This window comes from Cryptomeria japonica, chromosome 1 (assembly GCF_030272615.1).
Source record: "Cryptomeria japonica chromosome 1, Sugi_1.0, whole genome shotgun sequence".
NCBI lineage: Eukaryota > Viridiplantae > Streptophyta > Pinopsida > Cupressales > Cupressaceae > Cryptomeria > Cryptomeria japonica.
In genome coordinates, this window is record NC_081405.1 from 378,497,453 (window position 1) to 378,641,631 (window position 144,179).

Genomic DNA, 144,179 nt, shown 5'->3' on the forward strand with positions numbered 1-144,179 from the left:
GAACAAATAAGTTCTCATGGGAGGATAGTAGGAGAATGGATGGATAGATTGTTAAGTCAAGGGACTCATCTCTTGTGTTCAGCGGTTACCTTGGTAAGTAGTTTGGAAGAGGTAAAATTTGAGATTGAAAATACTTTGAATTTATTTTCAACTGAATTAGAAACACATGAAAAGGACTTCGACTCTTGGTTGAAGTTAGAAGATTTTCAGTTAGATGTTTTGGTTAACAATGGTATGATCTCTTCGAGGGACATGTACATTGAGCACAGAGAAATTTTGGAACATCAAATGAATACCCTAAAAATGCTTATCAAGGATTTGAGGAAAGCTCAAAAAGAATGTGATGATAAAGGGAAGGATGTCATTGAGAAAATATCAGCTCTTCCATGCACTTTTCTTGATGAGAACCAGAAGCTTCTTCATGAAGACATCATCATCAAAGTGTTCAGTCTACTGATTGGTGAAGAGGTTGACAAACAAGTTTTCTCACTATCCTCTATTGATAAGGTGGTGGATATCCAAGTTAACCTGGATGATCTAGCCTCGCTTCTGAAGAAGCATAAGAAATGTTATGCGAACCTCAAAGATTCTATCACCTGGGTCAAGGTCATCACAAGTCACACTAAAGGACCTAATCAGGAGCATATGAAAGCTTTATTACAAAAATTCAAGGATTTCCTGAAGCAAGATCAAAATGGAGTCTCTTGTGATACTTATTAATTTTTCATAGTAGATGTAATTTTGAATAAGACATTGACACTTGAAGTGTCATTTTGTATTTAGTTTTTGTACTTAGGCAATGCATGAGTCCAAAGTCAATCAGGACTCTTCCTTGAATTAGTCATAGTTTTTCCTATATTTTCTCAGCACCTCTCTCCTATATATTGAGGTTGCTTTTTGTAATGCATATCTATTATCTTTAATCTTATGCCAAAACTCTGTTGAAGTGAAGAGTTAAGAAGTGAAACTTTGTGTTCATTTTTTGTGATTTTGCAACTTGAAATAAGAAGAAAGCTTCTGGTATCCAAACTTTATGTTGGATTCATTTGTGGTTTATGGTGAGAGTGCTCTTATGTCATCTTCATTATAAATTATTGTTGTATTTAAGTGAAGGTGAGTTGAGAGTATTGTTAAAGTGTAGAGGCAATTGTTAACTTGTGAACTTTGTGTCATATTTTGGCTATTGCTGGATAGAATAGGAATTGGTGTGCTTTATATCAGTTTGAATACTTTGTGCTTCATATTGATACTTTTAAGTTAAGTTTAGCTGAAATACATTGAGGTTTTTCTTTAAAGACTTTGTGCTTTATTTTGTTGTCTTGGAAAAGGAGAATCGTTATTTGAAGACTTTGTGCTCTTATCATTACTCTCAAAAAATTATTATCATTAGCATAATCAGAAATCAGTTTAAAGACCTTGCGCTTTATTTCAGTTTATTAGCTAACACATTGGGTTACAGAATAAATTATCAGAAGAAAGGTTGATGTGAGAGCAACAACTTTAAGACTTTGAGTTTAATCACTCTTTCCTATCATAGAGAAGCAATGGAGGACTTTCAATCCTTCATAGAAACTTTGCCTATTTCCTTGTCCATTATTATACTTATTCTTGCTTTTAAGAATTAATTTGTAACATCAAGGTTGTAAGAATTATCACTGCTCTATGTTGTAAATTCTTTCTTGAGGTAAGAAGGAAAGAATAACATGTAGATTCTTGAAAAATAAGATAGGATGATGCACCACCTAGGCTTAGAATAGTAATCAAAGGTTGTATCTCATTTCCGTAGAATAGAGTAAAAAGTTAAAGGGGGATCCTCCCCTCAGAAGAATAGGAGGGATTAAATTCCATAATGTTGTGATTGAAACCACAATTTTGTAAGTTCGCATAGTTTACAAAATTTTCAACCAACAAGCTACATGGCATCAACTCATGGTCAATCATGGATGTAACCCTACTAACCAAGTGATCTAGGCCTTGTTCTACTTATGTAATCATTCTTTTGGAGTAATTAATGTTTATGCTTCAAATGATGTGGTTGAAATTTTTTCCCTGTACCATTGCATGGTTGATTCAATGCCAACCATCAATTGAGTTTTGTGCGGGGATTTTAATATGGTAGAGTCTCCCCATAACAAGTGCAAAGTCCTACCTATGTGGTGGACAATTGGCCAAAGAGAGATATGGTTTTATATACATAATAAATTGGGTCTTTTCGATCCTAATTTCAACTGTCGCCTAGATCAATCACCTTGGTACATGTGGACCAACTTGCTAGTCGACCTTGATAGTCTTAAAAAGGCTTGATAGTGTCATGATTTTGATGCAACAATTTTTTATTATACCAATAACTATTCTTTTGTTAGTTGAGCTATTAGTGGGTATTATCTTGTCCAACTATATCCTCGTACAGTTCCATGTTGAATGGCAAGTTGTGGCTCCCAAACCAATGAAGGGACAATTATTCCTCAACACATTTATTCCTAACCACAAGGCCACATTAGCTCATATATAGCATGCCAAGAATCTTAATTCATGTCCTCTTCAATACACATGATATATATAGTGGTGAAATGATGCCATAGCACATACCGCCCTTTTTATTCACATGTTTGGACAACAATTGGCCTACTTCCACTATTGCTCTTATGAAACCACCACCTGAGAGCTTTGCTAGGATATTGTTGCCTTGGAGGCTCAACCATTTGATCTTTCCACCCAACTCCACCTTATTCAAATGCATTAGTAGAAGTAGATTGTAGACAAACATGCTCCCCATGATGCTCAACTCAAGGTCGTACTACATTGGATCAAAATTGGAGACAATGTTTCTAAAGTATTTTTCTAGGCTTTGTAGGTCTAACATTCTCACCATGCTATCAAATAAATATGTGAAAACAACCAATTCCTTTATGAATTACCTAACATTCTCAAAGCATTTATTTATCATGATTTTTTTTTGGCTTCTCAAGAAGATAGCCTTATAAGGTAGTATGCATTGCATAAATGTCTCAATGTGGTATCTAGTTGTCTTTTATTTGCTCTTCGAATTTTTTGTGATCAAATCCTTTCTTAGTCAAACCTCAAAGAAGTAGCCTTTTCTATGGCTAATGACAAAGCTCTTGGGATCAACAATTTTCCCTACAAATTCTACAAAAAAAATTCAGACACTATGGGTAAAGACCTGCATATGGTTTACCTAGAAGCTTTGTGCAAGGAATTGTCATGAGTTTGATCAATAAAGGAAATATCAAATTCATACCTAAAATTAGAGATTCAAAGGATACGAACATTTGGCACCCCATAACTTTAGTGAATGTCTCCTACAACATCATTGCTAAAGCACTTGCTCTCAAATTATTTTTCTTGCTACCTTTAATTGTCCGACATGTGTAGGAAATAATAATATCCATAATTATTGTTTGAGAAGGAATGGAATGGGCCTATCAATCCCACCAACCATTGATTTTTATTAAAATTATTTTTTCCAAAGAATATGGCTACATCGAGTGGCCTTCATTCTTGTCATGCTTTAGGCCCTTGTCTTTCGTCTAAGATTCTTTCAATATGTGCATATGATTTATGTGGATACCTTTTGTATAGCCATAGTTGGTCAATAGTCCTCCTCTTTTATCCTTTTTTGGTCTTTACGTCATGTTGTAGTCATGGCGATAATGTGTTGTCATCGATGTCAACCTACATTTGTATGTTGAGTTAAAGAAGAGTTGCAATGTTGTGTTGTATCTTAGCTTTTGAAGATCATGGTTGGATGTCAAAATGTAATTTATGGTTAAATGTCAATATATGCTCTTCTAGAGTTCATGGATAGATGTCAAATATGCTTCGATTAGTATGTTGTTCTAAAGTTCATGATTGAATGCAAAATGAACCTTTATTGACATGATGAAAGACTATAAAGGAAGTCTAGGAATTTGTACCATCTGTTCTCTCTCTACACCTTATCTTCTGAAGTTTATGTTTACAAGAAGTTTGAAGATGTTTGATTATGCCCAAGGCAAAAAAGGTGTCACATAGGTCCTAAATAACGTACCTCATTTATCTACATTTGAAGATATGGCTTTGCAGTTTAGAAGTAAGATAAATGAATATGTGAAGTACGAATGCATCTCTCCTAAAGTCACAAACATTAAGGGAGAAGTTTCAGGGGCTTGCAAAATAAAGTTGGTACTATTGTCTTATAGGATGGATCAGAAGGTTGCTCTGCACTTTTTTGCAATTCAATATTTGTTCTTGTGGTTTAGGGGATTTGTGTACATTGTTTGTATACTATCTCATCATAGGTTTCAGGTCTGTTAGGTGTACTGCAAGCATAGATTTATATGATCTACCTTAAGATTGTGTTTTTTGGTTTGACCGTGCTCCTGAGTTCAATATTTGTTTTCTTGCACCAACTCAATTCTATGTGATAATGCAAAAAAGTATGTTTGGAAACATTTTTTATTTCATACAATGATTGTTTGTGCTCCACATATTAGTTCCAATTGTCTCTGGTATTGTTTGTAGTCTAGAGAAATGTATGGAAGGACAAATGTTTGATGGGTTGACTTGGAACTCTTGTGCCATTTCTTTGATGTTTTTTCTAGCAAGGAAGGTGTGTTAAGATGATTTTGGTCTTATTTATCTCTTGGTTTGGACTGCACTTGTTTTCCTTTCTCGGTGAATATTTTTGGGGCCAACCTTTTGGATAGTTCATGCTTCATATCTACACGTTTCATTTTGGTTGATTGGAGAAATCTTGTTGATGTTTAGAGGATATAAATGAAAGATCAAATCATTGTCAACGTGTGTGTGTGTGTGGTGTGTCAAAGAAGTGCTTAATGCATACTAGAGGCAGTGAGTCGAGGTAACTACATTTGAATGATCTTGAAAGTGTGTTGGAGGTAGTGAGTCGAAAGTAAATGATATTGTCAAATATAATTGTTGTGATGGTAGTTTATAAATTGTTCATATTATCCCGAGGTTGTAGCTCCCTTTTGTAAGTGTTGTAATTCTCAAGGAGTAGTGAAATTCCTTTGGTTGTAGCCATAACTGTGTTTTTCAGGGAGTTGTATCTTCCTTAGGGTTGTAGTCCATAAAACCTAATGTAATCTAGTTTTCTATATGAGGTTAGATATTGGCAGTAGCTCCAAGCAACTTTTGCACTATGGTTTTTCCCTCGTTGGGTTTTCCATGCAAATCTAGTGTCTCATGTTGTATGCTCTTCTCGTTCTGTATTTTAATTGCTACTGATTTATTTTTTAGTAGGATTCAAATTAAAAGTAGTGTTGAAGGGTTTAAGTTTAATTGAATACTGATTCACCTTGCTCTTAGTATTTTAGTGTATCTAACATGTCAAGGATGTTCACTTGCACCAAGTCTTTATGTACTATTTGTAGAAGGATTTGGCCACTTACTTGCCCATGTTGTGTCATGGTCCCATTCCAAAGGGATCTATCTACCTCACATGAATTAGTAGTTAATCAAAGGCCACTTTTCTAATGTTTCCTTTCTCACTCTTCACGAGAATGAGGAAAACATCCACTAGGCTCGTCTCTAATTGAATACCTTTAGTCAAGCATTGGGTTTTAATATCCAGTGGCATAAGACTCTATGTTAGGGGCAATATTTTCTATCCAAGCCCACCTAGTTGGCTTCTTATAAGTCAAAATAGATTGACCATGGAAAAATATTTAGGTTTTTGGGCATCCCTTTTGATTTTCATGCTAATGGACTATAGTATTAGATTACCGAGCCACTCTCTTTGGCTAGTAAATTCTAAGTTTGTTCCAAAATTGTAGCTATTACTCATGTTTATTATTCTTCATGTTGGGTGCCTTCCAAGGCACCCTATTTAAATGTAGAAAAACTCCTTAGAGATTTCCTTTGGGCCTTTATTAACATCCATCATGGCTTTCACCACGTGGCTTGAGAATTTTGTTGTTTATCAAATGAGTTTGGGAGTTTTAGTTTGCTTTTTATTTGTTGACAAGTTTTGTCTTAATGCACCAAGTGGATAATCAAGGTTTTCAGTGGAATTGAAGGCTATAAAATTTTGGTTCACTATTACATCTACTTTGAATTTCCTCAAGGGTGTCTGACTTGGAAAGGTCTTGACTTCGAAACAATTCTCATCATGAAAAAATCTATTAAAAATAAGTGGACTTTTATCATCAAGAGCATCCTAAAAAGCCCGCGAGATGCCTAAACCTTGGCTAATTTGGAATGAAGATGGTTTTCATAATGGATTGTCTGTCAATCAATACTCTATTTGGTGGTCTCAGCTCTTTAACATTTAAGGGAGGCCTTTGGCCATCTCCCCTTGGACTAAACCCTTGAGTTTTTCAAAGTAGGCATCAAACATTTGACAAATCTTCTCCATTTGACGACCGTGAGTTTTCTCTCTTAGTCTAATTTAAAAGATAAATTCACGCTCTCAACCCAAGACCAATTTACTCACCAATTGATTATTGACTCTATTCCTTATCCAACCCTCCACAAAATAGGAGTTTGAAGTTAAGTTGTGGCGGAAAGATTGGAAATGGTACTTAAACACCCCTTTTTAGAGTTATAGACTAGCCAAGTGTTATTCTTGGTTTTTTGTCCTCATCTTCCTATGACAAATCAACTCAACTCCCATTGGTAGTTGCAATCTTCTCTCATGTTATGGCAAAAAAGAGGTTTAAATTAATTTAGGAAGCTAATCTTGAGCCTAAGTTGGCCCAGTTTGCCTATTGTCTTCTATACCAAGCCCTTCCTATGGGGACCTAGTTAATGCACTGGGTATCCCTCCTCCTAATCGCCCCTTCTGTGGCCAAATTAAATCCTTGAAGCACTTATTTTGGTTTTGTCCTCGAGCTCAACAAGTCTGGAACTAGATCCATGACTTCTTCAAGCCATTTAATTTTAGTCCCTTCTCGTGGCAACTTGGAGATTGGCCTAGCTTCCCTCACAAGTTCACTCAAATATGACACATTTTTAGGGTGGAAATTCTTTTTAGTATTTAGAAGGACAAAAATGTAGCTGTATTTAATAACATTGCTTCAAACAAACACTTTTCTTCATATACTAAAGCTACAACTTATTCTAATGTGCTCACATGTAGTTTCAAGTGCAAGCTAACAAAGTTGCACTTGAGGTGGCCCATTTACAAGAACTCCTCGATCATTAGAGAAATGCTCCTTGCATTGTTGGCTGATTCCTCTTGACCCTACCTCTCCTCGTGGGTATCATCGTGGTTGTAGCCACTCTTCTAGGTGGGATGATTTGGGTGACCATGATTCCTGGTCCTATTCCTCAAAACCCCAATGACTCTATAGCTTGTGGAGGATGGTCACAACCATCTCCTCATCGACACATTGATTGACATGACACCAACAAGTTTCCCTGTGTGCCTCTTGCCATCAAATTGGTCTACTAGCAACCACTGCAAGAATAAAATGCCTCTCACTAGTCGGGAGCCCATTTATCGCTTTGCCCCAAGGATGTTTGAGGGAAATTAGATGATAATGATCCTATGCCACCTTTAAGAGTCATTTTAGTTGCATAAATTTATGCCAAGCTCAGTGTAGTTGTTTTGATATTTTGAAGTTTAGATCCTTACGAAAGACTTTTGTGAGTGTGCCTTTCTACCACCCTAATCTTACCTAAAGGATTCCTTCTGTATTTTAAATTTAAATCCTATTTTATTTCCTAAACTTACCTAAAGGATTCCTAAACAATATAAATAATAATGAATGAAAGAAAGAAAGATAGATTTTAATGACCATACTAAACAATTTATGAGACCAAGATGAATGAATGAATTGAAATCACTATTTTAAAAATTCGAAAGCCTAGTTGAAAAATTCTTAAAAAAAACACGAGCCCAGGAATAATACTCAGAATAACTATGGAGACCTTAATCAAATTCCCAAAGTCCACTTTGACTGAGAACCGAGCTCGGTATCGAAATCAATTACATGTGAAGCCTTTTCACAATATTGTGAATTTTTTGGATCATCGGAAGTTGAAAGAACGATAGTGGCAATGGCAGAGGCGGAGGAGAGAAGATGGAAGTGGTTTTGGGTAGCTGTGGTGGCTGGCGTGGGCGTTCGTGTGCTGTTAATAATGGGCGGCCTCCCGCAAATGCTTCTATCTCGTCCTGAAGTCGCCACCCCACTCACCAGTCTCCGCAGATGTAATTTCAATTCCACTTTTTATAAACCCAAGCAATTTGAAATCCCTACATTTCACGCAAAGTTAAGTGTTTCCAAACCCTTGACAGCGTTAAAATGCTTACATTTCCTGTAAATTGGCGGCTATTCAAATCATACACAGTGCTAAGTTATTGCATTTACTGTACTCAAAACCTAGGCATTTCACATTTCACATTACATGAAGAATGACAATATGTAAATCGCAATGGATGTTACTGCTTTGTGTATTTTACGTTTTTTACTTTTATTATAGGGGCTACAGTGATTTTGGTAGCTTAATTTGAAGTCAAACAACTTTGACGCGCTATTTTGCTTTCATAGTTGTATTCCACATCTGTCATTTTAAAGTAAAAAATCAGAGAAATGAAATAATTTTAAATGTCTTTGAGACTATGGCAGTCTAGGTGATCAGAAAGCCATTGCTGACATCTAACACAAGTTTAAGGTGAGCAAAGGGTGAGTCCATGGGCAGTGAGTTCAGGTGGAAATTAATTTTGATCAATAATTCCGTCTGGTATTGCCATTCTATTTATGCTACCGCTCAAGTTCAAAACAGACATAATCACTCCTCAGTGGTAGTAATGGAGCATGGATTTTTTTTTTTTAACTGTATCGACGTCAGACCGTGTAGCCTCTGAATCTGGAGCCAATTGGAAGTTCTCACCAACATTCTATAGACCCTAGTTGTCATTGTCTACACATTCATGCTTCTTGGGTCAGACTTCTCTTTGTTTGCCATTAAGTTCTGTTCCAGGAAGCTCAATATCTGGATTACAAAAACAAACAGTGGTCTATGGCAGGTTTAAATAGGTTGTAAAGAAAAGCTTATTGGAAAAACTGCATAAACAATTATGAAAATTGACAGTTTCAGGTCAAACTGCATGAGCCATCATCAGGAAGATTGATGGGCTTGCAAAATCGAGCTGGAAAATTTATTAAAATTTGACAGCTTTAATAGATATTATGGGAAGACAAAGCCCAAATCTTTAGCCTTTCGCTTGTTTACCATGGGTCCTTCTTGGGACCTAGATTGCAGAGATTGTCAGATTGCAATGAACACGGGTTTGGTGGTCAACAATTCTCAGCTCCAATACAGGTTTGTACTTAATAAAATGAGGAAGATGGAATGCAGACAGGAAATTAGGATTCGTAATGTGGATTTTTACTTTTAAAAATAAATGATAGGATATCTAAAGTATATTTGTAGGTAGTTCAGATACAACAACACATTTAAAATGCATACATTAGGGTAAACATTTACTCAGAAGAAAGAATAGTTTCTATGAGCCCAGGGGAGTTACAAAAGGATTGCAGTCAACTTGAGAGTAGAGTTAAATGATTATACCAGCATCAATAGGGACAGTGAGCTTAGATGGTTTGCATGTCTAGGTTTGTTTGAACCTAATGACAACAATACCTGACCAAACAACAAGAGTCTCAAAATGATTATATTAATCACAAAGACTTTCACATCAACATTTTGTGAAATAGGTATTGTATCATCAATAATTTATGCCACACGCAAAGATCTATATAAAATAAAAATATGTTTGTAGCTTCTTTTCTGATGGGAAAGGACATTGATGACTTTGCATTGAATGAGAATGTTTAGGCTTTCACTTGATCAACAAGGGCTTGAACATCCAGAGAGTGCATTTAATGTAACGAGTGCCTATAAGGCTCGCAACCTCTTTGATACTGCTCGATCTATTGATTGAGCACATAAAGGTCCAATTCTTATGCATAAAAAAGTAGGTAGTTCTGTTTATGCAACAAAACAATGACATTTTTCCTCCTTTAAGGATACACTAAGTGCAAAATTAATTACGTAAGGTAGAATTGAAATATAACTTTTCTATGTTTACCTATTATTGACACGTAAAGTGTGGAATAGATGTTGGTAAGGATGATGATTTAGTAAATTGTTGTTGATATAACTATTGCAAGAGTGCAAACTTTAAGGAAAACTACATTTGAAGAAGTTTAGAAATCTTTTCAAATCTTTTTTAATAACAAAAAATAAAAAATATCATATAATTTTCTTCAGATGCATGTTTTATACAAGAAATTGGCAAGTTCTCAAGAAAAAATTACTGTTTGAAAGACATCGGGGCAAATTGTCATTTTCAATTGGGAAATGCCCTCTGGAGAAATTCTGAAAAAAACAGCCAATTAGCCACTAAATTTTCCTTTGTGACCACGGATTTGAGAAAAGATTCACTATGACAACAAGGGGTGCCAAGCAGAGCTGACTATTTTATTGATGAAGATGGTATGGAGGAGTGATCATCATGTGGGTCTTAGCTGATGAGTGATAGCATGAGAATTGTACAACATTTTCAATCACCGAGTCAGATTTGAGAAGGTTTGCTTACTCCTTGTAATAAATGAGGTAACTTTCCTGCAAGGGCATGCCATTGTTCTCCTTGATACATTTCAGTTTCTTTCTCTTGAGGATGTTCTTATTCATGAAAATCCCCCAAAACAATTTTGGGCTCATATTTATTGTGGGTTGTTTCCACATATAACTTGTTGGTTATGGATGGTGCTTACTGTTAACTGCTCAATAGAACATTTAAATATTATTTATCAATTCAACTTTTCTATAAATACACATTTTCTATATGAACTCTTACATTTATTGTAATGGATATAACTAATTATCTTTGTATGCATGAATGAACATGTTTTTGCTACCTTATAACAAGTAGCTATGATATTATTACAATGTGGAGATGTTCTCTACTTTTGGAAATTCTTTTTGTTATAATCTAAAGTGAGTTACAAATTGTGCAGTGGCAGAGGGACAATGGTTGAAGCAGTTAGCTATGTCTCCTTATGCAGGTAGAGTGTGCTTATCAATTGCTCTTTATATCGTAATATTTTTGTTCTTTTCTTTTTAGAGTTCAATTTTTATATTCTTATATGATGATATTTTTGGGGAATATCAATTTTTTGTTTATCTTGAGTTGATCCTTTATTTTGATGTTTTTATTATTTCTCAAGTTTCAAATACTTTTAAGGTGTAATGCAGGTTAAAAATTCTAGATGGACACATATTCTAATCATATCAATGCATTTGTATATTCCTATTTGAGCAACATACCTTCCAAGTTTTTGTAAGAAAAACTGACAATGATTATTACAAGCATGATTATGGTGTTATGGAGCATTTCATAATGATAATTTCAATAATATTTTGTTAAAGAACAGTAAAGCGGTATTTTATATATCAAAATTGCAGGACAGAACATAAGTCAGCATTCCTTCCAACAACCAACTTGTAAATCAGTCACCTATGTTAGCAACCGTAGGCATGGTAGTGTTCTTACACTTTTTGCCTTTCTGGAATTAGCACTTTTCTAGATGCAGCTTCCAACAAGTTGTATTTGTATGATTACTGGCATTGCAATGGTTTTTCTTGTGGGCTTCAAGTACTTGGTTTCTTTGTCTTGGATATGGCTTCTCTTGTTGTTGAGGATGATAGAATGCTATCAATACATGCACATGCTTTTTCAACCTCCATACATTCAAGCTTTTCATGACATTTGGGATTAAATTGTTTGGTAGATTTTATAAATTGGCTCCAATGTTTAATAGAAGATTGCTTTCCTAAAGCCATGGAATACAAGAGACTTTTGTACCAGCTCAAAGCATACTTTTCTAGTCTCAATTTAGCATAGGATTTTTTTTCTTCTACTTTAAGACAGCATAACTATACTTTCAATTGTGCAAAACAATGCTTTGGCCTTTCTGCATCTCCTTCAAATGGCAGAATTTCAATTCTTGCTTTGGCCTCCCATTGGGGTCTTCTTGGTAGACTTGTTCATCATGGAAATTTCCCTCTTCTTTGGAGGGGATTTGTTGTTCCCTTGGTCTTGACATCCTCCAATGAGCTTAACTTCTCCATGAGAGTCTTTGTTAGGCTCTTTGTAGTCTTCCTTGATTGAATTATTCTTGCAACATCTTTGTAGTCTTTCTTGTTTGAAATATTCTAGTAACATCAGTTTCTAGCTTTAAGAACCCTTCTTCTTTGCCAAGGTATTCTGCATCTCTCTTCAAGCTTCTTACTTTTTTTTTCTAGATTTAGAACTCATTGTCTCTTTGACAAGGCGACAAACTTTTGCATTTGCTCTTCTTGTATTCTTGCAAATTCACTTACAACTCCACAATGTAAGAACTATCCTTATATCACTTGATCTATAAACTAAGACGGATATACCATATGCTAGATATCAATGTATAGACTTAATGAAAGAAATAAGTGTTTTAAAGTTGCGATTAAATAACTTAACTTGCAATGTATGAATTGGAGCAAACACCATGCCCAATTAAGAAGACAAAGGATTTACTTTGGCGAAACCCATATGGGAGCAAATGATCCGAAAAGGATAAAAGAGGTTTGGAGTTTTCAAAAAAATGATTGGTTCAAAAATTGGATTTTGGGAAATACTTGTTTTGACATAGTTGAAACCAAAGTTTTAAAACTCGGACTTGCCATGGACTCGGCAAAACAAAAAATTGGACTCGGACTTGGACTTGTGAAAGACTCAGCAAATAAAAAAACTTGTAGTTTTACAAAAAAATATAAAGAAATTAATGCATTTAGAGAACTTAAGAGCCATAATTGAAACATTACACGTCATATGATCTCCAAACACTCAATATTTGAAATTTCATCATTCATACTCATAGTTTCAAACTTTAAAATGTATAATAGCAGCACAAGTTTATAAATGTTTAGAAAATTACATATAATGATAGGTCTAGATCTTGGGGGAGAGAGGAGAGACTGAGATAGAGAGTGGTAGAGAGAGGGGATAAAGGAAGAGTGATAGGGAGATAGATAGGTCTAAAATTCGGGGCAGATAAAGTGAGTGAGATAGAGAGAGCGAGAGAATGCTAATAGGAGCCTACTGATTATTGAAATTTGTCTAAGTCTGAAAATTTAAAAGATCTTCTAAAACCTAGAATCTGCATTATAACTCCTAGAGATCTGAAACCACTCTCAAACATCTTGGCAATATATACATGAAATATAACTTAAAGTATAAGAGAGGAAATGTTATATTTCATGTATATATTCCGATGAAGAGAATGAGACTGACTTGAAACCCTACAAACTTGTTTTCACCAAGAAACGATGCCAAATGAATGAAAAAAGTTAAAAAAAAAAACACTTTAATAGCTTGCTGGGCATGTTTCCTGGGTTGCGCAAGTCCAGGCGAAAGACGCGCGAGTCTAGGTGAAAGACTCGCGAGTCCTTGGGAAGGACTCGGCCTGCCAATGGACTCGCGAGTCTGTGGCGAGTACACAAGTTTTAAAACTATGGTTGAAACAACTAGTTTACCAAGGGTGGTTTCATAATTGCTCGTGGATAGAAATGATTCCATTGAGGTAGTAATGGAATTGGTAGAAGTTGAAATGGAACCAATTTGGTGGTTTTGAAAGTGACGCATGGCAATTTCATCATGCATAGTTTGAAATGAAAAGCTAGAAAATTCAATGAACTCTCCCAATGTTTGGATGGTTGAGCCATTCTACTGCTTAGGAGTAACCCTTGGTAATGCACACAAGTGGAAACGGAGGAAGAATGAAGCAGTTGGACAAGTGGTGAACACATAGCACTTGACAAGTTGAAAAAACAAATGTACAGTTCGTCTCACACAGCAAAGGAGGAGGATGGGAACAATATTTGATTTGTAACTATCTTCTTGTACAATGCATTTGATAACACAAGTGAAAGGATTGCTATTAGCACCTATCAACTAGGGTTTTTCTCCCAAATTGGGATTTTTGAGATCAAAATCTGTGGAGTTTTTATTTCATTTAATTGTATTTTTCTAGTAGATGAGCATAGTTTTCATTCTCTAAATCTTCCATTAAAATAATTTAAGCTAGAGAACATTAGTTTGACTTTGCAGCCACAATACATAGCATTTGTAGTGATTATAGATCATTTTGGTATTAGAGCATATTCTAACTCATGTGAATTACGGTTTATGAATTTTATTACAGTCACAAGATCTTCAAGTGATGATAAATTAGTTCTGGAGAATCCTAGAGATGGGAACTTGCCATTGGAATCAGGAAATTGAAATGAGAGATTTGAGTAATAGGGTTTGCATTTTAGAGAGCCAAGTAGAGCAAGTTGTAATGCATAAGCAATGGATGACTCAGCAATAAGAGCACCTAACTAGACAATAGTCTGAGATGATACAAGTTTACTCATCTACCAATGTTCTAGTTTGATCTTTGGCAAATAAGTTTGGTAATGGAGATGATAAAGAAGAAGAAGAAAATGGTGGCAACGATTGAATATGGGAAGAAAGAGAAATCAAGGTAAGTGTTGGACCTACTCCATTTAAATGTGAAACCAAGATGAAAAATAAGACTTTTGAAGGTCAGGTGAGTGCAGAAATTCTAGATTCTTAGATAAAACAAATAAGAGTATAATTTAGTGTTCACAATGTGTGTGAGTGAAGCCCAAAATATTTCTTTTGTATGGCTGAATATGTGTAGGCAGGCTCTTGTATGATGGGAGAGTTATTTATTTTCATGTGAGAATAAGAAGAAATCAACAACCTATAGTTGGATAGGTTTTAAAGATCTTCTAAGTTAGAATTTCCTTCCAATTGGCAATAAGACCAATGAAAAGATAAAGTGGCTTTATTTTAGGCAAACAGTCAGACAAAGTGTACAAGATTGCACCACCAAGTTTTGTAGGGAAGCCATGATGCCAAACATGGACTTGGAAGGAGGAGATATCCTCACAATTTATTGTGCTTGGTTGCATACTACATTGATGAAGAAAAAGGGAAAGGTGAAGGAAATTCTTCTAGAAAAGAACAACAATGGAATAAGGAACAACCCAAAGAAAAGAAGGGTAAACCATTTAAAAAATGGAAAGGAAAGAAGATCAATGCTGCTGCCCACAATGGAAAAGATTCAAAGAATCATTGTTTGCATTGCAAGATTTATGGTCAAATGGATAACAAGTGTTGGAAGCTGCATCTGAGTGCCTCAAAAATAAGCCCAAGGAGGACTCAAAGAAGTCCACGGCTACCATTCACGAGGAAGTGGAGATAGAGGATAGCTTGGATATAGATGAGAAATTGGGTTGCATAGCCACAAAGACTGTCATGAGTGAGCAAGAAGCAATGAATTGACTATTCATTCTCAAACTCCTAGTGAAGAAAGGAAAGTAGATCTCGACTTGTGTAATTTAATTTTTAAGCGGATATGGTTAAGAAGCTTGGTTTGCAAACACATGATTATCATCAGCCTTATCCATTGGGCTGGGTTAAGAAGGGTTTAGAGATTCAAGTGAATAAAAGGTGCAAATTTCAGTTTGCTATAAATGAACAATACATAGACAAAGTAGAAGCGGCTGTAATTTCTCTTGCCACATTTGACAATATTATTGGGTGTCCATATTTGTATGTGCAAGATGCAATATTCATTGAAAGGGCAAACAACTATTCATGGGTCAAGGATGGAATCAACTATGTTGTTAAGAGACACCAAAGCAAGGCAAGGATAGCTGTGGTAAGTTCTTATCAAGTTCTTAGGCTTATGCAAGAAATCATGTAGTTTTGTTTTCTACTTTTGAAAGATAAACAAGAGGAGTTGTTTGACATGTTGTCATTGATGTCAAATGATATAAGTGATATTGGATTGATTTGAGGTGTCATTAAAGTTGCTGATTGTTCATTAGATCTTCTTAATCTTTGATTGAGCTGCTTGACGTGCTTGAGCTTCTTGAGGTCCTTGTCTTCCTGCTTGAGGTACTTGGTTGGTTGGCTGCTTCAGCTGGTTACTTGTTTGCTTGAGCTGTGTGTGTGTCAGCTTCAGCTAGTTGTGTGCCTACTTGTCAATGTGTTATCTGCTACATCAGCTTTCATGCCATGTCATCAGTTGGATTTTCAAAAGGATCAAGTTTTATTTTTTAAAAAGGTGGTGGCCAAGTTTAATGAATTGAACATCCTTCTATACCATAGTTTAAATATAATGCACTCGGCAGTAATTAAGGTAAGCGTTATAAATCATGCTGTGGACGTGTTTGAAAGTATTAAACAAGGATTCATGCTTGATGATAAATTTTCTAAAAGGAGAATCGAATCAAATAGTGCATGGAGCCTGAATAAAATTTGTGGGGTAGCTATTATTTTTGAGAATTTTCAAAACATTGAATGCCAAAAATGACACCTTTGACCAATGATTTTATCCGGCACTTTAAATAATATTGCTATCGGGTGTGGAGTGAGTTCGTGAGATACGTGGAAATCGTGGGTTTTAAATATTAATTTGTGGTGTGCATCTTTTTTTTTTTGAGAAGTATTGGGTCGTGATTTGAATTACTTCTCTTGCGTTTTGATATAGATATCCTTTTAAAAATAAAATGGAGAGAGCCACCACATAGAATGATGGACTTCTTTTGAAGGAGGCGGAATTAGAATATAATTTTTGTGTGCTGCTCTTCATGCAGCGGGAAAGAGCAGCGGGAGTTAGAGAAATAATCAGAGGTCCTTTGGAGATTTTTATATAGAGTCATTTGTTGGAGTCGTGTTTTTTTTGACATCGTAACTGTTTTCTTCAGTGGCAGAGGCCCGTGAATGAAGTCGTCCATCTTATTCATAGCATAAGGGGCTTCTATTGGTATAAAAGCATCAGCAAATAAAATGTGATTATTGGGAGTGGAGTTTTTGAACAGACGTTGAGCCTATGAGGCTTATTTCGTGAATATAAAAGAGACAAGGTATAGTTGGAAGTGGAGACTGCAGAACATACAATTTCTACAACCATTCTGGGATAAGTATTGTTGAAATAGTAGCTAGCTCGAATACCTATCTATTGTATTTTAATGTTGTCAATGACAATTAAAATACACATGTATTGTTTATTATGTAAATTGAACTTAGGGCTGGGCCCAAATACATGTAACTTGTAATTATGTCTTGTTTGGGCAAGACCTATATATAATGTAACTTGTGGATAGGACAGGCCCTATAAATGTAACTTGCAATTTGGTCTGACCCTAATTAGACGATGTAACTTGTGGTCCTATACTGAATGTAACTTGTAGATAGGGTAGACCCAAATGTAACAATTAACTATGTTTTGGGCTGGGCTCAATTGTAACGTGGTGGCTATTGGGCTGGACCCAATACCTAACGTGGGAAAATGTATAATATTAATTATTTATCTTGCAAGCCGACTTGAGGATGTTTAGCGCCAAAAAGGATGGTATATAATCCACTTGAAGATGAAGTCATTTATACAATCATTCTTAGCAAATGCAATCTGCTCTCCTACATTTTAGCGAACTCTTCATTTGTGCGAATTCAGTCAAGGATATTGTTGGGCGAAGTTGTCAAGATCTTCTGCAATTCTGCTCCAGTCTATTGTTGTCATCTGCTGCTGATCCTCTCTTTTGGTCATCTACTGTTGATTAGGGCTGCATCCTTCATTACCTTGTCAACTTGCTGTTTGGACAGCAATCTGAGATAAGTTTGCTATATTGTAATTGCCTACAATTGAGATAATACATATCATATTTAAGACTGGGTTTTTCACCTCCAAGAGGGAGGTTTTCCCAGGGTATTGGCATCTTGTGTCTTGTGTCTTGTGTGAATATAAAAGAGACAAGGTATAGCTAGAAGTGGAGACTGCAGAACATACAATTTCTACAACCATTCTGGGATAAGTATATCATGAGGGAGACTATTATTTTCTATGAATGCTGCTGATACAGTTTCAAGCTTTCAGATTGATACATGAATCTTCTCATTTTGAGGAAATTAATTTTTGAAGAGTTTGAGGTGGGTGCCTCGTTCAGGTGGAGTGGGTGTTACACTTTGCAGGGTGTTTTCCTCAGAGAGTTGGTGCTCTCAGCAAATTGATTGATCTTTTGTAATCTGGGTTGGTGCCCATTAAAGTTAATAGAAGCTATTTGATGCCGTGGTTTTTTACCCAAAAGGGTTTTCCACGTGAAAGTTTGGTGTCTCTATCTTAATGCTTGCTCAAGATTTTATATCTCTGTTTAATGTGATTTTACTGTTTTAAAAGTCTTGAAATTTTGTTTCACACAACAAACTAGGTTTTCTATATATTCAGTATGTTCTTATCCAGCATAAACTCTTAGAATTGTGGTGTGTTCTATAAATATAAAATTTGACAATGCCATGTTTGCTACATGATAATGAATGCCAAAAGATATAAAATTCACATTAAATAAATGTAGGTAAGCTGCATCTGGCAAGCACGTATGATGCACCTTCTTGAAATAATCCACTGCAAATTTTACAGCTGCAAGCTTGTCTCAAGTTGTCAACATTTTCAGCTTTCCCTGAGGATTTTTTCACAATGGACATTCAATCAAATTATCATGGAGCTTAAGGCCAGATCATTTGTGCATATGCATTGAAAGTAATAATTATAGCCTTTTTATCCTATCTTATTGACTAAAAATCAAGTGGATAAATGGTCAAAGAACATGGCACACCAAAAGAAATCCCTCCAGTGAGAGCCAATATACTAATTATATGATAGATGTTGTTGGCAGGATATAGAGAGCTATGAGGCACGACAAATGTTATTTGAGCCATTTCAAGACCCCTATATCCATTATATGCCACTTAAATAGCCTCAAAACACCTCTAATATACCAAAATAAGCTATAAAAAATTTAAAATATTATAGAAGAAATGACCAGTCATGGGATTAAGATAATTAAGAGTTATCATGAAAGGATATGAAGGAAAGACATTATGAAAAAGAATTAAGAGGTTATATAAAGAGGGAAAAGTGGGAGATAAGAGTGTGGAAGCATGTGTGGAATAATATGAAGTAAATATATGTGAGAATAAGGAAGTGTGGAAGATATATGTGATATATAGACATATATATGGATGAGGCATGACAAATGAATTATAAGGCATTAAGATATTTAAGTATATGAATATATGATGTTATAGATGTATATATATGAATGTATGTAATTTATTATAATTTGGTTTATACTTGTTGCATATATAAGTTTGCCTCCCTTTTTATTGCACCACACCAAGGTTTACTACATATGACAGAATATTAAACCCTACACTCCAATCAAGATTTTTCTATCAAGAGATGTAATTGACAATGTTGGCAGAAGTCTCAAGTGGCAGCAAATTGAAGATAATATTTTAAATAGAAAACAATAATTGCTAATTACTTACTCTATAGTTAGGATTTATCGACAAGAGAATAGGACCTAAAAACATATAGACATGAAAGACAAAGTTGTTCAATAAGAGTTAGCAACAAATAGTTAGTTAAGGAAATATGCTACATCATTAGAGAGATTTATACTATTTCAAAGATTGTTTTGGGATCCTGGTATCTTCAGAAGGATTTAGTCAAGTGAAGAAGAAATTCAAAATGTATCCTAATTTGTGATTGATTGAGCACAAGCAATCTTGGGAAGGGTGCACTATAACGTCCCCTTTTTGAAATAGGATTTAATAATAAACTAAAATATTTAAAAGAAAAATACATATAAAATATAATATATTTCTAAAATTAAAACTTAACGAATGGTCAAAGGGCATGACATAAAGAGGTATGACTATTGGAGGATTAAAAGCCTAAAAGGAATGAATCAATCGTCAATCGTGTTGGCAATGAAGGAATCAATTTGGAAATAAATTATTATTTTCAAAAGACAGCAATGAAGGGTGGTGTCTACTTCAAGAAATGGGTATAAAGGGCAATGTAATGTCCCCTACCGGAAGGCTACTTGTTTATCAATAATTATTAAACATTATTATGACTTAAATTAAGTATTGAGATTAGAAAACATTTAATTCCTCATAATACAATTAATACTAATTATTTTAAGGGTTTGCCCTCAATTCTTCCCTAACCGTGATGGAGGATGGTGGAATTACTGTGCTAGGGTGCTTGGAAACTATCTACAAGTAGGCTCCCTCAAGGTTTCCAGAACACCTATTCATGCCCATCTTGGGACTCTCCCTCGGGGCTTTAGAAATATGTCCTTACTGATGAATAATGATGAACAATAAATACCCTAACAGGTACTGAGAGGGGGGGGGGTGAATTAGTACATACAAAAACTTCTCTGCAACTTATCAAGTTGAAACAATGCTAACCGGTTGTCTTCATTATTGAACTTAACCATGGCAATACCGATTAAACACAATAAGACTTCAGACAACATAAACCGGTAAAACTGAACACTTCAAATACATTCAATACTTGATAACTACTTCACCCATAAACATATGCATGTGGTGTATCAACAATACCATAACCATTAGCTCTGCATGCATAATCACTCAAACAAAGAATGCTTGATCATCACATGAAAAATGAACAACTCATGACACATATTTTTCACGTGGAAACCCAAATGGGAAAAACCATGGTGGGGATGAATACCCACAAGCTTGTTTTGAACTCTTTTGAAGCTCGCTCTGTTAGGAGCCTAGTTCGGTTAAAGACTTTACAATAAGGTTCTGCTAGGAACCGATCCTGTTAAAGATCACCCGGTTAAGGGATGGCTATATACCCTGTTAAAGGTTACCTCGCTAGAGGATTTAAAGAACTCAATGAACTTGAGTCACTTGGTTAGAGGATTTACAGTAAGCCTGTTAAAACTACCCGGCAAAGGGATTTTCTTTCTATTGAAATGGTTAGAAGACAACAGGTAAAACTTTGATCTGATAACAACACTATATGCTAAGGCAGATCCTTTTCAGTTCCTCTACTCTGCAATCACACTCCGCAGTTCTCACTCACTGGTCTGGCAAGTATCTCATCACTCGGATACATACACAACTTTTGCCAACAACAACAATATCAAAACTCATCGACCTTATAGACAAGAATTAGGTCGGTAACACAAACCCTAAACCCTAAGCATCTTAGGTTTACAATTACAAGCAGTCCAATCCTGACCTCCAAACACTTTTCATAGAATGAAACAATCTCAAACAGATCACAAGTCATTCTGCATCGTCCATTCTTCACCGCACATAGAAATCAGTAACCCATCACGCTTTCTTCTCATATCACTAAGAAGAATGTTCATTCCCGAGGTAGACATTTAATGCAATCGATCTTCACATGCAAGATCCTCAAGGAAATCCTTCACGTGCACAAAATTGACGTGGCATCTTGATCTCATCCTTATTTCTTAGCTAACTCATCACAGAATATCATCGGTTGCATCACACAAGCTAGATTGCCAAACCGGAAACCCTAAAGCTGAGACTACCAACCGGTAGTCACACTTAGTGAAACCCTGACACCCGTTCACTACATCTCTTCATACTGGTTGACCTGTACCGCTTCCAAGCTTTATACCGATGCATACCGGTGTACCTGCTTGAACACACATTGACATCAATGACAACATACTTTGTCACCGGTTTATCATATGCCAACAATCTCCTCCTTTAGCATTGATGGCAATACTTAGTGTAGCATTGCAATTATAAACATCATAGACCAGTGTATCTAAAATATCTTCTCCCCCTTTGACAACAATGCCAAAGTGGAGGCACAAGCTTCCGTACTCCACTATGCTGCTCCCCCTATGGAGTAGCATCCTTCAACACATCAATCCTGAAAGATTTGTCACCGTGATACCTGACTGATGTGGAGTACACATCTTTAGTTTACTTCATGAAGGGGCAAAACCCCTAATTCACCTCTCAAATAGGTAAATGTAGTCTTCGGTAAGGGCTTAGTGAATATGTTTGCTAGCTGTTCCTTACTGGAAACATGTTGTAATACGACCTCTCGGTTTTGAACCTTCTCTCTCAAGAGATGATACTTGAGCTCAATGTGTTCTAGGATGCAATACCGAATTCTTGGAAATATTGATTGCACTAGTATTATCACAGAAAATATTCAGTGGTTCAGATATAGGTACTTTGAAGCCATTTAGGACATGCTTCATCCAGATTGCTTGAGTGCAGTTCATAAATGCTGCCACATATTCTGCTTCAGCTGTAGACTGAGAAATACAGCTCTGCTTTTTGCTTGTCCAGGAGACTAGTATTCCACCAAGGAAGAATGCTCCACCGGTTGTGCTCTTCCGGTCGTCCACATTACCTGCCCAATTTGCATCGGTAAACACTTTGAGATTAAAATCACCATTGTATGGATACCACAATCCATAGTCAAGAGTCCCTTTCAGGTATTTAAGAATCCTCTTTACTACTACCAAGTGGGATTCTCTTGGACTCTTCTGAAAACGAGCTACTATGCCCACTGCATGAGCAATATCTAGTCTGCTGTGCACCACATAGTGCAGCTTACTGATCATTGACTGGTACTCCTTCTCATTCACCAACGCTGAATCATCTTCCTTAGTCAGTTTACAGCCGGTCACCATCGGTGTACCAACCGGTTTGCTCTCCTCCATGCCAAAGATCTTCAATACCTCCTTGACATACTTGGATTGGGTGATAAAGATACCCTCTTTCATTTGCTGAATCTGTAAACCAATGAAGAACTTTATTTCTCCAATCAGAGACATCTCAAACTCTTTCTTCATTTCATCTGCAAAAGCATGACTCATTTCATCATCTCCTCCAAAGATTATGTCATCTACAAATACTTCACAGATCAGAATCTGATCACCTTCAGATTTCAAGTATATGTTATTGTCCTCACTTGTTTTCTGAAATCCTATTTTCACAAGATGAGAGTGTAACCGTTCATACCATGCCCTTGGTGCTTGTTTCAATCCATACAGGGCCTTTTGTAATCTACACACCATGTTATTATCTTCTGATAAGGCAAACCCATCCGGTTGCTCAATATACACTTCCTCTTCTAGGATTCCATTCAAGAACGCAGACTTCACATCCATCTGGTATACCTTAAATCCCTTGAATGCTATAAATGCAAGTAGCATTTAGACACCTTCCAGTCTAGCCACAGGAGCAAAGGTTTCTCCATAGTCTTCTCCCTCTTCCTGAGCATATCCCTTGCATACAAGTCTTGCCTTGTTCCTCACAACTGTGCCTTCTTCATTTAGCTTATTCCTGAAGACCCATTTGGTACCTATGACATTCTTGTGTTTTGGTCTGGGTACCAAGGACCATGTTGCATTCTTTTCTATCTGGTCTAGCTCCTCTTCCATTGCCTTAATCTAGTCTTCATCTGTAAGTGCTTCTCTGGAAGTCTTGGGCTTCAATTCAAAAATCATGCAAGAGTTTTCTTTCACCTTTCTTCTTGTGAGTATCCCTGCATCTTTATCTCCTATGATCTGCTTCAAATCATGATGTATTTTTACATATCTAGGAATGACTCTAGCTGGTTCTGCTCGCTTCTCCTCTTCTTCTTCACTTACTTCTTCTTCTTCACCTACTACAGCTTCTACCGGTATAGGAACATTGAGGTCTTTACTTGTTTCTTTCTTAACCGGTTCCCAAAAGGCTATACCCGGTTCATCTTCCACTTTCTCGCTGCAGGTTTCCTTAGGCTCCTAAGGGGATTCATCAACCCTGACATTGATACTCTCAACAATTTTTTGAGTCCTATTATTGCAGCATTTGAGAGCTTTGCTCTTAGTGGAATATCCCAGAAATATTCCTTCATCACATTTAGCATCAAACTTGCTCAGATGCTCACCTCTCTTGATGTAACACTTACTGCCAAATACTTTAAAATAACTCACAGTGGGAGTCTTCCCGGTCCAATATTCATAAGGGGTTTTATTTTTACCTTTCTTGATGAGTACCTGGTTCATAGTATAGATTGTAGTGCTCACCGCTTCTCTCCAAAAAGTGTGAGCAACCTTTCCTTGGATCAGCATTGTTCTGGCCACTTCAACTACAGTCCTGTTATTCCTTTCTGCTATCCCATTCTGTTGTGGTGTCCTTGGGGCAGACAACTGCCTCTTGATACCGCTATCTTCACAGTACTTGTTGAATTCATCAGAAGTGAATTCACCTCCTTGATCAGTTCTTAGGCATTTTATCTTTTGACCACTTTCCTTCTCTACTAGTGCTTTAAAGGCTTTGAACTTTCCAAACGCCTCAGACTTCTCTTTCAAGAATGTGACCCACATCATTCTTGAGCAGTCATCAGTAAGAATCATGAAATACCTATCTCCCTGAATACTTCTAGTTTTCATAGGACCACACAAATCGGTATGCACAAGATCAAGTAAGTTTTCTGCTGAAAAAGACTTATCTTTGAAAGTTGAGGAAGACATCTTCCCAAGTTGACATTCTCTGCATAAAGCATTCTCCGGTTTGTTCAGCAAAGGCAAACCTCTTACTGCCTTGATCTTACTAGCCTTTACAATATTATCAAAGTTCATATGACAAAGTCTCCTATGCCATATCTACCTGTCATCAAACTTTGCCATCAGATACCGACTAATCTTGGCATTCAGCTGAAACAAGTTACCTTTGGTCTGCTTACCGGTGGCAATAAGTTCACCATTCTTTCCAATTATACTGCAGACTCCACCTTTGAACTCCAGAATGAGTCCTTTATCATTTAGCTGAGCAACACTCAACAGGTTATGCTTAAGACCTTCTACCCAGTAGACGTCATCTGCATTGGTCTTTCCATTCAGTGAAATGGATCCTTTTCCTTTTACCAAGCATGGTGCATCGTTGCCAAATCTGACAACACCTCCATCATATTCTTCTAGAGATAAAAACTTTCCTCGGTCACCAGTCATGTGGTGAGAACAACCACTATCAATAATCTACTTATTAGAGTTGTCAATGCGAGAGACAAGTGCTTTCTTGTTAGACGCTTCTTCCTTTACAGCTACAAACACTATGTCCTCATTCTCTTCATCCTCAGATTCTTCATCAGTAACACCTTCATCCACTGCAACAAGACAATTTCTTCTATTTCCTCCTTTATACTTTCTAAACCTCTCCGGTTTATCCTTATTGTCATTGTTAGGACAATTAACAGCTATATGTCCTATTTTATTACAGGAAAAATATTTTAAAGGAAGCTTACCTTTGTATTTTCCAGTGCCTTTTGGAAGTCTCTTGGCAAGAAGAGCTTCAAACTCCATCAGAATCTCTTCATCATCCATATCTCTGCATTGCCTGGATTCATAACTGGCACTTACTTCTTTTCCTTTTCTGGTTGGTACAACAGATGCTCTAAAGGCTGACTCAGTCTTCTGAACATTGCCATCATAGTTATTCAACTCATATGCAATCAATTTTGCAATGATAGAGTCTAAGGATACCTTGGATTTGTCAATAGACCTTAGCTCTTCAATTTTTCCTCTAAGGCTCTTTTCCTTAGCTTGCTTGACATGCTCATCACTGCCATAAATAGTTTCGAATGTGTCCCATACATCTTTAGGAGTGTACTTATCTTGTACATCAATGAATTCAATATCGGACAAACTGCTAATAAGGGCTTCCATAACTTGCCCATTTTCTTGAATCTCTCTTTTTTGATCATCGGTTAGAGTGCTAGTGGGGATTACATAGATATTCTCAACATAGCTCCAGTGTTGAGTACCCAAACTCTTGATATAGATCTTCATTCTGTCCTTCCATATTTTGAAGTTATCTCTATTGAACTTAGGACCTTCCCTCTTCATCATTAAGGCAGGATCTTTTACCTCAAGCGGTTAAGCTTATATCATCGAGGACCTGGAGTTGCTCTGATACCAATTGATGAATAATGATGAACAACAAATACCCTAACTGGTACTGAGAGAGGGGGGGTGAATTAGTACATACAAAAACTTCTTTGCAACTTATCAAGTTGAAACAATGCTAACTGGTTGTCTTCATTACTGAACTTAACCATGGCAATACTAGTTAAACACAGTAAGACTTCAGACAACATAAACCGTTAAAACTGGACACTTCAAATACATTCAATACTTGATAACTACTTCACCCATAAACATATGCATGTGGTGTATCAGCAATACCATAACCATTAGCTCTGCATGCATAATCACTCAAACAAAGAATGCTTAATCATCACATGAAAAATGCACAACTCATGACACAGATTTTTCATGTGGAAACCCAAATGGGAAAAGCCACGATGGGGATGAATACCCACAAGCTTGTTTTGAACTCTTTTGAAGCTCGCTCTGTTAGGAGCCTAGTCCGGTTAAAGACTTTACAATAAGGTTCTGCTAGGAACCGATCCTGTTAAAGATCACCCGGTTAAGGGATGGCTATATACCCTGTTAAAGGTTACCTCGCTAGAGGATTTAAAGAACTCAATGAACTTGAGTCACCTGGTTAGAGGATTTACAGTAAGCCTGTTAAAGCTACTCGGCAAAGGGATTTTCCTTATGTTGAAATGGTTAGAAGACAACAGGTAAAACTTTGATCTGATAACAACACTATATGCTAAGGCAGATCCTTTTCAGTTCCTCTACTTTGCAATCACACTCTGCAGTTCTCACTCACTGGTCTGGCAAGTATCTCATCACTCGGATACATACACAACTTTTGCCAACAACAACAATATCAAAACTCATCGACCTTATAGACAAGAATTAGGTCGGTAACACAAACCCTAAACCCTAAGCATCTTAGGTTTACAATTACAAGCGGTCCAATCCTGACCGTCCAAACACTTTTCATAGAATGAAACAATCTCAAACAGATCACAAGTCATTCTGCATCATCCATTCTTCACCTCACATAGAAATCAGTAACCCATCATGCTTTCTTCTCATACCGCTAAGAAGAATGTTCATTCCCGAGGTAGACATTTAATGCAATCGATCTTCACATGCAAGATCCTCAAGGAAATCCTTCACGTGCACAAAACTGACGTGGCATCTCGATCTCATCCTTATTTCTTAGCTAACTCATCACAGAATATCATCGGTTGCATCACACAAGCTAGATTGCCAAACCGGAAACCCTAAAGCTGAGACTACCAACCGGTAGTCACACTTAGTGAAACCTTGACACCGGTTCACTACATCTCTTCATACCGGTTGACTTGTACCGCTTCCAAGCTTCATACCGGTGCATACCGGTGTACCTGCTTGAACACACATTGACATCAATGACAACATACTTTGTCACCGGTTCATCATATGCCAACACTTACCCCATCTTGGGACTTACCCGTCTTGTGACAGAATTGCTCCACCTCTCCCTACACAAACTCCCTATCCCTATGTAGGCATTAGCGGAAGACTAAGGACTGGGCTAAATATATAATGGCCTTTCTTGTACTATGAATGTATATGAAATTAAGGATGACTGTCATGCATATTGCAGTCTATATTAATATTACTACTAAATTCTGTATAGGAACATTATCAGGCTTCTTATATTAAGCATACATATTCAGCACATCCCCATGCATACCACCAAGAACAAAGATGTTAGTGCCTGTAACTTAATAACAGATCTGATCTTATCTGATCGGTGGTGATGCATTGGATGCTTTGATTTCTTTCCTTTATATCTCTCAATGTGAGGGAGAGGTCACACCTCTTCATCATGTATGCCCCTTTGCAAGAGAGACACCCTTTCATCATTTGCACCCTTTGAAAGAGTGCAACTCTTCATTATTTCTACCCTTTGAAAGGGACATAACTTTTCACAATCAGATCTGCAGTTCTGATTCACAAATTATCCCCCCTTCAATTGAGTTCTCTTCTCCCTTTTATACCTCATATTTGGGGGAGTCACAACTTATCGTTTCATGCCTTTTGTCCATTCATTAACATTAGTCAAATTTTAATTATATTCTTTTATATTTTAATTTAATTTTAATTTTTATTCTTTTGTATTTAAATTTATTTATTATTAAATTATATTTCAAAGCGGGGACATTACAGGCAAATCGGTTCATTGACAAGCAATCAACTCATAAATCAATCCATCATCCAAGCATCAAATCAGCAAAAAGAAATTAAGTAATCAGCAATAAATTTGGCAAATACACTAAGCAATCAGTTTTGAATTTGAGGAAGTGTCTTGCAAATAGGGAGGACAAAAACCCTTCCAAGTCATGAGAGATTGGATGAAAACTGAAATCTTGGTCAAGGAGGATGAAATCCCTCCAAGGTGGATTAAGAGTTTTAAGTATGAAAGCCCTTGATATTGCCATTGTTGAGTTAAGGGCGGAAACCTTTATGTCAGCAGATTTGTAAGTATTTCCAAAGAATTCAAGATATGCTTGATATTGAGAATTATGCTATGACATATTAATTTGAATATTATAATAAGTTCTTAATCTTTGATAAAGCTATTATCATTTTGAGCAAAGATTATTGTTTGAAGGCAAAAAGCAGGAATGTCCCAAAAAAGGACATTACAAAGGGTGTCCCTTGGCTTTTGAAAGTCGACGACTCAAAGGAAAGTACTTGGTAAGGTCCACATATGAGAGAGGTGTTAGGTATAATCCATGTAGTCAAACAATTGAGGAGCAACAAAGATGGGTCCTTAAGATGCCAAGGTCTGACTTTGAAATGAGCTACAAAAAAATGCAAGAAGAATATTGCAGCTAATGCTCTTTCTTGATAGGAAAAAGAGGAGGCAACAATTTGTGCCATTTCTACTGAAATGGGTAGATGTTATAGGAGAAGAGTAGTAACATATTTTCTGACAAAGAAACTCATGTGACGACTTCAATAGGATCCATCTATTTAAGTATATTTGGATAGGAGAATCCTTGGTACAAAGATAGGCTTGTTTAACAATGGAAAGACATTCAGGGTTTTTTTAAGGATCTATCATTGTATAAAGAAAGATTTCTTTTGTTAAGGTCTTAAGGGGTATGTAAGGAAATTTGTGGGCTACTATTTGATATGTCAACAAAATAAATGTGAAACAATAAAAACTGCCGGCCTCATACAAGCATTAGGCATACCAGCACAATGGTGGGAGGAAATGTTGATGGACTTCATTATTGGGTTGCCAAGTCAGATTACCTTGATATGGTTTTGGTGGTTGTGGATAAACTCACTATGTATGCACATTTCTATGGACACTCTTATCCATTTCAAGCTAATACCATGGCAGAAGTATTCGTGGGAAATGTACAAAAACTCCATGATATTCTTTAAATCATTGTGAGCAATTGTGCTCCAATCTTCATTAGCATCTTTTGGACACTTATGCACAGGGCACAAAAATAGCAAATAGCTTATCTTATCTTCCAAAATCAGATTGCTAAACAAAAATTGTGAATAAATCTTGGAAGGATGTCTATGTTGCTTTGGCTCTAATAAACAAGCACAATGGCCCAATTAGCTTTCATTGGCAAAGTGGTGGTATAAAACATCATTTCACACATCCACAAAGATGATTCCATTTGAGGCTCTTTATGGTTATGCCCCCACCATATACTACTTATATATGGGGTCATCCCAAAGCTTGTGAAATAGAGGATCATATTTAATGTCAACAGGAAATACTTCAAATCCTTAGGATAATTTAATTGTGGCCCAAATTAGGATGAAACAAGAAGTAGGTCAGCACTAGAATGAGAGACATTTTGAGGAGGAAGATTGGGTATTCCTTTGTTTGCAACCTTACAAACAAATGTCATTTAAGTGGCATATGAACATCAAGCTCACACCCAAATTTTATGGTCCCTATTAGGTTCTCCATTAGATTGACAATGTGGCTTTTAAGTTGGAACTTCCATCCTCTTCCAAAATTAATCCTATATGTCATGTCTCCTACTTGAATAAAGTAATAGGTAATAGGTTTCCAATTTAGTTAGAATTGCTTGAGTTAGATGAAGGGAAGTTTATTTTGGAACCTAATGTAGTTATAGAAAAGTGAAGTAGCTGGAAAATTGAACAAATTCAAATTCCTAATCAAGAGGAGGAATATGCTAGATGAAGATGCAATATGGGAAGATGGGCAATTCGTACATAAGCATTTGGAGTTGCTAAGTGTCAAGGACAATGCTTTTTTCGAGGGGGATGGACATGTTTTGCCCCCTACTATGTGACTTCTTAAGTATAACAAGGTTAGGTACTTGTGGCATGCTTAGCCTTAATATTTTCATTTATTAGCTATAGTTAATGCCTTAGGCCAACCTAATTAGGATGAAAGTGTGTCCCTACCTAATTATGTCAATAAATGAGGGAAACAAAGGCTCTTCCAAACCACATCATAAGTTGTAAGATTGAATTCATATTCTCCTATCCTGATTTTTGGAGGTCAACCCCTTGAATTGGTCTAATATTTTATTGATTTTTGCCTTTATTTCCAAGAAATATCCTAAAATTGCAAGGAGAGTCTCCATGGACATCCAAAGTGGTATATCATTGATATGCATAAAATTCCCATGAGATTCCTTAATAGAAGGGCCACTAGAAGGAGAAAGATGAGAGATATGAGAAAGATTGATTGCAGTGTCACAAGTAAAGTAATCCAAAAAAGCACATGACAAAACATGGAATGATGTATAATGAACATGCCACGAAGCAAACCTTTGTTTTGCTCTATCAATCAATGTGCATTCATTGATGCACGATCATGATCATGTATATGTTCATAATATAAAGATAAAAATGATATAACATGTAACATGGCATCTTCATTCCCACTAAATGACTCTTATCAATGTTGCTCTAAAAGGATGTGCATCATAAATGAAATCTTCATGAAACAAGGAGTCATCAATTATATCATGAGAAGATAAAAAACTATCTCTAAGATGCTAATTAAATATATCATTAATAGACCATGGGCCAAGAGATATAGGACTGTCAGTAGCTACATGGGGGGTAACAACCTCATGTGAAGGTGAACATGAACAAGGTGCATTATGTAAAGACACATTAGTAGTGGTAGCGGTAGATTCATTATAAAGCTCATCACTAGGACAAGTGTTATAAATAGTTAATCCCAAATCAAGAAGCACATTACTAGGCATGGGAGAAAGATGTATCATCATCGCATGTAAGTGAAAATGAAATATGTGTATCTTTCAAGCACACAACACTAGGCTTCTCAAGGATGAATTGAGAAGGAACATAGAAGAGAGATATCATGAGATGGAGAAATAATATGCTTGTTAGGTGTAACATCACATGAATTGATATCCCTGGATGTATCAAATGAATTTAGTGTGATATCATAAAGCATGATGAGACAAGAGACACATGTGGTTAGAAAACATGCATAACATAGGATCTAACAATCAAAGGTACACAAGGATGGATCCAAATCCTAACCAATGTAAATCAGATCTAAGATGAAAGATTAAAACAATTAGAAATAGCAGATTTGAAATATTAACATGGAAGGATAAAACCTATGGGGTTTAAGATAAAACAGGTTCACCAATTTATGTAAGGAAATAAAGCAAGCTTATACAAATATCTATATTATATAAATGCAACAATAGTAAATAAATTAACCGATATATATATGGATTAGGTTAGACATGTATATTTGATTAGATTTGAAGCACAAATAAAATAAAAAAAGTAAATGTGTAACTTGAATTGGGAGAAGAGAATGAAAAGATTGTAATGATAATTGTTGTCGGATTTTTAAAAGTAGATCTAAGATGAATAGATTGAGGCAATCTTGCTTTATAAAATCTGAAATTGTGTGTGAACTTGGGTCAATCCTACAACTCCAAGCTAGACTTGAATGGTGTGGTACTAAACTTCTAGTGTGACCTTGATCTTGTGATCCTTTGAACTTTAGTGCTTGCAATAGACTCCCATGTACTTGCACTTTTAAGGGAAAACTTGGTGGTGTTGAAGAAACATCATGAGTATTTTCTATGCTAGGGATAAGAAATCGATTTGTTTTTGCTTTGTGCCCTAGTTGCCTTGTTGATTGATTCAATAATTTTGATATAATTGGAAGATAACAAGCAAATTCAATTGATGTAGTAGACTTGATAACTGATTGATACAATGGATGTGTTGACATGTTTTGTATGACAACGTCTAACATAGAATAAAGTTGCCCAATGGTTACTTTACTCTCTTGATCAAAATTCAATTGTATGCTAAGATTGCAATAAGTTCAAACAATTGACTCCAAGGTTCCGATTATGTAATGGACGTGACTTAGTTGGCTTGATGTGATATGCTGGTAATCCAAGGGGACTTATGTTTGGATCGTTCTTTCACTCCTTTGCTGTGGCTAGAATTTCATCAACGGATATGGCAATTCTATGATGCTTCTACTTCGGATGAACTAAACTGAAAATAAAGGGGAAAGGGTTAGAAGGATCTAAATCTACTCCTAAGGACAATGATATCAATAGATGATGCTTTAGTGGACAAATTCCAAATAAACCAAGCTTTGCTTCGCCAAGTTTAACTACAACGCAAGAACCGGTGCAATCTTTTGAGGACGTTGAAGGATTTTCACATTGAGAAAGTGCATTTAAATACCCAACACAATGCAATCCAAACGACTATTCACAATCTAACTTAGCATAGATTTGGGGGTTTAAGCTAACTTTACCCTGCAGCTTATAATTAACAAGATGCAAAAAGTATGAACCATGGAAATTCATTAAACACCATTACATTCTCCATTGAAATCAAAGCACTATACTACTACAAGTGAGGAAGGTGAAACCATGCAAGTTTTGAAAAATAACTTAAGTGGACACCATTAGAGAACAACGTTTCACTGTTATTATCTCAAAACTTATCACAACAATTTCATACAAATCTCCTTGCTTTACAAATGAGGGGGCTCACCCCTTTATATAGGCTTAATGCAAAGCCCTAATTAGGGTTTTCCCCTAAAAGATTCCCCACACATGATGCAACAAGGTGGGAATCTACAATAAATACCCATTATGCGCATATACAACTAATTTCATTCCATTACAATTTGAATCCTAAAATGCATTAAATGCGCCATCCTCTACTAACTTTTCCTAACATGCAAAGAATATTCCCTCATGCAAAATTGCCCATAATGCTTTAAATGCTGTACCATCTTCCCATGCGACGGCTACATGCAAAGGAATCTACCATAATGTCATAAATGTGGCGGCTACATGCAAAGAGGTGCTCCATCAATTCGGCATGCTTTGACCGGGCTACCACTTGGCGAGAAACCCTTGGAGAGAAAATTTCACCAGAGAAACTTTTGATTCATGAAGAATCTTCTTGAAATTTTGACTTTTCCTTGATCTAAGAAAAGCTTTTTCATCGTTTTTGCACTACTATTTTTTAAGGATTTTTCTAGATTAGGGTTCCAAGGTCCAGGAGAGAAAATTCTCTCACGAATCCAAATTTGAAGAAATTTCGTAATTCTGATGAATTTTGATGCCTGAAAGTGGATTTTTCAAAATTTTCCCTGAGCGGATTTTTTTGTTTTGGTTCATCCTTGACCTTGAATTCTCTTGCCTTGGAAATTTTTTCATCTTTTGACCTTGGGCGTGGAATCCTCATCATGGATGAAATTTCAACTTTTCATGTTTTATCCTTGGCAAACCCATTTTGGCGCCCATCTTTGTGCATGGGCACTAAATCACCCTTGTGAAGGAATTTTGCATTTGTGTGATTTTCCACGACTTCTCCATTTTGCTCCTACTAAAGAATTTCATCTTTTTTGACTTGTCCAAGGCCACTTAATTTTGGCGCCCTCCAATGCACCTAGGCGCTAATCATGCTAAATGAAGGAAATTTGGAGTTTTTTTTTTCATTTTCCATGGCCAACTGACTTTGGCGCTTTCAACCTTGCTTGGGCGCCAAAACATCTATGTCAAGGAATTTTTACTTTGCCAACCTTTTCCATGATAGCCCTCACTTGGTGCTTGACTCCTGACTTGGGTGCTGAATCACCAAGGTGGAGGAATTCTGGCTTGTGAACACTTTTCCACGCCCCCTCCTTATGGCGCCATAGCTTCCCCCTTGGGCGCTAAAATACAGTGATGAAGAAATTTGCCTTGTGGAGGAAAATTTCTCCACAAGGCCAATTTGGCACCCTGCACCCATGTTGGGCGCTATTTGCACTATGTCAAGGAAAATGGAATTTTGGATTTCTTCCATGCTTAACACATTTTGGAACCTTGACTTCTCCTTGGGTGCCATTGGGCACCATTTTGCCTAGGTGGAGGAATTTTGACATTTTTCTCTCCAGACTTAGCCAATTTCCAACTTTTCCACAATAAGATGCCATTTGGGGAGTTGAAGTGATTTTCTAGACTTAGAACATTTTTGCGCTTTCCACTTTTGGAATGGATGATTACACTTAGCCACTTTGATCAATTAGCGTGCCTTTTGACTTTTCTGGATTTAGGAATGTTCAGGAATACTTGGTCTTCAATGTCTGCTTGGGAAGGACCTGCCACAAATAGACTTTCCAAAAATAGAAAGTGTTTCAAAATGCCAGAGTTAGGGCAAAACTAGACGCAAAAGCACTCACTAAAAATAGTAAGTTTGATTTTTGGCAAAATTAGACCAATCCGGGAGGCAATGAAGTCGCTAAAAAATAGGAACTTTCTAAAAATAGAAAGTTGCTCGGAATTCGCTCAAATTTCACGTACAGGATCCTTAGAGGGTCCTAATTCCAACGCAACACTCAGTTTTTGCAAAACCTTGAAGGAAAGGCCTCAAATTCAAGTTTGAAGGTGAAAAACCTAAAACAGACAAAACATGCTCTAGACTTGGCCAAATTTGCTCAAACGAGCTGTAGACTTGATCAAACTGACCCCAAACACTTGCAAACTCAGAGGATTGACGAAACGGCTGCAAAAAGATCCAAAATCCAAAACCAAAAGACCGAGAGGGCCTAAAAAGTAGGGGGGTCCCCATTTGGAATGGGGTGATGTGTGAAAACATCACAACAGGATGTTGGAGTGACCGAGTGCAAGAGTTAGGGTTTCACTATTTGTTGATACAAGGGATGATGAAGTTTATTTGGTTGAGTTGTTACTATTAAGTGATCCTTGTGATAGTGGGTATGGTGGAGTTATTGGATCCAAGGACAAATGAAACTTGGGGGCAACATCCTTTTATGTTTGTCATAGGCAAACATTTTGGAAGTTTTGGTGTAGGAGTTGGTGAGTAACATCTCTAATTTGAGGTTAAGTTGGATTGTGCCCATGATAAAATTTGATTTTGGACAAAGTAGGTCAAATCCCATGTGTGGTCTTGACCACACCTACTCTTCTGAACTTGGGAGAGGAAGTTGTAATCTGAGAGTTAGAAATGCTTTGAGTAGAGATAAGATGTTTTTGAGCGTCACTCCGAGTCTTGGTCAATGGGATTACCAAATCAGTCGAATCATATGCTAGAACAATGCATTTAGGACATGCATGCAAAGTGGTGTAAAACAAAGTGTAAAAGTGTAAGGTATGCACTGCTATTCCTTAACAATAATACTTTTATTATTTTTTATGATAAATTTAATAATAAATTTATAATTTTCTATGATAAATTTTAGTGTATTTGAAATTTTGCATATTTAAATTTGTTACATTTGTATTCTTTTAGTTTTTCAACTTTATATTATTCAAACTTAATCACAAATATTTCCCAAATTTATCAGTTGGAGAACTCATTCCAAAATTTTCCTGCCTTACACGAACTCAAATAAGAACAGGGAGACAAACATGAATCTTTTTACTTAGGTACTAAGTAGAAAAGTTTTTTATCTGTTTGTAAAAATCTTGAGGATCAGATGTGGAAAATTACCATTCTGCCTATATAAGACAACATATACAAGGAAGCTATTTGGACAACATATGGAGGGAATAAAGAGACAATCATGTCTCTATGAGAGATTATTTATTACATGTCAGTAAGCCAAACAAACATTTGCATTTGATCGTATACTGTCTAAACTCAACATTATTCCATGCTTTGTCAATGCAAATTTGGAGTCATGAAAGACCTCTTAATGCACATCTTTGGGCTGTTGTGGGACTAGAGGGTATATGAATCTATTCGTCAATTGACCTAGAAGGAAAAGGATGGTGATAACACATTTGGTTATATTTTATCTGTATTGCAATAATCTTATGTGTTGATTTTATGGTAGTGCTCGTTAACGACAGGCAAACATCAGATCTTTTGCCTTCCCAACCATAGACGATAAGCTCTTATCGTCACCCCTGAGCACACTACATGTCCTTCATGTTATTTTAATTCATGTCATTGATGCAATCATGACCTTGCATATATATGAATCAATACTTCCTAATAGACCTCAATTCGGCCATATACTTTTGGCGCCAAGGATAGGGTCAGATCTATATATTACAAGTTACATATGAGTCTCCCTTAGTTGCAAGTTACATTTAACTTAATCACAAGTTACCCATAATTGGTTTGCCCAAATAGGGCTTGCCCCAAATTAGACTCATACAACTGAGATATCCAAATGCCAAGGCCGATAGGCCACTTGGCATTTTGTGCACTAGGTCGGTCCTAGAAGGGATCCGACCTAGCTACACAACAACACTCCCTCTTAGCTAGGGAGGATTCCTTCTGAATAACCAAGTCACATAGTGACTACCACCATGGCTACTCCTATGAATAATACATTCACCATAGCTACTCCTAGAGGGTGAACAAGCACATCATGGAATTTCTTCCATGATACTCACCATACCTACTCGTAGAGGGTGGGCTCACCATGCCTACTCGCAGAGGGTCGAAGAGGGCTTTCACCTCAACTTTCTCCCAGAGAAGAGTGGATTACCACCATGCCTACTAGCAGAGGGTGATCCGACCTAGCTACACAACAACACTCCCTCTTAGCTAGGGAGGATTCCTTCTGAATAACCAAGTCACATAGTGACTACCACCATGGCTACTCCTATGAATAATACATTCACCATAGCTACTCCTAGAGGGTGAACAAGCACATCATGGAATTTCTTCCATGATACTCACCATACCTACTCGTAGAGGGTGGGCTCACCATGCCTACTCGCAGAGGGTCGAAGAGGGCTTTCACCTCAACTTTCTCCCAGAGAAGAGTGGATTACCACCATGCCTACTAGCAGAGGGTGGCTCCACCATGCCTACTCACAGAGGGTGGAACGAGGGCTCTAACCTTAAACTTCTCCCAGAGAAGAATGCATCTCCACCATGCCTACTCGCAGAGGTGGAAAGAGGGCTTTCACCTCAAACTTCTCCCAGAGAAGAATGCATTAACAAGGGATTGCACCTCGAACTTCTCCCTCACAGAGAAGAAATCATTAACAAGGGATTGCACCTCGAACTTCCCCCTCATAGAGAAGAACTCATTAACAAGGGATTGCACCTCAAACTTCTCCCTCACAGAGAAGGACTCATTAACAAGGGATTGCACCTCGAACTTCCCCTCACAGAGAAGAAATCATTAACAAGGGATTGCACCTCGAACTTCTCCCTCACAAAGAAGAAATCATTAACAAGGGACTGCACCTCGAACTTCCCCCTCACAGAGAAGAACTTATTAATAAGGGATTGCACCTCAAACTTCTCACTCACAGAGGACTCATTAACAAGGGATTGCACCTTGAACTTCTCCCTCACAGAGAAGAACTCATTAACAAGGGATTTCACCTCAAATCATAGAGAAAAAATGCATTAACCAAATCTTCATGATACCGTGGCTCCTTTTGAAGCTAGAAAGTCAGGCTCCCTTTGAAGCTGAAATGTCAAGCTCCCTTTGAAGCTGAAAAGTCAGGCTCCCTCTGAAGCTGAAATGTCAAGCTTCCTCTGAAGCTGAAAATGTCAGGCTCCCTTTGAAGTAGATATCAACCTTTTGATCTCTTCGTCCAAGGTTATTTCTAACAATAAGTCAGATTCCCTCTGAATGCTGATTCTTCCTCTGCGAAGAAATGCAAGTAATCTTCCTTCCTTGAATGCAATCTCTGATTAGACCTCCGTCTCAATGGTAGGCATATCGATGCTGTAATTATGGCCTCTTTCAAAGAGATTGTAATGATTATGGTTTTGTAATATTATTACAGGAACAAGTATCCGTGTGGCCAAATCAACAGTCTCAAACCGGACATCTAGAGCTATAACATGCTCGATAGTTATAGATATAAGAGCTGAGAGTTGTCCAGTAACTAGTTCATGCGTGGAACTTGCATTAATAGGATCTTGACCTCTTGAAAAAGTATATTTAACAACCTTGGAACTGTTCTGTAACTTACACTACTTTCCTCTGTTTCTATCTTTCCATATGTGCATGGACCTGCAGAAAGGTCTATGACAACATATCTGCCTGAGCTCAACCACATTTGTGATGCTCCTCCATTATAATGATACCGATAAATATAATTCCCCTCTTCCAGAATCATTTGCTCAGTGGTAAGTCCTTCAATTTTGTCGAAATTTAGAATGAAGTTTGCATTTGGCACTGGCCCATTGATCTCTGCAGCAGAAGAATCTTCTTCAACACCAAACAAGTAGGTGTAAAGTCTTTGAAAAATTGGCTCAATGGTTTTTGCTTCAATTTCTAGTAGTGGTACTTCTTTTCCATACACATTCTGCCTTGCTGAACCTGCAGGTACCATTGCACTCCTCACCGCTTGCTCCAAAGCTATCAGCTCTGGTTGCCCAACAAGAATAACATTATAATGAAAATCATGCTCAATGTCCAATGGTAAAGCAGTCTCCAAACATGCAGGATGGTGTGATGGAAAGCTCCGTTTCATAAACTACTCCAGCTTGCGAGCATCCAAAGAGTACCTATAGCCACCTTCACCATTGAATCCAACCAGCACAATATTTATTTCAAGTGGAACTCGAAAAGGAACCTCAGCCATAGAAGAATGAAGCATTTTGTGCACTTCGGACCTCAGGTCGGAGGTATCTTGGAAGGCACTGTGGTGACACTGCGGGTGCCCTGGATCGCGTCTGAATGCCTCCTTCACCACGCATTCAACTACTACTATTCCTGATAATAATTCTAAAACTGCTAAAACTACCAAGGCCTTCCATGAATCCAAATATTTCCTTCTCCTTCCCGAATGAAGAATTCGAATATAGAATGTTGGATCGTGTACTTGCACTCGCCCAGAGTGTTCCACAACTTGATTGTGCGGTCACGCGAGGCAGACACAATCTGACGATTGTCAATGGAGAAGGTCACACTGAGGACATCCTTGGAGTGCCCCATGAAGCGCCGGATGGTGAGGCCAGTGTTGAGATCCCATAGCCCCAACTCATCGTCCCACAACTCCAACAGAGCGAACTGCCCATCTGATGAGATCACCATGTCCTGTATGAAGTGAGAGTGGCCCATGAGGCGATGCTTTGGCACGTCATAGGTCGTGTCTTTGGTCAGCTGCCATAGTAGGATGGATTTGCTGTTCGCTGCCCTTCAAGTGATTAATGCTGATCTTCCAATGATGATCGCTGCCTCTTGAAACCAGTTCACAGTCCTTCAAATGATGTTCGCTGACTTCAAGAAGAATTCGCTGACCTCTTAGAAGGATTCGCTGGATATTTAGATGAATTTGCTGATTAGAGAAGTAATTCGCTTGAGTGTATTGAACTCCCTCAAAAACACAGGATCTACCTTCAAGCGATTAGGCTCTATAGAAGGAACCCGCTCTGATACCATGTTGATTTTATGGTAGTGCCCGTTAACCACAGGCAAACATCAGATCTTTTGCCTTCCCAACCATAGACGATAAGCTCTTATCGTCACCCCCGAGCACACTACATGTCCTTCATGTTATTTTAATTCATGTCATTGATGCAATCATGACCTTGCATATATATGAATGAATCAATACTTCCTAATAGACCTCAAGTCGGCCATATACTTTTGGCACCAAGGATGGGGTCAGATATATATATATATATATATATTACAAGTTACATACGAGTCTCCCTTAGTTGCAAGTTACATTTAACTTAATCACAAGTTACCCATAATTGGTTCGCTCAAATAGGGCCTGCCCCAAATTAGACTCATACAACTGAGATATCCAAATGCCAAGGCCGACAGGCCACTTTTGCATTTTGTGCACTAGGTCGGCCCTAGAAGGGATCCGACCTAGCTACACAACAACATTATGGAGACCTTTTATTTGAATCTGCAGGTTAAGTTCTTAATTTCATTGTGGTCTAGTTCATGTTTGCTCTTAATTTGATGTTTTTCTGTTGATCATATTAACTTTGGCAATGCACTTTATTCTGCTTAGACAAAGTGAAGACTTTTGTGGTCATATACTTGATTTGCCCAAATCTTTTTTATCACTTTTTGAAGCCAATATTGTAGTGCTTCCCGTTATAGACAGTAGACACAATTGGATATGTTTGAGTCTTTGAGAACGTATTGCTAGAGAGCTTCAAAGAACTGAAATTAGATAAGAGATCAATGATTAGATGAATGTAAAGTTAGTTTCATCTTCTAGTTAAGAATCTACACCCACTTGTAAAATAATTGAGTTCTATTCTCATCAGTTTTCAACTCCATAACTATTAGTTGGAGGGAGAGAAAGAAGAAAGAAAGAAATAATATTAAAGTCCTTGAATGACCAAAATAGGTCAAAGCAATTGAAATGTACAATAGGTACAATAGCAAAGGATTAGGTCAAAAGGGGCTCTAGAGACAAAGTAAAACAAAAAAGTGAGAAAGCTAGGAAATACACACACATGGGTATTGATCTAAACAGAGTACCCACCAAAATAGTAAATTATAAATAGATGATAGGAGGAAGACCCCACAAAGTAGTAGAAACAAATGAAGGTCATCCATGAGGGAAAAAAATAATTCTTAAGTGTTAGTGTTTAGGGACACATTGGAGGAGCCTACAGTGTTATCATTGATCATTGTAGGAATACCAAAGTAGAATCAAAGAACGTTCGTAGGGGAAAGTCTAGGGCAAAAAGGCTAGAGAATCCTAGTCATTCGATTATTACCAATTTCTTTTTCCCTAATATTCAAAGCTCAAGAACTACATGCAGGAGGAAAAACATTGGTAATTTGAGCATGCCCTTGAGTTTATGCCATCAACTAGTGGTGTGAGAGGGTTCTTGATATTGAAAAGAGAAAAGACCTTGACCACTAGAATGAGAATCAGGGTGTTGAGGAGCCTTAACTGTAATAGTTCACAAGGATGATCAATGCCTCACAGATCTGTTTGCATTCATAAACGGATCAATGGATCCAAAGGCACAAACGCCTCTCAACATCTATGCTATGTTAAAAGGAGGTAATTAATTTGGCAGATTTGAGACCATCAGAAAGAAATTTATGCTTGAATGTGGTGGACATTATGAAAAAAAAGGGCCAAGCACCTTTCATCAAGGTAACTAATATAGGTGGATAGGAAACTACTAGAATCTCTATAATATTATGTAGAGTTATTTACAGACAATGCAAGCTGCATCTGTTTGACTTGTATTTTAAAATTCAATGAAATTGCTGCTATTTTATTGTACTGTCAAGCATTATTTATTAATTTGTTTATGCAGTTGTAATATGAAAAATGTTTTTTTCCTCTTCAATTTGATTGTTCATTTAAATTAAAGAAGGCATGGATCTTCAACTTCAAGCATGTTGTCATTAGCTTTGTGCAGGTTCTATGTATCATGCATCGCCTTTACTGCTTCAGATTCTTGGGCCATTAACAGTCAGCATGTGAGTATAATTTTTGTGATATGTTTTCATAGTGATTGAATCTATCTATTATTTTTAGCTGATTATCCTATAAATAACTACTACTACATTTATTTTTACGTGATTGGTCTGATGTGCAAGGTTATTGGATGAACTTTAATGTGCATTAACATTTTGGTGGATACAGAACAGGAGGACAAACAAAGGAGCTTCTTTGCAGGCACTTACTCTTTCACTTTTCTTCGTCATACAGATCCTTAGCTATAATTATATAAAGTATAAACATTCTATCATCCCAAATAACATAAAGTAATTAAATCAGATCATAAACATTCTACAATCCCAAATAACATATAATAATTTAGTTACATCATACTTGGTAAATATCTCCACTTCCTTGTATCAATAGAAGGAATTTTAGAAAAGGGATAGACCAATGAACTTTTAAGTGAATTATATTTATTATGAGTTTGAAAACTTGATTGAATTTTACTGTATATTTTTTTAAGCCATATGACGTCTGGGGTTTCCTTTTGTCATTGTTAATATTTCAATCACAACATCAGTGGTATTAACTGTGCAGGATGCAGTCTTATTTTTGTTTTTGCAGATCTTTTGGGTGCTCTGCTATTGCGTCACATTGGATATATTCTTCAGTTAACACATATGAGAAGCTTAACATCATTGGATTTGTCAAAATCTGTTCAAATGCAAGGCAAGTTGCTCCGAAAATTGAAAATTGAGTTCATTTGCATATCATAGGTGTCATCAAATTAGTACTGTAGTTTGTTATCCTGATAAGCAGATGCTATCAATAATGAATCAGATCTTTCAGGTATGCAAATATTGATAGTGTTACAATTTTTATGGGTTGAAAAAAAAGATAATCAGCTGCACCCACCTGACTCCACTCAAGTTTATGCTTCTTACAACTGCAAACTAGCTCAATTTCCTTCATCCCAGCAAGATCTCTCCATCATTGGCTAGCCCAAAAACAGCCCATATAAGGAGGCCACAGCCTCCTTCCAACCCTCCACTGGCATAGTTACCAGGTTCAAAAATTTGGAAACCTGGAAAAAAAAATCTGATGAAATTTCCTTACAAATTGGGAAGACTGGACTAAATCAGACAAATATGCTTTGATGGGCTTACTGCAGCCCAAATAACTTCTCACTCAGCACTGGTGGCATCTCATTTTATCAAAATCCAGGCAACATGATTGGGAGGCAGAAATTTATTAAGGCCTTACAAGAAATATATCATTATTGCATGGGGTTCCTTAGAGTACAGCATCAAATTTCTAAGGCAGGTGCAAGATTGCCAGTAATGAAATATTCAAAACAAATAGTCCAAAGTTTTTAAATTAAACACCAGATGCAGTTCAAGAGGGTCTGTGAGAACTAGTTAATGAATCTGGAGATGTCGATATGAGTGATAGAGATTCTAGCCCATAAAGCCTCTCACAGAGTTTCAAGGGCTTAAACACAACATTCTTTGTGGAATGTAATGCCCCCTTCCAAATTTGCCCTAGAATCACAATTAAAGTTAGGGCAACATCTTTACCAAGTAAAATATCTCCTTAAACAATGTGATCCTGGACTTCAAACCTACAATTATACTCACACACACACACACATATATATATATATATATATATGAGTATAGGAAGAAACATGATAGGTCTGTCCAAAGCAAATTCCACACTAAGCCCAAGAGCGGATGGTTACCAGAGCCCTCTTGGCCTCGGTGGACAGTCAACATGGACATCCACCGGGGTGGCCTACTTAGTGGGGTGCTTGTACCTGCTTTCCCTATCTATGCCTCATCCCCTAAAGACAAGAGCCATTATTGTAGAGTCGGAGAGGAGATTGTAGAGGGGGTTTCTTGATTGTTGTATCTAAGTTTAAGAGCAGATTAATATCATAAAGCCCTCTTGGCCCCAGGGGCAGGCAACATGGACATCCCTAGGGTAGCCTACTTAGATAATCATCTTATAACTCCCTCTTACACCACCGTTCCTTCATACAAGTTGGATTTCAAGCAGTTTCATTATCAGTTATATGCACTTTATATTTCATTATATGAATGCACATACATAAGAGATAATTATTGTCAAAAATGCATAAGCTCAATATATACCACAAAACAGTTGTAAGATTATAGAGTGCCGAGGAGAACCGATCTGAAAAGAGTATTAGACTGCTGCTTTCAAGTCTGATCTGAATATTAATCATTGCGGGTAATACTAGATGTATTTGCTGATAGATGTATAGAGGTTCGGTCTTAAGTTCCTTTGCTTCCTTTATTGGAATGCTTCTTGTCCGATGCTGCTGATCCGGCCTTGCCTCCCACAGCCCTCCTTATGTATCTCTCCACTCCTTGAAGTGGTGCGTCCCTTTAGGATGGTTGTCCTTGTGAAGGGATGTGACTATTTGTTATTTTCTTAGTTAATTGCCAACTTGCTTTGATCACACCCCTTTGATTATTTCCTTGGTTTATGTTATGTTATTATTATTGTAATTTCCTCTTATTAAAATTGTTGTTCCTTAATGAATAAGGATTGCTAGAAAATAATCGCTGCTGGGTAATGATTGCTGTCCTTTAATGCTTCAATGCTGATCACTAATGGTTTTGTTAATATACTTTATTTGCTTAAAGATCTTCGATCATTTTGCTTGCTGGGTTAACATGAGTGCTGATTAATGCGGTTAATGATATATTACTGTTCTTTTACCCCAATCGCTGCCTTCTGGGAATTAGAAAATTGTGATGTCTTATGAATTAGAAAATTTTCTGTCAGTCGATGCAAGGTAAAGACTACCGTTTAGGCAGGGACATGACATGGATTCCACCTACTGTCATCTTCATTGCAGACAGTAACTGCACATGTTGCAGTGGGTAGCTATGAACGCCATTATATTCTGTACATAGAGTCTACAAGACTTTAACTCCTTGCTGCAGCTTCAAATGAATCCATATATGCACAATGTTCTGCATACGGCGTTAAGGCCTAGTCTGTCCAATGTCTAGTGTGATTAAGAATAGTTTAGAATTGAATCATCTTCTTTTACTAATCAAAATGTATGCTGAAATACAGGCTTTTGATTTTTATTTGCAGCCTTCGGTTTCCAGCTTGTTAACAAATTTGCTTACTAATGCAAGCTTTGAATTTTCTGTAAAACTGTGAATCGACAGTGAATCTTGACAATATCATAGATAGTCACTATTACTAACAGCCTTATGTAAATCCAGACTTTTCTGCTCACCACATTTAGCTTTTTAATGGTTGCCCTAAACAAACACTAAATTAAAATTCTATCATTATCAAATTCTATAGGTGCAGTGATTCATAGGGTCTGTTTTTTACTTGTTGAAGGTTTTTTTACTAGTCCAGAAATAGATATTTCTTCATTTTATGATGTCTATGGAGGTTGTAAATGTTGGCAGCTGCTGCATCAATTTTTTAGTTATGGTCCTATGGTTATGGTGGTCTTATGCTAAGTCACAGGATATGGCGATTTTCATGGATGAGGTTCGAATTTAATCGAATTTCAAACTTCTATAAAAAAAATCGAACTTAATTGAATTTCCTCTATAAAGCAATGCTATCCACCTCTAAACACAACTCAGCAGGTCGTGGGTATTCTTTGTATATGCTTTGTATCTATTGGGTCATGGGTGTCTGCAACTGCTGGGTCGCCCTCAGATTTTCTCCAACAAGGGTCGCTATTCTGATAATTTATTAGAAGTATACATGTATTTAAAAATAAACAAAATTATAGAAGGCGAATTTTATCCGAATTTTTTTTCGAATTTTTCCCTTGTCGAATTTCATCCGAATTTCATGGCTGTCGAATTCGAATTCGAATTTGAACCTTGTGACTTAGGTCTTATGTTAACTTCTGAGACATTCCAGTAGTATCAGAACTTCTGGGGTCTGATCTTTTTATATCAATAGAACTTCTGTTTTTCATCCTGAAGCTATATGCCAGTATCATCTATGAAAATATTTGTAGAGCTATGCCTGCCCTAAAACTAATTTTAATTGACTTTTTATCTTTTTTGGCATTGTCTTTGGGTGATGTGTAATGGTACAAAGACATGCCCATAATCACAAAGACATGCTCAATGATTACACTCTGGGATATACCCTTGTAAATTGTCAAATTTGTGATTAAATTCATGGATCTGCCCAACTTTACAAGCTCTGAAATAATTGATATGATGCTAGTTATTGAGACATTTCTATTTGGCCACTTCAATGTTTGTTCATTTCTGTTGTTGCAATATTTGTTTGCTTTAATGTTTTCAATATCTTTTTTGTAGGTTCTGTGTAAAGATATATTTGTTTTTGCCTATAAATTATATCTTTGTACAAACATAATCATGTTGTGTTCTAACTTAGGTCCTCTGGAAAACAGTTGTATCTAGATTCTAAATCCATGTCTGTATACTGGTAACTTATGCTTTTGCATATTCACTGATAGATATAAAGTATCTCTTTCCTCGGAAATCATGATGTGAATGCTTTGGCACAATTCCTTTTTTGAAGATTCAGTGCAATTGTTTGTTGACATTGACATCTGTTGTTAGGGACAATGTAGCATTACCCTATTTAGTGTTTTCCCAACATATTACATAAGTGCTATGTTCATACTTCTGAAGCCCTGGAATAATTGAATAGATATATTTTAAATAACAGGAAATTTAGTAGCTGGAGATGTTGCAGCTCTTGTATATCTGTGGAATCCTTTGGCCATTGCCAGCTGTGCTGGTGCATCAGTGTCGTCCATTGAAAATTTAATGATTCTTATGGCTCTTTATGGAGCATCTACAAGTAAGACATTTCTTTTTGGCTCTGTGTTTCTCATTTCTTTCTTTCTAGATCTTCACTTCTTTTTAGAAAGGATGCCCAAGAGCACCCAAAAAAAGCACTCAGTGCTTTAAATGAAGTTAGTTTTTATTTACATCTGCATTAGTAACATTTTTTTAGCATTTTGTAATTTCATGCACATTGCATTTTCAAATGCGTGAAACTATATTGAGAAGAATTTTGTGAAGTAATCATAGAATGATGAGAACATCATGAAATGTAATTAGAGTATTATTCAATAATTCATACATGCATCTATCTATATTTTTAATGCATATAAAAAGTTCTACCCCTTAGAATGCTTTGCCATGTGTAAAAAGCTCAAAGAAACTCTTTTCTTAATAGTCAGAGTACATACATTACACTTGTTAATTTTATTTTGTTTTATTGCAAGTTTTTTATTTGTTTCATTCAAAATACTGCCACAGAGACTCAATTTATTTATATAGATTGGTGATTTTGACATTATCCGACGTATTTAGATTAATATATACATTATGATTTGACTGTTTTCACTGTTTAAACCGTACAATTTAAAAAAGCATACATTTTATGCATTTGGCAATGCATTTTTCTTCTTTGAATTAAATATGTTGACGGCTCTTTAACATTATTTGAGTATTTTTTATATATTTTCACTTGCATAGTTTTCTTCAATGGTGGAATATTGCAAATTGAATCTATATGCAGTTTATCCTAAAGACAATTCTCATCTATATATATTTTAAAGAATTTAGCTCATTGCCACACTGTAGGAAGTCGGAAAATATTTTGAAAAGCTACTTTGGGCCAGTACCACAATGGCATGAATTTTGAAAACTAAATATGGAAATTTGATGGTATGCTAATGACTTAAGTTTTTAAAAGTTGATATTAGAGTATATGAACATAGAAATTTTTATGAAAATACCACACATCTGGTTTTCGTTTAATAGAAAACACCAATAAAAGTTAAAATCTGATTTAAATTTTAAACATATATCATGTTAAATCACTCTACCTTCACTTATGACACAAAAAAGAAGAAAACATAACTATAATAGATCTTTCTGCAGAAGTTTATGAACATATATGACACATTCAGACATAGCAGTTTTTTGGAATAATAGGAACCCTGACTTCAAAGACCATTTTTCCGTTGCTAGCTTTGTACTTTTAGGGGTGATTGTTGCACCCCTGGGTTCACACTTGCTTTACTTATGGCAATCCCCAATAAGTATTCTGAATTACGAATGGACCCCTCGTTAGAGGGATGCCTAATCATCAGGTGTAAAATCTTTTCATGACCATCATAAGGAGTAATTTGATCATCATTGGATCACTAAGAATTTTCTCTGAGTGTGCATTTTCCTTATCGTTGAATATTGATTGGAATGAATTTGTATCTCTACTAACTAAAATTCCTTTCAAGATCTTGTTCATCCATTTAAGCTTGCATTCAGTCTTGGTATATTGTGGTGATTTTTGATTCTATTTCCAATGGATAAGGCACCAGTCACAAAGGAACCTGATCAAAGCGAAACTTCTTGAAATATTTTCAACCTTTAGGGTAATTTGTGGTCTTAGGCTAACCGGTTCGGGTTCGAGAACCTGGTATGTGAGAAGCACACAGCAACTACTGAGAGGAGGGGCGGGTAGGGGGGGGGTGAATCAGTATTTGAAACTTTTCAATACCTTTGAAAATTTATGCAACCACTTAAAACAGAGATATACCAATGGAAGCAAATTATAGAAACAAGAACACAAAATTTTCTCGTGGAAAACCCTAACGGGTAAAAAACCACAGCATAAAAGTCTCTTACTAATCTTCAACCAAATGGGCACCAACCCAAAGATACAGAAGTGAGCTTCAACTCACAAAGGGCACCAACCCTTTCAAAATACCAACTTCTCAAATCTGAAGCACGAACTTCAACCTTACAAAATCTGAAGCACGAACTTCAACCTTTCAAAATACTTATTGATTCTAGTTGATTGAAACTGCTCAAAAGTACATGATTGAACACTCTTCTACAACCTGAAACAAAAATTCTTCGATGACTGATTTGAAACTGCACAGAAATATATCAGTCTTGTCCGTTATTTCTCAGAAAACTAATCAGAAAGAACACCCCATGCACTATATTGTAAACCTGCACAAATTCTTTAAGCACTCCATAAAAGATATTCAAAATCTCACAACCGTTCTAACCTTCATTTAGCCTTTTCGAACAATCTCACCACGCCGAAGCGAAATGAAAGCGTTCAAACTCCAAAGGTATAAGACTGTGTCGACCACTTTTCTTGACCACATCTAATCATAAAAAATCAGCAGTCACCTGTTCACAGCTCTATTAAAAATGTAACTTCCAGCTGCCACAGTATCTCCTCAGAAAATAAAAATCTGATGCAAGTAGAAGGAGAATATTTTCAAAAACATCTATTCAGCCTTTGGCCCCACATCCCCCCCCAAAAAAATCTGAGTTCATATGACTATACTACATCATCCAAAAGAGTCGTATCTTATTCCTTTCTCAAAAAAAAAAACAAAAAAGAAAAACACTCCAGCCATTTTTTTTTACCATATGCATCTCCAAATAAAACATGTGTCCACAATAAACAATAAACGTTGAAGACCACCAGTCATAAATCCTTTTTTAAAAAACGATTCTGTAGCTTTCCGAAAACATTTACGGCAGCATACCAAAATAATGAAAACGTATCACTTGCCTACGTTCACAACACCTGTGCTAAATAATAATGCTCCCATACAACTTTTTGACTATTTCCAAACATGCCGACAAAACTCCAGAAAAAAATAAAGTTTGAGTTTTCTGAAAATATACTGCTTGATGTACACCAAAAACCATTATTCAAAACATCTCCAAATTTTCAAAATCAGCACCCAAAAAAAAACAAACATTGGAGGCAAATTGAATCATTTTCATTTATTAGGACCATTGCATGGATACACAACTCAAAATCGTGGCCCATGTCTCCTGTTGCCTTCATTTTAGATGTAATAAAAAAATGCAGCCCTTACACTTTTTAACGGTGACAAAGAATCAATGATAAATAGTCTTAAGTTACCTAAATTTTGCTGCAATTCAATTAAAGACCCCTGCGATCTGACATATACTCTGCCCCCCACGATCATATGGTATGCACCATGCAAAATAACGGATGTGTAAAAATAGTCACAACTATGTGTAACGAAGACCACATCATGAACTGTCAATACATATCTGAAACGGTGAAAAGATTATCGCAGCCTTATCTTGCTGACTTGTTCAAGAATAAGACAAAAATTATGTCTCTTCAGCCATCACAACCTTTTTCAATAGTCAAATATGGCATGACAAATAAACTGACAGGCAAGTTGCTGTGTCAGACAAGCAGCCAGCTCAAACAGACAGCCAGGTAGCTTAAGCAAACAGGCAAGCAGCTGAAGCAAGTCAAGCAGCTCAAACAATTTGTCACATACTTCAAGTGATTCTCTGATATTTATACGACCTTGATCTTTGACAACATACTCGACGGTATGCCGGTACGGCAAAATTTTGAAAAGGGGTTTGGGTTCGTTTTGGGTTCAAGACCAATATATATATATATATGCAGCCTAGAAGCATGAATTGAGATTAGAATATCACATAGCATCATATAAACAACAAAACCAACATAAACTTGTAATCATAGCATTATAGCATCATATACATTAAGTTCAATATCAAAATGACAAAATTATTATATTGAGTTCAAGTATCATTGTTTCAACAATTGGAACTATAGTTTTAATTTTTAAAGTTTAATCATCAAATGGATTCTCTAAATCATCTTCCTCATCCTCCTCATCATTGACATTGACATTAGATGAACCAATGCCAATGCCACTTGTGTTGCAAATTTTGTCATTGATGTCAAGGATGATTGTCATTGTCTATTAAATGAGTTTTTGGAATGAAAAATGTATTGAGCTGCTTGAGCTCTTTGTCTTCTTGGTTGAGCTACCTACTTGTCTGCTTGAGCTCCTTGGTAGTCTACTTGAGCTACTTGGTTGGTTGCTTGAGCTACTTGCCTACTTGATTGCCTAGTTGAGCTACTTGGGTGTCTGGTTGAGCTACTTGGCTGTCTACTTGAGCTGGTTGGGTGTCTGCCTAAGCTGCTTGCTTGTCCCCCTAACCTGCTTCATCGGCATATCTGCCACGTCATCCTTTGACTCTTTCAAATATGTCGTTTAATAAGAAAGGCATGACTGTTTTTTATGGGTTGTGTTTCTTTTGCATATGACGGCAGACAATACTTTTTCAGCGATGTTTGAATGTGGGGCTTTGTAATGCCTATTCTACTTTATGAACAAATCATGCTATTTGCTGATTAGTGGGATACGTGGAAGAAGATTCTTTCTTTTTACCGTTTTTAGATGAGGTGCTTTGACTATCGTATTTTGGAAGAAGAATCTTTTTATTGTTGTTTTTAGTCGAGTTGGATTTAATGAGAGATGGTGGACTTTCGTTTTTTTCTTGATATTATTTGAGATCTTTGGCTGCTTTAAAAAGTTGAGTGGTGATACTTTTCGGGCAGTGTTTTTTTTTTCAAAGTCTTTGGGTGCTTCTTTATGTTGGAGTTACGTTTTTAGAAACAGGGTAAATAATATTTAAAATGGCTGATTTAATATTTTAGTGTGTTGAAAAAACAAGCAAATGTTCTACAGTTTGATGAGGTGTGTTTTCCTAAGAGGGAGAAGATTGAAGTTGAATGACAAGCCGTTTCATGTTGAAAGCTTCTTCAATCTGGTGCAGATATGTGCGCTCTATGAAGGACATCAGAATTTGTGCAAAGGTGAAAATAAGGAGGGTATATTGCTGAGAAGAGGTTTGCTACAAAAATAGACAAATTGGTCTTCAGTTTACAGAAATTCTGAAAAAGACAGCATCACAAATTTGAAGAAGATAAACTTTTAAAAATCAGATTTATGGGTTGGTGCTTCATTTTTGGTGGGTTTACATACCCGCCTTACACTTTGATCCTTCCACTTAGGTGTAGATCAGACCTGTAGGTTCGACTTACACTTGGTTTTGATATGCACTCAATTAGGTTCAGTTCGGACCTATAGGTCCGATTTACACCAATCACACGTTTCTCCCCAAGGTGCAGTTGGGGTCCATAGGTCCTAAGTACACCTAGTCTTTATTCCAAGTGTAGTTCGGGTCTACGAACCCGAACTGCACCTTTGAGCCACACTTTGCCTTAAGTGTAATTCAGGCTTACGAACCTGAATTACACCAATTGCACACATGTAAATCGGGGTCGTAGGCCCGATTTACACTTATACAATGGGGATTTTGGAAACCCCAATGGCACAAACCCTAATGGCACTAAATTCAGTGCATACATGATCCTACTTAGCAAATGGTCAAGATGGTCAGTGATTGTTCTTCACAAATGTGGATGATTTCCCTATGCTAAAGTGTCGTCCTTGTACAAATGTCAGAGTCGTCTCCAAGGAAAAGACAATGAAGTTCAAGAAGCAAGACTCCTATCCGCTCTTCTTCTCATCCTTAGTGGCGTCAAACATTGCAAACACCAGATGATTCTGAAATACAGGCTACATGGCAACAATACAAAGATTTTCTGAAGAAGGATGATCACAATAAAGATGTGTCTCTGGACACTTAGTCATTTTTATGCTTCTCTAGCGCGGTGGCATTTTGTAATTTCAATCGACACTTCAAGTGTCATTTTGTAATAAGCTTTCGATACCTCAGGTGCCATTTTATGTATGCACTAGTACACATGTAGGACTGCATGTGTCCTAAGTCAAATAGAACTCTACCTTTGACTTGGTCACAAATTAGTTGTAACTTTCCTAGTTTCATGCTACACTTCTCCTCTATATATATGAGGGATCTCATTGTAATAGGGGTCTTTTTTCATCTTTTGGGCAATGTAACAGAACTCTGTCGATTTGGGAAGCACTCTAAAACTTTGTTTTTAGATGTAAATCAAATTGCAATCAATAAAAGAGACCCGTTGCTTTCAATCTTTGTGTTGGAACAAGTTGTAATGTGACGGCATTATTCGGAGTTGAATGTGAGTGTTGTGGTGGTATTTGAAAGAGATTTAAACCCAATCTTGTAGTCTTTTAGCTGCTTATTGTGTTTATAATTAATGATATATTGTCAAACTTGATCTTGTAGTCTTTGAGCTACTTATCACGTTTGAAGCTAATGTTTCATGCTCAAGCAAAGAGATAACTTGCAGTCTTTGTGCTGATTTTACCTTGTATGCTGTGCATTTAAGGTGAAGTGTATGTTGAAGTCTTTGAGCTACACATATTTCATCTTTGTTCTTGAAGCTTTATAGGATGTCATAGAAAGTCTTTGAGCTTTCATGAGCTTCTTGGTTGTATTTGAAAGTTTATTGTAAGAAAGAGTCATCTATTTGTAAAGGTTGATAGGATAGTGATAAAAAAAAAGACTTTGATTTTTATTATTACTTTCCCATCCCAAAGTTATTTTCAGAAAAAGTGAGCAACGGGAGGCTTTGTACTCTTATGGACACTTTGCTTCTAAAGTTAGTATAGATTTTATATCAGTGCAAATAAGAAGTGTTTTCAGCTTTAGGAAAGAAAATCCATTCTAAATAGAGAATTGGGTTAATACTTACTGTTACCAGATTTTTACCTACGGGCTCAATCAGGTAGAGCCATTAAGTTTCAAAGCAAATGGTACTTTTTACTTAACCTTCTATGTTACATTCAGTCATACAAATGAAATAACGTTACAAGATTACATGGATATAAAATCATTGCATTCATACATGTGAATGAAACATAAAAGATTTCCCAATCTTTTGGAAAAAATGTAATTCTTATTGAATGTAATAAATATATGAGTCTCACACAACAAGCCGTGAGACTGACTTTGCTCAGTTTATACAAATAAGAATGACATATACATGCATGAGCAAATGTGTGAAAAGGAAAAGTAAACATGTAAAGAAGGTAACCGGTCATTGCCTGAATCATAGTTGGACTACTTGTGACTCGGCTCAACTCGCCAAGCCCCTGAGGAAAAAACTCGGCAAAAACTCGGCGAAAAACTCGGCAACGTAAAAACACGCTTAATTTTAATAAAAAATGCAGTTTTTTTGCAAAATTTAATGAGAAGATGCATCCAATGAGTCAATAAATGATAACACAAAAGAAACAAGCTGATTCTAGATATATTTAAATGCAAAGTGTCTACAAAATCGCATCCTCATGAGGAATGCTGATGGCTGGAAGCAAAATAGTAAATAGTTTTTGTAAAACCAAAAGTAAATACATCATTACAAACTACAATTACAACTTCCTCTTCCCAGCTCTAGCTAAAACTATTTACTATTCCTCTTCCTCTTCCTAGTGGAGATCTTCCTAGGTCTGAGGGTGAGAAAAAGAGGGGTAGAGAGATAGGTCTAGATCTTGGTGGAGATCTACAAACGCACAATATTTGAAATTTCATCATTCATACTGATAGTTTTAAACTTTCAACTCTAAAATGTATAATACCAAGATTTCTTCAATGCTAATTATGTTGTTATATGGAGCCTAATCAGACTCGGAGGTTAAATTTTCCCTACTTCCATCAGTGCAGTTTCCCCCTATATTTTTCGACAAGGGTTTGGGGGCAGTGCCCCCAAGTTGGGGTCAAGGGGCATCGCCCCTTGCGGGGTCAAGGGGCATCGCCCCTTGCGGGGTCAAGGGGCAGCCAAAAATACTTTTATTATTTTATAAAGGCGTCGGGTGTTATAAAGTATAAGAAAGGAAAAAGACATATTGAAATGCCACTTATACTTAAATGTTATATTTCATGTGTATATTTTGATGAAGAGAATGAAACTGACCTGAAAAAACAAAAAATGATAACTTTTTGACATGTTTGGGCCTCTTTTTTTTAGTCTAGCCGAGTTTTTTAAAGAAATGCAAAAACTCGGCGATTACTCGGCGAGTTTTTGCTGCGAGTTAAAGTCATAAAAACTCGACGAGTTTTTGAAACTCGCCGAGTACTCTGCTAGTGTGCCATCTATGGCCTGAATGATTGGTACTGTCGGTTTGATCTGCTCTTGATTGTCTTGCCTCGCTTTGCTAGCTCCTTAGTCTTTAGATGTCTTGTTTCCTGCATTGAGTGAAAACAATAGGTTAGAACAGAAGTTCTAAGCAATGAAAGGCTGCATTCTGTACATGCACATTTACCCATGCATACATATGTTAATCCCCATGTATATCAGATGTAGTGCCTGTTTTAAGTATCCAAAATCAAACAAAGAATCATCATACATACCTCAGATAGGCATATATTTTTCTAACATGTTTGTGTCATGTGCAGGTACAGGTATAATCATGTTCATTTTTAGCATGTGGGGTAAAATGTGGCTCCCACAAGGGTTGAGCCCAGCATGCCGGCAGAAGAAATGTCAAACAGTGCAATGGCAGAGCATCAAGGAGACATGGAGATAGCAAATCACTGTCACTAACAATGTCAGCCATAGCATGAATTAAAGTCTCAATGAGTATCTATCAAAGCATTCATGAAGAAAAGAGAGAGATCCTGTTATATGAAGGGTCCATCACCAGGTTGCTATAGTGCAATGGAAGTCCTCTTTTCAAGTAGGACAGTTCTAGCAATGACAAAGATTCAAATCATTAAGCCTCATCAAAGACAGTATGTTACGAGTTCACAGTCAAGTCAGTGGTGGCAAGAGGCAACAAAGAGTAGCCAAAAGGGTAGTATCATCACAAGCACAGAGCAGCCCTGTTGAAGTTATAGAGCAGCTTCTAGAATGCTTTCTTCACAAATATGACAAGGTTATTTGGTGACCAGGTCATCATTGTAAGAGCCGTAGTAAAGTGATTGTAGTCACAGCTAAATATCAGCTAAAACAGAGAAAGCACTTTCAGTCACAAAGCACAGTATGGTGCTAAAGTCTAAGAACAGTGATCAGAGTAGTGAACATACATGCCATGGGGAAAAGACAGGAATTCAGTCTATGCAAGCTAAGAAAGAGCAACATCATTCACAGTCTATACTTCATAGCAACCAAAGGGGTAGCATTGTATCATAACAGTCACAGTAAAAGTCATAAGTCACAATGAAGACTATGACAATGTAATGAGGTGGTCAACAACACATTAATGAATGTGGATCTATGTAGAAGCCTTCAAGCAGCCATAGAAGATAAGGCAGGAGTAAACCATGGGGTCCATCTATTGCATAGTACAGTAGAGTTGTGAAGAGTTGAAAGACTGTGTTTTGAGAGATCACTAAGGCAATATAGTCAACAAAGGAAAAGTCCCATTGTCTTTCTAATCACAGAAATAACAGTGAAGTGATAGCAGATTAGAGGCTTAATGCAGATCACAGAACATTATTACAGTCATGGAAAAACCCAATAAGCCAACAATACAGTATTCTCAGAGTGAGGAATTCAGTAAAATGCTGAGATAGAATGCATTCATAGTCATGGTATCAATAGTAATACAATGCATAAATGCTGCAAGTTATAGCTTCCCATACACGATTCAAAGATGATAAAAGAACATAGCTATCGAAGAGAGCTCACTGTCAAAGCCATAACATTTCAAATGACAGTATCGACAAGCATGCTACACTTGATCTTATGACATAGATCAGGGCAAACCCTTGTGAGCAAGAGCCTTCCAAAGTAACAATGCAGTCACAACTCTCAATATAAACGTAAGTAAATGTATGAGTAATGGCTAAGAATCAAAGCCATATCAAGTCACAGTCATCATCAAAAGTCACGATAACTTGTATCATAGTGGAGAAGATGATGTCATCATATGGCGTGATCATTCGCTTTCATCGATTAATGATAAATTCTCAAAGAGCAGCAAATAGATGCCAAACTCAGAAGACAGATTGATATAGTTTCTCAGAGAAGTCAAAACAATGCTTAAGTTTTAAAAAAAAAAGCATTTAGAATCGGTGCCCTAGCAGTCTAGAATACGTCAACATTTATTCACTTTTCTAATGAAAGGTCTGGTTACAGTTTTCTGACAATCCATAATATATCATTAAGGGTACAACCATAATAGTGATTTTGACAACCATCAATGACAACAACCCGAAGAAAGACAAAAAACAGAGCACCATAAGCAACATGGAATGGCGGTAAGGAAAGTGCAAATATCATAGGAATAGGAGCTTACCTCGCAGACATGAAAACCCTCTTTTCATCCTTGGCGGCCAAAACAGCAGTGAGCAAAAGCAAAATCTACAAGGTATCTCAGTTCAAGCCCTCGAGGAAGAGAATGCAACCTCTAATGGCAGCTGTGAGCAGAGTGTTGGCTAGGGTTCAAAACCCTATGTCGGCTAGAAGCAGATAGAAGAAAATAAAATGAACAAATATGAGTTTTTCAAAGCTTTTGTTTGTTTAGGATTCTAACCCTACATCTCACCGACAAGCATTTCGGTGGGATGTTTTTATAAAATAATCTTCAAAACTAATGCCAGCCGGGGACCCCTTTATGCCTTTTAGGCATTTTGTTAAGTGCTAATTGGGGTCAACATTCATATGCTCGACCAAAGGACTGCTTTTAGTGTTGTCATCATATGTATGCCATCTCACCTTGAAGATGAGACCCCTTATGCTTCATACGTACTATTGAGGTTGTGGGCTAGGTTTTATTTGCATATTTATCTATTGTAAAGCAAATGATTTAAGGTGCAATATAAGCCTTAATTGTCATATTCTTATTATTAAATGCAAATAGGAGGGTACTTATGAGTGCGTTTATTGTTTTTGAGAGCATTTAGGACTCTTGATGAGGTGGTTTCATACACATGGAGAGAATCTAGGTAGTGCCTTGACTTGGTTTATGGTATGTGTCCAAGGATTTAGGGACGAGTCATTTTGGTTAGAGAGAATTTAGTGATTAATTTTTGACCAAGTTTGTGCCTTTTAAGGTGAAATTGGTGACTCTTTGGGTTGGACTTGGTCAAAATTGACTTTTACATTCATTTAGTGCTCTTTTGGATGAGATCTAGGTGCTAGATTTTTGGCTTATTTTCTGCATCCGACCCAGATAGTTGAAGGTCCCTTCTTTGGTGGATTTTTGGAGGGAATTGGAGAAGAATATATTCATGTTTGTAACTGATTGGACAGTTAGTTCTTGATTATGCAAATTTTGGGCCATAGTGACTTTTGACAGTCCTTTGTCTAGTTTTGACATATTTTTGTAACTCATATTTTTTGATATATACAGAAGCTACCTTGGAGACTTATGACAGTTTTTTTTACCATCTTTTTCTTGCAGAGTTGTGTATTTCAGGTTACAAGTTGTGTCTAAGCAAGTGATATAAGCTCATTTTTGTGAAGTTTACCTTCCTTTCTTGAGTAAATTCATTCAGACCTTCTTGTGAAGCGCTTATGTATGTGCATACTTAAGATAAGTTGTGTGAGTTAGTTCATTGCTGTCATCATAGTGTTCAGAGTGTTTTGGCTTCCTGAGTATCTTAAGTTCAGCAGTTTGGTGTATCACTTAGTCATTTTCGTTTAGTTATAGTATTAGGCTTTACTTTTCCAAGTTTTATTCCTTCCCTTTTCCTCATAAATCAGTAGTTTTAGAGTGATGAACAGCTAGGAGCTGACTTTATCCGAAGGTTCAGTTCAGTTATAGGTGACCCACAACCTTGGAGTGATCCCATGTATCTCCAGAAAGCTTAGTTTTATAACTTTGCATAGGGTGCATTTCTTGGAGATAACACTTATTCTGAAAAAAGAGAGTAAAATAATTGTATCATCCTGGATTATTGTGAAGTTAGGATATTGTTTGCAGTGCAAAGGGGAGTCTTCCTTTATAAGTAGGAGGGACCGTATCTAGCCTTCTGAGAGATATTGTCTCATGTACTATGGTGAAACCCACATTTTGTAAGCTCTCTCGAATTGACAAAATTTTCACCCAACAACCCGAAAGGGTTTTCCACATGAATTCCTGTGTTCAAGTGTTCATACCACATTTTGTAAGCTCTCTCGAGTTGACAAAATTTTCACCCAACAACCCGAAAGGGTTTTCCACATGAAATCTCGTGTTCAAGTGTTCATGCTTATTTTCTGATGTTTATCTGTTTGGTTTCAAGTTCTAAATCACTAAAATACAGATTCACCCTCCCCCCTCTCAGTACTTTTTGTGTGCTTCTCAATTGGTATCAGAGCTAGGTTACCTTCAGAATAGAGCTTAAAAGCTTGGAGTTTGGTCCTGTTAGCACACAAGATAAACGCTCTTGAAGGACTTGCGATAAATAGAGCTCCTTTGTTTGATGGCTCCAACTATGCCTTTTGGTGTGTTAGAATGCAAGCCTACCCTATGTCACTTGGCTTTGATGTTTGGAACAACGTGGTGTTAGGCTATACTGCCCCTTCGGCCCCTCCATCGATTGTTGATGAAAAGAGAGCTTTTGAAAGCAACGGATAGGCCATGAATGCAATATTGTGTGGATTGTCAGAGTCTGAATTTGTAAAAGTCATGCACTGTAACACTGCTCAAGCCATGTGGGATAAGCTCAAGAATGCATATGAAGGAGATGAAAAAGTAAAGAAGGCCAAACTTCAAACTCATATAATGCAGTTTGAAAGTTTGAGAATGAAAGAAGAAGAAAATGTGTCTGCTTATTTTTAAAGGGTAGATGAAGTTTTGAACTCCCTTAAGGGCCTTGGTGAAAAGGATGAAGATAGTGTTATACAAAATATCTTAAGGTCTTTACCATTAAAATTTGATGCAAAAATATCAGCTATAGAAGAAATGGTTAACCTTGATAAAATTGCTGGATTATGCTTCAAAATAAAATCCTTATATTGATAACCTTTGGAAAAGTGGATTTCTCCTCCCTAATGTGTGTATCCTCCCTAATGTGTGTATTCTTTGTTTGGCTGATATTGAATCTTGCCCCCATCTTTTTATTGGCTGTTCCTTTGCCCATGCGATTTGGGGTAGAGTGCTCCAATCTTGGGAGCTGAGCTAGGTTTTTCCTTCATCTATGCTAGATTTGTTTTCTCAGTGGAGGGTTCCTAGTAAAAATCAAGTCATTAGAAGATTGTGGTCTTATATCCTTCCACATCTTGTCTGGGGAATTTGGAAAGAGAGAGGAACAATAGGATTTTTTAGAGACTTGGCTTCTTCTGCTGAAACTGTCTTCTACAAAATTCAGAGAAGTATTAGAGAAAACCTCAATTGTCTTAATGGTGATAATCTTAGAGCTGAAACCCAGAGTTGTATTGAGTATGATATTAAGATTGCAGCCATTTGGCAAATCCAATTGGATGTTTCAAGAGTCTTCAAACCCCTGAGAAGATCCAAAGAGGGTCCCAACTGGTTGGTGCCTCTTGAGGGATGGGTTAAACTAAATTGTGATGGTGTTGCTAAGGGTAACTCTGGCCTTGTAGGTTGTGGAGGAGTGATAAGAGGGAGTAATGGATTATTTATTTCTGTTGTGGCTCTTCCTTTAGGCAATCAAACTAATCATATTGTTGAAGCTATAGGGGCTTATCAAGTTCTTTTGATTGCCAAGCAATGTAATTTTGCCAAAGTTTGGATTGAAGGAGACTCCAAGAATATCATTCAATGTCTCAAAACGGAAATCAAACTCTCATGGAATATTTCAAATTGGATCACTTCTTCCTTGTCTATAATCATTTCCTTTGAGCAAATCAAATTTTCCCATACCTATAGGGAAAATAATAGTGTGGTGGACTATTTTGCAAATATTGGAGTTGGAGCCCTTGAAAAGATTACATGGTATGAAGGGGATCATCTTGATGAAGATGTTAAGGGATTAATTAGGCTGGACAATATCGCTAGCCGTGAACTTATGGTTTAATGATGCCCATCATCATTACTAATTCTACTTGGAATTTTTTTGCTATGAATGTCATTCGTGTGAGGCATGCGAAGGACAACCCCCGAGAGAAAGACATTTATTACCTTTCTAGAGACTTCTTTCTGCACGCTTTCTGGGTGCATTTGGATTTGATGTGCGAAAATTGCCATTTTGGGTCCATTCGTAGGGTGAAGAGTGACTTTGAGACGATGGTTTGCAGACATAATTTTGGTATAGGTGGATTTGAAAGAATGGGGGGGGGGGGATCTCAAGAGAGTGGAGCCCATGGATTGTACAAGGTTGAAGAACAATACTACCATCTGGAGGATCCTGGAGAAAGGTGGTCTCACCACCTACATCGAGAAATTACATGGGGACAAAGTCAAAATCACCACTCTTTGTGAAGAATTATAACAAAGGCTCTGTTTCTTTGTTTGGTAGGGACATCAAGATCAATGAGGATCTCATTGCTGAAATCACTGGGCTTTCGACTGATGGTGCAAAATTTTACAAAGGAAGTTTTTTGAGAATGTCGTGAAGTTTTTCCCCAAGGAGGAGAAGCAAAAGCAGAATTTAGTCAGAGATGGGTTGGCCAACTACAACACGGCGAAGATTAAGACAATTTGGGCTAATGTGCCGAAGGTTTTGATGGAATATGTCACTTTGGACGGAAGATATACTAGGTCTTTTGCATACCATTTTGCCCTGCTCAACCATTTCAGACATAAGGTGAGGATTTCTTTCCCTTTCTTTCTTGCCAGCTCTTTAAAGGATAGTTTAGCTGGCTACAAAAAGGACCCTGTTAAGTATCCTGTGTTGCATGCTAGTCTTATCTCGTTGATCTTTGAACATGCTAAAGCTTTGTCGCCCGCGCCCTCCTCCCCTCTTAAGGTTAATTCTGACTCTGAGAAGACCCAGTCCCAAGAGGATGATTACCATATTGTTGTGAGGTATTCACACATTGCCCCATTGCAAATGGGGACCCCCACTTTTCGCTTTCTAGGATTAGTCCTTTTTGCTTAGTCCTAGGTTGTGTTAGAGCCTTTGCTATTAATCTTTAAATTGAAGGGATAGAGTTTCCCAGGTAGCTAGAGGGTTCATCAAGTCAGGGTGGTCTCTTGAGGTTGGAGTGAAGACAGTCAGTTGTCGAGGCTTTTGGATTGAATGACTTGTCTCTTGTTTGCAGGGTTATGATTGAAATAAGGAACTAAGAAAGTCAAGTGAGTTGAGCATGATAGTTAGATAGAAGGACTCCTTTGTATCTTGCCTAGGTTTCTTGTGTTATCTGATCATATTTCTAGTTGCAAGAACAAGCCTTGGTTGTTTGAATGGCGTCCTCCTTGAATTTCATTTAGGCCCTGTACCTTGTTGGAGCAAACTTGCCTTAGACCCCGTCCTTTACCTCAAGATTGGAGCGAATTTTTCTTGAGCCTTCTTGAAGGTTAAAAGTTAACATGTTTTATGTGAGAAGACTTAAAGATTTGGGGTATGATCCAGTAGACTAAAAGAAAGTTGGGGAATTGAGTTAAAAATGTTTATTTGTTTGAGACCCCGTACCTTGCTAAGGACATGAGACCCTATACCTCTCTAAGGACTTAGGGCCAATTTTTGCATTTAGCTCCTGTACCTTGCCAAGGATCAAGAGAGAATTTTGAGAGATCATGTACCTTGCTCCCTTACTGGAGAGGGATTTGCCTAAATACCTTGACCTTGTACCTCACTCAAGCTTGAGAGCGAACTTTTCAAATTGTGTACCTTGCAGAGGCTTGAGAGCGAAATTTTGAAATCATGTACCTAGCTCAGGAGTTCAAGCGAATTTTCTCTATAGGTGCTCTCAAAGGTCAAATTGATGAGGCTTTCATGTAGAAAGATTGGAAAACTTAAGGTCAAAACCAACCAAGTGAAAGAAAATTTCAAAGTTATGTACCTTCCGAAGGATCTAGAGTGAAATTTTGATGTACCTTGCTAAGGTCCTAGAGTGAATTTCATCTCCAAGTCATGTACCTTGCAAATGACATAGAGCAAATTTCTTTACAAGGACATGTACCTTCCTAAGGGTCCAAAGTAAATTTTTGCCAAGATGTGTACCTTGCAAGGGATCAAGAGCGAATTTATCCAAGTGAAGATCTAGAGTGAATTTTGAAGTCTTGGAGAGGTTTTAGAGCGAATTTGTTCAAGCATGTACCTTGTTAAGATTCGAGATCAAACTTTCCTAGTAAGTCATGTACCTTCCCAAGGACAGAGAGCGAATTTTTTATCAAGATGATGTACCTTAGAGAGGTCCTAGAGCGATTTTGTTTTTGACCAAGGTCGTGTACCTCCCAAAGGTCCTAAGGCGAATTTTGAATTGATGCACTTTAGAGAGGTCACAGAGCGAATTTTGAATTGATGTACCTTAGAGAGGTCATAGGGCGAATGATGTACCTTAGAGAGGACATAGAGCAATTTTTTTTGATCAAGGTGACGTACCTTGCAAAGGTACAAGAGTGAATTCTTATCATTTCATGTACCTTGCCAAGGTCCCAAAGCGAATTACCCAAAGGCAAGCCTTTTGGCACCGAAATTCTATTTAAAATTCGAATTTCTAAAAGGGAGAGTTTCAATGTATTAAGTTGGCCAGCATTAAGGAAACAATTTGTTATTTTTATCAAAACAAGTCGGCCTTATACCCAAAAGACACATCCTTTGCCCTAAGCACATATATAAGGAAGGTAAATTAATCATTTTAATCATCAATTCAAAACATTTTCTTTTCTCCATCAGCAGCAGGTCAACGGATTCCATCAAAATATTGGTGAACTTCATCAAGCAACAACGAACTTCATCAGCATAAGGACAAATTTCAATATTAGAGATGCAGGTCTGATCTTTTGAAAAGGCGAAATTCATCATTTGAGCATCAAGGAGAAGCGAATTTGCTCAGCCAGTGAGCTTATCAACCAGCGAATTCATCTTGAGACAGCCCAGATTTGTCCTAGGACATTCAAATTACCTTCTACACAGTGAATTCATTGATTGCATTTAGAAAGAAATCATCAAAAATTAAAGATTAGATCAAGCTGTATATCATGTGTGTTTGATGTTCAATTGTTCATTTTGCAGGAGGTAAGGAAAAAAATCAAATGGGCTAGGTTGAAGGAAGATCGAAACAAGGATCTCAAGGAGAGAATTTCAGCGTCAAGGTCAAGATACAAGGAAGACCTCTTCAAGAAGCTTCATCAACAAACACAAGAACATCAAGGGAGGGAAGATCTCAAAAGATTGCCACCACATCATAACGACATGAGGAGATAAAAGGAATGCAAGGAAGAATCCACTCAACTACCTCAAGGCCCTAGAGCATGAAGAAAAGATAACCCACATGATGGAAGAATGTTTGACAATCTTGAATTCCCTTTGGGAATCCAAGAATCAAATTCAGTACATTGAAGAGCTACATTCAACCAAGTGCATCATCCACTCAAAGTACATCATGAGCAAGAGAAAGTCAACTAAAGTCATCACAAGACCTACATCGAACATGATTGAAGAAGTAGAGAGTTTGAGAAGAGTTAATCAAAGTTTGCTTCTCATCATCATCATCACTTTAAACAAACTGGATAATGTTGAGTATCAAGAGATATCTCTCAACATCCCTTCATGGTGATGAATCAAATCAAGTCTACAAAGTGCAAGATTGAGGTGGCATCCCAATCGCTACTCCACCAATCAGAGGTCCACATCATCGCGACTTGATTCAATGAACCAAGCTCACCCATGGATGCACAAACTCCGATGTACCTACCCTTGATATCTATTGGTCCACACTCGTTGAATGTAATTTTCTCATTGGCTAAGGAGAGTTTGTTGCAACAAACCCTAATTAGGGTTTCATTGTAAAATCTTTGCCATTGATGGAGAATCAATCCTAGCCGTTCATTGTGAATGAGCTCTTTATATAAAGCTCAAACTCTTCATTTGTAAAGGTTAATAGCAGTAGTGAATAGAATATTGAGTAGCTAATAATTAGTGAATAAGAATATAATAGAGGATATAATAGAAGTAGATTAGGAGAGGGAAGAATTGTTGTTATGACTTGTAAATGAGATACTCTTTTCATTAAAGTTATGGTGAAATTTGTTATTTCAACAAGCCTTGTGGTTCTACTTCTCAATTTATTTTCATGTTGATTAGATTGAATGGAAGAAGTTGTTGAATGTATTCATGTGGAATCCGCCTAGTCCATACCACTAGCCTCTTACTAATTGTAAGCGTGCCCTGTGTGGTCAACTGGAATGATATGAGCTTAACTTCGAATCATTCTACATTCATTGCTTATGCATTAACTTGAATGATGATCAATGTTTGATGGCATTGATTCAAACATCTTTGGAATGCCCTTAGAAGATTGCATTGAGCTTGTGTCAAATTGTTCAAATTGATGGTGAGACCTCGTCCAGTAGGATTCTAGCTATTCGTTCAACTATCTTCTTACATTCTAGGTCTTAAAGTAGATTCTCTCAACCCTTTCCTTTTGCCCTTTTTTTCAATTCAAGCTAGCTAAGGACAAAGAGCATCACCATATTGCAACATTAGATGATCGAGTTCCAACAAATCAAGCATTCAAGCATTCAAATGTAAGTCCCCTTGTGATTCCACCATAATCACATCAAACCAATGAGCTTATCCACACATAGTGACCCTACATTCATGAACCTTGGAGTCTTCTCAAGTGATCCTTAAGCTAATCTTCAGCATTTGAGAGATTTTGTTCAAGAGAGGATAAGATACTCTTGGGTATTTTATTTTGTGTTCGCATGTGCGTAAAAAACACATCAACACATTCTGATTCGGAGGATGAGGATTTCTCCCCCCAGTCGGCACCTAAGAAAAATAAGGCGAAAGCTATTCAGAGCAAAGTTCCCTCTCCCTTGGCCTCTTTTGAATCTCATCCTGTTTAGAACCCTGAGATTCGCCTGCCCTTCCCTAATAGCTTTGATCCTTCGTCCAATTTGCTCAGCTTTGATAAGGAGGTGGTCATTGATACGTTCAAGATCTTTAAATGGATATTCCATGAGATTAAGGATGTGCAGTTGAAGCAGAGGGCAAGTAGCAGCAATATTGACATGGTGAAAGACAAAATCAAGCAATTGGAGAAGTCTCAAATCGCGGATGAGCCTAGCCCTGGATCTTTGAAAAACAAGGCCCCAGTAATTGATTGCATCAAATCTACTATGGAAGCTTTTGATGAGTTCAAAAAGGGCTATGAGACTAGGATGGCTACGCAGGAAGATCAAGTGAAAAAAATCAAGGAAGCAATTAAGACTGTGGTTAATAATAGCCGTGGGGTGTTAAGTGCCATTGTTGATAGCTTCAAAAACATGATAAGTAGTCTCGAGGACTAGTTTCAACTGAAGGAGGGTGTGGAGGCTGATACCATTGAGCAGGATGCTACTTCTGGACCAAGAAAAAGGACTAGAGGTATTTATAAGAGAAAGGCTGTGTTACCTCCTCTTGATTTGCAAAGGTTGAAGAAAATAACCAGTACCATGAGGGATATCGAAAAAGAGATGGAGTAGTCCATGCAGTTGCTGGATTAATGTTGTCTTTTTGTTGGTCTTGTGTTGGTGCTCTGCTGGTTTTTCTGCTAGTTTTGTCTGTTTAGCTTGCAATTCGTCCTTTTTTGTTTTGCCCCAAGTATTTACTGTTCTATATCTTTATGTGGGGCTTTTTTGTTCTGATTTTTGTGTTTTGGCTTAATGCCTTGTTAAGTTGAAACTTTCTCTCTTGTTAAAGGGTTTTGGGGTCCTGTTGACGTGTATTTTGTACACCATCATACACAGAATAAAATACCTTAAGGCATCTTATCCTCTCTTGAAAAAAAGTCTCTAACTGCTGAAGATTCGCATGAAGGATCAGTTAGGATGACTCCAATGTTCTGGTTAGTAGGGTCTCTACGTGTGGATAAGCACCAGTTGGTATGATGTGATTTGCTGTGTCCTCGAGGGGATCTTACACTCCGAAATTCCGAAATCTTACTAAACTAAGAAGCTTTCAAAAAATAACAAAAGGGATAGGGTTTTGAAAGAAGTTTAATCTATTCTAACCCTAAGAATGACTTCGTGTGAACAAGACTTGGCAAGATTCAACCAACTTCAATTTTGCCATAAGATAACAACTCAATTGAAATTGATGCGATCTTCTAAGGTAACAAAATGATTTTCAATGCATCAAAGATCAAAGACACTACCACAAAGGTACATATCCAAGATACAATAATGTTTGAAGGTTAAATGATTCAAATATCTCCAGTTGACCACGCAAGGCGTTCCTACAATCAGCAAGAAGCTAGTGGTTTGGATTACGAATCCTACCAAAGATCAAGTCTCACACTATGTCCTTCAAATTAACACACTACTTTGATTGAGCATGATTCAAGTAAATTCAACAACCATGAAGATAACCAAAAAAAGTTGCAACAAAACACCATAACTTCAATATTTCATTGATTTCCAAGTCATCATGTACAACAATTGCTTGAATTCCTTTCCTCAAAACTCAATCTTGCTACAAAAATAAAATTGCTTCTAACTCTAATCTCTCTAATACAACAAACTCTCTGATATCTAACTATTCTCTATTACTCTAGTTACAAATGAAATGAAAAATGAGGGTATAAATAGCATCCTCAATTACAATGAAAGGTCCAGATTGAAAGTAGATCAACGGTCAAGATCATGACACCTAAACCCTAATTAGGGTTTGTTACAAATGGCCTCCTTTTTACTGAACAATATTAAATGCATAGCCAAATATTAAATTTGGCACAAAAACCTAGGAGACCTAAACCAATGACAAATAAGATGCCATGTCATCTATAACAACCTCTCATCTAGAATCTCATTCCCTTTCCAATTCTCTTTCTTAGCATATGCAATGAATCTTGATACGATTCCTTCGATCTCTGCAATTGGAATCTCGGGAAGATTCTTCATACTTTCTTCCAAATGGATGACTTGATCGAATGCATCTAGAAGAGCTGCGTCCCATGAAGATTCAAGTTCCTTTGTTCTTTCAATCAGGAGCATGGTGGCAAACATCTGATCATATTGCTCGTCTGTAACATTAGCGTCCTTGCAAAAGATGACCTTAATTCTATCCTCTAATTCCTGTATATCCACATCTGTCTCGACCTCGATCCTCCTGCCAAGAATGGTACGAAGTACCTCAAATACTCTGTCCTGGATCGGATTGATCACCTCCTCAACTTGGCTACATTTAGTACTGATGTCCTCGAAGAGAACACTCTTCATATGGAGTAAGGTTGACCACTGAAGCAAACTGTGAGGTCCTCCATCCATGATCTTTTCTTGCGCTAAGACCTTCCTTGATGTGTGTCTAATGACTTTCAAGACAGGAATGATAACATCTTTGGTATGGGCAAATGCGGCTACTGTTATCATCAAATTGTGGATTATCTCAAGAACCTGGATAGCTTGATGAATAATCTTCATCATCCTTGTTACAAACTCTATGGCAACTGTATGAGATTTATCCATCCAAGTACTCGTACGCTGGACCATATTCCTGAATCTTTCTGCCTCATTGATTGATTGAAGTGGAAGTGCCTGTACTGGTGATCTAGCTGGATCTTGACGTCCTAAAGGCTCATTGAGATGACGGAAATATGTCCTCCATGCACCGACCTCTCTCTCAAGCTTTCTATTCTTCTCCATTTCTTCTCTAAGCTTGTCTTTCAATGCCTCAAATGTATCGGTGGCATCATCCAATGTCTGCTCTGCTGTGGATGGTCCTAGCTCAAATGTCTGTATATCATATTCCTCTGCTAGGATCTCACCTTCATATTTGTCTACTGCCGGTGTAGCTATCTGCAGTTTCCTGGATCCAGTCTCATCTCGAATCATCTTGGACATCTTGGTAGCCTTCCTCTTCTCTGTTACTTTGTGTGAGCGTCCAACAAGGCTCTCTAAATCAATTGCATTATTTTCGTCCTCTACTACGATCACCTTGGTTAATCTTTCCTTCAACCAATCTGGGATGGCCGATCTTGTTTCTCGAACTTGAATTTCCTTATGTACTATTTCTTCTTGTCTGGGAGGAGATGTTATTTCATTGTCTTCTCTATCTTCATCTAGCTCATAATCTTGGAGAGATCCATCTGGTGATCCTTGCGGTGCCTGTCCTTCTCCCTGCCTGTCGTTCTGTACCATCGACTCCATGGATTCTTCCACTTGAAGTGTCCTCTTCTCTGGTCTAGAAGATGTACCGGATGAACGATCTCGGTTGGCCTCTGGTTTCTTCTTGGAAGATTCTCTCTTTCCAGGTCTCTCTTTCCTCTTTGAACCTCTTGGATGGAGATTGCCCTCACTGGCACATCGAAGGTTACCTTCACCTGAATTTCTAGGATTAGGATTGCCTTCACTTACACTAGCTCCACCTTCGGCTGGTTTCTCTTCCAAAGTGAAAGTCATAGCTATGCCTTGCTCTCTCAACTTCTGATGCTGTACGTCAACCCATCTGCGAGTACAAGACAAGACTGGAGCCATTAAAGCATCTAAATCCACGACCTCGGGCTCATTCCAATCTAACCTTATTGATTTGCTTTCTCGATCATAGGATGACTGGATATGTCTGCCACTGTCCTGTGCTTGGTCGGCCACTCTGTAAATCCTGCATTTCCTGATGAAATCCAAAGGCAATCTAGAATGCATTTTTCGTTTCACTTCAAGATCATCTAAGAGATTCATCATAAAATCTTCTATTTGGTACTCATGCTTAAACTTCCTACCGACTGTCTCCTCTAAATGTCCATGTGGATCAAAGCTTTCTCTCAAAGCAAAGTTTGAAAAAGAATACAAGGCTAACTCCTTCTCTGCGTCATCCATGGCTAAAGCATTAGGACATACCTCAACTGAATTGCCCAAAATGATAGGTACTGGAACTCCATTCCCATGTCTGTGTCTGAATGCCTTCGCATACGCTGCCAACTGTCTTGTTACTTCAAGTAACACAATTCTGTCTGTCGGATATCTCGGCAACATGTATGGAGGTAAAGGACATCCATGCACTCTAATATAAGTGAACTTCGGAAATTGGATAAACCAAGCACCGTACCTCTTCACCAATTCCTGTGCATCTTGAGATAATTTGTTGTGAATCCCACCTTGCAACGTCCTTGTGATGTTCATCGTGAAGGTATCATTAACTAACTTGTAGTTGCTTCCTGGCGGATGATGCAAGTGGACATAGGAATCACAAGCTCTGACCTCGCCGGGTCCTCTTCCAATTACTCCTCTGTGAGGTAGTCCTGCGTACTCAAAACTCCTGATCAATGCATAGATGACGTATGAACTCATGTGGAAGGACTTGGTAGCCTTGAGTCTCCTCAACTGTACGTCCAAGCAATGGCTAATCATTCTAGCCCAATGTATCGTACCTTTTCCTTGAACAATCACCTGGATGAAGTAGAACATCCACTTCTCAAAGTAGAAGGCGTGAGGGGCTCCTGTAACTCGGTTGAGCATTGTAATCAAATCTCTGTACTCTTCTTGGAAATCAATCCTGTGCGGTGTGTTCGGGATCTTGCTTAGACGGGGACGGCCCTTGAGTAACCAGTTCTTATTAATTATGCTTAGACAAGCATCTGGATCATCTTCGTACATTGACCTGGCTCCTTCTATGCTCTTGTATATCATGTCCCTGTGTTCTGGAAGATGGAAAGCTTCACTTATAGCTTCCTCTGAAAGGTACGCCAAAGTGTTTCCTTCGTTGGACACAATCGTTCTGGACTGTGGATCATAATGACGAGCACACTCGATCATCAACTCATGGCACTGAACAGCTGGAGGAAAGCCGGCCGCCTTTATGATGCCACTCTCGATTATTCTCCGGGCGACAGGTGATGGCTTGCCAATGTAAGGGACCTCTCGAAACTTCTTCGTGCTAAAGTTACCCAAGTTGGTATCTCCAATGTTGCTCCACTTAGACACGATCTTGGTCTCCACTTCTTCAGTCCTTTGATCTTCCTTCATGAGAGCTGAACGACTGGTGGATGCTCCCGCCTTCGGGGTTGCCATACCTACACAACATTTCATAATGAGAAACTAGATCTTGCAATGCATAACATAGATTAGAGAATATTTTAGGAAACTTCATGATAAGTCTTTGAGTTATCATTTCCTAAAAAACGATTGAGCCAGGAATTCAAAATTCAAAATTTCAAAAATTAGGCTATGACGATCAAAACTAAAACAATAAAACCATTATCGCCATACCTTATTTGAGAGCTAACTCTAGAATGCAAAATGAATAAAATCGCTTAGGCAAAATTGAAGTTATATAGTCTTCAACGTGATCTCTCCTTCAAAATAGCAACTTCGCCACCTTTGATATGTTCTTGATGTGATCTCCAATGCCTTTGACAAATTCGAACCTCCTTGGATAATATTTGCGCCACCTTTGGATATAAATTCGCACCACCTTGCTTGAAATGAAATTCGCACTCTTCAAACACAATTCGCACTTCTCCCTCAAGATCGCATGTAAGATGATAAAATGATAATGTGAAAATAAAAGTCTTTCACTTCCCTTTATAGCGCTCACCTCATATTCACCTTAAAGCCGACTTGGTAATTAATAAGCAATTTAAAACAATTTTTAAATAAAATAGAAGGCCGACTTTCATAAACCAAGCGCTCTTTTTAATTTTTTTATTAATTAATAATTAATTATTAAATGCCATCGTTTATAAATTAATAAATTCGGTTTTTTTTTTTTTTGACAAGGCAAAATAATAATTAATTAATGAATACCATGCGCTATTTAAATGCTTTTAATTAAATATCGATTTTCCTAGCATTTAAATAAATTCAAAAATGCGTTTGAGCGCCAAAATTTGGAGAGTGGAAAATTACAAACCTCATCGCCCTGGTCCCTGACTGAGGGACAGGAGCGATCCATCATCTTGGTCTTGATTCTTGCATTTTTGACGTTCAAAGTCTTCATCTCCACGTTGAACTTGGCATTTTCGCTAGGGATTTCGAGCTAAAGTGTCTTGCTTGTGTGAACAAATGCCTTTTATGACTACTATCGCCCTGGTCCCTTGGAGAGGGACAGGAGCGATCTAGATGTTTTCTCCTTGATCTTACATCTTCAATCTCAAATTTTCATCATAAGGTGAATAATAACATTATTTCTTTACTCCACGCTTGTCTCACTTGACTTCTACAAGGCTCTTTGATGTTTAGAGGAATATCGCCTTGGTCCCTTGGAGAGGGACAGGAGCGATCCTTGTCTTCTAGCTTGAAATTCTTTGTTCTTGACTTTAACTCCTCGTTCATCACCTTTCAAAAGACGTTTCAATCCTTTTGCAACTTGGTTTTGACATAATCTTCGAATGACAACAAGTGCTTTAGCAAATATCGCCCTGGTCCCTTGGAGAGGGACAGGAGCGATCCTGGTGCCCTGGCTCAAATTTGCAAACTTTCAACCTTTGTTCTTCGTTCATTATCTTCCAAATGACGTCCTCGATCTTGCCTATCTTTGCATTGTCTTGATTTTGAAGGAGCATGAGTGTTTTAATGAAAATCGCCTTGGTCCTTGTCCAAAGGACAGGAGCGATATAAGTTCCTTGGCTTAATTGATAGCATTTTGACGTTTGGAACCTTTGTATATCATCTTCAAAAGATACCTTTGACCCTGTGCGACCTTGCAAAACCTTGACTTAACGCGGTTTTGGAAAGATTTGGCAAATATAATAGATATCGCTCTGGTCCCTTGGAGAGGGACAAGAGCGAACTTCAAGGTCCTGGGTTCATGCTTGCCTTCTTCAACTTGCCACTGCCTTCATTGGGTAAAATGAAGTCCTTCAATCCTTCTTGATCATTTGATACTTGTTTAACTTTTGAAATCTAGGCATTTATGAGAATTTCGCTCTGGTCCCTGCCTGAGGGACAGGAGCGAACTAGGTGTCCTGGTGTGATTCCTTCAATATTGGCAACTTTGGATACTTCGTTCTTTATTGGGATGCTTCGAAATGCTCTTGCCACCATGTATCCGGTACTTGGAGTGCCTTGAACTTGAAGAAAAGGCAACATACTCATTACATCGCCCTGGTCCCTTGGAGAGGGACAGGAGCGATCTTGCTCTTGTGGGCTTCATCTCACCTTGTTAACTTCAAAATTTATCTTCAACGGATTCGTAATGTACCTTTCCACTCATCCACCCTTGGAATCCATTGTAACTTGGCAAGAAATTTGTCTAAGACAAAAAATCGCTCTGGTCCCTGCCTGAGGGACAGGAGCGAACTTGGGCATTTGGGTCCCTTGTTGATGTTTCATAATCTTCAATTTATCTTCAATGGGTTCGATTGACCTCCTTTCTTACCTTCAAACATAAAACTTGCTTGATCTTTGCCCAAAATATACCTTATGAAGAACTTCGCTCTGGTCCCTTGGAGAGGGACGGGAGCTACAATGGTTTTCGCCCTGGTCCCTGACTGAGGGACAGGAGCGATTTTGGCATTTTAGTTCATTCTCCTTCATAACGGCATTTAAAGTTATATTCATTTGATAAAACATCTCTCCTTGGACCTCTTCAATCATCAAGTCGTTAAAATCCTGCAAGGACAAAACAATATTTGATTTTAAGCTCCGGTCCTTCACTGAGGGACAGGAGCGATTTTGCTCCTGGAGGCATTTCCATGTTCGTGAAATTCTTCAATTTATATTCAACGGAAAGATCACGCCTCTCTCTACCACTTCCAATTCAAAATTCATCTTGACCCTGTAAGGACAGTAAGATATTTGAAAACGAGCTCCGGTCCTTCACTGAGGGACAGGAGCGATTTTGCTCCTACAGGCCAAAATATCAAGATTTCACAAGTTTAATTACTTTACAAGGCAAAAACAAATCATTCCCTACGCCCGGGATCAAAAATAAAAAAACTCAAAATTTGGTCAAAATTGCTCAATTGGACAAAATTTCACATTTCATCACCAATACTTAGAAAAATTAAGACTTTGCACTCAAAATTCCAATTGAAAATAGACCATTCTGGCGAGTTCATTTCATTCAAAATTGCATTTTACAAAAGAAGCTCAAAAAGCTCTCAAAACTGACTGGATTCTGGCCTAAAAAGACGGTAACTAAAACCCTAAGGCTTGACCCTAAATCCAGACAACTGACAAACTAACAAAACCCTAAAAAGCAAAGCGAAAGGCGAGCAAAAAGAGGGGGTCCCCATTTTAAATGGGGCGATGTGTGAAATAGTCACAACAGGTCCCTTCAAAACTTGTTTTTGCTCTAGTAAAAAACCTTGATAAAATGTCTATTGACAAACTTCATGGTATATTGACAGCTTATGAGATGAGGACGAACACTGAATCTTCATCAAAGAGGGGGACTGCATTCAAGGCATCAAAGAAAGGCAAACAAAAGGAGCAAGTATCAAGTGATTGTTCGAATGATGATTTTGATTCAAAAGAAGCAGTGTTCATGAGAAAGTTGAAGAAGGATTCCGACAAAGACAAGAAGAATATGCCTCTCAAGTGTTTTAACTGTGAAAAGGTAGGACATTTTGTTGCTAAATGTCCATTTGTTGATGACAATAGTTATGAGAAGAAATTAAAGTACAATAACAAAAAATATAAAGGAAAAGAGAAGAAGACTCTTAAATCTAAAAGAAGTATATATTCAAAGGAAGAAAGTGTTGATCAGATACTAGTGAAGATGAATCCTTAAGTGATGAGATTATGTTCATGGCCCTAAAAGAATTTCACACTGAAAATCAAGAAGATGATGTTTTTGATGAAGGAGAAGAAGTGGATCTTGAACAAGAATTGTTAAGTGCTTTAGGTGAGATTAAGTCTCAACAAGAAAAATCTGAATTTGAAGCTGCTGCTCAGAGAAGAAAATGAAGAAAAAATCAAGAATCACAAGCATCTTGATGATGCTGAGAAACTCATAGTTGACTTCAAAATTCAGATTGAATAGGCAAAGGAAATTGAAGAAGAATAAAAGAAGAGAACTGTGAGAAACTTGTAGCTGAAATTGCCTCACTTGGAAATTTAGATAAATCTTCTACATTGCTGAATAATGATAAGATAAATCAGAAAAGTTGTGTGTCTTTGGATGACATTTTTAAGTTCACAAAAACAGTACTTTGATAAGAGTGGTGTTGGCCTTGAAGAAGGACAGTGTTCCAAATCTACTAAAGAAGAAAAACTGAAGACAAATGCTGATAAAACAGGAGATTCATCTTCAAAAATCAGAAACAACAGTTTCAGAAGGCCTCTTATATCAAGACAAGCACATATGACCGGGTTTAATAACTCTTTCTTATATGGTTATTGCTATGCTTGTAATTATTTTGGACACAACAATAAATTGTAGAGTGTCTACTAGAAATGATTTCAGATTTATTAGTAGAAACACTATTGCTCCATTAAGAAATTACAATGTTGTATTTTATAAATGCAATAACCTTAGCCACCATGCAAGAGATTGCAAAAGAGATATGGCAGATTTTTCTAGGAAGGATTCAAAGGGCAAAGCAAAGGAAAGTACCAAAGTTTGGACAAAAAAGGAGAAACAAGCTCAAATGGAATCCCTGATTTTGCAAACAGACCTTCTTGCACAAAATGAGGACATTTGGTATGTTGATAGTGGCTGCTCCAGACACATGACCAGAGATGAGAGTAAGTTCTTGGTTCTCAAGAAATCTAATGGTGGTAAGGTAAGGTTCAAAGGCAATTTATCTGCCAAGGTAGCGGGTAAGGGTACACTTACGTTGAATGATGGCAAAACAAAAGTTGAGAATGTGTTGTTTGTAGAAGGTCTGAAACACAATCTGCTGAGTGTTGGTCAGTTAAGTGATTAGGGACATAGTTTAATTTTAGTTCAAATTGTTGTAAAATCAGTAAAGATGATGTTCACATTGCTGATGCTAGTAGGGCAGCAAATAACTTGTATATTCTTGATGAAGTTAACAGTGAGACTTGTTGTTTGAATCAACTTGATGAATTATGGTTATGACAGGAGATTGGGACACACGAACTTTGATAGTCTCATTCAGATCAGCAGAAAAGAAATGGTTAGAGATATGCCTTAGCTCACTAAACCTGCTGACATTGTATGCAAGGAATGCCAACTAGGCAAACAAACTCGGAGGAGCTTCAAATCAAAGGAATATTCAAGCACAAAACCACTAGAGCTAATAGACACTGATTTTTGTGGTCCCACAAGAACTGCAAGCATGCAAGGCGAAAGATATTTTATGCTTTTGATTGATTATTATTCACGTATGACTTGGGTTGCCTTTTTGAAGGAGAAATTAGAGGCTTTAGAAAATTTCAAAGCTTTTAAAGCTTTAGTTGAAAATGAGAAAGGTCTAAAAATCAAGTGCCTACGTTCAGATAATGGAGGAGAGTTTACGTCCAATGAATTCATAAGTTTTTGTGAGAAGTATGGAATGAAGAGACAGTATTCAGTTGCTAGAACACCTCAACAAAATGGTGTTGTTGAGAGGAAGAACAGATCAATCCAAGAGATGGCACGAAGTATGATGAATGAATCCAATGTGAGTGATTGTTTTTGGAAGGAAGCAGTCCATACAGTTGTCTACATTTAGAATAGAGGGCTGATTAGAGAAAAACATAACAAGACACCATATGAACTATGGAATGGTAAGGCGACATCTGTTAAGTATTTAAAGTTTTTGGCAGCCCTTGTTACATTAAAAGAGATGAAGACAATCTAGGTAAATTTGATCCTAGAGTTGATGAAGGCATCTTTCTAGGATATTCTTCTAAGGGTAAAGTTTATAAATGTTAACAAGAGATTGCATAAAATTGTTGAAAGTACTAATGTTAGAGTTCATGAGATTTCTAACTCCTCTGAAAAGTTGCAAGGTTGTGATGATAATTTGCAAAATGATGAAATTGAAGGTGCTGATCAGCAATCTTTTTCTAGTATGCAAGTTGGGGCAACAAGTAATAATGCTGGAAATACTCCTAAAAGTAGTCAAAATGAAGCAGTTGATGCACATCTAAATAGTGAAGTAGCAGATAATCAATTTGGAGCAGCAGATATATCAGCTTGACATACATCTTCCCATGATCAAAATCGGACCACAATCAGATCATCTCTAAAGACTTCTTCAAAATTTGTTCAAAAGAATCATCCAATTAATCAAATTTTACAAGAGGACAAACCTAGAGCAACAAGAAGGAATGTGAATTATTATGAGTATGAAGACATCTCTTGTTGTCCATGGTTGAACCAAAAAGCTTTGAAGAGGCAACAAAAGACAAGTCTTGGGTAGCTGCTATGAAGGAAGAGCTAGATCAAATCCAAAAGAGTGGAACTTGTCCCAAGGCCTAAGGACAAGAATGTGATTGGTACAAAATGGGTTTTTAGGAACAAGTTGAACGAAGATGGCCAAGTTGTGAGAAACAAGGCAAGACTTGTGTGTAAAGGATATGCCCAGGTAGAAGGTATTGATTTCGATGAAACCTTTTCTCTTGTTGTTTGTCTAGAAGCAATCAAAATGTTTTTAGTTTTGCTTCTTTTAAAGGTTTTAAAGTTTTCCAAATGGATGTCAAATGTGCCTTTTTGAATGGTAATCTAAATGAGGAAGTTTATGTAGAACAGTCTGATGGATTTGTGTTATCAAAAAATCATAACTATGTGTGCAAGCTGAAAAAGGCTCTTTATGGCCTTAAACAAGCACCGTGTGCTTGGTATTATAGGCTGGACTGTTATCTACAAGAGCAAGGGTTCATAAGAGGAATAGTAGACAACAACTTGTATGTGAAAGAAGGTAATCATATGCTGATTATAGTTGTTTATGTTGATGATATGATATTTGTTAGTGATTGTGAACAAATGTGTAAGGTTTTTGCTACCAGCATGAAGTTGGAGTTTGAAATGTCTATGTTGAAGTGTTATCCTTCTTCCTTGGGCTGCAAATTCATCAATCTAAGGAAGGTATCTTTATTTTCCAAACTAAATACAGTAGAGAGATGTTAAAAAGGTTTAAAACGGAGGACTGTACCCTTGTAAGTCCTATGGTCACAGGTTGTAAACTTAGTAAAGTTGATGAGTCTTAGCTAATCAAACAATTTACAGGTCCATGATAGGAAGTTTGTTGTATGTTACAGCCACTAAACCTAACATAATCTAGACTATTGGATATGTTGCTAGATTTCAAGCTGCTCCAAAAGAAACTCATGTTCATGCTGTTAAAAGAATTTTCAACTATCTTAAGGGTACTATGGATTATGGGCTTTGGTATCCTAAAGGCAATGATTTCACACTCACAACTTACACAGATGTAGATTGGGGTGGCTCAGTTGATGATAGGAAGAGCACAAGTGGAGGTGCTTTCTTCCTTGGTGGCTGTTTAGTTTCTTGGTTAAGAAAAAAAACAAGCATCTACTTCTTTATCTATAGCTGAAGCAGAGTATATTGCAGTAGTGTCATGTTGCACACAAGTTCTTTGGACGAAGCAGACATTGAGAGATATTAATGTAGAATTCAATCATCTTATATCTATCTTTTGTGATAATACGAGTGCTATTAACATCTCTAAAAATCTTGTTTTGCACTCTAGAACTAGGCATATTCATATAAAGTATCATTTCTTAAGAGAATAGGTTAGTAATCGGGAGGTTAAATTGGGAGTGATACGTAGATTTGTTCGCTAACCTTTGCCAAGAGATATGTTTGAAAAGTTGAGACAAAAGTTGGGAGTAATTTCACTCCATCATTTAAGAGATATCCTACTCAAGGGGAGTGTCTATAGCTTTATTTTAGGCACCATTTAGTTTTTGCAATTGAAAATCATTCATTGATGTCAACGGGGGAGTAGTAATTTTAGGGGGAGCAGCATTGTTTGGATTTTAGTTTTTGTTTTGATGGAGTTGTCATCAATTACAAAGGGGGTGTTTGTTGCAGATTTTGTCATTGATGTCAAGGATGATTTTTATTGTCTATTAAAGGAGTTTTTGGACTGAAAAATGTATTTAGCTACTCGAGCTCTTTGGCTTCTTGGTTGAGCTGCCTACTTGTCTGCTTGAGCTCCTTGCTAGTCTACTTGAGCTACTTGCCTACCTGGTTGAGCTACTTGCTTGCCCAGTTGAGCTACTTGCTTGTCCACCTCACTTGCTTCGTTAACATATCTACCACGTCATCCTTTGACTCTTTCAAATATGTCGTTTAATAAGAAAGGCATGATTGTTTTTTATGGGTTGTGTTTCTTTTGCATATGGTGGTAGAATTAATACTTTTTCAGCGGTGTTTGAATGTGGGGATTTGTAACACCTTTTCTACTTTATGAACAAATCATGCTATTTGCTGATTAGTGGGATACGTGGAAGAAGATTCTTTCTTTTCACTGTTTTTAGATGAGGTGATTTGACTATCATATTTTGGAAGAAGAATCTTTTTATTGCTGTTTTTAGTCGAGTTGGATTTTTCGATTGATGGTGGACTTTCTTTTTTTTTCTTGATATTATTGGAGATTGTGGGTTGCGTTAAAAAGTTGAGTGGTGATACTTTTTTTTTTTTTTTTTTTTTCTGAAGTCTTTGGGTGCTTCTTTATGTTGGAGTTATGTTTCTAGAAATGGGGTAGATAATATTTGAAATGGCTGATTTAATATTTTAGTGTGTTGAAAAAACAAGCAGATGTTCTACAATTTGATGAGGTGTGTTTTCCTAAGCGGGAGAAGCTTGAAGTTGAATGAGTTTCTTTTAAAAGTCAGATTTTTGGTGGAGTGGGTGATTCATCAGTTATTGTTCGTGATTCAAGAAGAGTTGGTGCTCTCAGCGAGTTTGGTGCTTACATTTGTAATATGGGTCAGTGCCCAATTATTCCAGTTAATAAAATCTTATTGTATGTTGTTTTTTACCCGAAAGGGATTTCCACTGAATGTATAAAATGGATGACGGGTGGAATCAATAGATTAAAATACCACCTTGCACAAATACCTGGATATGGTGTGGACATATGCCCCAAATCAACTCCTGAGATTATTAGAGAGATGAAGGCTCTTCTTGCTGAGCATGATATGCAAAAGGAAGAAAGACAAAAAACAAAAGAAGCCATGGCAGCTGCAATGAATCCCACATTGTCCACTTCGAGTCCCATTGGTCACACTCGTGGTTGTCAGTCATTTTCATCCTTTGGTGACAATGAGGGTGAGGGTAGTGGCACTCCTGTTAGATCAAATCCTAATTTTTTTGTACCATGCAATGTTCTAGGTGCACAACCTTCACTTGAAGGTACATGATGGAATAGAGAGAAGCATGAACAAGCAAAGATAGCAGCATCAAACTTTTGGTTTTACAATAATATACCTTTCAATGCAGCAAACAATGTGTATTGGGAAGGTTTGGTTACTGCATTAACAATTGCGGGTAAGGGATTTAAGGCCCCAACAGGTCATGACTTCAGTGGGCCATTGCTAGAGAAAGTTGTAAAAAATACACAAGTCGTGGTTGATGATCAAAAAAGTTAGTGGAAGAGAAAAAGATGCAGCATTTTATCTGATGGATGGACAGATGAACGGAATAGGACTCTTCTCAACTTCTTGGTGGCTTCAAATGGTGCAATGGTATTCCTAAAGTCTATTGATGTCTCAAATGAATTAAAAAATGCAGAGAATTTGTGTAATCTATTGGATGGGGTGGTTCAGGAAGTTGGAGTTGAGAATGCTGCCCAAATTACCACGGACAATGTAGTTGCATATGTATCTGAAGGTAGAATGCTTATGGAGAGGCATCCTATGATTACATGGAGTCCTTGTGTTGCACATTGTTTGGACTTGATGCTAGAAGACATTGGGAAGATTGGATGGGTGAAAAAGGTGGTTGAAGATGCAAGAAGTGTCACCAAATTCATCTACAACCATACTTGGGTGTTTTCTTTGATGAGAAAACACACAAATGGCAAGGACCTTGTGCGACCTAGAGTGACACGATTTGGTAGCCACTTCATCACTTTGTAGAGCATTTTTAGTGCCATTCCTCATCTTAAGCAGATGTTTGTGTCTGATGCTTGGTTGGGGTCTGCATACTCCAAAAGACCTGAAGCAAAGAAGATTGTGAGCATTGTATTTGATGAAGGGCTCAAAAAAAGTGGAGAGGCGTTGACTGCAGTAAGTAACAAACACAAAAGTAAACTTTATACAATCTTGTCTCTTTGCTGATTTTATTTTTTAGGGGTTAATTTTGTACTAATTTAAAATTTGTTTTAATTTTTTTAGGTGACAAAACCTTTGGTAAGGGTTCTTCGTATGGTGGATGGAGAGGACATGCCAATGGGTTTTATTTATGAGGCCATGGATAGGGCCAAAGAGGCCATTTCACATTACTATTGTGGAAATACAAGAAAATGTGAAATCCTTTGGCGCATCATTGATCGTCGGTGGACAAACCAACTCCACCAACTGATACATGCCTTCGCCTACCTCTTGAACTCGAAATTCTACTTCTTTGATTCATTTAGGGTTGATGAGGGGGTCATGGCAGGTGTTATTGCATGCATTCATAAGATGGCACCTGATCCTGAGTTGAGAGACAAGGTTCTTGATGAGTTGGAGGTGAGATTTGACATTTGCAATTGCTCTATCTTTATTTATGAATTTGGAAATGTTCATTATTGAATTTGAGTTTGGCACTTTGACTATCTATTTATGAATTTGGAAATGTTCATTGTTCAAGATCTACAAGAGTGCAGAGGGGAGACTCTTCTCATCACAACTAGCAATTGATAGGAGAGGAAAACAACAACCAGGTAAAAAATTTAGTTCAATACTACAAGAAAAAAACTACAAACTTGATTGTTACATTTTTTTCTCAATTCTAATATTTCTAAATGTTTTTTTTAGATTTATGGTGGGAGAATTATGGTGTTGGCATGCCTAATCTTCAAAAGATAGCCGTCCGTGTTTTGTCTCAGCCATGCAGTGCTTCCGGGTGTGAACAAAATTGGAGTGTATTTGAGAGCATTCACACAAAGAAAAGAAATAGATTGACACAAAAGCGGCTCAATGATCTTTTCTTCGTTCGGTACAACCTTCACCTTCGAGTTAGAAAGGTGGAGGATGTTTCACATGAGGCCATTGACTTGGATGAAATTGATCCATATGGTGATTGGACTGCAAATGAACAAAATGATGGTGACGATGTCCTCCTTACCAAAGAAGAAATTGCATAATTAGAGAGAGGAGCAACACAAGAAGCAGAAGGAGCAAGATTGGATGAAATGGAGGATGAAGATGAGGACTTTGATTTTGAAGAAGAATCATCTCACCATTTAGATACCACAACACCCATTGCTACTACTTCTAGCTCAAGGCCTGAAAAATTGAGCTATATTAGGAGAAATACAAAGAGGAAGATGTAGTCTTCTCTTTAGTTTGTTCATTTTTGTTTTTCACATTTGGAGTTGGACATATCATTATATGTAATTATGTAAACATTTATAAACTTATGCTACTATTATACATTTTAGAGTTGAAACTATGAGTATGAATGATGAAATTTCAAATATTGAGTGTTTGTAGATCATTTGACATTTGTAATGTTTCAATTATGGTTCTTGTGTTCTCTAAATGCATTAATTTCTTTATGTTTTTTTTTTGTAAAACTACGGTTTTTTTTTGCCGAGTCCTTATCGAGTCTTTCGCGGGTCTTTCAAGAGTCCGAGTTCGAGTCCAAATTTTTGGTTTGCCGAGTCCGAGTTCGAGTCCAAATTTTTGGTTTGCTGAGTCCGTGGCGAGTCCGAGTTTGAGTCCAAATTTCTGGTTTGCCGATTTTGTGGCGAGTCCGAGTATTAAAACTTTGTTACAAAGTGCCACTTTAACTTTCACAAGTCGTCTCAAGATGATTGTGTTTGATGCAAAACGGGTCTCAACAACCTATAACAGAAATTAATGCCAAAATGATTTAAAAATAAAAACAAACTTTAAAGAAGAATACACATTATAGCTAACACAATCAAATTATGAACATTGAATTTAAAAAAATCAGAAAATGTAAAATTAAATGACTCACTTACCTTCAATAGCTCCAAACTCAAAAAAGATTTTAAAATCCCTTGAGACATGTGGTGGTTTGTGATGAACATTTGGATGTCCTCAGCCTCTGCATACACCTATTTGATCCCATCAATTTTATTCCCAATCTTTTGTAGCATAAGATTGAGTGAATGGACCACCCAAGGTGTCCAAAAGATGTGGTGATAACATTCCTCAACCAACAAACCAGCAGCTCTACAACTTTTGTGTTGTTCGTTATGACTTGAACAACATTACGGGGCCCCACTGTCTCAATGGCATAGATGAGAATATGTGCAATAAATTGCCCATCTTTTACTTGGCCCTCACAATCCACAAATTTCAAAAACATTGTCCCTTTAGGGGACACCGCTATGACATTATTCAAGGGACAATTTTTAGAATCTTTCCACCCATTTGAAACAATGGATACACCTGTCTCAACCCATGAATCCCTTTTGGGCTTCAATGCATCTTCAACCCCTTTCACCTCTCTTTCCAACAATGTTCCACATACCTTCTCATATCCTAGGCTCTTATAACCTCTTGGAGCTTCATTAACATTTTTCAATATTTTTTTCCAATATGGGGACCAAACAACATTGAAAGCCAACCCATTTGCATATATGCATCTCGCTACATCTTGGTCGACAATGTCTCGACTCTCATTTTGAAATGCTGTTTCTAAAGACTCGTTTGTTCTTTTGTGTGCAATGGGTGCTTCACTTTTAGTCTCAGTTGTGGAAAAAAGGGGTGGTTTTCTACTACAATATTGGATTTTTTTGGAACAATTTGATTTAATCTATAGGCTTCTCTCTCGTTTGCTTCTTCATGCTCCCTAATATATTTTGACACTGTCTCTTGTGGTATAGGCACACATTTTTTCCAGGGCATTTTTTGATGCCTCTTCCTAGTATTCCACACAAATGGCCTACCACCCGATGATATGAACTATTACGTTTTTTATCACATCCTTGGCATTTCCAACAGAATCCCCCACCTCCTGGAAGTGGTCGTATAATGTCAACATACTTCCATAGGGGAGAATTTGGATCTGATCTCTGTTTTGTTTGTTCATTTGTGCCTATGGAGGAAGAGGTAGATGCCATTCTAGCTCCTATGGCAAGAAATTATATGAACACATTCAAAAACAAAAACAAAATAATGAAAAAAAAAGGTAAACTAAACAAATAATGTTTCATGTTTGACAGTTTGTGAAACAAAAATGGCTGGAAAAAATGTACAAAACCTGCCACTTTCAGCCAATGGAAGCTTGCAAATGTGTAGAAATGATGCTGCAACACTTGTTTAAGCTTCAAAAATCAATTTTCAACTCCTATTTGATTTTGGAAGCCAAACATAGCTCAACCTACAATGAAAAAATTGATGTTTGCAAAACAAATGAGGGAAAATGAACTTAGTTTGTGCTTTAGATGTCACTTTTAAGGTTAAGTGACGGATTCCAAAAATAAATTAAATTTTGCAAAAAAGTTTCACTTTTTGGGCCACCGGATGCCCATGTTCACCCAGGCACGGACCCTGGCCGGACCCATAGGCAAACCGAACTAGGATCTGGACACAGGCATGGACCGAACCAGACCAGTACCAGGTACCTATAGGGCCGAACCCTGTAACTTAGCAAATCAAGTTATGATTCATTGATCATAACAAATTTTAGAGGCAAAAAATTAGCTAGAAACAAAAATTTTCCAACTCAGCAACCAGTTTTATCACCTAATACGCTTGATCTTCCTACTGCACCTACACTCACATCTAAGATAAATAAGGAATTTGACATTATTCAACAACTTCAAAATACATAAGCTAAGATTATTGTTGGGATCTAGTATGCACATCACCTTTTTATCAAGATATCATGCAAAAAGCCTTATAGAAGATTACAATCAAATCTAATACTACTCTACTGTTGGTGACTCATTCAATAGAATCTATTGTTCAGGAGGAACTTCATGCTATTTCATTTGTTGATATAGAGCTCCAACATGAGTCATTTATTAGCAAAGCTTTACCTTTTAACATTGTTGTAACATATGGTAAAGTAAACTAAAAGCACTCTTTAGTTGTTAATGTCTCTACCTTGAACATTTGCACTGAGGATTGCCTGAAACAACTGAAGGTAGATCCATTAAAATAGAAGGCATCCAACCTAACCATTAGAGGATTTGTTAGTGTGGGTAGAAGTTGTTTAGGCACAATCACTCTTCCCATGTCAGCTGGACCATGCACGCTAGGTACATTGTTCCATGTGACGCCTGGAAAATTATCTTACAATGTTCTTTTAGGGCATCCATGATTGCACGCTATGAGAGTTTTATCATCCACCATACACTGATATGTTTAATTTTGACATATGGTAAGAAATCTCAGATATCCACTATACTTCATTCACATCTTACTTCGTAGCACACTTGTCAAAGTCCTCAACTCTGCAACATGGAAGATTTGGATCGCAATTGATTTTCAGTGTTACTTTTTTCCTTTCTTCATCGAATGGTAAAAATTGTAGCAAATTGATACATTAATGTCTATGTTATGAACCCTATTGCTTAGGACATTGTTTTCATTGTATGCAAGCAAGTACACAATGATTAATTGTTGATCAATAGATATAAACTATAAGGTGATCAAGATGGCATAGCATTGCCATTCTTACTTTATTGAATTTATAACAATTTCTCATATTTATTCAGGCAATGCTCCATTGGCCGCTTTTGGATGGGCAATGTCAACTCACTTGGCACTTTATCCTGGATTGCTGTTCATTCCGGTATTAATTCCTTAGAAACTTGTATTCTTATTTTGGCAAAAATTATAAAAATGCAAGAATAATGTTTCCATGTGTGACAAAAGACAAACAATCACAATTAAATTCTGGTGGTTTGGTGCACCAACTCATTAATTTGTATCCTTTTTCAATTCAAAGGGCTTTCACAAGCATAACAGTTTTGGGTGTTTAGATATGAATGCGTACTTGGGTTAACATACATGTGTAATACGCATCAGGTTATATACCTTTTGGGCTATGGTCCAGATACTCCTCCAAGAAAGTTGTTCAGAGATTTGAAACAATTGGTTGAATCTACTGTGGATGGTGCAGCCAACTCAAGGCCAATCTCTGGGAAGGATGAGTCTGAAAATATTCAAGCTGGATTCTGTCAATATAATTTCTCATGGAAACCTGTAAGACACTTCATTTTGTGGTCTGCTATATGGTGGATGTACATTCTGGGACTCTGCAGCATTTCCCTTAGACAGCATGGTGGCTTGAAAGAAATGTTTAAAGAGTAAGTCTTATCTTACCTTAAAGTTCGTTTACTTTTTGAGGGATATGTAAAATATAGTAGGAAATTATTTCAAATCTTGTCATTTGTTTAAATTTTATCTGAATGCATAAAATATTAGATTACTTTGACCTTCGTAAAATACAATTCATTTTTTCTATCCTGTACATTCTGTGCAAGATGGTGCATGTGTTATTCCAAGTAAAATAATTTGTAAGTTTTATGGCTCAACATTACACATCTGCTGAATAAGAGGTACATGTCTGCATGTGTGTATACGCACATCCATTATGTATGTGTTGCTGTCTTAAGTAGGGGTGATGATTAGAGATGTTTTTGCATAAATTCAATGTTATAAAGTAAGAGCAGACTAAGGACTCTCATTAATTATTGCCAGATCTCCTGACATTCTGATTACTAATTTTTGCATTTATGGAACTATCCTTGTACGTAACTTGTTAGGAAGTGAAGATCACATTATTGAGAGTCTTATCAATGACAATCATTTGCAAGCATCTCAATGAGCATGCAATGAAACAGGTTAAGAGTTGAGAATGACAAGATTTCAAGGTGTGTTTCCAGGAAGTCAAGATCATTGAATTAATTTGGGATGTTGAAATTACTCAAGAAAGATATGTGTTATCAAGATATTGAGCTCAAGTCTGAAAGTTATTCAAGACTCATTTCATTATAATCGATTGCCAGACAAAAGCGTCCTTTATCTTGAAGAACATTCAAACATGTCATCTTTAATACATCCAAACAAGGCATGCTGAACATAAAGCGCGCAGTTATTAAGAAGGATAAGAAGAATGTAGTTACTTTTATTTGATGTTGGTAAATAAAATGTTAAACTTGCAACTTTAGTGGTGAAGCAAAAATATAGTCTAAGTGAGTGAGCTTTTTATGTGCATGGAGTATTGTCATTAATGGAATGACAACCTATACCAACTTCTAACATGGGTCTATTGGATAATTTTTTCAACTTTATGACAGTAGGTATCAGGGTTCTTGATCTACCTATTGAAAATCAAGATATATATGAGACCTCAGTTTTATCAAACTTTTCGTTAATGAATGACAAACCTGTATTTATATGTGAAACTTAAAATTTTCTATAATTTACTTTTGACCCAACATAAATTCAAATAGTCCTAGTCTAGGACCTTTTTTTTCCAAGGAATTTTTTATTACAATATGTCTGTTGATAATTGGAGAAACTATCTTTTGAATAATCTGTGATTTGTGCTCTTTGTGAGACTACTCTAATCCTCTCACATGTCCTCCATGGACCCAAATCAGATTGGATTTTCTTTGAATCCATATGAGTGTCACAAATCTGCCCTTGTGAGCAGATTCTAGTCTCCTCACTTGCAGCATTTCCTCCAACCAGTCCAAATTTTAGAATTCATTAATGAACCTACCAGCAAAAACAGATCTCAAAAATTTCCTGCAGCAGCATGCCCAGAAATCCCTTATAATTCCACATGATCTGAGATCATTAAGTCAATGTATTCAGCTTAGTTAGTCACATCATGTTCTCAAAACTCATCCTTGTGCTTCTCACTCTAAACTTTAAGACAATTCATATAAGCAAGAAACTAAATGAAAGAGTAGAATAGTTCAGAGTGTTAGGGCAGAACAAAGATAGTTGTAGACTAAGTGATCTAGGCACTCAGGATATTGAAATTAGAGAGGAACATAACACAGGTGATAGGTTTGGTCCCAGTTGAACTCGTCCTCAGAAGTGACAGCTGACTGAAACAGTTTTGACCATTAATAGGCATGATATTTCCAGAGTCCACAATAGTGCATGAAAGTGCTTTGGGATGTAACTGTGTAGAGATATTTGACATCAATGTTTTTGATCACACTCCATGATCCATCATCAGGAAGGGAATGAACTTGATGGATCATGCTGGGATGTAACTGTGTAGAGATATTTGACATCAATGTTTTTGATCACACTCCATGATCCATCATCAGGAAGGGAATGAACTTGATGGATCATAGCATGTGCTCTGAAATGTTGATGTCAAAAATCTCTACACAGTTACATCTAGAATTGCTTTCAAGCAGGTTTGACCGGTGTCAAACTCTTTCCACACATGATAAATAGGCACAGTCAGCAGTGTTTTGTTAAGCTGAAGCTTTGCAAATTCCTCTGCTTTGGTGTCAACTGTTCTTGGCTCTTCTTTCTGATGCCCCTTTGTATTCCTATTCTTTATAAACCTCCAAGAGGGCTCATATTGTAACAATGTGGAAATTATTTTTACTTAGATTGTTCTTTAAAAATTGTTTAAGTTATTGTTGCTTTAGCACATGAGTCTTAGGGAAGTAATAGTGTGATTGGGGGAGTGGAAGAGTACTTTGAGTTATATGGTGTTTGGACATTGCTCTTCTTGGGAGAATGTCCATGAAGGCCTCGAAAAGGCATTTAATTATTTGTAACAGCTCTTGAGATAGTGACTTGATGAGTTTTATTACTCACGCTTCTAGAATAGTCACCCAAATTGGGTTTGTCCAGGTTATATTGTTGTTGTCTCTGATTTACTCTCTTTTACTTGTTATTACATGCTTCCTTACATTGCTATGCATGCTTATGCTACTAAATTTATTATTGCAGGGATTGTTTTCTATTATTCCTAAAATTGAACAACTACTTCCCTAATCAATTTACATTAAGGATTGGAAAGAAATTATGTAGTGGAAAAGAAAAATTGTTGCTACTTGAAAATGGAAACTCCTGGACTTTCACATTCAGGTGAGGAAATGAAACAATGGATCTGGATTCTGAAAATTAAAGCTCTGATTTGTCAATTCATGAAAGCTTGCGTAGGTCCAAAAATCCCCAAATCTTGGATCTAAGGAAGCTGGCATTCAATGGGTCTGGTGATATACTGATTACGCCCACAGGGTATTTCATGAAGGAAAGAGACAGTCTTCGAAGGTGGAACTCGGTTTCTAAAGATATGTGGGTAGCTTATGAAACATTAAGTACCGTCTGGATATTGGTACACCTCCTACTTCTCTATAGTGGGTACTGGTACAAGTTGCGTCTGTACAAAAATGAATCATAAAGAGGAGAATATGTGGTTACTTTTGAAATGACAATGAGACTTAAGAGTTCTTAACTATGCAGGATTTGCATCAGCATTGTATCTTTTGATCATTATCATTTTGGACATGGATGGAATCAGATGGAAGTAACCTCTGGACTTCAAAGCATCCCATTCTGGTTTAGAGCTTGCTATGAGCACAACCCCTTAGCGAGGGTCAGCCCTTCTCAGGACAAGCAATCTGCACTTAAACAAAGATGGACAAAACCCAGAAATTTGGCTTTGGCGAGAATGATTGTCTTACTATTATGATTACAAATTCTTTTAGAGTGATTGATTGTTTAAGGTGATTTGATGCTTATAATAAAGAATAAGGACATGTTTTTAAATTCATAGACAGACACGTAGGAGATAGACTACCAAATAAAGGAAGGCATTCTCGACATCAATTTGAGCTTATCTCCCAATTGATCAAAAGTCTTCCCCAGCTCTCTTTACATCCCTATTGAGAAATTGAAATCCCTTCAATGTTTTGGTGATGGACTTCTGTATTGTTGCTATAATGAGGAGAGCGGCAATTGCAGGTTTCTGTTTCTTTATGATCCCAAGAACACTCTTGATCTTTTATTTGATGATGATCTGGAGGAAAATAGTCATAAGTTTAGTTCTCTGTAAATAACTTTGGGTGCAAATCGTGAAAAAATTGTTAGTAAAATAGTGCTCATGAACATTCGTTGTTTTGACTGTAGGTTTTATGAGTAGTTTGACTGTATAGTTGTTTGTAATTCAAGGCTAATATCAATTATTAATTACAGTAATATAATTTTTGAATGAACAGAAACCAAATTGCGATGAGGTAATGACAGATTGTCCAAGGATGCTTTGGCATTGAAGTCTATGCTAATATCTAGAATCTTTTGGAAGATCTGTTGTAATGTTAGATAGGTAATTATATCAAGTGTAATATTAGATACAGAACTATAAGATATGGTGTGTTTGGAAATAGCTAGGTACATGGAAGGCCAAAGTCATATTTGTAGATCATGAGGTCTGTCCAAGGACAAGGCAAACAATTATCTGCTCTCAAGTGACTTAGAAAGCCATAAGGCTTGAGGAAATTAATGGAGCATGCAAGATTAGGGCTTCTCCTGACTAGAGTGAATCTTTTGTTGTATCATGCATGTAAACTTCTTGGTAGAATGCACTCTTGTGCTCTTTGTACTAAAAAAGAATGTTTCATCGAATGATCCAGTTTGGCATTGTAGGAAGTCATGGAGTCTGCAACACATGCAGAAGAAACCAGCCTCAATAAGGCCAATTGGTTTTATTATCAGGTGAAAGATTAAATATTGATAAGAATTTTCTAGAGTGTTCATACAGTACGGGATATATGCACACATTGCTTAGAGATAGTTGATAGTTTGGATTAAAGCTCAAACTAATGAGTTGGTGCCTATATCAGGTTCCTAATAAGGATAACAGCAACACCTCTAAACCTAGTTTGGCAAATTATCAAGAGTCTAGTAAGATGGAGAGAGCCAATATTTAAAAGAGTCAAGGAAAGAAAGGACCTTTCCTGCATCAAATGAAATAAGGGCAATGTGGATTCTCCCAAAATTCTGATAAGCAAAAGAGAAATGCTGCCAAAGCATCAGTCAAACTTGGCAATTGCATGATCAACCTGCATTTGTTTGAGGAAAAAATTATTAAATGCTTGCCAATGGAAAGAATGGGAAAAGCATGGAAAAAAGAAGGAAAAAAAAAAATCTATTTTTAACTTTTTTGGAAAATTTTCAAGGTCCTTTCTTTTAAATTGCTGAGTTTTTCCTGTTTTAAACCTGAGTAATTGAAAAATGTTTACACTCCAGCTATATTGGGAGGTAGGTTCTGGCTCATGGCAGATTATTACGATTTGGAAGCATTATGTAGTTGCACTCATGTTTGTTTAGAGCATAGAAGCAAATACTTTTCTCAGGAATATTTTGCCAAACCAAAAAAGATAAAGATATTTGCAATTTCTTGGGCTAATATCGGGAACCCAAAAAAACCCCAAAAAAATTTGAAAAAGAAAAAGAACTAACTGATATTTTTTACATTTAAAGCCATCTTAATTGCATAGAGAGTGAGAGAGAGTAAAGTAGAGTATATACCATGAATTTTCTCATTAATTTTGAGATCGCTGTTTATAATGCACACTCCATGGTATTACTACATAGCTTGACTTTTCACAATATTATACTTACACTTTAATTATTGAAACTTAAATTTTAGACTCTGCCTCATTAGATATCATAACTACAAAAAATTAAAATTAATAATCTATAACTTTTTCACTAAATGCTATGCATACAATTTTATAATATTTTTCATTTGATGATATCGTATGATATCTAGTAAAAAACAAATTAACAAATCAATTATAAATTAATATTTTTTTTTTCTTTTCTTGTTATCATATTATTTCTTATATTTTGATGTGACTTGTTGTAAACAATACATTTTTATTTATGTAATGTCCTTTTTTAAAATAAAGCCGCTACTAAAAGATTTAAGTCTGCCAAGGAGTGGACCAGGTATTGTAGCAAGATCACATGAGATTAAAATCACCACTGCTCCCAAATACCCAGCTGCATGTAATTATTAGCCTAAACTGAAGGAAGTGCTAAAATAATATTCTTTCTGTCATATTTTTATGAATAATGAAGGAGCTTTTGTGGAGTCCTAAGAATTGTGGACTCCTAGTCTTAATTGGTTGCCTCCATTTGAGTCTTCCATTAATAGTTTATGAAGACATTATGCTAGGTACCTTTATATCTGCTGCCTACCATTGGAGCTGTTTGAAAATTTAAAGGAGGTTTTTTGACTCTTAGAGGAGTCAATTAAAGATTCGAGTTTATAATAATTGTTTGTGATCTTATCTATTGATATCAGTCGCCAATTTTCCTGAAGTCTTTTGCATATCTTATGTCTAAGGTAGCCTCATGTTTCATTAAGGAAGATTTGGGTGGGCCCTTTCAATATTCCTAGTTTGCTGAATTTATAATATTTCTAATGTCACCAAAAGGTTATCTTGTGGAAATCCCCCTCCCAAACTTTGATTTGATGATGTTGGTGTTGGAAATAAGCTACACCCGGACCGACGATGGACTGGTCCAAGAGGGGCCAGTAGCTCAGTGGTAGAGCACTCCAGCAGCGTATGGAAGGTCCTAGGTTCAAGTCCTAGCTGGTCCATGTCTCAACATGGTATCAAAGCCAGGTCCAGACTAGGAGCCCCAAGCACACGAGAGGTGTGGCTTAAGGGGGGGTGTTGGTGTTGGAAATAAGCCACACCCGGACCGACGATGGACTGGTCCAAGAGGGGCCAGTAGCTCAGTGGTAGAGCACTCCAGCAGCGTATGGAAGGTCCTAGGTTCGAGTCCTAGCTGGTCCATGTCTCAACAGATGATATCTCGATTTGAGATATATCATTAAATTTAATAAACAACTCCACGAAGCTCATCTATCAATTCATTGGTCCTATTGATTCAATATGCATGTACTCATGGTATCATCCTTCTTTATGAGGACTACAAATGAAGTAAAAGGATTTAAATTTGGTCTCATGTGTTGCATGTCCAGCAATTCCTTTATCACCTTCTCAATTTCCTCCTTATACCTCTGGGGATGGCAATGCAGAGTGCTCATTACGGGCTTGTTAACCTTGACCAACTCAATGATAGGTTCAAAACCTCTTTTAGGTGGTCTCCCTAGTGTAGTTTCATTGAAAAATTTACTTTGCTTGTTCTAAAGATTTGGTATACTTATATGACATGCTTTCTTACCTGTGTAAGAGTTCTTCACAATCACGAAGAGGTAGGACGTGCAAACAACTTTCCCATTACAAAATATTATCTCAATTCTTTTAGTTGATACAATCCCTAGTGCTGCATTTATCATTCCTTGAAGTAGCACTTTTTTCCAATCAAACTAAAACCTTAGTTCCATGGTCTACAAATCTTGTGTGGTCTCTTTGAATGAGTGCAACCACTGGATACCCAAAACCATATATGTATCTCCTATGCTGACAACATAGAAATTATCCTTCATATCTTTTCCCCTAAATTTAGATCCAGTTAATATATCTTTCTAGAGCATTAGATTAAAAAATCATCAGCAACCATCACATTGAAACCTTCAAAGTCTTCTATTTTGGGAACTCATTTTGCTAGGACCTGAGCTGTTAAGAGAAAATCAAGTCATTCTTTGGAGACTTTTCAAGCCTTTGCCTCAGCTGCTACCTTTGGAGAGGTTTAGAACAAGTTTAAGGAAGCACCAAAGGAAGATAATTAAATTTACACAAAACTGGAATTAAATAAAGATTAAGCTGTTAAGAATGATCAACCAGGGTATGCAAGGTTGCATCTCCTAAAAAGACAAGGTATGTAAGGAAGATAAATCAGGAAGAATGAGGATCATCGTATCATGGAAAAATATATTTTATATCTGATTTTCATCCCTTGTGGAATGTGAAACATGGTTCAGCAATCAGAGGATGAAACCCCTCAAAGATCAGAGAATTAAGGACAAAAACCCCCAACTTTAGACAGAAATTTAGGAAACATTTCAAGATAATTATACAGGTAAAGAAGCTGTGGATTGGAGGAAAGATTACAGCATAATATAAGTTTAATATTTTCAAATTTGTATTAGGCTTTAAATTTAAAGTCAATAATTATCAAAATTATAAGTTTGAAGTTAAATTAATATTTATAATTAATTATGCAAGTACTATTGTGAGTGTGGAATATTTATTTAAAGCAAAATAAGGATATTCTAGAATGGAACATTACAGTTAATTAAATAGTAACTAGTATAGATATCTTAAATACATCAGAGAGATGGCAGCCTTGAATTATTTTATTTTACCTCAGAACTATTTTATTTTATTTATTTAAGAAATTGTTTAATAGTTTTATTTTTATTTTAAAAAAATATATATTGGCTGTCTTAGTTTTTGTTAACATGCTCATGCTGCTATACTCCGCACCTTGCTGCCACTCTAGTTACAAACTTACATTTCTCAGTATGGTAAAAGAATCATTACTAACTTTAAAGTTGACACAAATAGTGTTTTTCAACCCCATTTGAAAAAATCTAAAGTTGAAGTCTACTGCCAAAACTCCATTAGGTGTACAACAGGGGTACACCTTCAAATTTCAATTTCACAGAAATTACAGTGGACAGAGAAGACTGCTTTTGATACATATCATGGCATGAATGGCGGGATATTTGCTGTTAAGAAAGTTGTGGTTTTAAAATTTCCCAAGGAAAGAAAAACAAAACGATTTCAGATTTCCTCTAAACATGACTGCTGGAAGTTGCATGACATAATGGCAGCTTATACAAACACTGTGTTTTCACAATTGTCCTTTAATTAAGTTGCTGGTTCAGGTTTCGATAGGGGTTTCAGTACATTAATCTGGCAGATTATTATAATGTTAGTTGGGTATTTGGATATTAGATGGTAGTATCAAATAATATTAAAGATTAGGAAAATTAGGGAAATAAAGATTAAGGTAATAATAAAGATTAGGGAAATGACTTGATTTTAGATTATTAGGGAAATGTAGAGAGGAGATAAATCTTTATCAATCATTCGACAAAAATCATTTCAGCAATTTTTAAAGTTTTCATGCTATCTCAGCACCCACATTTAAATTGTGATTGGCTTAGGAATAAAACTTGTTTCTGCATATCATTGGGCATTAAGGATTCCAGGGGGATGCAACTTACAAATGGACTCCGAAAAAAATTTGCATGTCAAAATTTTTGGTGTTTAACAAAGATAGAGGAACAGCTTTAGGGATCCCATTTTTGTCTTCCTATTCAAAGTGAAAAAGTGTGAAAATGATTATAACACAAAAAATTAAAAACAATTTTTTGAGTGGATTTGTGTTGGGTACTGATGGATTCTTCTGGATTTTCTCAAGTTTGTATAGGATGAACCTATTATTATTTGCTTTCCTTTGAGAATCCTACCCCAGAATTGGCCCAAAATTCTACCCGGGCAATTTAGGGGATGAACAGGTAACATTACCTGTAAGGCTCTAAATGAATCAATTCAATATTCTCACTTTTTCAATGGAAACCTAGTCATTGATTAATTTTGTGGCGGAGATCACAATTTGCTGCCTTACAAGTTACAAGGGAAAAAAATAAAAAGATCTTGGTAAATCTCAGAAAATGTGACCAAAATTTCAAAAAAGTTGGGAAAATCATGGTCAACAGTTGTTTTGGATATTATTTAATTAATAAAACAAAATATCGGTCTCAGGTCCAATATCTGATATATCTTGAGATATTGTGATTTTTGCCAGAGATCTGCTCATATGGTTGAGAGTTTGTGACTGCTTGAGGAGAAATTAACTCCACATTTTAGCTAGTTCTTTTCTTATGGATTTCTGAGCAGCTCTGAATTACAAGCTCAAATGAAAATTTCAAAAAATGTAAAGAGAACTGATGTTATTGAGCACAAGACTCTGGAAAATCCCATACAAACTAGGTTTTAACTTTATTGATATTGCTTTGTTTGTGTTTTGCTGTTCTTACTCCTGTTTATCCATCCATGTGGTGATGCGATTTTGCAAACCACAATAGAACTAATTCCCTGGATTTTGTCCATGTATATGCTATGTATTGCACTTTTCTTCCATCACTGTTGTAGTACTTTGGTAACCTATTGAACCATCGATGTCACTTTTATGTTACTTTAGTATCCAGGATTCCAGTGAACCTCACGATGCCAATGTTCTGTTACTTTAGTAAAATATTGAACTATCCAATACAAATCATTTGCAACTTTTTTTTGTTTTGTTTTGGGAATTGTAAATATAGGCTGTCGTTCTGCTATCTGTTCTTTTATTTTCATTAACATTAAAGGAATTATAGTAACTTGAATGTACTATACAACAACAATAAATTTCTTAATTGTGAACATGGTATATTTGAATATTTCATAAAAATAAAGCCATAATATTTTCTATAATTTTGAAAATACATCAGAGCTATTGCTCATCCTTTAAAACAGACCTCTCAAGCATGCCATTCTTTTGTAGTTTAAGTCTTTGAGATAATACCTCCATTCTGCCTTCATACTGAGTTTCAGCTGCATCCACATTTGACCATGGAATTTTCATTTAGAGTATTTGATGATGCTCCATATATTGTTTGTTCCTTTGTATCTTCTTCTGCACCTTCATCGCTTGATAAGAAATTTGCTTTCTTTAAATGCACCTTACAACGGCCACAGTGGATAATTTATTAAATTATTACAGGTTACTTGTTTCATTAAGGCAAACAAGTCTAAACCTTAGAACTCTGAAGTCCAAATTAAAATCACATTTCGAACTTTATAGTAACTGGTTAATAAATATAATATCTCGTGACGACATGATTCCACAGCTTAATACCTATTTGTGATGCTGGATAGCTTGATATGTAGTTCATTCTATGTCACTGGCTATGGGTTAATTGATATGCCTTTATCTGTGCAAAAATACAAAACTCATTTTATGTTCATCTATACTAACATATTTCTATAGCAGAAGCATGAAAGTTATATCAGAAGTATTCTTATTTTCTTAGATAGTCATACACACAGGCCATATATCAAATATATAGAAGTTAGACTTCAGCTATTTTTAATTCATTTTAATCAAATCATTCATTGTCCTTGCATACCACATGCATACTTCCTAGAAATTAGAATCGTACTTTTCCTTGTATAACAGTTCTGATTTATTAATTATTTGAATCTTGCAGGACATATGGTTTCATCTTAACTGTTGAAGATCTGTCTCCAAATTTAGGTGTATTTTGGTGAGTTTATATGACTAGCATATTCAGTTGATGGCAATTTTATGGTGTGTTTTGAGGTTACTAGCTTTAGGGATATATTTTTGTAGCTCAAATTGCATATATCATTTATCCTGGTCTGTACTGTTGCAGGTACTTTTTCACAGAAATCTTTGACTTCTTTAGAGTTTTCTTCCTTTTGGTCTTCCATGCATGTGTTTTGTTCATGGTGACGCCATTGACAATACGCCTCAGCCACCGACCATGTTTCCTTGCTTTTGTCTTTGTTGCCATCACTTCCATGCTTAAAGCTTATCCTTCAGTAAGTCAGTGCATATTGTTACTTCAACTAGCCCAAGAGTTCTTTGGTTCCTAGATAATTGTGATGACATTGGAGGCAAGAATTTTTATTTGAAAGGATGGTTAAGTGGTGTAGAAGATGAAAAGTGAAATACACACGATCTTTACTTTGCATATATAAACATAAACCATCTTTTTTGTTAAATAAATAGGTTGGCGACTCTGCACTTTACATTGGTCTCCTTGCTCTTTTCATACATGAACTTGCAGGTAAGATTCCAAAAGTTTAGTAAGGTGTATCTGCTGCAACAGATGTTTTGGTTATGATTTTCTTAGTTTTGTTCAATTATTATAATTTCCTTATTTTCAATACTATTTGGCACATAACAATTTTGGAGCCTTAAATTTCTCCTGTACAGGAATGCGCTTTTCCTTCTTCCTTTTGAATGGGTTTGTCGGAATAGCTCTCTTAAGTGCAGTAATGTACAACCTTTGGATTTGGAGGGTAACTTTCGCTCTTTCTACACCACTCTGCCCTACCTTGTGTGTGCTCATGCATATAAACTCACGCTTTAGTAAATTCTGCCTGATCCTAATGATTTTGAAACTTTTTAAAATTTATTTCCATTCAATTATAGGGCTGAGGGCAAACATTCATATGCTTTATAAATACTTGTGTTCTTAAATCACTGTTATTTTTCTGCTCAACAAATCTAATTTGATTTAATATCATTACTAAACTACATAAGTCTGTATCTAGATATATTTTCATCTTTAATTGTGTTAAACATTTGTCTTCTTGTTGAATGGGGATAGGCTTCTACAAGATTGTAGCCTTGGTGATATTCGTTTATGGTTTCACCATGATTATAAAGTAGTGTGAAAATTCAATTGAAAGAATTTCTCAAACTTTAACAGGGTACTGGAAATGCAAATTTCTATTTTGCCACAGCTTTGGCCTATTCCAGTTTTCAGGTAAGTGGAAGTTCCATCCATCCATCAAGAGTGCCCAACCTAATTCTTAGTTATTAATGTGTAAATATTATTGATGAGTTTTGTATTAATTTTGTCTTTTTAACAGCTGATTTTGATTGTGGAAAGTGTTGGTACAATACTACGTTATGATCGATCTTTACGGAAAGTACTCAATACAAAGACATTGGGTGAATATAATGATTGATCTTTATAAGAAGTCCTCAATACATAGACCTCGGGTGAGCATGTTTCTGATGGCACAGTTACAAGTGGGCATACTCACAAGTTGGTAATAGAACTCTGCTGATTTGAATTGCTCTCACTATTTTGCCTTCACGACACAATGCCAAGTTTTGTGTAGAAATTTGGTGATATTCTTTACCTTTTCTTTGTTGGAAAAGGAAAATGCTAAATTGCCAACAAAAGTTGTTTAATGTTTCAACATTCATCTCAATTATATTTGCAACTGAAAGTGCGACCGATGTAAGATCAAGGTGGGATTTCTTCGAGCTTAATGACTTTGTCCACAAGTAGTTTGTTGGGCTATTTCAGTGGCAAGACTGATTGTATCTTTTGCTAATGCCAAGGACAATTTTTTCGTATTCTTGATAACTGGCATTTAGCATTATTCATACACAAACTTCTTAATAGTTGTATAATTCAATAATGTAATGGATGTTCTATTGGTCTTCTGCCCTTTCATTGGGAAACCGACATCATTATTAAATTTTGGTTTTAAGATATTGATAAGAAAATAGTAGCCTGTATTGTACAAAATTTGTATCACCTCATAAAAAAAAGTTAGCCAAATTTCTTTTTAACATCCAGTAGCCTAAGAGGTACTCCCAGTCACAACATCCTTGTTAAAACATCTTTCTTATACACTAATAAGCACTACAGAGAACCATGGACCAGACAACAAATGAAGAAACTAAATACAAAACAAACCGACTGGCAATGTTCAACCAGAATCAATGAGCACTGAGACATCATTACAGCATGCCACCGTGTGATTTGACTCCAACCAGGCTTGATTTATCACCTCCTTTAGCAGCACCACAGTGAACACAAGCACTGCTTGTACAACTGCCAATGATGCCTCCATCACTAGTGTTCATCCCCACCAAGTCGTTGCTTCCTTAACTGCAGCTGTTTCTAACAGAACCTTTGGCCTGCTCCAGATTTGCAGCAAGAGAGGATGCTCTTACCTAAATGTCATGAATGCACAAAATAGGGCCAAATTGTTTTTTTTTTAATAATATATTTATGGATTTAAGTATGACTCAGTTTGACAGTCTGCTTTATGGTGTTAGTGTATTTCTAATACATGAACACTCAATAGAAATTCCTTGTATCTATTGTTTAACTTGTCAATTTAAGTGTACATGTAAGTTTTAGATGACTTAGGAGAGATCAAGTTACCTAACCTTTCTGTTGGTGTGTACTTTTGCCTGTCTACGGCATGGGGAATGGCCATCAATGCACATGGTGCATTCTGATGGCTGGATAGTTGGTGCCCTAGAAAAGAGTTGATCACAAGAGTGAATAGCACAAAATGATTTAAGGTTTGGATCACATTGGAGTAAAATACTCGGATGTAAACCCAATCACAGTAGAACACACAACATCACAGTAGAACACCAGACAACACACAATCTCACACTTAACGACACATATTTCAATAACTTCCATAAAGAAAATAGAAAGCCGATTGCTAAACCCCAAATTGAACTCATGGCTGATTCAGACACTCTCCTGATCAAGATCCTTGTCAACTAAACTGGACAGAAATTCATCATTCCATGTAGCAATGCTTTAATGTTCAAAATAATCCTTATCATTTTCAATGGTGCAATTTGCAGGTGCATCCACGAAGCCATTAGCCTCCCTTAAGCAATGAAGACACTCATAGTAGTCAAATTTCCCAAGAAGATCCCAAGTTCTCTACATCATGTTAGCCAATCTCCAAGAGTTGAACTGCTTTTTCTTAATGCATTTATTACTATCATGGAATCATCTAAATTATAATCTTCAGAAAAGCCATTTTGTAAGGCAATTCTTAATCCTAAAACAAAAGCTTGAATCTCTACTTCCTTGTTAATACCTTCCTAAAACTTTTTTGAATTTGCAATAATAACTTTACCATTAGAATCACGAAGAACACATCTTGCACAAGAATTTCCAAGATTTCTTATGGAAGCCCATCAAAATTAATTTTTGTAAAAGAAATGGGAGGAGGCATCCACTTGACATTAGCTCTAGAATGAAATGATTTGTATCTTTTAATGGAAACATGAGGGGGAGGTTTAAGTAAGGATAATTTTTTAGTACTTTGGAGTAGGAGGAGAAACATTTGTTTTTCTACGAGGAATGAATAATAGTAGCCATTAATAGGAGAAACATTTGCTTTTCTACGAGAAATGAATAATAGTAGCCATTACTATTTTAGAAATTGCAAGCTCCAATTTGAAAACCACATTTTCCCATGAATTGACTATTAAGTTTAAAGAATCTAGTGTTGAGAACACGGTTATACTGAGAGGGGCAGTGAATCAGTATAACAAAAAATTTCAAATTAATTTTATAAACATATATCTTTATCCCAAAACATATTCATTGCATATTAACATTCACACGTGATCTAATTATTATGAACACAAGTAGAATACAAGATATATACTTGGAAACCCTTACGGGAGAAAACCACGACAAAATTGCTTCCTTATATACAAAAAAACTCTTAGAAATTTGTAGGTATCAACCCACTAGAGACATGAACCCCTCATTCTGTTTGTGAGAAACTTTCCAACTAGAGGCACCAACCCCTCCTAATTTGTGAGCACTTGCCCACTAGGGGCACAAACCTCTCATTCATATTTCCACCTTTTCAAGGATGATGGATGATCCCAATCTTCACACCTTATGCTATACCTTTTCTTCTTTAATTTATCTCAAATCTTCTATGAAAACCTCTTCACAAATATGCCCTTAATTCTTCCATAAGTCTGATTATAAATGTGCTATAAATGCTTTACCAATCTGCACAGAATCCTCTACTCAAATCTGCATTTACTGCCCTTGATAGATCACCCATAAAGCTATTGTTATGCTCAAAGATCTTTCTTAATGACTTCATATACTCCTTCAGATATGCATGTACTCTCTTTTTATGTATATACTTCTCTTTTAAATATTCATCTATTCTTCTTTTACAAATCTTCCGACAGATTTCTGAGTCACACTCTTTATTGTATATATATATATATATATATATGAATGATATTCTTTTTGCACACTATTCCATAATGTTTATTCTTCACATATTTTTCTTCTGCACGCCACACTTTCCATACCATTCTCATTCTATTTTATGTTTAACATTTCTAGTGGAGACATGCATCTCTTTTGAAGATCTTTTGAAGAGTGATGTCCTTCCAAATGGACATAACCCTTGGCTTTGCAAATACTAATCGCTTCTTTTGTTATCATTAAGCACTGCCTTAAATAAGTAAATCGCTGCTTTTAGTCAAGCAACCTTTAATCGTTGCTTTTACATAATCGATTCCTCTCACCAAATCGTTGAAGCTTATTCTTGCTTAACAAACGTCTATAGTTTATCTTTTTCAATGTATTGGTGATTTACATTTTTCAAACTTTCTCCAAAATCATCATGCCTTCCCTATTTGATCATACTCTTAACATATTTGATTATTAACATCAATGTGCCACGTTCCCTTTTGGCATCTGTTCAAGCAAATCAGATACTTTAAACTCCTACACACCTTCATGTTTCGTTTTTAGTCTACTAAAAAGCATTGAATGAATGTGTTTGATCTGGCATCCGTTCATTGAAGAAACAACATCAATCTTAATAATAGAGTGTATCTTCAACCTCAACGATGTCATAGCACTAAAAATATTTCTCCATGATGTCGCACTCATGGAATATGAAGTCGTTATTCATTGGCATTTATTTTATATATTAATCGCTTCTCTGTTGTGTCTTTTTGTGTAGTCAACCCTTTATGTCCATCAACATTTTTGTAGTCGACCCTTTATGCTCATCAACATATTGACAACCTTTGCTAAGTGCATCATTTTGTCTTGTTCTTCAGTTTGATTCACGTCATGCCTAAAATATGGACTCTCAATGATAATGTTTGTTTAGGATGTCAAGATCATCCCTTGTCATATCGACCATGTGTTGGGAACTCAAATAAACATAATCTTTGTATTGCTCATAGACCTGGATCATAGAACAGATTCATCTTTCATAATAAACTTAGTCACTCAGTTAATCATCAACCTTAGTCACTACTATTGGCCTGGCCCTTGTTTATTAACATTTGTCATAATCTTCGCACTGACACTTCACTTTAATCATTGTCTCATTACTTGGCTTAATCAACTCTTTATTCATACTTGTATGATTATAGTTTTGTTGGTTGAAAATTTGTACAACTGGGAAGGCATGCAAAATTATGGTTTCAGCCACAATGTGTGAGTAAAAATGTTAATTATGGGTAGCTTGGACAGCTGTTCGTCCTTACCCAGAAATAACAGCATTAGTTATGGGTAGTTTTGGACAGCTGTTCGTCCTGACCTAGAATTAGAAAATGGTTGTTTTTGTCAAACAAGTATTGTTAGGATAAAAACAATTGTTATTTAATAGTGGCTCTTTTTAGGTGACACTTCATAGCCAAAATTAGTAATTGGTTATTGAGTTGTCTTAATCTCAGCCGTTGGTTTGAATTAATCTTGGCCGTTGGTTTTCCAACAGAGTAGTATAAAAAGGGGTCATGGGTCATTTGGAAAACAAGAAGTCTTGAGAAGAACTTGCAGTGATAGCAAATAGTCTTGCAGTGTTAGCAAGAGGCGCAGTGATAGCGTTGATATAGCAGTGGAGGATATCAGCAGGAGATATTAGGAGTTTGTCAGAGTTCTGCCAGTAAGAGGCAAGGAATTCTTTTGTAATTCTTATATTGCTGAAGATTAATATATTTTCCATCTGTACAACTGGTTTTCCCTTAGGGGTTTTTCCAGGGATGATTGTCCAAAAATATTGTGTCCTTGTGTTGCTTATTTCTTTCCGTATTTTTAGTGAAGTTGCAGTTGTGTTATTTTTCGATATTCAGCTGTAAATTTATTTTCAGCAGTTAAATAATTTTTATGAGATAAGAGATTAATAATCAGTGACTGCAATAGAATTTCTACATGGTATCAGAGCTTTGTTGAGGGTAGAAAAGGTTTACCCTAAGCAAAGGAAAGAAATTTGAGTTTGACTTCTTTCGAGTTATTGTTTTCCTTTATTTCTTTGAGATGGCCTCAGCAGGTTTGAGAGATCAGGACAGATTGGATGGTGCCTCAAATTTTGGTGTCTGGAAAGCCAGAATTTCTTTATTGCTGGAAGAGAATGGTATCAAGGAATATGTTACCAGTACTGTAGCTGTACCTACAGATCCAGTACAACTTGCAGCATACAAGAAGGATGATGCCAAGGCGAGGAGGATAATCCTTGATGGTGTCAAGGACCATGTTGTTCCACATATCGCCGAGTTAGATACAACGAAGAAGATGTGGGACGCCATTCTGAATCTGTACCAGAATGCTACCACTAACCGGAAGCTGATTCTCAGAGAAAAATTGAGGAATATCCGGATGAACAAAGGAGAAGATGTTACAAGTTACCTCACCAGGCTTAGACTTGTCAAGGACGAGTTAGCAGCTGTTGGAGATAAGCCAAATGAAGATGAGCTAGTAAGAATAGCCCTAAATGGGTTTTCTAAGCAGTGGGATGTCTTTGTTCAAGTTATTAATGGACGAGACACCTTACCAAGTTGGGATCGACTTTGGAGTGATTTCACTCAGGAGGAGCTTAGACACAGCCTTGTCAATGGAGCCAACAATAAGAGTCAGAAAAGTGAGGTAGAACAAGAAAATGTTGCCCTAGCGGGAAAGGGGAAAACAAAGAAGGGATCTAGCAAAGGAGCAAATTCACAAATTGAAAAGGAGGAGGAGGACCTATCTAAGGTCAAGTGCTTTGGTTGTCACGAGTTTGGCCACTATGTCAGCGATTGCCCACAAAGGAAGAAAGATAAGAAGGGAAAGAACCAAGTGGCAGCTTCAGCAAGTGCAGAGGAGCTCTCTAGTAGATTGGAGGATGAGTTTGCACTCATAGCCTGTATGATTAGCTCAACCTCACAGAGTGTCTGGTATATAGACAGTGGGCCGTCATTTCATATGACAGGAGTTCGAGAGTACTTCTCTAGCTACAAGGAGGAGAACACCAGAATCCAGATCTCTATGGGGAACTTGTCCAAGCTCAACTCAGTTGGGAAAGGGACTGTTCAGCTTCAGAGGGAGAATGGAAAGGTAATTCCTCTTCATGATGTGTTGCATGTGCCAGGCTTAGGTATGAATTTGGTTTCTGTATCTGTCCTTCAGGATAAAGGGTATAATGTTCTCTTTAGAGGGATGCATGTTTTGATTAAGCATAAAGATTGGAAATCACCCGTATCTATTGGAGTTAGGAGTGGTCGCCTTTATAGGTTGCAGTTTGATACTCCTAAGGCACTCATGAGCAGCAGTAACCCTAGAGATCTTGGAGAGCTATGGCATAGGAGGATGGGCCATATTCATCATGGAGCACTTAGATTGCTTCGTGAGACAGTGACAGGTGTTCCAGAGGTGAGCACAGAGCATGATGATGTATGTAAGGGATGTGTGTTGGGAAAGTTTGTGAAAGCATCTTTTCCAAGGAGTGACACTAGATCTACGGGTGTTCTTGATCTAGTACATTCAGATGTATGTGGACCAATGTCGACAAAGTCTCTTAGAGGATATGAGTATTATGTTACCTTTATTGATGATTTCTCCAGGAAGACCTGGATATACTTCTTGAAGACCAAGGATGAGGTTTTCAGTCGCTTCCAAGAGTTCAAGGCTCTTGTGGAGAACTCAACAGGAAGGAAGATAAAGGTTCTTCGGTCAGACAATGGAGGCGAGTACAAAGGAAATGACTTCCAGGATTTCTGTACCAAAGAAGGAATCAAGAGAGAGTGGACTGTTCCTTACAATCCACAGCAGAATGGAGTTGCTGAGTGGAAGAACCGTTCTATTTCGCAGGCAGCAAGGGCTATGCTACATGACCAGGACATGCCCCGCTACTTATGGGCAGAAGCATGTAGTACAACAGTCTACATTCAGAATAGGGTTCCACACAAGGTACTAGGGAAAATGACACCAGAGGAGGCTTTCACGGGGAAGAAGCCAGATGTTGGTCACTTCAGGATATTTGGGAGTTTGGCATATTGCCTTATTCCTGGAGACACACGTACCAAGTTAGATCAGACTGCAGAGAAGGGGTACTTTGTTGGGTATAGTGAAACTTCAAAGGCATAGAGGATGTTCATTCCAGGGACCAGAAGAATTATTGTCAGATGCGATGTCAAGTTCATGGAGGACAAGGCATTTAGAAGATCCAGTGATTTGCCAGCAGATGATCGGAGTGAGCAGCCAACGAGAGCTCCAAGTCCAAGTCAAGGACAACAAAGCTCAAGTACAGTTACTAGTACAAGCATAGACTCAGGTAATGAAGATTCACAGAGTATGAAGCAACTGGTGCAGCAGGATATGCATCTAGATGATATAGAGGTTGATATTTCATCCTCTACAGTTGGCAGTAGGAACCATGAGGTTCAAGACATACAAAGGGATACTCAGGAGTCTGTGGGAGCTCCTAGGAAGAGTACAAGACAGAGGAGACAACCAGCCAAGTTCAATGACTATATGGCATTAGTCAGCTAGTTGGTAGATAGTGAACCTTCCAGCTATCAGGAAGCTGCAAAGCATCAGGTATGGCGAGATGCTATGGTTGAGGAATATAACTCAATAATGCAGAATGATGTATGGGAGGTAGTGCCTAGACCAACTGATAGAGCAGTAGTTGGATCACGCTGGATCTTCAAGATAAAGCATGGTGCAGATGGTAGCATCGAGAAATATAAGGCGAGGTTTGTGGCCAAGGGGTTCTCTCAGAAGGAGGGAATAGACTATGAGGAGGCATTTGCTCCTGTGGCCAGGTATACTTCTATACGAGCTATAATCTCATTTGCAGCACAGATGGGATGGCAGATCCATCAAATGGATGTCAAGACAACATTCTTTAATGGAGAATTGAAGGAGGAGGTATACATAGAACAACCAGAAGGCTTTGTAGCACACAGCAAAGAGACCCATGTGTGCAGATTAAAGAAAACCTTATACGGACTCAAGCAGGCTCCCAGAGCGTGGTATGAGCGCATTGATACATACTTGTAGGAAATGGGCTTTGTGAAGAGTGAGGCTGATGCGAACCTCTACTACTTGGTGGTTGGGGGTGAGGTTCTCATTCTTGTTCTATATGTGGATGACTTGTTTCTTACTGGTGCGCTAGGGCTCATAGAGGATTGTAAGAGGGACCTTGCAGAAGAGTTTGAGATGAAGAATTTGGGACTTATGCACTACTTTCTAGGCATTGAGGTGTGGCAGACTGATGGAGAGATTTTCCTTGGTCAAGGGAAATATTGCATTGAAATCTTGAAGAGATTCAAGATGGAAGATTGCAAAGCCATGTCTACACCCATGATCACTAATTGGAGGAAGGTAGATGCATCCAAGGAAAAGGATGTTGATCCCACCCTATACAGGCAGTTGATTGGTTCGCTCATGTATTTGGTCAACACCAGGCCAGATATAGCCTTTGCAGTAAACTCTCTTAGTCAGTTCATGGTAGAGCCAAAGAGAGTGCATTGGACGGCGGCTAAGCATGTGTTGCGTTATCTTCATGGTACAGTTGAGTACGGGATCAGATATGTTCGAGGTGAAGGTATCAAGTTGATAGGCTATACTGACGCAGATTGGGCAGGCAGTACGACGGACAAAAGGAGTACTTCAGGATGTTGTATCAGCTTGGGATCAGGAGTTGTTTCTTGGTTCAGTAGGAAGCAAAAATCTGTGGCCTTGAGTTCATCAGAAGCAGAATACATAGCAGCCAGCATGGCGACATGTGAAGCTATATGGCTTCGGAAGTTGCTAGTAGCCTTGTTTGGTCAGAAGGTTGAGACTATGGTGATACACTGCGACAATCAGAGTTGCATCAAGTTGACTGAGAATCCAGTGTTTCATGATAGATCGAAACATATAGACATCAAGTATCACTTCATCAAGGATTGTGTACAGAGGGGGATTGTTCAGCTACAGTACATACCTACAGAGGAGCAGGTAGCAGACATTCTGACAAAGGCATTGGGGAAGGCAAAATTCATCTTCTTCAGAGATAAGATGGGTGTCGTGCAGAACAGCTTCCTCGCTAAGAGGGAGTGTTAATTATGGGTAGCTTGGACAGCTGTTCGTCCTTACCCAGAAATAACAGCATTAGTTATGGGTAGTTTTGGACAGCTGTTTGTCCTGACCTAGAATTAGAAAATGGTTGTTTTTGTCAAACAAGTATTGTTAGGATAAAAACAATTGTTATTTAATAGTGGCTCTTTTTAGGTGACACCTCATAGCCAAAATTAGTAATTGGTTATTGAGTTGTCTTAATCTCAGCCGTTGGTTTGAATTAATCTTGGCCGTTGGTTTTCCAACAGAGTAGTATAAAAAGGGGTCATGGGTCATTTGGAAAACAAGAAGTCTTGAGAAGAACTTGCAGTGATAGCAAATAGTCTTGCAGTGTTAGCAAGAGGCGCAGTGATAGCATTGATATAGCAGTGGAGGATATCAGCAGGAGATATTAGGAGTTTGTCGGAGTTCTGCCAGTAAGAGGCAAGGAATTCTTTTGTAATTCTTATATTGCTGAAGATTAATATATTTTCCATCTGTACAACTGGTTTTCCCTTAGGGGTTTTTCCAGGGACGATTGTCCAAAAATATTGTGTCCTTGTGTTGCTTATTTCTTTCCGTATTTTTAGTGAAGCTGCAGTTGTGTTATTTTTCGATATTCAGCTGTAAATTTATTTTCAGCAGTTAAATAATTTTTATGAGATAGGAGATTAATAATTAGTGACTGCAATAGAATTTCTACAAAAAACTCTCCTAATTCTAAGGGAAGGCTCCCCCTTTCTTGCTTCTTCTAGCTATTACATATTAACTATAACCTATACAGATTAATTTAATTTGAGTGGGACAACATCCTTTTCTCTTTCAGAAAGATACTATTCTTTTTTTTTTTTAGAAAAGAAACTACCAACTTAGAGTAACAAATTCAAAAACTTTCAGGAAATTTCAATAATTACAAAATGCTTATACAATAGAAAACGAAGTTTCCATAAAAGGATAAAGTCTTTTGTTGCTTCCTCGAGACGAGAAAATAGAAACAGAAGCCCAAAGTCTTTAACTCTTCTATTGTCTTATCAACCTTCTAAAATGATTATTATGGTAACAACATACAACATACAACAACTCAAAGTCTGTCAATACAATGCATTCGTAAACTGTTATGAACAAGAAGAATTACAAGCACAAAGTCTTGTAGCTTCTTCTTATCATGAACACTTAACCATGTTAATTTAACCCTCAATATTTGCAACACAAAGTATGCAAAAAAATTAGATTAAAGCTCTTTCCAACAACCTTACTAGAATCTCAAGTATATGTAGAAAAATATATCATTGTAACATAAGAACACAATGAATATACAAACAAAGTATCAACAGAAAGTCTAAAAACTCAAATGTTCTCCTTATATTGCTTGAGAGTCAAATTGCAAGTATAAAACACAAATTTTTTATTGCTGTAAATTTTTGAAAAGTTTTTCTTGTTTGCCAAAAAGATTCATATTACGTAGAGCACCCTCCCTTATATAGGAGAGGGGTTGAGAGCAAAAAGTGGGAGAAGTCCAACTAACTAAGACTTATTGCACAACTAAAAATGACTTATTTGAAATTATAGTCCTACTATCTTTCAACTTGTAATTTGTTTACATGTAATTACAAGTTACAAGAATACAAGTAATACGATTACTTGCAATTACAACTTTTGATATTACATGTAATTTGTCAAAGGAAAATAACTTCCTACAACAGAACAAAAACATGATTCAAGTGTCTGGAGACACTTCTTGTTCCTTCCTATTTTTGGCCATGAAAACTTGGAATTTGTGAATTGGCTCCCACAATTCATCAGGATCTGAATTCGTTGTATTTCTTGCAACAACAATAGTTTTGATGATGACACCGCAACTTCTTATTGTTGCTACTCTATGTCCCTCAAGAACAGTTTGCATCTTGTCAAAAAAGACTTGGTAATTTACAAATATATTGATTGAAGCCACTGTAAACTGTTTAGATTCAAGTTCCAGATGAAACCTTGACACCAACTTGGAAAGCATCACATCTTTAGGAAGTAGTTCTTCATCTTGACTTACCACCTTGCAAGGCATTTTCTCAAAACTAGAAATAATATCTTGCTCTGCTTCAGTACTCATTTCTAGAGCGGCTTCCACATCTTTAATTAGTTCCTTGACAATTAATGACCCGTTGATCAAAAGCTCTTCAAATTCAATGTATCTTTCTCTAGTTGGTATCATAGTGTTCTCGCACAAGATCTCTAACTTCACTCGATCCAATTCATGCCAAATTTTCAAATCCTTTTCTATAGATTCTAGATTTTACTTAAAAGTTTCAACAGTTTGGTTTAGCTTTATCTTTGCTATTCTCACATTGACCAGCACCTATAGAGCTTTCTTCACCACTTGAGTACTTTGATCTACCAGCTGATCTACCCAAGAATCAATAACCTCTACCTTTTGCGCAACTTTTTCAACTTGTTTGATTGATTCTTTGGAAGTGGAAGAAGTCAAGGGATCAGCCTTTTCCGAAGATTTAGTGATATTTTGGATCATTGAAATGAGTTGTGCATTCTCCTCCTTGAGTTTGTCCTTCTTTGTTAAGAGCTCGTCATAACTCTGAACCAATGAGGCTACAACATCTTGAGCGTCATGCATCACTCCAACATGTGTCTGTTTTTCTAGCTCCACTCTAGTGAACCTATAGTCAGATAGCTACATTTCCCCTTATGGTTTATTAGTAAGAGGTTTTTCCACCTTTGCGTACTTCATCTTGTTACTATCCACAACCACTCGTGAAACTGTTTTGGCTTTCTTGGCAACCTTTGGCTTTTTCTTTTTTAAGCTGTTGAAATTCAAACACATCAGGAGAAATTTCTTGCTTTTTCCTCTTAGGAGTGATTGAGCTCAACCACGACGACAAATCTAACGAGCTTGCCTCAGTAAAAACAATTGTACTTTGGGTAGAAACAAGCTTAGTCTATATTGTAGTTGTTATTCTAGGGGAGGTCTTGGTTTCAACAACAAGTGGTTTCTCGAATGACATATCATGACAAGCTTCAGACATAAACCTATCGAAGCTCATAGTAGAGGTGTCAATCTCAAGAAGTGACATACTTGATAAGATAGCATATGGAGGATTTGCATAAAAAATATTCTCCAAGTTGTCATGTGGGGTATCCAAAGGTAATTCTGCAACTGATGATGAAACAATAGTGCAAATGGATACACTTGGCACAATAGGAACACCATGAACCATAGAAAAGAGTCAACATCTGTGTCTATTGGAGACATTTGCAGAATGGCTATGTGAGGAGAATCTATGTTCAAAGTAGTGAGAGTTCTAGGGTGTTCTCCTCATGTTGTTCATCCTTAGGATCAATAACTTGAATTTGTAATTGATGCTTCTCTTTCCCTTTCAAAGATACCTCTTTAGGAGGGATAATCAAAGCTTTACTGACTCTTTGGTATTAGCTCTTATTTCAAACTTACACCCAACGAGACCCGGTAGGCTGAATCATCCCTCGCTACAACCTTAATCTTTATGGTTTTAATATCGTTGCTCTTCAACCAAGCATTGGTATTAGCAAGGATAGATTGAAATCTATCAAAGATCGATGTGCATTCTTTCCGTGACCATTGTATAGATGGAAGAGGAGCCTCTGCAACCCTTTGCTCTATATATTCTGGATCGAGTATTTTTTCGTCATCTACCATGCCTTCTAGAATCTTAGAAATCTACAATTTAAAGCAAAGTGAGCTTGCTATAGTCCATCTTCCCAATGTCTTCCTCTATACTAGGATCGACTCAAATATCCTCGATGTGATGAACATGAGTGAAGGCCCTTTTGATTTTATCTTTCATACCTCGATACTCAAAATCCTTCCTAGCCTCGAACTTCTTTAGCTTAATTTCTTGAAGCTTTGTCTCCATTGCCTTTGTTCTTGTTGAAGTTGTCAAGGAGTATCTGCCAATCTGCAGGGGATTGTGTGAAGATATATTTACACCTAACTTATGCTAAGCTAGTTAGTATGCATGAACTACCATTAGTTGTCTCCCCAATTCCATCAGGATGATCCTATTAGTTGGATATCTTAGAAGCATAAATGGATGGCCTTCAAAAGTACCAACTCTCATGTAAGTGAAATTTGGGAATTGGAGGAATAGGAATCCGTATTCATTCACTTTTTTCCAAGCTGCTTCAGACACTCAATTGTTTTTAAGTGTCTTATCAAACAAACACTTGAAATGACCAAAGAAAGCATCTTGCACTGTCCTATAATGAACCCTGCTAGGTTACAAGGTGAGTTGATCATAATATTCCCACATTGGTATCAACAACCTGTCACCCTTGGTAGAAAGACCTGGAAATTGTCTTAGTGACACTGCTATGTATACCAGGTAAGAATTCATGAAGAATGTGAGAGTGATTGGAACTTGTGAGAGCGCTCACACATATTATCACTAATCACCTCACCCTAGAAAATATGGGACTGAGCCTTCCTCATAACCACGATGTATTTATACATCCAGACCTGAAACACATTAGATTGCTTCAACCCCATTATCCTACTCAAGAGTGTGATCATGTCATTGATTTCTTCATTGAAATCAGAATGGTACAACTTGGGCCATCGAGACAAGCAAGTTCTAGGTGTCTTAAGCCACTTGGAATTAATGTGCCTTATGCAATCTCCCTTTTTCTGATTATAGTGATCAAGAGAACTCTTCATGGTTATGTTCGCATACACTAGAGCACCAAGAACCCTAAAGATTTTGTCAATGGTTTCTTCATCCAATCTGATGACAACATTGCCATCATCATCCTTGATCATCTTGGCTTCCTTATCAAAATGAGTAGTGTGGGCAAGGACAAACTCTGGTTCCAAGGCAACCACTGGGAAAAGTGGAAACCAAGTGAATTTGACTATTAAGAAGTGATCACATGCCATGATTTGTTGATTTTTTGTTCTCTCAAGGAATTCTAACATATTAACATGCTCAATCTTTGTATATTTGATTTCATCAACAAAAGAACTCACTTGAGAAGGAGAAATCTCATTCTAGTAGTTGTCATATTTGTCCTTCATCCTCTTATTTGAAGAGGATGTTGGTTCTTCTGTCATTGAGCAGGAATCTGTAATGCTGCAATGAAAACCCCAAAGAGTTAAAACATCATCACAGGCTATTGGAGAAGCCATGATACCTTCTTCAGATGAAAGAGTTTGTAGAACAATGCCCAAATACCTACCATGATAATTTATCACGAGGAAGAGGAAAATGAGTGAACTAGATTGAATGGCATGTTATGAAAAGGACACATATGGAGACAAAAGACAAAGTTCAAATCTTGGGAGGTGGAATGCAAGTGCAAGTGAAACATGGTTAACTTGGAATGCAAAATTCTGAAAACGCGAGTTTGGGAAGAACAAAAGAAATGAAAATGTTTGCACTTGCAATTGGCTATTCAAGGCTCGATTGCATGTGAGGATAATTTCCAAGGAAAATATTAGCTTGCAATTGGGCATTGAAGACCCGATTGCAAGTGGAACGTATTTTACATTCTTGCAATATTGGCTTGCAATTGGGTTTTTGAAGCCCGATTGCAAGTTAAGAAACTTGAGGATAGGTGATAGGGTTGTTGAGCATTGAATTTAAATAAATAGAATTATGTGGTTTCAATTGAAGCTACAAAAGTTTTATTGAGAAAAAAATGAAATCAAGCATGCCCTTAAGAATTTCGATAGAACCCTTGGCATTTCCATCGACATCAGAATCCTAAAGATTATCTCTCAAACCAAGGCCATTAGATATACATGCTAATCCTTCATTGAGATATCTAGTTTGACCGAAATGGTACACTTGTTGTATCAAAGAAACTTATAAGTGTTTCATCGACAAGATGACTTATTGAACAAACTTGGGCCTCGATGAGTTCCAAAAGTGGCTCATTGAAAACATTATTTTCATCGATAGATGGTATGTCGAGGAAACCGCAGGAAGTTCTCATTGATAAGACTTTTCAAGAGAAGGAAGGTGTCGAAGAGGTGCAAAAGTTATTGGCCGACGATCATAGTTTTTATCGAAAAGTGAAAAGTCGAAGGAGGATATTCTTCTTTCGCCGACATGAAATATTTCATCAATGATCCATGCAGAAGCCGGATAACGAGGGACCGTTATCGACATACTAAAAAAAAAACGATAAGATGGTTGCAAAACACGGTGATGAAAGGATTCCCGCCGAAAACGGGGTTTCGATAAGCCAATTGAGGATTACATCGACATAGACACGTGAGGTAGAGCCTTTCGATGAAAGTGAAGAAATCGATGAAGCCACAATGCTCCTTAACGATGATGGTAGTTTCACCGAAACTAAGGAGACATCGATAAAACGACGGAGGGATTTAGCGATAAAAGCATTTTCATCGAAAAGGAAGATTTCGATGAATTGATAAAACATTATACTGACATAAATACTTACAACGAAGCTTCGATGAAATATGGTGTTTCGGGGAGACATAAGATAAAACCATTGAGACATATGATTTCATCGAAGTACAACACAGGTGTAAGGTTGGATATGCGTCAGTAAAAAATTCAAAGCACTGCTAGACAAGTGATTACCTGTTGCTGCGAAGATCAATAATCATCTTGGCATGCTTAATCTCTTTTTTGATTTTGTTAAGCAATTGTAATCAGGTTATCAATGACGAAGGGACATGACTTCTCATAGAATAGGCGTTGCTCGTTTATTTATATGAGCATATTTTGTAAAATGAGGAAGGATTAGAATATTAGAGACGGGACAAATACTATAGCCTTGGGGCATACTATTGTACCATTTTGAAGCTTTAATAGAATCAATCGTTTTCTTTTACATATGTGCTATGGATTATCTCATTTTCTGTAGGCAGTTGTTTGTGATATTATCTAAGGGAGATAAGGTTATTCGTAGTCTTACAGTGAAGTTTATGTTTCTATGTTATAAATTTGGATTAAAAAGATCTACTCGTGGATTGTAATTGTTCCTTGTAGTTCTTCCTTGAATGGTCCCTTAAGGTTAGGGTTAAATTCATTCAGGCGGTTTATAATATAAACATTTAGTAGATCTCGTAAGAAACAATATCTGACAGATTTACCAAAGGGGGTAGGTTTAAAAACTATCTCACAAATCATACATTAAATCCTAGAGAAATATAAGACTCTGTAGCCCAAACAACAAAGAAGGCACTGGTCATCCATAAACCATAATTATCATTATATGAACACACCTTTACATTAAAGCAATAGGGATTAGTTGAGTAAGAAGTATAGAGTTAAGCAGTAATAGTGTACATATATAGGAATTTCAAGCACAAAGATCGAATAGCTTCCATAAAAACAATCTTAAACTCATCTAAAAGACCTCTATTCCAAGAACCTTTGCCATTCTGAGATAGGGGTCAGTTAGATCAAAATAATCAATCTGCTATAAAAAGCATTAGTTATCAAAAGCCACTAGTGAATAGGTATACCCGCCTAGGTCTTGCAGAGCTTAAAGTGAGAGAGTTAGTAACCAAATAGATTCCCTCTATAAGTTGGCCAAGTTGAATTGGAGGGTTTGATCATAGGAGTTGGCATTTCCTTAGAGCTTATCCAATCTGTTGATTTGAGATCCAACAAGGGTTACATGCTTGCAATCAGGTTTCTAAAACCTGATTGCAAGTTATAATGCAAAGGCAATAGAAAGACTTGCAACAAAGACTTGCAACCAGGTTCTAGAGATCTGATTGCAAGCAATCGTTACTTGTGTCTGAACAAACCAAAAAAATGAAAGAAAGGACATAAGACATAAATGCTGAATTCAAACTTGCCTGGGAATGAACTTCCAAAATGCTGAATATGCTTCCCCACAAATCACAACGCGCCTCCAAACAAAAGGTGCTAAATGAAGTTTTAAAAATAAAACTCCACCTATAGGCTCATATAGACGTTTGAAGGACAAACAATCCTTTTAAAATCAAAAGTCTGTGTTGTAAATTAGGGTCCTCCTTTAACACGGGTTTCAAACAAGTACAAAATTGAAACAATGAAAAGGAAAAGAAAATAAGGTTTTAGTTTACCCGATACAAGCAACAAGAAACTTTATTTCATTTCCCTTATAAAGAGAACTTGTAATTGGGTTTTAGGAATTTAATTGCAAGTTATAAATACTTTACATAAAAACAAGCTAACTTGTAATCGGGTTTCTAAAACCCAATTGGAAGTAAAGTTAATTAACTTGCAATTTGAAGAAAAAGTCCCTACTTGTAGAGAGGGACTCAAAATCCGCTTTTGAATAAAAAACTAAGAAAACGAAATAACAAAGGTCGACAAATACTTGGACAAAGATGACAAACACACCCACTGATGGTTTGATATTAACAAATATGAGTTTTAAACCTTGTAAAATGTGCCTTAAAGAAGAAAACTACGAATTTTGAGTAAAAATTTGTAGGGGTTGTCTATTTTTGAAAATTCAAAAATTGAGACAAGTCTGCTCTTTGACATAAATATGTGTATTACTTACTCAATGAAATCAACCATCTGATTACAAGTAAAGTTAATTGACTTGCAATTTGAATAAAAAGTCCCTACTTGCAGAGAGGGACTCAAAACTTGATTTTGAATAAAAAGCTAAGAAAACGAAACCAAAGGTTGATAAAAACTTGGACAAAGATGACAAACACACCCACTGATGGTTTGATATTAACAAATATGAGTTTTAAACCTTGTAAAATGTGCCTTAGAGAAGAAAACTACGAATTCTGAGTAAAAATTTGTAGGGGTAGTCTATTTTTGAAAATTCAAAAATTGAGACAAGTCTGCTCTTTGACATAAATGTGTATTACTTATTCAATGAAATCAACCATCCTTGATAATTTGGCAATGATTTCCTTGATATTAATGATAATTAATGTAACATTGTTCCGCATCAACCTCAGACAGAAAATTCCTTCCACAATGGCCTTGACATCAATGACAACACTTAAATGTCTACATGTACCCTTGACATCAATGACAATATTTCCAGCATCTAGAATTTATTTTTCATTAAATATGCTAGATAATCAAAGATGGGGAGACTAACCAAAGACAACTAAAGGTAGAATTATGGTATAAATGTGGCCATCATTCAAATAATTGAGCTAAAGACCTTGGAAAAGCACAATTCCATTATAGTCGGTCCCAAACCCAATACAAACATTTGTAAGCAAATATACAATGAAGACATAAGTGGCTCATTGTTTCAAATTCCTCCATGTGTAAAGGACATAACAAATCAAATTTTATATCTGACTTCTACAACTTTACCTTAGTGAGAGCTTTGTTTTGGGTTGCTATCCAAGCAAAAGACCTAGCTTTGTGAAGGCAAAATATTTGCCTCAACAAAGACGTAAGATCCGAGGGAATTTTGACCCCTTATCAACCATGTTTTGTATACTCAAACTTATCAAAGTATGAACCAAAATTTGAATGCATCCATTTCAATTCGTTTTATTAGACTAGAAAATTCTCCTCTTGGATAAAATATTACTTAAAATTATCTTGAGTTTTAGGAAAGGAATAATAAGAAAAATCATTCCATTTAACCTTAGGATTGTTGTTAGACCAAGAAATCACTATATAGGCTTCTACCCTATTGCCCCATTCTCTTAACAAGAAAGCCTTAGTTTCATTTAGATTTTATTTTGTATCTAGAAGTTTAAAGCCATTCCAAGCATCAAGCCAAAACATATCTTTCTTACCATATTGACAACCCAAGACAAATTTGAAGTTTAAAAAACTCTATGCTTGATGATAAAATCCCTCATTAGAGATTTAAAAGGAGGATTAGAGATAGTAAAGGTACAATATCTATTTGAAGTGTGTAAATATTTATTTTGCATTATATTACATCACTTTTTTGGAGAAAAATAAAGCTTCCAAGCTATTTAGCCCCTAGAGAAAGCATGGCTCTTAGACTAGCACTGCCCACCACTTTTGGTTTACAAACATTATCCTAGGCCATAAGAGGAACTTTAGATTTCTGCCCTTTCTCACTCAAAAGAAAAGTTCTCATAACCTTCTTTACATTAGTTAAAACATTTCAAGGCATTGGAAGATGCAACATTATGTAAATTGGAACAATAGATAAAACTGACCCGATAAGAGTTATTCTACCTACCAAAGATAACCATTTAGGGCCAAGAATGAATGACTAGAAGAAACCATCTTATGTCATAATCCAACCTTACTTCCTCTAGAGAAGAGAGAAACAACCACATAAATACTTGGCAAGGATTCCCTTTTAAAACCCTGGGAGTTCAAAAAATTTGTCCATAATGGTTGGGTTTGTATTAAAGAAAAAAAAATGATTTTTTGCTATGGATTGCTTGACCAAAAACTCTACAATAATTGGTTAGTAACTTCTTAATGGAAGAAACCTCCTCATAATATAATAGACTTGATAAAAGAGTGTCATATGTATGTAAACAATGGGAAATGGGACACACATTTTCTGCCACCACAACCCTCTTCTACAAACGTTTTGTCCAATTCACCCTTGCTATTTCTACTTGAGGCCTTAACGATAATGATTTAAAGGAATGATGAGATGGCCCCTCAACAATAATGATGAAAGGGAATGATGAGATGACCCCTCAACAATAATGATGAAAAGGAATGAGGAGATGACCCCCTCCCTTAAACCCCAAGAAGGATGGAAGAAACCAACAAGGGTTCTAATAAAAAGAACTTTTGAAATTACCTTGGAATGTTACTCAAAATTTACAATGGCATGGTATTCAAAAAATGATTTTCAAGGTCTCAATAGTTTATGAAAAAAATTGCCTACCTCTTGAATGTCAGATATATCTAAAATAGCTTGATTATTTATGAAAAAAATTGCCTACCTCTTGAGTGCTAAATACATCTAAAATAGGCTGATTATCAGAAGTTTTTATTTGAACAATTTGATTACATCTCTTTGTACAAAGCACGAATAAACTATGTTCCTATCAACATTTATGAGTTATAATCTTTGGGATTTTTGTTTCCAGTATATCTCCTCTCGAGAATGAATTTCTTGAAGTTGACTCAAACATTGTTTCTCCAATAAATGAAAATTTTCATCCATACCATTGCTAAATATTTTTGTATTTAGAACTCACAACTCCTGTTCAATTTGTAACTTATCTTCAAAAATATTCTTAAAGGAAGTCTCATTGCAAATCCCCATCTTACATTTGATAAATCTCAATTTTGAATACAATTGAAACATTCTAGAACCTAGGTGTAGACTTCCACCACTCTTTCAAATTTTTGACAAAAGATGAGAACCTTAACCAATTAACTACGAACTTAAATGGATACTTCTCAAGAGATTTATCTTCAAAAAATGTACAAGTAATAGGATAATGATTAGACCTAGAGTATGTATTTAAATTACTCTAATAGTCAAATTTTTATGAAGTCGTGATTGTGGAAAGGGAGCCTATCCTGCCATTCTGCAATGTATGCAAAATTTTAACTTCTGTTTGACCAAGTAAAAGCACCATTACAACAAGGAACATCAATCAATTTATTTGAATGAATGAAGTCCCTAAAGACCATTTGTGATTTGGACATCAAAGGCACTCCTCCAAAACTTTCCTCTGAATTTTAAATACATTAAAATCCTTGCCTAACACAACTAGCTCATTTTTTGGTAACTAACATTGAAGATAAGATATTCTAAAGAAACTTTTTTTTGAGTTGGATTGGAAGGACCATAAAACATTGAATGCCAAAAAGTTTAGATCTAAGAAACAATTGCAACATTTACCTAACAATCAATAATTTCTTCAAGCAACCACCTCAAACGTTACCATCCTTGGCGACCAAAGAACAACTAAACCACTAGCTCAACCATTAGAGTCCACAAAAAAATTATGCCAAGAATAATATTGTTCAAAAAACTATTTAGCATTTCTAGAATTTTGTTTAGTTTCTTGAAGAAGAAAGAGATCAACATTACATAAGTCTAAATAATGCTTAATTAGGTTGTAATGTATTGAATTGTATCTTGGCAAAGGAAAAACACTTGAGTAAAAAAATAATATATCTACATTAGGATGAATTAGATGTTCACAAACATAACTGATTAATCCTTTTATAGAAGCTTATAATCGAGAAAAAAATAATTATTACAATTTCAGCACAAATGTCTAATTATAAAGAATTGGTTGAAATATCCATATATGTATAAACAATTACAGCCTATAATTCATAAAAATAGAAAATATGGAGATCGAAAATAATTTTGTGACTTAACAACAACAACCTCAACCATGAATACCAATGTATCGTGGATGTCCTTATGACACATAATTGTCTTTTACAATTAGAAGATTGAATATTCTAGAATGTTATAAATTTATACCCGCACAAAAATAAATAATATTACTAACTCCTTGTGTGATAGAAAAGTATGAAAATGAATGGAATGATATAAACAATTTAAACTATGAAGAGGAAACAAAATGATAAAGTAGATAATTGATATCACCAAATTTATTGTTACATTAGTTCCAAATAATTTGCACATAAGAAAAAAGACAAAATGTTGGGTTGGTTCTTTTGGGACTTACCTTAGTAAAACCCAGTTACAATGTTTACACCTCCACAAACAACATTTTGATAAAAGAAAATGATTAAAGATCTATTTAAACAAAATGTAATGCCATAGATAAAAAAATAAATTAAATGCATTATGATAATATTAGTACAAGAAATCATTCATAGTGAAAAGGAGAAGTAATTGAGACAGATAGTAGAGGGCCTCTAGAATGGATTGCAACAGAGTTGTCCTTACAATCGCACCATAAAATAATGACATGCAGAGAGGTGGAAGAGTATTGTGTTGTTCAAAACTTGAAGCTTCAAAAGAGTTGAACAAAAACCAAAGTATGCGTGCATCAGATAGAGTCAAGTGAGAGAGTGAAAAACTTCCGTGTTTGTAAATAGCAAGTCATGGATCAACTCAAGCATTACTACTGTTCAAATTGCTTTTTTTTTTTTGTGAATACTAGCACATTGCGTAGAAATTCATTGAAAAACATTACTTTTCACAATAACTAAAAAATTGAGAACAATTAAATTGTTTTGAAATGTTTTGGACAATGAAATTCAAATCCTTGATTGAAAAAGCATTCATGATCTACTCCAATCAATGGGTCAAATTGTAATGTACCTGCCTAAAACAATAATGGAAATAAGATTATTAACCCTCCACAAACACATTATTTGATTAACAACACTACCAACCATAGCATTCTATTAGATCTTATTTAACTTAGATTTAAAACTACCAATTATGCATCAACAATATCATTACATTACAAACAACAAATGATAGAAAAAAATCTTGATCTTTTTATTACAATGAATGAAAACAAGACATGAAATTCTAAGATTTATTATTACATTAATGGTTGTATTATATTCACATAGTTATACAATATGAGTAACCATGACAATGAATTCATACCAACAAAAATGGTATAATGTAGTTGGAAACCACATCCATTGAAGTTCAAATATGACGTTTATATTAGATTGCCCTTCAAAATCATCAAGGATTTTGTCCTAGGATATCTATACTCGAATGCAAGTGCTCAAAATAGATTCTAAAACTAATTGATTGTGTAGATGATGATTTACAATGGAAACAATTACTCTTTTACATCTTCCACAAATATACTAGGTAGGCCACCAAGAACACCAGTAACTTCAAATTCAAATAATAATTATGGGTGGGAAATATTTCACCATAATGGTGCCAAAAATATACTACTTGAATTAGTACATGTTAGGGAAAGTTAGGAGGAAAATATAAGTGTACATATCAAAGATTGGGGGTTGGTCATACACAAGACTCAACTTGATGCAGGAGCATCCCCGGTTCACAACAATCTTGCATCAACCAAAAAATATTTTCCTTTCTGTTTTGCTTTCTGTTTGCAGTTTTAGTTTTCCTTTCTGTGCGTCCTGGTTTTGGCTCACTGGATCCTGTGGAGTTGGATTCTACTTGAAGACTTGATCATCTTTCTTGCTTTCAGACCGCATCGCATTTGGATCACTTTTCGGCAAGTTATCGCTACCGGTTTCCATGACAGTTTCCTGTTACCGGTTGTTCTCGTGTTACCGGTTGCCTGGACCTATTCTGATGATCTACTGGAACCCATTCCGAAGCTTGCAGAGCCTTGGGCATTCATTTCAATGTTCCTTGGCATGTGACCGACCTTTTCCCGCGATCTACGCTTCATCCTTTGGATTTTTCGGAGGAATCTCTTGGCAGAGGCAGACCTTGCTATTTTCATGTTAGGTCTTGTTCTTCAGGTTTTGATCCCTTTTGGGCCAACTAGATCCTTTGGATCGATATATATATATATATATATATATATATATATATATATATATATATATATATATATATATATATATATATATATATATATATATTTGTAATTGTGCTTTAGAATGGAACAAAGAAGAGAATCAGGTAGCTAGAATGTGCATAGAAGATAGATCTTTCAATTCAAGGTCCCAGTTGTGACCTATTCTACCAGGCCTCTAAGCCGGTATGTTATAACCCAACTGTGACTGGTTGGATGTAATCATATTTCATGCAATAAAACTATCTGTTTTGCATTGCCTCCATCATATCTATGTGTTTCCGTTGTGTTACTTTTGCTAACTGGTCTAGATTGATCACCTTGATGTCCCTCCTCACCGGTGACTGCTTCAAGTGGTATCAGAGTGAAGTTTCGTTCCAGAGGTTGCGTGTCCTGAATTTTTGTTGTAGGGTAGCAGATTGCGGATTCGACCTGCAATTGCAGAGGACTAACGCGAACGATGATGCAAAGAGGAACTAGGAATGATGGAGCGCGTGGGAATGAAGATCCTGATGTGATGGAGATGTTGCGAGGAATAACAACCCGATTAGAAGCTGTGGAGACAACCCAGAAAAGAGGTCGACACATTGAAGATGTGAGTGAAGATGAAGGAGAAGAAGCCTTGACAAAACAAGTAAACCTACCGGTGGTTGATCCAGATGAAGAAAGGTTTTTGAGGGTTTTGAGTAGGGTGAACACTAAACCTCATTTTACCCCACTAGAATATGATGGGAAGTTAGATTCAGACGAATTGATGGATTGGATCTCAGAAATGGAGAAGTATTTCGATTTTGAAAACATTGCAGAAGAGAGGAAGGTGAAATATGCCTGTACCTGGTTGAAAGGTCATCCATCTCTTTGGTGGGAGCATTTGCAAGCTGATAGACAAAGGAGAGGTAAAGAACAAATTAAGACATGGGATCAGATGCTTGCTAAGTTGAAATCAAAGATTGTGTCGACAAATTATCAAGTGGATTTGTTTCGAAAGTTACAAAATCTGAGACAGAAGGAATCTAATGTGAAGGAGTACACCGAAGCATTTTACAAGTTGAACATCAGATCCAGATATGTTGATGATGAATTTGAACAAGTTGCAAGATATTTGAATGGATTGCGGATGTCTATACAAGATGAACTCAGTATGATCAAATTGGAGAGTGTTGAAGAGACTTACCAGTATGCCCTAAAGGCTGAAGAGAAATTGAACAAAAGACATGAGCAAAGGCATAGAGGTAGAGGTGGAAGGTTTACCAGAGTAATATTTCAAGGAGGAAGAGGATATATCGGAGGAAGAGGAACTGATATAGATCAGAGCAAGGACAAGGAAGTGAGAAAAGAAGGTAATTCATACTAGAAGGATGATAGAAATTTCCACCGGAGGAGAGAACTAGATGGTTACTAGAATGAGAAATTTGGAAGACAGGACAAGAGGACATTTAGAGGAACTTTCTTTAAGTGTGGAGGAGAAGGACATCGTGCATTCAAGTGTAAGAAGACAAAAAATACTAGAAGAGCAACAGTGGTGGAAGAAAACCCCACCATATCAGATAATAAACCGGAAAATGGAGAGCTGTTGATGATGAGGCGAGCTTTGTGTCATACCCGAGGAGATGAAGAGCCCTTGCAGAGGAAGAATTTGTTCAAGAGCAGATGTAAGGTATCTGGTAAGTGTTGTAAAGTTGTTATTGATAGTGGTAGTTCAGATAATCTTGTTTTAGAAGAGATGGTGAATAAGTTGAAATTGGAGAGATTGAAACACCCTAAGCCTTACCAGATAGCATGGATTCAGGATGAACATAAGTTGTTAGTAAGTGAGCTGTTGATGATGAGGCGAACTTTGTGTCATACCCAAGGAGATGAAGAGCCCTTGCAGAGGAAGAATATGTTCAAGAGCAGATGTAAGGTATCTGGTAAGTGTTGTAAAGTTGTTATTGATAGTGGTAGTTCAAATAATCTTGTTTTAGAAGAGATGGTGAATAAGTTGAAATTGGAGAGATTGAAACACCCTAAGCCTTACCAGATAGCATGGATTCAGGATGAACATAAGTTGTTAGTAAGTGAGCAATGTTTGGTGAAATTGAAAATTGGGAATTATCATGATGAAGTTCTGTGTGATATTATGCCTATGGATATTTGTCATCTTTTGTTTGGTAGACCTTGGCAGTTTGATAGACATGCAATACATGATGGGAGGAAGAATACATACACTATTGTGGCCAATGGAATGAAGCAAACCTTGTTACCTTTGGAGGAACCTTTGAAGAATGAAGTCTGTATGAATGCGAGAATTTGTTTAGTAGATGGAAGGAAATTCATGGATAAACTGAGACATGAGAATGTGTGTTTTTCCTTAATTCCTAAGAAGACTAAGAGAGAAAAACTAGAAGGAGAGACCAAAAGAGATAAGAGATTTGCTAACACAATATGAGGACATCATTTCAGATAATGTACCTGATGGATTGCTAATTGTAAGAAGTATTAGTCATTGCATGGACTTGGTTCCTGGAGCTAGTTTTCCTAACAAAGTTGCACACCGGTTGACACCAACAGAGAATGAAGAACTGAATAGACAAGTGCAGGAGTTGTTGAAGAAATGTTTGATCAGGGGAGTCTGAGCCCTTGTGCAGTACCAATAGTATTAGCACCTAAAAAGAATGGAGAATGGAGAATGTGTACCGATTCAAGAGCAATAAACAAGATCACAGTGAAATACCTATTTCCTTTGCCTAGGATGGATGACATAATGGACTGTTTGAGTGGAGCAAAATACTTTACAAAGATAGATCTGAAGAGTGGATATCATCAGATCAGGATCAGAGAAGGTGATGAGTGGAAGACAACATTTAAGATAAATGTAGGATTGTATGAATGGTTGGTCATGCCTTTTGGACTGACTAATGCATTGAGTAATTTCATGAGGTTGATGAATGAGGAATTGAAGAAATTCTTGGGTAAGTTTGTTATTGTGTATTTGGATGACATTCTGATTTTCAGTAAGACAAGTTTTGCAGAGATTGAGAGAAGAGAAGTTGCTGATCAATGTCAAGAAGTGTACTTTCATGAAGAATGAGTTACTATATTTGGGATTTGTGATATCTGAGGATGGTTTGAAGATGGACCCTGAGAAAGTGAAAGTAATTATTGAATGACCTACACCGGAAAGCATTGGAGAAGTAAGATCATTTCATGGATTGGCTTGTTTTTACAAGAAGTTTATCAAAAATTTCAATTCAGTTTGTAACCCTATGACTGAGACCATGAGAGGAGATCAAAAGGAATTCAAGTGGACCACCAGAGCAAACAATTTTTTTGAATTATTGAAGCAAAAAATGACTGAGCAACCTATGTTAGTTTTACCAAATTTCAATAAAGTATTTCAAGTGGATTGTGATGCAAGTGGAACAACAATAGGAGCAATCTTGAGTCAAGAAGGAAGAGAAGTAACCTATTTCAGTGAGAAATTGAATGGTGCTTGGAAGAGATATTCAGTGTATGATCAAGAGTTTTATGCCACAATTCAAGCCTTGAAGAAGTGGAGACATTACTTGTTGCCTAAGGAATTTGTGTTGTATACAGATCATCAAGCTTTGTGGTATTTGAATAGTCAAAGTAAGTTGAATCAAAGATATATGAGATGGGTAGAATTATTGCAGAGTTACACCTTTGTGTTAAAGCATAGAAGTGGGAAATCTAACAAAGTTGTTGATGCATTGAGTAGGAGAAATAATTTGATGACAGAGATGAGAGTGATGGTATTAGGATTTGAAGATTTGAAGTCCGTGTATGATGATGACCCAGATTTTGCAGAACCTTGGAAATCATGTAGAGAACCGGTTATGGTTGATAGGAGAAAATGGTTGGATTATTTCATTTAGGATGGGATGTTATTTAGAGGAGTTCAGTTGTGCATACATAAGTTCAGTTGTGCATACCTAAGAGTTCCATGAGAGAGAACCTGATAAAAGAGAAACACAGTGGAGGACTAGATGGATATTTTGGCATTGACAAAATAGTTGCATTGGTGAGTGAGCAGTACTTTTGGCCCCAGATTCATAAGGGTGTTAAGAGATATGTGCAGAGTTGTAGACTTTGTCAAGTTGAAAATCGTAGTAGTCAGAATGTGGGATTATATAAACCTTTGACATTATCGATAAGACCTTGGGAGGATATAAGCATGGATTTGGTACTTGGATTGCCTAAGACACCGAGAGGGAATGATTCTATATTTGTGGTAGTGGATAGATTTTCAAAGATGGCTTATTTCATACCTTGTACTTGAAGACATAAGATGCATTGCATGTAGTAGACCTATTTTCCAAGGAAGTGGTGAGAGTGCATGAATTACCTAAGAGCATAGTTTTAGATAGAGACACTAAGTTTGTTGGCTATTTTTGGAGAACACTTTGGAAGAAGCTGAAGACAGATTTAAAGTTCAGTTCTACTTTTCATCCACAGGTTGATGGATAGAAAAAAGTTGTTAACCGGAGTTTAGGAAATTTGTTGAGATGTTTAGTGGGAGATAAAACCAGAAGTTGGGATTTGATCCTTGCACAAGCAGAGTTTGCCTACAAATATTCAGTGAATAGAAGTACCGGAAAAACACCTTTTAAGATTGTTACCAGAGTGCATCCTAGAGGAATATCAAAATTGAGAGACATTAGCAGTGAAGACCGGTGGAGATCAAAAGTGGAAGACTTTGTAGATCACATGGCAGCATTGCATATTCAGGTTAAGCAGCATTTGGAAGACATGAACAACAAGTATAAGGAGAAGGCGGATGAGAAGAGGAGACATAAGAATTTGAAGTTGGCGATGAAGTGATGGTATATCTGAGAAAAGAGAGATTCCCAATTGGTACTTATAATAAGTTGCAGATGAAGAAGTTTAGACCTTGCAAGATTTTGAGGAAGTTTAGTTATAGAAATGCATATGAAGTGGAGCTACCAGATAGTCTGAGTATTTCACCTATACTCAACATTGCAGATCTTCATGAGTATCATGAACCAAAATTTAGTGAGGACAATTTTGCAAACTTGGAGAGACAATTGCCCCGAAAGGAACCAGATCATATTGAAGAAATTTTAGACAATAGGATTTGGCGTAGTACCTGGAGAAGCTAGTATAAGGAATATCTTGTAAAGTGGAAGGAAAGACCAGTTGGAGATTCATCTTGGATTTCTCAAGTAGAGGCAGACCACCTTGGTTTCCCTCTAACCCCAACAAAGTGAGAGGCTCACTTTTTTATTAACCTCGGATATCTGATGCAGGAGCATCCCTGGTTCACAACAATCTTGCATCAACCAAAAAACATTTTCCTTTATGTTTTGCTTTCTGTTTGCAGTTTCAGTTTTCCTTTCTGTGTGTCCTCGTTTTGGCTCACCGGATCCTGTGGAGTTGGATTCTACTTGAAGACTTGATCATATTTCTTTCTTTTAGACAACATCGCATTTGGATCACTTCCCTGACAAGATATCACTACCGGTTTCCATGATAGTTTCCTGTTACCAGTTGTTCCTATGTTACTAGTTACTTGGACCTATTTTGGTGATCTACTAGAACCCATTCCGAAGCTTGCAGAGCCTTGGGCATTTATTTCAATGTTCCTTGGCGTGTGGCCGACATTTTCCTATGATCTACGTTTCATCCTTTGGATTTTACGGAGGAATCTCTTGGCGGAGGCTGATCTTGTTATTTTCATGTTAGGTCTTTTTCTTTAGGTTTTGATCCTTTTTGGGTCGACTAGATCCTTTATATATATATGCTTTAGAATAGAACATATATATGTAATTATGCTTGAGAATGGAACAAAGGAGAGAATCGGGTAGCTAGACTATTCATAGAAGATAGATCTTTTGATTCAAGGTCCCGGTTGTGACCTATTCTACCAGGACTGTGAGCCGATATGTTGTAACTCGATTGTGACTGGTTGGATGTAATCATATTTCATGCAATAAAACTATTTGTTCTGCATTGCCTCCATCATATCTGTGTGTTTCTGTTGTGTTACTCCTACTGACCGGACCTTTGTGGTGTTACTCTTACTGACCGGTCCGGATTGATCTCCTTGAGGTACCTCTTCACCGGTGTCTGCTTCACAACTAAAGGGTGAGGCATTAGGGATCAATTAACAAGCATAACAAGATAAAGTCTAACAAATACGATTGTGAGATAACCATAGGTGGAAGGTATGATAGTATAGAAAAGTTTGAAACTTTAATAAGAAGAAGGGAAAAGTGAAGTTGGAAGAAAGAACACTTAGGAAGTGAAGATAAGCAACAACGAAAACAAGGAAGACACATATAAACCTAATATGTACATATTTGGATTGACTAGATATGGAACATGACAAGTTCAACCCACTCAAAATTTCTTTTCATCATGTGATTGTATGTTTAGATGCTCCAAAATATGTTGGTCTTCTCATATTGCATCCTAAATCAAAAGATCTTTCTATCAAATCAAGTACTTCTTGGTGCTTATTTTTGTTAACTTCCTCTCCCTTACATTTATGAATTCTTTTGAAATTAGAAGCAATATTTTTCTTCATCAATTGGAGGTAACTCATTTTAGGGTTTTATATATTTTCCTAAAACCTTTTTGAGGAAAAATATTTTGTATCTTGCTTCCCTTGGGTAGCTCCAACTTATAGGCCCCTTTGTAAAATATTAGAGTTCCTATAAGGCTTGTAGAAACATGGTTTGATATTTTTTGCCCCACTTTCCTTTAATGAATATTTCTTCTATGAATGTAGTATAATAAAAACCATATCTTAAATGTTAAATGTTCTCTTTATCCTATGATGGTTTGCATACATTTTTTGTTAGTTCTAAGCCTATTGGAGATTGTTCTTGAGCGACTTCAAAATTTCTTGTATTTGTTTAATCATATCACATGCTCCTAGTACCTTACTGTTTGTCAAAATGGGATTAATGAATCTTTAATCTTCATACCTATACAAAGCTATACAAAACTATGAATGGTTTCACATTGATTGTCATGTAGTAGAAATTTTTGTAGCTGTGCTCCCCCAAGTAGATCTACTTGATTGAAGTCTTCTTCTAGTTAGCAACATAATTTCTCAAGTAACTGGGAGTGGGCTTAGTTCCTACAAAAGGGTAAAGATTTTGCCAAAGAAAACTTGTGAAGATATTCTCTATCAATCATGATTCTCTTGGATAATCCATGGAGTTTCACTACTTCCTTGAAGAACAAATAAACCAATTGTAAAGCCATAAAACAGTTAGTAAGATTAGTCATCACTATGAATCAAAACCATTTTAAAGCAATATTAAGAAAGTTATAATAAATCATAAATAAGAAACATGATCATAAGTATTACTTCCCTTATGATTCTCCCTATGCCATTTAGGACTTCGTTGTCCTCCTCGTCTTCATGAACGTCCTTGCTCTAAGGTTGACGAATGAAGAATGGGAGAGATGGGTGGATTTAAATGTGGAATGCTCTCACATTCGCATAACAACATAAAGATGTGTGGATAAGGATTTTGACATGGTGAGGATGTTAGAATAATGGATATGATTATGGATAAGTGACCAACATAATGATATGAAATAAAGTGTTGATTTGATAAGAGGGAAGGCTTTCATTTATAGAGTTTGGAGATTTGAAAGGAATGGTCAAGATTAAAAGGGGGATGAAGGGCTCAGATTAGAATAGAGAGCAAGGTGTTGTCACACATGTGTGAGAACATCTTGGGAAGAACAACTATTATAGGTAAAATGGGAAGGTGTGCTCACACACGTGTGAGAAAACCTTGGGAAGTCCACTTGTAATAGGGAAATGGGGAAGGTGTACTTACACGTGTGAGAAAACCTTGGGAAGTCCATGGGGAAGAGAAATTATCACACTTGTGGCCAAGTGTAAGTGCTATGAAAGGGGGTTTATGACCTCTTGATCAAAATGGAAAGGTATAGGTTGGCTCCATTGGGAAGAGAAATTCTCACACATGTGTGAGCACCCATTGGTCAAAGGTGAGGTAGATGGGTGAGATGACTTGGGTAGGTGTGTAGTATTTAAAAGTAGAATAAATACTAATAGGGATTAGGTTTTGGGTTAATTAACTTAATGAGGGGATTAAGATGTGGGTTTGTAGGAATCAAAAAATTAGTTTAATTAATTATGAATTAATTTGGGTAATTGGTATTAGGAATAGAATCAGAATATTCCCTAAGGCGGAGTTTGATTTATATAGATCAAACTTTAGGAGACATGGAAAGGGGCCATTAATTTAATTTAATTTAATTTAATTAATTTAGGGGTACTAAAGGGATAACATAATTAAATTAATTAATTATGCGACATGGGATAATTAATTAAATATTAATTTAATTAATTTTATGTGTCTACATTTTGCCCCTCTTTGAGATAGAAACATGAAGTGATGTTATATCAAAGAAGAATAAAATAAAGTGGATAGGAAAATATAAAGACTAGTAGTATGATGCCCCAGTCGTTGGTGGGTTGAGGAAGGATGACGAGGAAGTCGTGGTATGCCCCCTCGAGAGGACATGCAGGCTCCAAGAACACAAGTATGCTCTTGAAATAGATAGGACTATAGGATGAAAGGGAAAATTGGAGGGATAAGGAAGGTGAATAAATTAAAGCCTTAGGAAAAAAAAGACACAAAATAAAAAGGATATGATGGGGTGAATGGAAGGCTGGTGAGGATGGGATTCTTGTTATGCATTATGTTGAGAGCATTCCTAGGTTTGATGTTGCAACTTATTATCTACACCAATGGATATAAAAGTCAAGGTTGTTGTGAACATCTGATGTGTGGAGTAGACTATCAGACAATAGGTTATCTCAATGCACACAAGTTTGCAAACACCCATAATGGTGTAAATGCGAGACTTGTTTGATCGTACAAGAGAAACCACAAACACACTATACCACAAAAACTATGCCCCAACGTACACCAACTCAAACATACCAAGTGTTGGAAGATTTTAAAATTGGCTTTATTTGTCCCTTGCTTGTGTGTTGGAACTTAGGGTTTAAGATTTTTGAAAAGGGTTTTAGAGTTGTTAAGGTTTTCCCTTTGTTTCCCTGAGCAATTTTAAGTTTTGTTGTTGACTTGTATCTGTCAGTGACATGGTTTTAAGTCATCATAGAAGGGGTTATTTGTCATTCGTTTACTAGCCCCGTGCACTAGGAATTACCGCTTGAGGTTGTTGCTTTAATTTTTATTAAATGCCTAAGTGTTAGGTATCCCCGTGGTTTTGCCTTTTAAAAATTCCCTAGGAAGGCCCTGTGCATGATCACTTTACCCTCGGCTAGTCTCCATGTGCTAAAATAATCCACCTAAGTGCCCGCTTTAGTTTCATATATGTGCGAGATAAGCGTTCTAAAAGAAACACAAAGAAATTTTATCCCGCAGGCGTTTCAACGAAAGGTCTCGACTGTGCGAGATAAGGAATTTGCAAAGCTTAAAGAATAAGACTTATCCCCCAACACCTTTGAAGTCATGATTAAGTCCCATGGGATAAGAAGGAGACATAGATAATAAAGGGATCCTTATCCCACAATCATTTCATAAAAGCAAAAGGCTCGCGCGGGATAAGGAATGTTCGCAAATTTGGTAGCAGTTTTCACTATGTAATGTGACCATGCGAGATAAGGTAAGATAAAGAAGAAGAGAGGAAGGTCTTATCCTGCGATGGTTTTAAGACACCTTGATGGGCCCATGGGACAAGAAACAACTTAGAGTTATAAGGTAAAGTTATCCCACAATTCTTTGAATGAGCCTGCCCCTTCTCCTAAAGCTAGGAAACTAATTCAAAAGAGGAGAAGGGTTGCCCAAAATTATTCCATTGAAAACCTACCACTGAAGCCCATCCTCCTGCAGAAAGTGCCCCTACTATTGAAAACCTACCCACTGAGGAAATCTCAATTCCTTAGGAGAAAACCCCGTAGAGAGACAACCCTGTTGGGCAAGTGAGGGAAACCGCTCCTGCAAAAGAACAAGTAAGGGAAACTGCTCCTACAAAAGGGCTAGATACCAAAGCTCCCAAGAGACCTAGAAAAGAATCTAAAGGGGAGTCATCGACTTAGGAAGAGAAACCAGAAACAGTGCCAACTACCCCTCTTTCTCTTGAGATGATAACAAAAGAATTGCAACATGAAGTTGAAAAGAAGTTAGAAGAAGCTGCAAAAAGACCAATTAGACAAACAAGAAGCCTCCACCAAGACCCATTGGAGTTGTTTGAGGGGTCCTTTATGAATGACAACATCAAAATTGCCTTCAATTACAAAGACGCAGGATGCAACAATGCAATTACAAAAGAGAGAGGGTGGGATGTATTTTATTATTTTTATGGCAATAGGGACAAACCTGTTCTAGTGACAAATCCTTGGACACTGAACTTGGGGAAGCTAGTTGTGCCAAATATCTTTGTAGAACCAATGTTAATAAGAGAGCTAGTTGTTGCCTATGATCCCCCAAGCAAGATTGTAAGATCTGAAGATGGCTATGTCATATTGGATATTTCGCATAGGGCTATTGTAGAATGTTTTGGTTTGGAGAGGTCTTCCCTCAAAGAAAACAAAAGTAATTTGGAAGGGAATTACCAGTATAAAAAGGATAGGTATAGAAAGGAATTTGTCCCTCACTTTATGAAGAAACTTTTAAAAAATTCACAGAATTATGTCCTACCATCTGAGAGGGAGCCTTTCAGATTAGAGTGCTTTGAGCCCTATTTTATTAAGACCTACTATGCATAGGGAAGGTTCTTGGGGTAGATTGCGGGCTTACTCAAATGCCCATAGATTTCATGATGATTGCCATCAATATCCAACACCCCTCAATAAATGAGTTGTATGATTTTGCAACTATTATTCATGATAATCTCCATGAAAGGTTAATGGGAGAAAGAAATAGAAAAGAGAAGTTGGAATTCATGCACTATTCTTTATTGTGTCATATAATTCTTTATCAGAACAAGGCTTATTGGGGTCCAGAATTGACAATAAGGATAAATGATCCACACACAAGTTTTCCATGGCCAGTCCATAGATGGACTTAGGTGTGGGACAAGGGGTCCGCGTTTGGCAGTTACTCTGTCTTCTTTGATCATTTTGTCATGAAGGTATTGTCAAGGCTTGGAGTAAGGTTTCCCAAGCTACCAAAGAATTATCTTAAGATTTGAGGATAAGGAGTTGCAGGGGTGAAGGAATGGTATATCCAGAGGGATCTTTCATCCACAATTTTAGGGACTTCTTTTTGTATGGCAATTGCACTATCATTAGGGTATATGGGTGTGAGCAAGCACCCCATGTTTCGACGCTTGTTTCTCCTAGGCTAGCATTCATTGAATTAATTTGGCAATTAATGTGGATGGAGAGGAAACAAATTCCAACATATAAGAAAGGGAGACTCCTCCCCAGGGTTATCAGTTTTGAAGAATTTATTGTAGGACGTGATACCCTAGAAAAGGTGCAGGATTTTATACTAAAGAATTACAGGTTGAAAGTTGGCCAAGCTCGACATTTTAATCTCGAGGGATGTATAAATGACCTCAGAGTATACAAGATAAAGGAGAAGGGCTATTTTCATTATTTTGACGAGCGAGAGGATTTAATAAGAAATACTCACTTTGCTGAAACAAAATAACATAGGAAGAAATATGAGCTCATGAAGAAGCTTGAGTGATAGAGAAAGCAAGAGAATCCCAATTTTGAAGGTTTTTACAGGGAATTCCAGACTGATTTTGCTAGGATGTCTTTCATTATAAAAAGGTAGATGATATAATAAATATGGAAATGGAGAGAAGGGATGCCAAGGACAAAGGGGTTAAATTTGAGAAAAGGCCTACTGAGCCTGCCTCTACAGTATACAAGGTGAAGGGGCATACAGTAACAGTTGAAAAAACATCTCCTAGCACTTCTGGGCAGACAACTGAACAGGTCAGGACAATTGAAAAGGGAAAGGCAAAAATGTCTGATTTTGCAATTGTTCTGATGGATTTTGATACAAATGTGCCACCCCCTTCTCCCGCTCAAGAAACATTCCATGAAGATGAGGCCGTTGAGGGCCTAAATGAATCAGATAGAGCCATTATCCCGAGTACAATCCCTATTGAGGAGGCAGATGATGAAAGGATCATTGCCTCGAAAACTTTCATAGCAGATGACAGTTTTGTGAACTCTCCTGAGTTCAAATATTTTTGGCTTATGTAAAAGTTGAAGGATCTATCTGATGAGGAGATCAAATTTTTTTACAGGAATAGTTTCAGATGCACCCCCGAGGAAGGCATGGAGATAATTAGAAATAGTGGCATGCTTCTTATCCCTGGATGGGACTTTGAGAAAATCTTTTTGTTAGATCAGATTATGCGGTAGAAGGACCCCAATTTTGCAAAAGAGTTAAAAGATCATGGGTCTAGGGTGAGTGTAGGCCTAAAGGCTTTTTCTCCATGGTCAAAGGCCCCAAATGTCCAAAAGCCTATGGTTCTGCTAAGGACAGAGGATGCAATAATTAGGACCCTTAAAGACACTAGTGCATCAGAGGCCGTAGCAATCACCTCACATGTGGTCCACTTTTCTCAATTAGCAGTGGATGACCTTGAGAAAAAGCATTTCAGATTAAAGGATATGCATGTAGCTCTCAATACAAATTACAACAAATTGTTCATTGAAAATTACGCATTGAAGGAGCAAATAAAGAAGGTAGCAATAGATTCATCAGGAGGAATTAGGCTTGAAGGATTGGAAAGAATGAATATAGAGTTACATAGAGTTAAGGATGAAGCTGAAAATAATTACTTTGGAATCAGGAAAGATTCAATTTTGAGGATTTCAAATAAAATTATTGATAAATTTTATGAAGTTCATACTTCATATTCTTTGACATCTCAGCTCTTGAGTCAGCTGGATGAAATTATTTCATTCTTTCAACCAATAAGAGTCACTTAGCTACTAAAGGGTCAACAATTGAAAGAGGTCATGTTAGGAATAAAAAATGTGGCCCAACTACCCCAAATTGTAGGGGTTACTTGGAAAAATTATAATTTATTGACTAAGGAGTTGTCCAAGATAGAAGAAGAAAAGAAATCATTGATGGGAATGATCATTTCTTTCCAAGGGCTTAAAAAGTGGCACGTCCCCACAATTTTGACAGATGATGGACATATCAAAGGCTAGAAGAATGGAGGCAAGGTTTCCAAGATACAATCAATGCAGTTCTTACATCTTTGGCTATTGATCCAAACCAAGGGGATACCTTTTTTTAATATTATTGATAAGATTATGGAGGTGGATCAGATGTACCATAGAGTTGCCTTGGGAGTTGTAGTTGTACCTACCCATAAAACAAAGGAGGCAATGAGTAAATTGCAAGGATTGAGGGATTTTTCTTGGCTGGCCGATGAAATAGAAGCATTGCATAAAAGGTACTTCTCCTTGGAGGAAGAGTAGCTCGAGTAAGAAGACTAGTTTGCTTCTTTTATTTTTTTTGAAGTTTGTCTAGGTTGCTGATTTTAGGGAGAATTGACAAAAGCATTCAATCATCAAGGACCATTCTCCAGGATACGTACTGCCAGGTATCAAGGTTTACTTCAGATCCTGACAGAGGCATGTATCAAGGTACCAATGAAGAGGCAGATTTTGCAGACCTGCAGTCCAAGGCTTCCAAGATGGTCACTTCCCAGCCGACTGCATTTAATGAAATTAGGAAGATTGCACACATGTTGACAAGGACAAGAATGGGCCTTATGGCAAATTGTAAATCATTGCACTTTTGGCATGTGTCTTCTTGGCCTGAAGCTTGTTTTTCTCCCTTGTGTTATAAAAGAGAATTCATGGCCAAGAAGAAGGATTCTAAAATTTTTCTTAGTATGTACTAGGATAGCTTTGAAGTAATATATTGACAAATAGTATTTTACAAATTTATTTAGCACAACAATCTATAATGAATGTATCATTTTTATACTGAAAATCAATATGAGTACATTCATTTTTCTTGCTCAAATCTATTGTATGGTGTTGTATGAGTTGTTATGTTGATGCCATGTTCAATTTGTCTTCTCTAATGGAGAATGTGTATGTCTTGATAGGTTTCATTTCAAGTAAATGAATTAAATTCTATTTTGAATACTGCAACATTTGTGTGAGAGGTTTTGTGAGGAAGTTGTGAATACGTTCTCGGTCTAAACATTTTATGCAAGTTTTGAATGTTTAGCATTGAAATTTAATGATGATACTATGATATTTTCTATCTTCAAACCTGTTATTTGACTCTGTATCTCCCTTGAACAGGCACTGGTCATACTTTTTTGGGTTTTAGGATCATTTCAACATTCTTATTTCACCTTTTATATTTCATTTTCCAGTTTTTCAGCATTAGGAGTAGAATATATTAGAATCAGTTTTCCATGCAAGCAAAGTAGTACAAACTAAGGTTCAAGCCAAAATTCATAGTATATCTTACTTTTCCTTGTTATATTTTCATTGAAAGCATCTGCAAAACACTGCAATGTTTGTCCGTGTAAAGTTGAAATATCATGAAACATTGCAACATGGATACCCACCTAGGTCCTACAAATCCTAAAGAGTAGAAGATTGTAGCCTTTGTGCTAAATCTTGTTCTTTGGGAAAAACCAATCCTAAGTTTGTTTATGAGTCAATGGCTATTTCTCTAGGATCTAGGATCTATTGATTTGGGAACCAACAGATTGGAGACTTTGCTGGGGAAAGCAAAGTCAAGGTTGTGTCAAAAGAATATTTTACCCCCAACAGTCCTTGTCCAAAGTCTAGAGTTAGTAAAGAAACCAGTATTCCCATCTTGGGTGGCGACTCTGAAAAGAAGAAAGCTAGTTCATAGCTTGAAAGGCTCACATGAGCAACAAGAAGGTTACAAACACTACTATAAGGAGGAGTGAACACATTGCAAGGCACAATACATCTGACACTAAGTTTAGCTCAGATAAAGAAGTTGATCAAGGGAGTAGAGAGGGGCATCAAGTCTATAACAAGCAAAAGGTATTCCTCAAACCACTTTTCCTCAAGCATCAATTAATGCTCTTGTTGTTATGATAGAGGAAGAAAATCAGTTGCATATTGATTTAAGAGGGAAGGGTATTTCAAAGGGAAATCATAGTGACACATATAGATTTGCATACGAAGTAGAATATAGAAGTAGTGACGAATCTTTGCCAAAAGAAAATCTTTTTGTTAGTCACATATTCCCTAATATGGATAAAAACCTAAAAAATCCCTACAATGAAGGTCCTTCTTAGGACCAGGTTGCTTATGACAAGTTGTACATAGACTTTGAAAGGGTTAGGTTACAAAGAGAGTTTGAGGCTGGGTATGTTGACCAGTTAGGTGATATACAAAGTAACGTTGGTCCAGAATACACTATTGTTACCCCTGTGTTTATGAATTTTCCTTCAGCGCAAAATATTTTTCAAACTCAGTTCACTGAGTCCAATATATGATCTACTTTGGGGAATGCAACTTGAGGATCAACAGAAGAGTTACAGAGATAGTTGGAACAAGTAAGAAGAGAAAGGGACATGATGGTGCAAGAAATGTTAAATTTGGCCATTCAACAGTCTATGGAAATTCCTACCCATGGAATGTCTGGTCAGACATCCAGTGTCCCTAATACTACCAACTTCCCTTTAGTCACATCTATACCTATGTCTTCCCATGTGAATAATATTAATTCCTCAGCCTCTGCTGTCACAAGTACTACTGCTCAAACCCCTGCTGTAAGTGTTGTTTCAACATGTGCAAGAATTGTTGCTCAAGATTTCACCCAAGCAAATATTTCTAGTACTGCAACCAGTACTGTGCCAATGTTGCATGTATGGACAATTGGAATGCCTGATTTTTCTTCTGTCTCTACAAACATAAGTGTCCCCCTTTCTAACGTCCAAAATAGAAGCACTGGTCAGGCAAGTACTAGTCAACACCACAGAGCTCGATAACATCATTATGGTGTACAAAGTCAATGCAACCCATCAGGACAAATTTTTGGCCCACCATCTCCACAATTTCCTCTTGTTTCGCAGTATCCTCCCCCATCAGTGTATCATAACAATAACCAAATGGGAGGAAACAATGCTTACTAGCAGTATTTGCAATTCCTACAATTTCAACAACAAATGGCAGGACAATACCAACAACAACAACAACAACAACAACAACAACAACAACAACAACAACAACAACAACAACAACAACAAGAAGTTCCTAATCAAGGAAACACACACCAACAATAAATGCAAAATCAGTTTTCTAGGAGACCAATGCAACTGGATAGATATAGACAGATTGATTTCGCTGGGATAATAGGTTTCCCAAATCCAGTAAGCAATGAATTAAGAGATGCACTCCCTAAACTCTCAAGAAATAATGCAATCTCAGGGGAGGATCATCTTAGAACATTCCAAAATATAATGGATAACTTTGAAGTTGAAGGTGAAGATGTTTTCATGAAAATGTTTATGCAATCTTTAACTAATGATGCTAGGGAATGATACAAGTGTTTTCTTGATTTATCTATCAGATCATTTCAAGACTTTAAAATAATGTTTAGAGATCAGTATGGTGATCATTCAGACCCCAAGTTTTATTTGCATGAGCTAACTTGTATAAAAAAAATTAGAATGAGGATGTTGCTTTTTTTAATAATAGATTCATCAAAATACTCAATAAAATTCCTCTTAATTTGAAGCCAACTAACAATATGAACTTGGTTTTCTATTTTGATGCTTTTGATCCTAAGATAGGGTATGAGTTGAGGTCAAGTAACCCGTCAACTTTGGCAACTACTTTTAAACTTGCTCAGACCATAGAAAACAATAGGAAAGCCTCAAGAAAAACATGAAGAAGAGATGATGTTAGGATTTTGCCAAATCCCAAAGGACATTACAACAAAGTTCCTAAAGAAGAGGATAAGTTGGATAAGGTCACGAGTGCCTTAAAGGATTTAAGCTACAAAGTGGATAGAAATGAGAAAGGCATGTTGCATGACAAGCCTAATTTTCAAAGGCATGACAAACCTAAGCTGTATGATATGCCTTATAACACAAACTAGAAAGATGGGTGGCTTGTGGTTGGCAACCAAAGGCTTGCAAATAAAGAGAAACCCGATCCATTGAAAAGGCCAAGTGCTCATCTTGTGGAAGACAACCCATGGTGTATAGCATGTAATCTGCCACATACACAAGGCCAATACGCAGTAGCAAAGGCCATGGAAGAAGATGATGATGTCTATGCTAGCTGAAAGGAAGATGGATTCAACGATCACATGGTGAATATGTATTCTTTTCAAGTTGATAATGAGTCTGAGTGCTCAACCTCTAAAGAAAATTAAGAAAAAATAGATGTAGACATTCAAATATTGTGGAATAGCAACCATCATCAAGAAGTGTTTTCTGATGAAGAGAACGGGGAAGAACATAGGGTCAATGCTTCTAATGACCAATCTGAAAACATCAGTCCGAGGAGACCCTCTAAGGAAGAAATCAAAACAATTACTATGGCTACAGTCACTTAAATTAAGATTGGGTACAATTTGAGACCAAGGGGTTCTTTGCCCAACCAAGGAAAACCTGGTGGAATGTTCATAAAGGATAAGCAGTTGAAACTTAAGTAATAGACTCCTCCACCATCCACAAAAGAAAAGAACAAGGTGGTAAAGACCACCCCTGCCCAGCAGTATGTGCCAAATGGGAGCACAAAATTCAAGAATATTGAAAAGGATCTCATGATTGAAGTTCCCTCGAAAGTAGTTATGGCTAAGAAGGAAAAGAAATCAAAAGTGACAGTTCAAAAGGAGGCCAATCCAGGTACTTTTGCAACACCTTCTTTTGATATGATGCAAACATTGTCTCAAGTAAAGATTTATGTTCCTTTTTAAGAAATGATGAAGATCCCTGAGCATAGAAATAATGCTTTAGCTTTGATAAATGAAGTTCCTAGTATGCCCCAAGATGTTTTGCACAACAATGTTGTTTTAGAAGATGAAATTAATTGTACACAAGGGGTACACTCTGAAACAATCCAAGCTCCCGAGGTCTATCTAGGAAGTACTATCACTAAAGTCCCTTCACAAGTAGATCCCTTTTATATGACTTTGATAGTAAATGACAAGCATGTTAAAAACTGTATGATTGATTCTAGGGCTACCATTAATATCATGCCTGTGGGGGTCATGAGGGAACTTGGGTTGAATTTTGACTGCAACTATGGGAAGTGTTATTCCATGGATTATAGATCCATACCTATGATAGGCATCCTCAAAAATTTAGAAGTCAAGATGGTGAATTTCCCAAAAGCTACTTACAAAGTGGACATGATAGTTGCAGATGTCCCCCTAAATTATGGTATGCATTTGTCAAGACAATGGATGACAGTGGTGGGGGGAAAATTTCAACTAGATTTATCATATTCTACAATCCATGTTAATGGGAAAGTTGTTAGGATAGAAAGAGAACCTAGGTCTGATACCACTATTGAGCAAGCTGACCTAAATAACATGGTGATGTTCAGTGACTTCGATATTGGGAACTTCAAAGTTGAACCTATTCAGTCATCCCTAGAGGTTGCATACCCTATCATAGCTGAAATTTAGAACAACAAGGAGGATTGGTGACACATGTACTTTGATGGGGCTCACAACAAGGAAGGGTTGGGTGCTGGAGTAGTTTTCATTGCACCTAGTGGGAAGACTTTTAAGTATTCTTTCCAACTGCTTTTTGAGTACACTAACAAGGTGGCAGAGTATGAGGCATTGTTTCTAGGTTTGAATCTTGCCACTAGGCATGGGATAAAGAAAATATCAATATGGAATGATTATGAATTGATTGTATCTCAGGTTAGATCAGTTTATTCTTATAAAAATGATAGATTTAAGTATTACAGATCGACTGTTTGGGATTCATTGGAATTTTTTGATGCCTTCAATATCAAATGGATAGAAAGATCAAAGAACATTATGATAGATTTTTTATCAAATGTTGCTTTGAAAAATGATGATATCACCTTGGATGGAATTTCAAAGCTGGAGGTAAAAACAAGGCCTGCCATCCTTGATAATAATTGCAATTGGCTGGTTTTCAATGATGATGATGACCTACTGAAGTTCTTGCATTGTATAGATGCATATGAGAATCAAGAAATTGAATTTAATTCTTTTGTGGAAATTATAGATGGGAAAGGCACTATTTTTGGAAATGAGATAGTGCAACTGAAGATAAATAAAATCCCAAAAGGATTGGTAGCTCTAGAAGAGTGTTTGACAGTCAAGATAGTCAAATAATGAAGCAATCCCTTGTAAACAAAGAAGACCTCGAAGAGATTAACTTAGGAATTGATTCATCTCCTAAAAAGGTCTACATTGGAAAAGGATTAGTCCAAAAATCAAGATCATGTTGATCACTTTGCTTAGAAAATACAAGCATATTTTTGCATGGTCATATGATGACTTGAAAGGCTACAAAGAGGATTTGTTCCAACATGAAATCCCTTTAGACCTAGATGCTAGGCCTTTTAGACAAAAGAAAAGGCCAATCAACCCAATTCTTAGACCCAAAATGAAAGAGGAAATGATGAAGCTTAGAGATGATGGTATAATGAAACCCATCAGGCATTCATCATGGGTTTCTAATCTTGTTCCTCTTAGAAAGAAAAATAGTGACATTAGACTGTGTGTGGATTTCAGGAATTTAAATGTGTCATCATTAAAGGATAACCACCCATACCTAACATGGAGGCAATTATACAAAAGGTCATGGGTTGTGTGTTGCTATCCATGATGGATGGATTCTCTGGTTACAACCAAGTGAAGGTCAAAGAATTAGAACAATACAAAACCGCCTTCACTACCCCATGGGGAATTTATGTCTATGTCAGAATGCCTTTTGGACTCACTAATACTGGAGCAACATTTCAGAGAGCTATGGATGTAGATTTTTTAGACATTATAGACACCATTATGGTTGTCTATCAAGATGATTTGACAACATTTTCCAAAAGGGTAGAGGATCATTGTTTGCAGTTAGAAAAGGTATTTGTCAGAGCACTAGAATATGAGATTTCTCTTAATCCTAAAAAATGCCACTTTGTTTAAGGTAAACTATTAAGACATATTGCATGTCCAAATATGGGGTAAGGATAGATCTTGAGAGAGTGGATGCCATTGATAGAATACCTATTCCTAAAACTATGAAAGCCATTCAATCTTTCTTTGGCCAGATAAACTTTGTCCGTAGGTTTATATCTAATTTTGTTGAGATAGTAAAACCTATTTCAAGGATGCTGGAGAAACGGCTTGTGATTAACTGGACAAATGAAGCTTTGGAAGCCTTTATAGCCATCAAGAGAGCCATTAAGTAGGCTCCTATTTTAAAGGCACTAGATTTTAGCAAACTTTTCCAGTTTTTTTCCTTTGCTTTATTTCACACTATGGTTGTTGTTATGTTACAAAAGAACAGTGAAGGGTATGAGCAACCTATTGCTTTCTACAACAAATCCCTTTAGGTAGTTGAACTCAAATATGATATTATGGAAAAGAAAGCATATGCTTTAGTCAAGGCTGTAAAACATTTTAGGCCTTACCTGGTAGGTGCTCAAGTAATAGCTTATGTGCCTATAATGCCGCAATAAAGGACATCTTTGTCCAGTCAGAGAAGGTAGGTAGATGATGCAGATGGATCAAAAAGATCCAAGAATTTAATGTTGAAATTCAAATAACTAAGTTGGTCTGAGGAATGGGCTTGGCAAAGCTTATGGATGAGGAGAACTTAGAACCTGCTATGATAAATGTTCTATTTGATTCACAATGTATCATTTTCAGCCTGCAAAGAACCTCATGGTATGCTGATATTATTCCTTTACTTACAGACTCCATATATCTAGAAGGTTTCACAGAAAGCCAAAAAAACCCTTAAAACTGAGATTACAGAGGTATGTGTTTACTGCTGGAGACTTATATTATAGAGACAAAGATGGTTTTCTATTATTTTGTCTAGATGAATAATAGACTCAACTTGTGTTAAGAGAAATGCATGATAGGGTGTGCGGAGGACATTTTACAACAAACACCACAACTCACAAGGTATTACGGGCAAACTTTTTTTTGGCCATCTTTATTCAAGGATGCACACACCTTTGTAAGAAGGTGTGAGCCTTGCCAAAGGTTCTTAGGTAAGCTAAAATATGCTGGAGCATTACCTCTTAGGCCTATGTAAGTAGAAGCCCCTTTTCATCAGTGGGGTATTGATTTTATTGGAGAGATAATTGAGAAGTCCAGTGGTGGGCATAGATGGATATTGGTTGCTACAAACTATTTTACTAAGTGGGTGGAAGCTATCCCCACAAGACAAGCAACTAGTAAAGTGGTTATTGATTTCCTGCTAAACAATATTGTGACCAGATTTGGAGTACCAGTGAGACTCATCATGGACAATGCCATGTGCTTCAAATCTGAGGAGTTCACAGAATTTTGTAAATCATACGGGATAAACATCTCATATGCATCTCCATACCATCCACAAGGAAATGGGCAAGCTGAGTCCAACAACAAGAATATCATGAAGATCATCAAGAGAACACTTGGGAAAACCAAGAGAGCTTGGGATTCAAAGTTAAAAATGGCACTATGGGCGGATATGATCATTGTTAATAAGACTATAGGAACATATCCTTTTGAGCTGGTATATGGATGTAAAAAAAGGATGCCAATAAACAATCTACTGCCTGTGTGCAAGTTCATACATGAAAACAACCCAAAAATGTTAGATCTGCTGGAAGAAAGAATGGAGACGCTTGCAGAATTGGATGAAAGCAGTGAAGATGCTCATAGGAAGAAACTGAAGTTGCAAAAAAAAGGTAAGTACCTATTTGACAAAAAAGCATCAGAGAGAAAATTTAAAATTAATGATTTGGTACTGCTTTGGAATGCTAAAGCCCAGGATAAAGGCAAGCATGGAAAAATTGAAGCCTTGTGGCTAGGGCCATTTGTTGTTGCATAGAATAATGGTGAGGATTTACACTTCCTCACTGATATGAAAGGTAAGATGCAGGAAATGCCAGTGCATGGACAATTCCTTAAGCATTTGTTTGCTTGATCTTTTCCATGCATAGTAGGTTTAGGTTTTGTATATAGGTTAGATTAGGGTTTTGTAAATATTCCTGTGGTTTTTGATTGGTTACATATCCTAGAGATCTGGATTCTCACTTTGACCTGGGTAGTCAAATGTCCCCTAGCTAGAGCCACTGTTGGAAGATTTTAAAATTGGCTTTATTTGTCCCCTGCCCATGTGTTGGAACTTAGGGTTTAATATTTTTGAAAAGGATTTGAGAGCTGTTAAGGTTTTCCCTTTGTTTCCCCAGGCAATTTTATTTTTTGTTATTGACTTGTATTTGTTGGTGACTTGGTTTTAAGTTGTCATCGAAGGGGTCCTTTGTCATTCGTTTACTGGCCC

The 144,179-nt window shown here is 36.7% G+C and overlaps 3 protein-coding genes across 4 annotated transcripts; all 3 read left to right on the forward strand.

The window, feature by feature from the left end:
* The first annotated feature begins 7,854 nt into the window (after positions 1–7,854).
* On the forward strand, positions 7,855–98,655 carry LOC131070898 (uncharacterized). Of its 2 annotated transcripts, none has more exons than XM_058006566.2 (14): positions 7,855–8,173; positions 10,989–11,036; positions 41,668–41,728; positions 41,895–41,927; positions 42,298–42,422; positions 46,410–46,544; positions 85,206–85,282; positions 85,519–85,799; positions 96,656–96,712; positions 96,842–97,010; positions 97,201–97,258; positions 97,408–97,493; positions 97,907–97,963; positions 98,070–98,655. In XM_058006566.2, the coding sequence occupies exons 1-14, from the start codon at positions 8,023–8,025 to the stop codon at positions 98,166–98,168; spliced, it is 1,437 nt and encodes a 478-aa protein (XP_057862549.2). In that variant the 5' UTR covers positions 7,855–8,022; the 3' UTR covers positions 98,169–98,655. The 2 variants fall into 2 exon arrangements, with proteins under 2 accessions (XP_057862549.2, XP_057862550.2); XM_058006567.2 differs by having other exon boundaries at positions 8,084–8,173; positions 41,658–41,728.
* LOC131070899 (uncharacterized) lies at positions 74,567–81,881 on the forward strand. The gene is made up of 3 exons (XM_058006568.2): positions 74,567–81,036; positions 81,158–81,230; positions 81,325–81,881. Exons 1-3 carry the CDS (start codon positions 80,731–80,733, stop codon positions 81,651–81,653), a joined length of 708 nt encoding a protein of 235 aa, XP_057862551.2. The 5' UTR covers positions 74,567–80,730; the 3' UTR covers positions 81,654–81,881.
* A 44,498-nt stretch (positions 98,656–143,153) lies between the features above and the next one.
* LOC131857458 (uncharacterized) lies at positions 143,154–143,726 on the forward strand. The gene has a single exon (XM_059210066.1). The coding sequence runs from the start codon at positions 143,154–143,156 to the stop codon at positions 143,724–143,726; it is 573 nt and encodes a 190-aa protein (XP_059066049.1).
* The last annotated feature ends 453 nt before the right edge of the window (positions 143,727–144,179 follow it).

Bases quoted from the DNA above. Each gene is read 5' to 3' on its own strand.
- LOC131070898 (XM_058006566.2), top strand. From the start codon at position 8,023: ATGGCAGAGGCGGAGGAGAGAAGATGGAAGTGGTTTTGGGTAGCTGTG. The intron at 46,545-85,205 runs GTAAGACATTTC...ATATTTATTCAG, and splicing joins TCTTTATGGAGCATCTACAA to GCAATGCTCCATTGGCCGCT. The intron at 85,800-96,655 runs GTAAGTCTTATC...TGAATCTTGCAG, and splicing joins TTGAAAGAAATGTTTAAAGA to GACATATGGTTTCATCTTAA.
- LOC131857458 (XM_059210066.1), top strand. From the start codon at position 143,154: ATGGACAATGCCATGTGCTTCAAATCTGAGGAGTTCACAGAATTTTGT.
- LOC131070899 (XM_058006568.2), top strand. From the start codon at position 80,731: ATGGTGGATGGAGAGGACATGCCAATGGGTTTTATTTATGAGGCCATG. The intron at 81,037-81,157 runs GTGAGATTTGAC...TCATTGTTCAAG, and splicing joins AGGTTCTTGATGAGTTGGAG to ATCTACAAGAGTGCAGAGGG. The intron at 81,231-81,324 runs GTAAAAAATTTA...TGTTTTTTTTAG, and splicing joins GAGAGGAAAACAACAACCAG to ATTTATGGTGGGAGAATTAT.